The following is a 144,179-nucleotide window of genomic DNA, read 5'->3' as shown; positions in this document are numbered from 1 at the left end:
ATTGGCTTTGTGTTTTCCTTTGTTCCCTGATCTTAACCTTTCCCATAGACTTAGTGCACAAACCTGCGTTCGAGGACAGGCACCGTCGTTCGAGGATGAATGGCCCCTTTGTGCTCCTTTTGTTGTCTGTCCTCGAGCGTAATACAATACAGGAACACACACCCACACCCACACACCCATTCTATAATTTGTATCCTTATGGAGACATTTCTTTGTTCTCGTGTAGTAAAGTTTGTGCACACGAATTTGTATCCTTGTGGAGACACGCACACAATAGGGAACAAAACATTGTAAAGGTCTCCACAGGGAAATTTCTATTGATGAATAGGCCTCCACAAGGTTTTCACGAAAAAGATATATGGATTTTACTCAAAAACTAGGAATTTCCAAGGTGGGTTGATCCGTCGCAAATGGAAGAGTTTTAGAAAAGGGATATCAAGTTCAAATTTCAGCCAAGGAAACTAATTCTGGTTAAAATAAGAGCATTTTGAAACTTCACTTTCAAAATCGAAAAATCTGAAATTTCCCGCTTTTGAAGGAAGTGTCTTTCTTAAGGTATTTGTTTGATTTATTAAAAATGAAGAGAAAATCTAGATGACTATTTTTACTTGAACCGCATGGGTTTAAGAAATGTGAAAAAAATTGATAAGAAAAAGAGCGTCCTCTAGCGTCAAAAGAGGTTCATCCCCCCCCCCCCCCCATTGGTGCCTCTCATTACCATTGGTAACCTTAAAACCATTGGTTCCCCCACCCCCACTGAAAAATAATCCTGGCTAGGTGTGGGTAGTGTGGGCGCTGCCTGTGCTTGTGCATTGCTGCCACGCCCACCCCACCACACCCAACTTCGCACCCATAAACACAGAAGTGGTCATATCATATAGCTAGGAAACCATTAAACCATTGTTCATGACAGTTTTTGTTTTTTTCCAATGAACTTCGAATTTTCCTTTGACATCGCTTCGCATTATTTTCGATTGAATTTCATTACAAATGCGTGGAGCACTTGCTAAGAATAATTGTAATAGACCTTTAATTTTATGTGAATAGGTCATATCGAAAGTGAAGACAAAAAGGAATTGTTAAACTTTTGTTTACAAAACGATTTTAGCCGATAGGCCTATTAATGAGAAAATGAAACTAAAGGAACAAAAAAATGCATCTGCGACCGCCAGGCCGATACAGGTGCGGACAAAAGCGTTAATGGATTAAACATTAACTATTCAAATTGTACAATATCGAGCAATTTGACTATTTTATTATTTCCTATTTAATTATTCTTTCCCGTGAAACCAAGGCTTCTATATTACTTAGCAAAAGCCGCAGTACATAAACTGGAATTATGAAGATATCTAGAATTCTAGACGGAGTAACGTTCAGTTTCACAGGATGCGGGAAAAAATATAGTCTGTGAATTCTAGTCTATGCACAAACCTTGTATATGGATGTTTTTCATCATCCGTAACTAAAAACATTGTAAAAATCCCCTTTATCTTGAAGTGAAACATGTATGATAGAGCATTAAACAAATGAAGACAAATACTCTGACTTGCCACAAAAATAATCTGAATCGTCAGCCCTTTTCCAAATAAACTGAATTCTTTATTCCATTTGATTCAGAAAATGAGTTTAAATAACGAGCCAAGGTTTTTACATATTACAAACGTCAGGTATAATGTGCATGATAAAATGCTAAATGTGCTTCAACTTCGGATACAGATTTTATGATTATGGACTTTTTTTCTCAGACAAATCAACTGCCCTTGCTGTAAAATCCGTCGCCAAGATCTATCCCATTAAGTTGGCAACATTCTAAACATAACAGATTTAAATTAATCATACGTTATCGATATCGGAGATTAAATGAGAATTAATGTTTGATATCCATACACCATGACCATCAATCAAACACATACTGTATTTACAAAAAGGAGGCATATTTTTCTAATCAAAATTCAGAGGGGAAAAGGAAAAAAAAGACTACTACATTTACAGGGCAGCTTATTAACTACTGAAATCTCCTCTTGTGATGTATGATCATAGCTACAGTATTGATAATACTAGTATTGATAACACTATACAGGAACATTATCAGAAACCACATTGATGATGGTGAGACAAGTGTATGTAATGTTTAGCTCAAAATCAATTTTCAAGCAATTATGAAAGCAAACACAAACATTCTGTATACTTCCTGAACAACATTCATAGCATTTTCAATTATTTTACGTAGGAAAAAACACAAGTTGTTAATATGTCAAGAAGCGCGTAAGCAAGGCAAGAACAATACATTTTTTTAGCAAACAAACAGAAATGAAACATACTTTTGGTGTTACACAGAGATTAATTTTCACATTTAATGTTCAGTACAAAATATTCTTAGTAGTCTACACCATCATGCCATGCAGTAACTGCGCAAAAGAAGAAATCTACAGTCAGAAAAGAAATACAGGCACAGAAAATATTGAAAATGAGTTCGTCACAGCAGTTCTAAGGAAAGTTTTTTTCTTCAAACCCCGATTTCTACAATCTACATCTATACAGATTACCCTAAGTTGTAAATTAACAGCTACACGTTGATTTATTTTACAGAAATTGAAAATTGCTGATATTTGTTTTGTTAGCTTCGCATGTGGAAACTGTGTGATTTCCGACGCAGTGTACTTTGCAATTTATCTTTGAAAGCCTTCCCCTCGAAATAACTCTAATAAAAAAACCTCCAAAAAGACCCACCTACTCCAGAAGACTTGAAACACACTTTACAGTTAGTCAAAACTCATTCAATTAACTACATTTGTACCTAGAGAATGGTAGCAATATGTGTAAAAGTTACATGCAATAACATCATAGAGTGTTCTTTTATATAGAGATCTGGTGATATTACATAAGTATGTCACACCTACTGTACAAAAAAAAATGAGTGAGTCAGATGCAACAGTCAAAACTTTAGAATTCCATTACCCCTTTTTCTATCAAATTCCTTCAAACTCCACTAAAACAAAATGTGAGGATTGTGTAGGAGCAAACAAATACTGAACAGTTGACAATGAACCCTAACAATCAGAGCATTGGGTCTCATATCATGTGCTTAAAACTTTAAAAACAAGTTTGAGCAACTGCTTAGCCATGTGAAAATTAATCTTATTCTACCGTTTTCATTCTAAGCGAATGCAAAACCAAGAAAACATTGCTAACAATCAGAAAAGCGGGTCTTCAACCATTGCTTGGCACTCACAAACTTGAGACCGATTTTATGAGTTGTCGCTTTGCTGACTGGTAAGCTTTGTTCCGAGGCGATACCACTTCCATGCTAAGCGAACATAGTACCAATCCAAATGGTGCTAAACAAACAGCATCAGAAACTAAGCGGATACTGATTTATCTGTGATTACATGTATATATTCGGACTTGAACCTTGAACACCTTGAACAAAGACATTAACAATAAGGGGAACTGCAAACGTAGGGCTGGATAGCTCAGTTGGTAGAGCACCAAATAGGTAATCTGGAGGTCGCAAGTTCAAACTCCGCTCCAGTCAATGTCTTTGTTCAACTTTGAAAAAAAATGATTACATCTTAACCCTTCTGGAGTGAAAATGACAACAAAAAATGTGCTGTTGCTACAGAAAACGTGTCTCATAGTAGATCATTTAAAACAAAGTGCACACACACATCAGCAATGTGACCTCAATACATGTACACTGTGATTGTCAGGTCAAACGGCTCCCTCTGTTGTTCACAAATGGAGTCCACACACAAATGGGAAACATGTACAGCTGGAAACCAAACCAAAATCATAATTAGCTTGAATTCAATCAGAAAACAAACAAAATACAAGTTCCCAATATTATGAAAAACAAAACATTACCTGTCGATCACAACCGTAAAAATGTTTGATACACCAACAGTTTTCCTTTTTTTCTGGCCACGAACAAACACGGGAATTTGAATGAAACTTTCAGGTTATTTAGTGTAGTTTAACATGCCACATTGTTTTAATCATTCCTGCAGTGATTTTATCTGTTATTGATGACTGAACAAATAGAAATGTTTGTTTTCAATAATCTGACCAAATCAGAAACCGATTTGAGATTGGTCTTCATACTTACACTCGAGAAAAACATCCCAAAGTTTGCAAAAAAGAAAAACAATCTTTCCCCATGCCTCCCCCATCCAACAAAAACAAGTGCCAAGCCTTTTTTATTTCTTGGTTAAACTGACAAGAAAAATCTACAATTATACACAGTTCTGGATAATTCCATTCTCCCTTTCTAATTCTTCTATAAAAAAAACTTGCTTAAAACGAGGTATCATCAACAAATATTGTTTTTTCGTGAAGGCTTAATGTTTCTTTTTTTACATCAGAATTAACAACACTCTTAACTTTTGGACTACAAAAGAACACAAACATAAATACAGTAATATTTTCTACACAGAAGTTCCACGAATTTTGTTCTTACACAAAAGAACTTGGGTATTTTTGTGATGTTCTTCAGAGACCACAGCGTGTCCCTGTGTGTTTAATCTAAACTCAAACTACCTTCATTTTTGCTTCTAGAAAATGTGAGACCTGTACGTTCTACCTAAATTTCGATGTACCACAAAAGAGTTTGTAACACAGCCTAGAATTAAATTAAAATGGATTATCTACAGGCAATTTCTAAACACGTACGTTATTTCTGTAATTTCTTTGAAAGTAAAATTCCCTGCCCTGGTAAAAGCATCCAAAAACTTACAATATTCTAGAAAGTAGTCTGCACGCTTGCAAAAATCATCACTGCGATTTGTGTTTTTTGCTTTGATTTCCATAGCCAGAAACATGAAAATATAAAATGTGAATTTTGATGAGCATGTACAAAGCCATTCTTACAAAGCCAGGTTGGCGTAGCGGTACTTTCCTCGCCTTCCACCGCTGTGACCCGGGTTCGAATCCCGCCTGGGCCAATATGTGGATTGGGTTTTCAGTCCCTACCTGATTCCGTGGGTTTTCCCCAGAATATTCTTCTGGGCTTTTCTTCCCGCCTCTAAAACTGTAACTTTTTCTCATTGTCCACAGGTTTCTTCAGGCTTGCGAGCTACAGTGCCTAGGGCGCTTTTGAGGAATCCTTGGTTTCATTACCAGAAATGATTAATAATAATAATAACAATAATTCTTCTTTTCATTTTTGGGGGGATAATTTCCTTGTGAGCCAAACAGGGTAACAAAACAACACTAACTGTTTTGGAAAGGCAATTTCCAATGAGGTGAAAGTGGCATAAAAGCTATTACGGCAAATTCTCACGTCCAAGGGTCGGGTAAGCTACAGGGCTTCCATCTACACATGAAACAAGCTGCTGCTTTTAGTTGGATAACTAAGGAGAAAACTCCAAGATTTGAAACGTTTTCTGGACAGATTCGTCATGGACAGAGTCTTCTTTGAGATACCTGTGTGTGTATGTGTACCAGTCATGACCAAAAAGTGAAAAAACACAAACAAAAAATTGAGTATCTGAGGCTGAGTTTTCCGAAGGAACAGGACACAGAAGGACTTAGGATGGCTGTGGATGATGATGACGAGGCAACAAGAATCTCAAGTTGGCCTGAACTGTTCAGCTTGCGATCTAATTCTCTTGTTGTACTCCGCCTTGTTGCTCCTGAAAAGAAAGAGAAAACATACAATGAGAATGGAATCGGAGGGGCCGGTTCAAATTCGGCGCGAGTGAAAATGCGATCGCAAATTTGTGACGTCATGTCAAATTTTCGCGATGCAAATTCGCAAGAGTTGAACACATTTCAACTTGGGCAAATGTGGCTGTGAATGTTTTTCGTGACATCAAAATTGCTTCGCAGTCATATTTGTGAGAAGTACGAACTGGCCTGAAACAGAAACAAAATCTGGGGGACGTACATGTAGCATGCGTCCAGCTTACACTAGCATTAGCAAGAACGTTAGCAAAAACCCTGCAAACGAGTCAACTCCAAGATGAACAATGTCATCAAAACATTCTCAAAATGGAGAATGTTAAAATAACATCTCAACACAAAAATCATCATACCAATTTCTTTTTATACACAGGTATGTTTTGGTTTCCTTCACACAAGATTTTATTACGAAATTATGAACAACGGTGTTACCTCTCCCCAACCCCCTCCCCGCCAACCTTTCAAATTTGTCTGGCAAAGTTTCAGGATTTCTTTCCAGCATTATCCCCTCCCTTCATTGACGTTGATTTACGCCACTGCCAGTTCGGCTAGAGAAACCAGTAAGCTTTGCTAATGTCAGACTTACGTAAATATAGTGTAGGCCTCCGCCTGCGCTGGATCTTTGATGTTGGGATCGTCAAGTAATGCCTGTATCCCAGTAAGGATCTGAAAAACACCATACACACACACAAAGCATTAAAACACATATTTTGATTATCTACATTGATTAAAAAAATTACTTTTACAAAAATATATGTGACAAGTAGAAAATTAAAGAGTCATGTCTTATCACCCCGCCGAAGACGTAGCAATAACTATGTTTATTTTCTCTCTTCACCATTTTACAGACAATAAATCAGAGCCAAAAAAGCACCCCCAAAAAATAAATAAACAAATTTGATGTTGATTTCGAATGATCATCTGAAACCATGCTTCCATCCCATTTACCTGTCTAATTGTAACTGTTGGTCTCCAGTCTTTTTCCTCGTCCAGTATCGACAAGCAAACAGTGCCCGAAGGGTAGACGTTAGGGTGGAACAGTGGAGGTTCAAATTTACCTAAAACACAAGTACCAAGAGCGACCAAAAGAGTTTCAATGGAGTGATTGCTAGAATACAATCAATTACAGTGAACTTTTCCTGTTTTTATCTAGATTTAAAGATTAGAGTATATCATTTGCAGCTATCCAAAAAGTAACTGACAAAATTATTGTTAAAAGTATACTTTGTTTAAAGATAAAATGGCACTAAACACCCTGGCATGCTGTCATTTGGATGAAAACAATAAAAGAAGGTCATTTCCAAAGATGCGTCTAAAGACGCATTTTTCAAAATTTCCGATAGTAGTTCGTTTTTAATCTGGCAAAGACATGAATGGGTGCGCGGAAGTGTTGACACGACGCACATGCGCGCGCAGTTGCCAAAATTCAGAAACTTTTGAATTGAAATCGAGATCCTAGAATATTGTCTTCTCGGAATATGCATTATTCACAGAGCTAAAGCTTCATCAGGTTAGTTGTTAAGCACCCGTCTTTAGATTTTGAGCACTTTTATTGCTTCAAACGAAAAAAATATACTCTATCTTTAAACTTCTTTTACATGAGAAAGCAAACAGTCAGCAAATTTATCAAGGTAAGAGTACTTTGCAAGTTATGGCTGTGCAGAATATACTGCATATTCGAATATTCGATCACCAACAGAATATCAGAATATGGATTTATAGCTGAAAAATGCGAGTGGTTTTTCCGTTTGTCAAAGGCCACACTTTTGTTGAATGCCACTTTCGTGCTTGATTTGAGAGCTTCCATGAGGAATATTAGCTCAAATTTCTTCTTGAAAATCGGTAAAACATCAGCCATTCCACAATCTGTTTTTTATATTATTTTAACAAGCTCTTCGTCATTTTTTTTTTAACAAATCCAGATAGGTGACGAGTTTTAGGTTGGCACATGTTAACCTTTATCAGTGCATTTCGAAATTGAATATTCGCTCAAGTCCAAGTTGGGATAATATAACACTAAATTATTTGAACAGGCACAAAAATAATCACAACTTTCAGATTTCAGGCAAGAAAGCATTTATGTCTTACATTTTGGTGGTGATGAGGGGTAGTCATCCTTGAACATCATCCTCAAGGAATATACACCATTCTCCCAGGACGTCTACATATACAAAATTGTAACAACAACAAAATGCAAAATGTTTAATTATGGGTGAAATCACAGATTCCTAAGAAGTGGCAATAGCATTGTAGCTTGTAGTCAAGCTCATCACAAGACCATCACAAGTCCAGTCACAAGTAAATAACAAGTCAATAGCAAGTTAGGTCACAAGAAACTGGGGATGAACAATAACAAAGGAATGCCTTCGCCACAGTTCATTTGAATAGCTTGTGACTAGACTGAATGTCTTAAGGTGAACTTGGGGCTTGTGACTAGGCTGAATGTCTTAAGGTGAACTTGTAAGGACTTATCCATTAGATGGAATTTGCGCTGCGGTGATGTAAATTTAAAATTGGGTTTTGCCCTTCACCGACATGTTTTTTATATAAACACGGTATACTCTTTGTTGTCCGTATAAGATCCTATTGACTGTGAGAAAAAAATCACTCGGGTGGGACTCGAACCCACGACCTCCTGCTTACTAGTGCAGACGCCTCACCACTCGACCACCGAGCTTGCATCGAATGAATAATTTGGTGGCGGTACCCGCTCCTATATCCGTTTCGAACCAGCCAGTTGATACTGGCAAGCTCGGTGGTCGAGTGGTAAGACGTCTGCACAAGTAAGCAGGAGGTCATGGGTTCGAGTCCCATCCGAGTGAAATCTATAGAGAAAAGACGATTAAATGGTATACGCAAGATATTTTCCTCAAAAGTCAGTGTCCTTTCCTTCCAACTTTATAGAGAACCAAGGGTTTATTGAGGTTTATCAAATCAATCAGCCAAAACAAAAGAAATCTTGAACACCTCTTCTACCTCACCTCAAGATTGAAATTTATTGGGTAATAAATGGTTTGGTAAAGTGTTGGGTTTTTTAAATTTTAAAAAAAAACCAGAATAGAGAAACTTACCCCCTTTTTCCCCGGAATTGCTGACAGAAGAAAAGAAAAGAAATATTGCATTACTGTAACCTGATTCCATTTACTAGTTTCTTAAATGTGTCCTAAAATTAATGTTAAAAGACAATGAGAACAATGATATCACTCTTTTTGAGTTTTATATGTACACTGGGCATTGCCTGAATGTTCCCTCCATAAAGCAGCTGTTTACCTAAAAATTAAAAGCTGCGATTTTACTGGGAAATCAATTTTTAAAAACTTTCAGGTGCAGGGATATGAAATGTGTGTTAAATGTGAAACACAGAGCGTCACTGAAAAAAAAAGTTATCCACACTGAGTATTATCCACAGAATATTACTTCAAAGGATTTTGAAGTGTGGGTACTTACTATAAGGGCAAAAGTGGGGGGGGGGGGTGGAGGCAAACCTTGAAGGGTTTTCAGGTGCAGTGGACTAGGAGGGTCATCAAAAGAATACTCTTTTGGGAACAACTGGTTTCGTTTGTTTTTCAACTGACCATGCGCATCAAAGTTTGAAAACTGAGCCTTCAATTGGTACTCAGTAAACAAAACTGGCATTATGACATCCCCATCCCCAGTCACAAACTATGTCCCAAAACGGGACACATGGAGCAAAACAGCAAATGAGATAACACTCAAGGTAATGAATGCATTTTGATTTAGTTGGAAAGTTAACATATGTTTACATCAAAATGAACACCTCCCAGGAAAAAAAGATGTGCCTGTGCCTGCCAACTGAGCTGAACTAAGAAACTCACCACACTCCCAATTCATCAAATTCAGCGTCCCATCTGCATGCTTTGTAGGTTTAGCAACGAATCCCTTCAAAGAAATAGACAAAATATTAAGTTTACTGTACAGGGATATTCGCAAATGAAGAACTGATTTGACAGTAACTAACTAAAGGGTCTGTAAAATGAATTCCAAAAGAAGACACAATTATCTTAGACATGCGTGCCTGTTTTGTATGTAAATGGTGGAACATCCTCTTTGACTTTTTAATCAAGGCTTTAATTGTTCAGAACATCAGGGATTGGTCTACAAGTCTGAAAAACTGAGCCTTTTTCGAAGACAAAAACTGACACTTACAAACGGATGAGACTTTCTCCAGGCTTTTCTCTCCTGCGATAGTCGCGTCTGTGCAATGCCTGCCACCCCTCCTCCAATCCCGGCACCGATTCCTGACGGCATTAACGAACTACATGTACTGACACCGACAGGCATGGCCCCTCCCATCATTTGCCGTTGGCCGGAATTCTGTAAATTAGTTGCCTGCATCTTGCAGGTGATTTGTCTCCTGTGCGGTCTTCAACAGGTTCAGTCAATCTGAAAGGATGTCTGTGGGTTGTTTTTTTTTATTCGCTTGGAGCTTTGAACTTCTGCCCGGTGCGGTACCTGTAAAAAAAGGATTTTAATTTGTTTTTCAATGTAGCTTCTTTTCAGTGCACTGCAAATTGCAGTCAGGTTGAAGTCCTTAATCCTTTGGTGCATGACATTACTTTAGGGGTTGCTAGAGACCGCTCGGTGCACCGAAGACTTATTGGAATGATCCTGGACTCCTGTAAGTATCATAGTTAGGTATGAAACATTCTGATTGGTTGAGAAATGTATACTTATCAGTGGTCATACAAGTTTATAACTTGACGATAGGCCTACTCTGTTAAAATAATTGTAAATAATGTTGCAACCTGACGCCACTTTTTTCTTCATATATCATCTCAAATAAAGGTATTTCATAGCAAAAATGATAAAGACATCATCTGGGACTAAGAAACATTTCCAATTTTGTTAGGAAATCTTTAGAAAATTTTCTTGACTGTCCATAGACTTTGTACACAATTGCGGAAGCGGTGTCAGGTTGCAACATTTTCTCCAAATAATTTTTCAATTAGGTCATTTCAAACAAATAGAACTGCACATTTGAGGAAATGCATTAATAAACATGCACATGAAACAATGACCTTCGTGCACGAGTAATGATTTAAATGAAGAAACATTTTCCAATGGTTTTCTGGGGTTTTCCGGGTGTTTTTCTGGAGTTCTCCAGAGTTTTCTGGTGTCTAGGGTAATACGCCGCAGCCTACTCCCCTTTTTGTTGGGGGTGGGGGCAGCCAGAGTTTGATTCTTCAAGTTCAAGTTCAATAGTGGACGTTTACCATGTTTACTACATTCTTTGCCCCTCACTCTGCATGCTCTGCAGTGACAGGGATCACTTTTTTTTTTAATCTGCGGTGACACTGACAGTGACATATGACAACTTTATGGGGGCGAGTTTGTCATGAGAATGACGTACATGACGCACATCCGAATACAAACATGGGGCAAACAAAAATAAACTGTGATTTGCATGTTCACGATGTTGAACAAAATAACCGTAATTTTGTCATTTCTGATCTGCAATATTGAAATTAAGTAAGCCTAGCAGCAGTATGACCATATTCCAATGGCTTTTATTTCCACAAAAGGACTATTTTTCACATAAAAAGTGATAGAAACTCACAATTTTTATACTCACAATCCGCATCAACAGAGACCGAGTGAGGAACCAGCATCAAGTTTTTGTGTTTCGCTTTTGCACAATGACATACGTTAAAATACGTAAACGTAAAAACATTCGCAAATTTTTATCCCTGGTTTCCCGCAAATATATTTCAATATAATGCATTTGAAAGCGTGAACCATGTACTTTTGCGCTGGTCCCAATGCGATGTGCACCATCGAGAAACCCGCAAAATGTTTCGTTTTCCTAGAACTCGTGGTGGCGCTGTACAAGCTCACAAATCGCCCTTTACTCGATGGAGTTAAGTTTGTATTACGTCATCGATCATCCAAAACAAGATTTCGCAAGATGGCGTTGAACACAGCCCACAGTGACAGCATCCGCAACGGACTTGTGCTTTATAACGGAGAACGGTGAATATTCTGTCGAATATTTTGTCATTTTCTCGTGGTAGTGGAGATGCTGAAACTCCTTCTCTGTTTTTAAGTATTTATTATTTGATGTAAAATCGGGGATTAAACGATGTCGATGATGAACGAAGTCACTGAGTCATCTGACCAAATGACGTAGGCAAACCTACCCAACCAAAACAACAACATTGATCAAGGGGGCGGGTGTGTGGGGGGGGGGGGGAACTGGGCTTCCTCACACCGCTTTGGTGGTTGTGGGAACGTCCTCTAAAGTACTGGCCCACATTCATGATGTATACAATTTTCCGAGTATTTCATCCAAAATTGGAAAAGATTCTCGGAGCCAAATTCATTCACTGAAAGACCATTATCATTTTCAGGAAGTTAAAGTAAAGTTTGAATTATTTGTTTTGAAATAAATTTTGAGTTTACTGATCCGTTGGAGAAAAGTTATATCAACGTGATTTTTCAGTTAAACTTTCGTAAAGAATTCCATATTGGCCTGTATACGGACGTTACTTTTTTCAATATAATTTTGAAGTGCCAAAAAGTTACATCGTATATTGTTATTTTCTCTACTTTCACTCCTCAACTCTCACCTTCTCCTTCCCTCTTGTCTAATTATTAAAAATCAGTTTGTGTTATTTACTTAACGATCATCCCTTGGAAGTTAGACATGTTAGAATCAAACCCAGAGAGCTCTCAAGATGCTTAAACTGTCCTCATTAAACACACCAAATGTTGTAATCCACTCGATCCACGCGCTACGTTGTCGACATTGAGATCATTTGATATATTTAAGGTGTCCGTTGAAGTAAGACTAATGAATATTTAATAATTTAAATATTCATGACATATTCATGAGAAATTAAATATTCGTGAAGAGGAATCGCTATGTTATTGGCTAGTGCTCTGTCATGGTCATGGCAGACTTCCAGACTCTTTAACATGGGCAGGCTGCCTACACGATTGGCTCTCCAAACGATGTGTGCATCAAAAATGTACTCTAAAAACACAGTTTTTCATGAGATGTTTTAAGCTTTCCAAAGCCTAATGGATTTGTCTTCAATTATAACACAATTTTCTGACAATCACATAGTTGGATGTTAGAGAGATTGGAGATAATGGAATAAGAAAATTTGTCAACTTTTCAATTATTAGATTTTTTAATTATCTTAAATTATTCTTTGTTCCCTTGAGAATTTCCGGCATTGTTTAATCCACCCAAGGCAATAGAGAACCCTGATCAGATCTCTAGAGTCATTTTTAGTTCAAATGTTGACCATTTATGAGCTCTGAAATTCTGTTGAACCTTGCTGATATTTTTATTAACAGGATTTTGCAAGAACAGGACAAGGTAGACTTGAGCTTTGAAATCACCCCGAAACATGAGGCCTTCAAAGGGACAAAAGAAGGGACTGTTTTCCTCACAAACCAGAGAGTAAGTACAGAACAATTCTAAAATAGTGATAGTGAAAAACCGTGGATATCTTCTTCTTTTTTAATTGGTGGGAGGGGGGGTGGGGAGATGGGTGGTGTTTCTCACTTTCGTAATCAATTTCATTAGGAATCTTAGCGGCCACTGCATGACACATGAGAAAGGCACACTACAGTGTCAAGTACTTTTCTCAACACATTCAGATCCAGAATCAATATGATATTCATTTAGTTTTTTGTTTGTTTGTTTGTTTTGGTTTGTTTGTTTGGGGGGTTTTTTTTTGGGGGGGGGGAATTAGGGGCCGATTCAAAACGGGTCGATTTAGAGGGGTTTTACATGCACAGATGCATTAAACTTTGGCTCTGTGCATGTAAAATTTGCCTGTGCATGCAAATTTTTCTGTTTTTCAGCCCATTTTCAAGGACAAATCTCAGTTGTGCATGTAACTTTTGTTTTGTTAATCGACCCCTGATTCGAAATGGGGAGGGGTAGACCTTATTTGATTCTGGGGGTGCTCTTGTTCCCCTTCCGTGTCTTTCTGTTACTATTGTATGAGTCGGTTGAGGGAAAGAGGATGAATAGAGTATAACAGCAATAATAGAACAATCATCTGCTATCCTCGTCTGGTTTAATAATTAACAAAGTGAAGAATAAACTCAGCAACATTCGAGGAGGAGGTTGGGTGCCATGCCCCACCCCCTCCCCTTGCCCCCCTTGACCTTTTTTTCCTTCTTACAGGTGATTTTTCTCAGCAAATCCAAAGGCGGTGATCCCATGAAGTCCTTCTCAATGCCTTTCTACTACATGAAGAATGTGGACATCAAGCAGCCGCTGTTTGGAGCTAATGCCATAACTGGGGTCATCAAATCTCAGCCTGGAGGTAGGAAAAATGCATTCCTAGGCCAAGTTCCCGCAAGGACTATAGTTGACCAATGGTTAACCATAGTTCGACTAACGCTTGCCCTAACTCTGTCTAGTCGATGGTGGTTGACTACGCTAGTCGACTATTTGGAACCAACCTACTGGGGCTGGTTGCATCGTTGGTAACCAATAGCCACGCGCATTCATAACGCAAGCAGAGAGCCAGGATCCAGAAGTTTTGCGATGACATTTTGACCAGCGTTTGACTAGAGACGTTCGCACGTTGCTTTCAGTGCGCAGGCGTAAGGTACATCACAAATCAACCACTAGTCGACTAATGGTCCTTGCCCGAACTTGGCCCTTGTTTCTCTCGGGTTGACATGGCAAAACTTTTTAGATTTTATAGGTTTACAGCAACAGAAATAGAAATAAGAATACAAAAGTCTACATTTGGTTCTGAAATAATGATGAATACATAAGATATAAAAGATTTTTTTTAATTGTAACGTGTTTTAGTAACTGAACGAGACTTGAGATGGAAGAAATACTTCCTTGTGCCCCTGCTCACAAAACACCCCTTTCTTGATTTACACCCACCTTGCAGACACAAACACAATGAGTTGTGTACACCGGTCTGGGCAGAGGAGTTTGTTTCTGCATTCAATAGGGGATGTTGATCAATAGAGGACAATAGGGTCCACAATTCCAAGAGATCCCCAATTTCTGATCGTGTACAAAACATATGGGAGGTCTTCCAAAAAGTTAAAGTACAAACAAAAGAGGGACAATAGGGGGTCCCCGATTGCAGGCAAATACACACTTGTATGGGTGAGAGGGGGTAAGCGAGTTGCACACTATGAATTTCATTCTCTTAGCTATCCAAGACCCCAAAATAATGGAGTCCATTTTCTTCTCTTTTTTTGACAGGTGGATGGGAGACACATTCTAAAGCAGAATTCAAGATAGTTTTCAAGTCAGGTGGTGCCATTGAGTTGGGGCAGTTATTACTGAGAGTTGCTACACAAGGTATGTAATATCCCTAAACAGTGGTGACAGTTATGAAATGAAAACAGTTTCGATTTTTAAGTTAGAACATTCATTTGGAAATAAAAGCCCTTGCCATGCTGGTTCACAGGCACTTAAAGGGAAGATACAACATTTGCAAACATCAAAAAAAGAAATGATCAAATTATCACGAAATACCATACTGGATGGTTAGGGAATGACAGTCTAAAGCATCCTGTAAAGTTGTGGCTCCTGGTGTGCTGACATTTTCAAGAAAAACTGTATTTTTTCCAACGCTCCTAATTTTTCATATTTAGTTTGTCTGCATTTTCTTTGCAATTGACTACACACCTGTGGAGACTACAAGCCTGCTAGACTGATTCTCTGATCTTACAATTCCCCAAAGTCTATAAATTGCTCCATTTCATCTTAAGTGGGGTCAGGGAACCAGACTTCAAGAATATGATTGGTTTTCTTGGTTTTTCCAGCATCTACGAACCCAAAACTTGAAACAAGTCAGTGTAACAATATTTGCCATAACATACTAATCCTCCAAATCCATTTATTTCTGAAAATTGCAGCAAACGCAAATGTTGTACATTCCCTTTAATACAATTTAATACAAGTGTAAATACAATTTAATACAAATGTGTGTAAAATGTGTTAAAAAAGTGTAAGAATCATACTAGGAAGGTTCGTGCACCTAACTCACAAATGCACTGTTCTTTGCTCACTGAATCCAATTCTTCCTCTTTACACAGCACCCAAGGTCCAACCGCCCAGACCCGGTGAGCCACCCAAACCCCAGCCCAGTGCTGGGTACACCGCTGGCTACCCAGCACCCATGCCTGGCGCCCAGTACCCACCACCCATGATGGGTGGTTACGCCTACCCGGGGCAGACTGTGTACCCAGAGTACCCGCCAGGAGGTAAGGTATCAATTGGGAGTTTTTTGGGGGGGGTTTAAACCATGCTCTTCATTTTTTTACAACATAGCACATTAAAGATGTATAGTCTGCGCTCCTCAAAATATTATTTTCTAGTTTGGGCCTCTGAAACCTTTAAGTAGGCTTTTGTACACATACAGGTCTGCCCTGCTGATAGACTAGTTCCCAGTCTCTACATTAGTTGATCCTGATAGGGGGCAGGAACCAGTCTACCTTGTGAAAACTGGATTATTGTTGGGCCCGCAACAGTTTGTAATTTGTAAAATAGTTATTTCAAAATTAGACATTTTTTCATTCCATGTCTCATTAAAAAAGGGAATAACGTTTGTATCACTATAAAAAAAAAATTGCTTTTTGAAATCTTTGAGGAACAGTACAGTCAGTACACCTTTAAGATTTTTGTCATGTTTCTGATTTTGCTACATTCATGGACATTTTGTGTATTGTAGTACATATAAGAAAAAACTAACTTGGTAGTTTTGAACTGAAATTTTTTAATTAAAATATTGTACTTTTTATTGCAGCCCAACCATCGGATCAACCCCCTCCTTACTCTAGCGTTTATACGGACGCTAGCCCATCAGCCCCACCCCCTCCAGGTGAGTCAATAAAGTTGAGAGCAGCCGTTCAGTTTCTATAGTTTCCAGAGTGCAGGGGCTAACCAACATCGTTGACATGATTCTATTGTTGGACAGAATATAAGACAGTCGTACCCTGTGAAGAATGTTTGAACTATGTTATTCATGAATTTCCTGGTTAATCAGTGTTGCTTTTTTTTCTGGTTAAATTACACATTTATTGACATTTGTTATTGTTTAAAGCAACAAAATTGCTCAAATTCTTAATCGCAATGCACAACAACTTAAAGTTGTTGAAGTTTCAGCACAGTGTATACAATCTATTTTAAGAGAGCAAACTTTTGGGTCTCTGAACTGGAGTCCGTCGCTAATGCATGTAAAAAAAAAAGTGTGCCATCGGGCACATTTTTTTAAAAATACCTTCATCGATTGTTTTCCCTTCGATCAAAACCATTTCTGGCTGAATAATTTCACAGGGTACTTGGGACATCCCTATCTTCACTTTGAGCAAGATTTTTCGCAATAAATCTGTAGGTTACGTTTTCCGGGAAATTATCAGTGTTCCTTCCTGACTTTAAGCGCCGAGCATGCACTGATCACAACATGACCTTTGTAAAAAGGCCAAAACCTAAATCAATTGTATATATTATCTTTTGATATTGCTAACACAGGGTTGGCCTTTAACTTTTTTTTATTCACTAGCATGCCGGACTAGTTAACCAGACTCTTAACTAGTTCGCAGGCCTTTTCACTCATCCGCAATCATTTTTTTTTTTTTTTTTTTTTTATTAATTTATAAGCTAGCGATTTTGGCGCAATACTCGGTAGCGCAACGGCATGAAAAAAGCTACATGTACGTCAGTATCAGATTATTTTTTTCTCAGACCAGCTTAAACAATACAAAACGGCGGAAATCAGCGGCTACACTGAAAAGTTGCATACCTTATCTCATTAATTTTGACTCGCCAGGGCGTGCTACTAGAGAATGGTTTTGACTAGCCCGCCGCTGTTTTGACTCGCATTTGGCGAGCAGGCTACCGCTAAGGTCAAACCCAGGTTAACACTTCTATCACATGTTATGCATTGTACACTGAGGCACTGAGTTTTCTGCTTATTTGTTAATTTTGTTTATACACTGCAGGCCCAGCTTACTACAATCCGAACGATCCACACAACGTTTACATGACACAGACTGCACCTTCCACTATTCCGGTAAGTACCACACTACGATCGGACATATCACAAATTAAGAAATGTCATCCAGTGGATCAAAGATCACCTCTCTGATTTAGCCAAAGCCAAATGTCAAAAAGCCGCTGACAAAAAATATTGTTTGGTGCTAAGCAAAAATAATCTGAGAACCGATCATGGGCCTTAAACATTGCATGATGTTCTTGGCCCAATTTTTACGAAGTTGTTATAAACAAACTTATCAGCTAAGCATGAATCAGTTGCTAACCGGTTACAGGCCGTTTATGACAGTTTGCAACTTTGTCTGGTAACCTGAACGTGCTAAGCAAATTATTCTTGTTCTTGAAATCGGTGCTAGGAATAGACCTTGTGCGTTAGGGTGAGTCAGAGGGCGGTAGTTTTGTTTTGCTTGGATGGGCATGTGTTAAGCTTTTGTGCATTTATTGTTCCTAGATTAAACTAACAGAGAACCCGCTTTGTCCTTTGTTAATGTCTCACAAACTAACCATTTACTGTATTCAAGTTTGTGGGGTTTTTTTTCTCCAAATAAACCTCAAAGGGAAACTGACTGTTAGCATTATAATACGTTTCAATGTTGAACAAAGAATTTGACTGGAGCTGGGTTTGAACCTGTGACCTCCGGATTGTCGTTCCGGTGCTCTACCAACTGAGCTATCCAGCCCTATGTTGGTGGTTCTCTAATTTATCAATTTCTTTGTTCAAGGGGCGCTAGTCAGAAGCCATAAAACCGTATATGCCATGTAGCCAGGGATCGCGCCCAAAGTCACAATGCTAGCAACATTAGCAATGCTTTATCATTTTTTCCCCTACAGACTGCTCCGCCACCGGAGTATTCCGAGAAGCCTAAGAGTAAGACAGACTGAGTCTATCGTGAGCCGGATGATTCCTGGGTGAGCGTTCCTCCTAGTCTTGAATCAAAACTGGATTGGTATTTAACTCCCTTAACGCAGCCAAAGGTAAAGGTCACCATAAACGAGATGAATAAAATCCAGTCGTGGAAACTTTGCCAGCACTACCCAGGAAATTCCGAACTCATAGTTTTGTTGGTAGTGCTGCCAAAGTTCCCAAAGCTGGATTTGATTCATCATATTGATTGCAACTTTTACTGCTGCAGAATAAAAATTCTGAATACAGTCTTGGGCTAAGACTATCTTCTTCCATGCCTAGGGTAGATCCAACAAAATCTCTAATGGTGGATATGTCGCCCTCTTGTGAAACACACATCGGGGTGAACCATTTTTAGTGCTTTTACAAACTCTCTCTAAGTGTTACCATAATGAGGGCCAAATTTCATGGCACTGCTTTACTATAAACAAAGAATCCTTGCAAATTATAGCAGGAAAAAAATGGAGGGTTAGCAAGGAATGCTTGCTTGTGTGTATTCCCATTACTTGGGATTCTGTGCTTACAGAATTTCTGTGCAAGTGCTGTAAGCACAGAAAGATGATAATGAGTGCGGAATTCTGTGGTAAGCGGAACTGTGATATTGGGCCAAAATCATTTTCCCAACTCCTTGGGTACTTTTGATTGGAATTCTTCTGCTGTGTATGAAACTAATGAGGCAAAATTATCTCTGTTACTTGTTAATGACGGTTCAAGGAATGCTTGAATGCTAAAATCGTATTTTTGTTGGGAAATTACCAGGTGGAGTGCTAGTGCAGGGTGTTTATTGTAAAAGTTTACAAATATACAAACAATTTTATGACGTATTTTTGGTTTGGGAGAAGATGTAGTAGAGCAAAATGTAATTTCTGTGTAGAGTTGATGATTCATGTTGTATAAACTATTTTATGAAAAGAACGTTTTGAGGGTTTCATTTATTCGTCTTTAAGTTCGTGAAATTAACCACATAGTATGGATTATTACTACACAATCGAATTTGTTCCTTGAATCCAGTGCAAAGGGAATATTGAATAAACTTTAGTAGAAAATATGGACACTATCAGATGCCTTCCATGTGCTGAGAATTATCATAAAATGTTGCTATATGTTCTCAGCTGTTAATCGAGATATTCAATGTTTATCTTTACAAATCTATAGTAAGTTAGGAGATTTTTAAAAATTAATAATAATGTAATTTAAATTCGATTTCGAATTTTTTTTTCTTTTTTAATTTTTATTTGTTCTGAAAAAAAATGTGAAGAATTTTGAATTTCAGGCAATTTTTCGTGTTGGTTTGGGCAAGTTAGGTTTATCGGACTTTGTAGTGTTTATTTTTTTTCCCAGCTAATTCTTTGATTTTGGCATGATTGCTTTGGCACATTCATGCACAGGATAAAAGGGACAGTGGCCAATGCAAACAGAAGGTAAACATTTTACAAAGCTACCCCATATAAATATACGTGATGTGTTCCACAGGCAACAACCGAACATCATCCAAATCTTTGCTTTTTATATATCTTTGTGTTTTTCGTAATAATTAGAAATGTAATAATATATACTCTTCAAGAAATTGTAAATGCTATGTGTTGAATTTGATTTTAAAGTTTAATTAGCTGTATATTTATACTCAAGTGACATCTATAAAAGAAATAATAAATAACGTATCTTAGATTATAAGAAAAGGTATAAAGGACAGACTGGTCTTGTTGCACATGTCATTTTTTTTTAGTCCTGCAATTGCAAAATTTCAGTCTGTTGTTAAATTTAGCAAGTGTGGTGGCGCTATACAATTGTGTACACTGTCATTTTTTACTTTACATGTACATGTGTATACCCAAAATTTCCTTCAAAAATATCGGAGCCCACTTACAGTTGTAAGCGATAACAATTTGTAGTACCCTTTAAATAAATGAAAAACAAAAACAAGGCTAAGTACTATGAACAATTATCGTTTCCAAAGCTTCTACATCTGTATGTATTTGCTTTATGAGAGATACATCATGGGCATAATTGTTTTAATGAATTTAGGGTGTACTAAAATCCAGACGATACATGGGCTGTATATTTTTGTTTTGGTATGCTTTTGTTTTGGCCATATGCATGTCTTGGAGTTGAGCTAGCTGCCCCCCCCCCCCCCCCCCCCCCCCGTCCGCCCACCCTGGTTGACAGCCTGACAGGCTAGCTGCCGGGAGGGGGCGCCCCAGCTAGCAGACCGGCGGATTGGTAACTTCCGTATCTTTTCGGAGTTATATCACTTTCCGTTGTTTCCGTTTAAATCACAGCAAGATTACATTTCCACGCACCGTTTGTAATTGAGACATAACATATACCCTTTGAATAGCGACAGCCGCGGCTAGGGGTTAAGTACTGGAAATGACCCCACCGTTTTATTTGACGATTAACTTATGGATAGATATGAAAGAAATGCAAATTACGGATCCGGTTACGAGTGAAATTGAGAAAGTACCCTTTCACTCGTCCCCTCTTTATACATCTCCATACCTTGCTGATACGTCCACAATACACCATACCCTGACTTCGTGACTGATAGATTTCAGCGTGCGGCCCTCGCCCGCCGCCAGCCAATTTATTTCCAAATGACACTCCGACCTTAAGACGCTCCATTGTTGGAAATTTGTCCGAAATTGATTAAATTTATTCTCGGCGGATGCCCGTTCCCAGCCAGGGTTGATGGCCTGGTAATCATCTTACCTGGAACCACCTTTTCACCCCTTCCTGTAATTTCCCCCTTTATTCCCGGCTTGAAACACCCAATCTCTTCAATTTGCGAAATTACGATTCGCCAAGTAGGCCTAGATGCTTTCTCTTTTTATGAGATAATTGTAAAATCGTTTGTTTGTGTGTCATTTTTTTATATTTTGATGTAATTTTAATGTGAGGGCTTCTTCTGAAAGCAGGTTTTTTTTTACTGAAACGGACTACCCTCGTAAAAGATCACAATAACATTTATAAAGGGGGCTCATTACTGTGCACTGTAAACACGTTTGATCTTCTGAGATTGAGAGTGAACTGGAGGACGAAACTCACTGATGCAAGAGTGTTTTGAAGCGGTATTAACACCGTCCCAGACGAAATTTGTTGAAACTTCTCGAAGAGTTCAAAGCGTAGAAAAATACTTCAACCCCCCCCCCCCCTCATCCCATCACCAACAGCAAATTACAATCGCAAAATAGATTTGAAGCTGGTTAAAAATTGACTTGATGTCTCCTTATTTCTCAAATGGCAAGTTGGTAGTTTCACAGGTCTCTTTCATCCGGAGACAAAGTTATAAATCTTTCAGTTTTCAACAGATTTGCAAACAGACGAATTGTCTCGTTTCAACATCTGTATTTGCGCAGCGGGCAACTATGGAGGGCCGTGTCCGTCACGCACGCAGCTATTAAACGCTGTGTCAATAACAGAAAGAGTGCCGTGTTTTATAGTTCGTATAGCCGGACAATTTACTGGATATTGTTCTTCAAATTTGATTTGACAACTCCGTTATCTGCAGAGTGGGGTTGGTTATATTTTGAGCACGATAGATTTTATGGACGTTATTTAGAATGAATCGAAGAGCGGCTTGGTGTAACTGAAAAGTTGCAGATTACGTCTAAAATATACTCATCGTACTCCGTCCCTGCTGCAAATTCAATGTTGTTTTCGGATGGCGAGAGCTCAAACCATAGACATAAAGAACCTCAAACTTGATCCGAGTGAAGTAAAGGGCGCCCTCTATACATGTTCCACTCTATTCTGTAACGTCTCTTTCGCCGGATGCGAGATCATTACAAAATGGGGACACCAGAGACATTAATGGTAATGTGTATTAGCGGTAATGTTGAATGCTGACCTCATAACGAGTGTCACGGTGGGACACACTCACTCGTTATGAGGTTTTCAAGTCACGACCTTAATAATTTCCCTCGTGTTTTGCATCCGTTTTCGGCGGGAGTGTTCGGTTTGGCTACGGACCCTATGATCTAGTTATCTCCAAACAATAATTTGATTAAAAGAATAACAACAACCGGGTGAGATTGAATTCTGTACCGGATTCGATCGCCCTCGGGTAAAGCATTGGAATCAGATTGCCCAAATTGTGGTCAGTCTTATAGACTCTGTGCCGGGCCTTCATCAGAGACAGAATGCGGAGGTCGAATATAAACAGAAGCATGCTTTAAAATAGCGCAATTTATAAAGTTGCCCCTAAAGTATAGAGTCACTAGACAGGTGTAGGTGTGAAATTACGACACTATGAGATGCGGACTGGAAGGATGTATTACGCATGCCTTAGTGAACGTAATTACGACAGTGACAGGTCACGTGGGGTTAGAGTGCAAAAGAGACTAGATTTCATAGGAGTCCAAATTTCATACGACACCTATAGTCCTATTCTCTTTAAAAATAAAAAATAAAAAAAAGTATTTAAAAAGTCTTTCAAACAACTAGGTAGACTATTAAAGCAAAGTGTCTGAAATTTACTGAACCCTTTCTTGGAGTACAATTAAAACGTCAACAATTACAAAAGATAGTAATATTTATGGATTTGTCTTGGAACGACCATAATTGCGCCAGATATGTGACGAGTCACTGTATTTTGAAGGAAGTCATTTAAGGAAGTGATATAACTGGAGTCGAGTTGAGTCATTAATTCAAGAAGATCGAGTCGACTCAGTCGAGTCGAGTCACAGGGTGTGGTCGAGTCGAGTCACTGATATTTGAACACATCCAATAGGTTACAAAATGGAAGAAGAAACACAAGGCACCAGTTTAAAATGAAGATTCAAATACTTAAAATATGATGCATGGTACCCAACCGACAACCTCTGCTGAACGTTTCTACGAAAAATCTACGCAACAGTTCACCGTTAATAAATTGTACTATTTTGAGGGAAACAAAGCACAAAATGGCAAGTAATGGCTTTTAAGCAACACCGATGTTTATTGATAAAATAAAAGCGAAGGCAAGTGGTGAAAAGCACTGCAAGATACGGAAATATTGTAAACCAGTGAAAAGATTTTGTTTGTAGTCAAAAAGGCGCTCAGCACGTTTTTGCTTTGTAAGATTGTACATATAATTATTATGCGTTGAACCTGTCTTGTTTTCTATCAGTACACAATAATATTGTGCATTCGACAATTTTAGGAATTATAAGATGGAATTTTGCGTCGGGGTGATATAAATCAAATTAGGTTTTGCCCTTCACCGACGTTAAAACACTGTATACTCAGTATTTTTTCCAACTTTCACTCGGGAGGTAACACACTGAGTATACAGTGTTTTAACGTCGGTGAAGGGCAAAACTTAATGTTAGGAATGTTAGAATTTTAGGAAGTCTTTGGTTTAGGACACGTTTACCATTCTTTTATGGCTATTACGTTACATCTGTTTCGACTTATACAGGCCTACATAACACCTGTCTCGATTCAATATTATAATACAGACATGCATCTGTAATTTATGAGATTTTTGTACTTTGAATAAGCTTGACACCCACTTCCATTTGTGCTGCACCAGAAAGATACGCCTTAAAAATTGCGAAAGAATGGAGCTCTAACTCTTCAATGCTAGGTTTGCTTTAATCACAGCTTAGCCCTTCCCCTCCCCTGTGCAACCCTTCATTAAATAACAAAATACATGTAGAGACTTCGGGAAGGTTGTTCCAAAAAGCCAGACGAACTGGGCTCAGGATTTTATCTCTGGCCTTGGATTTGTATACCAAAATCGCTTTTAATTTCAAAATGGTGGTGTTTCGCTCCAGATGCATCATGGTCTGACCTTCAACCTTCAAGTAGCGAGATCGACATTACTTTTTAGCAGTGTGCCAAATCCGAGATGGTGGGCTAGAGAAATTACAGTCACGTGTTCACGACCAACCCAACCGGATCCCACTTCTGACACCAATATTTCGAGAATGTTACGCAATGACCTGTGCACCGTTCCATTCGAACTCGTTTACATTACATGTATGACTTGCATATAAGCGCCGCAAGCAAAACCACATTGAGTCAACTGTATTTACCAAGCAGTCACTTAAGCTTGAATCAACCGTCACTTAAACGCAAGCTTCCTCCCTCGACATCGTGCTCGGATTGTTTCTTTAATATCTGATGACTCGGAGAAAATGACGGCTTGTGTGTGTTTTTCCGGTGGCTTCATTTCGTCTCTTCCCCGTGATGCCCCAAGAGGGACGCTCCCGATATGTTACCTATAAGTGCGCCGTCTGTGACTTCATATATTATGGCCCCTGTCTTCGAGATAGGATTGTCTCCAGCGATTTCACCCTTCTGATGTTTTAAATTACTGGCAAGTCACGATTAAAATCCCTCAAAGCCGACGACTGCTACCTGCGGAGTCTGTTTTGGTAAGGTCTGCACAGAGGGAATGGTTTGCGGTCCTTGAAGTGTGAAGTGTATCCGCGAACAACAGACAGTGACTCATCGTAATAACAGCTAGCTACAGGCTGAGTTCGATTGAGTTCAAGTTGAGAGAGGGAAAATGGCTAATAATCATTTTAAAGTATAGCCAAGAGGTGCAGCTGGTCCGTAGATAATGTATTTTCATCTGTATAAATTGACACTGTATTTTGGGCGGTGTGTTCACATCAAGTGGTAGATAGTACACACAGTCGCTGGCAATGCACCTAGATTTTTGCAAGTCGGCGAGACACTCTTTTTAGACGGTTTCATGCTCAGCAACATGTATAAATTTGCCCACGGGTGCCGCACTCCGAGTCTGAAGTACCATTTCCCCGTGTCGTTGAATGTCGACATCGATCATGGGGAAATATTCAACCCCCAGACGGATCTCGTCACGGCACTTAGGGGAGTGGGAGAAGTGAAGTAATCGGGAGGGGAAAGGGGACGAGTGTACGTGTGGGGGAGGAGAGGGGAGGCTGGCAGTGGCAGATGCAAATATCTGAACGATTGCCACTTCAGATCGATACCTCTTTCCTTTTGGAGAGATTGCGTTTTGACACAATTACGAGCGCTGTGATCACTTGGTGGGGCTTTTAACTTGCCGCGATCATTAAACACGACGGGCCGCGCCGCCGCTATGCAGTATAGGATACATACGCGCTTGTGTACAAATGCAGATCAGACGGCGACAGTGCAGGTGCGCAGGGAAGTTGCATTCAGATGCGGGTTTTCTTTTTTTGGTAAAGCGGTGCAGTATCGTTCAAAATACTCGTGCTGATGTAATGCGAAGACCTTTCGTGAAGTTCGTGACTTGTAGTTTGCCCGGCGACTGACGTGACAAGCGGAGATGCTCAAGGCGGTTTTTTAACACTTATTTTGTCATTTGCACATTTAAACTTTAAATGGATATTACGGCCTGGAATGCGCCCAAGTGGGATACGTACAAAACGCGTTTTAAACGAAATTATATTAATTGGAAAGAACAGATAAAAGTATGAAATAAACGTCCACACAACGTTCCTTTAAAAACTGGGCGAATTTGGGTTATTCTTGTGAGAACCATGCGAGAACGAACTTTCGGGGTCAACATTTTGACTCTCAAAAATCGAGCTGTTCAGTGCTTTTTATTGTGAATCCTGCCGCACAGTCTTTCGCATTCTGCGGACGTGCGAGAAACAACATTTGCGTATTGGTGTTGTGTGTATTATGTGACACTCACACAACCGTGTACAGTTCATTGAATAGACACGGCTTGAAATACGTATGCCGCGTTCGATGTAAACAACCAGGGGTTTGGGGTTTTTTTTCGTCTTTTCTCGGGAACGGTAAGCATTAAGTTGGTTTCCTTTCAACCAGACCTTTGAAATAGGATAAGTAAACAATCCAAAACTTTACGGAGATTTCAGGCCGTAATGCCCCTTTAAAGGGTTCGAGACTCCATCTGTTTATCTTATGACTTGTCATAATTGTTTAAACTTGACCTTCACATTGAATTCCAAGCAGTCCACATAACGCAGCCATATGCTTGTTAAAAAAAATTTCACTTGAAAATTATTCAAAATGAAGACACCACAAAGGGTCGATTGTTAAAATAGACAATACGCTGTCCCTTGATTTAAAAACTGATGGAGACAAAAGAGCCTCTGTTTCTGGCAAGTGCAGCCTTCGTATGTACCTTGGAAACAGGCTTATTTTAGTCAATAATGTTTTGCTGAGCGCCCACGGAGGTTGAAGCAGTGCCTTTTCACTTGTAGGTGTCCATGCAGCAGGCTTTTGCTCCTAGTTCATAATATAGGAGCGGGTAACATGCACATTATCCTCATTGAGCCGAGATATACTTGCATACAAGTTTGGTAATGAGTTGTGTACAAACAATTAAGGCTTTGAAAAATGGCTAGCAAATGCGAAGTGTTTTTTTTATTATTGGAAATCGCAGGCAGTTTCCTGATGATGCATTGTCGTCACTGGATGAGACAGGCGCGTTTCTTGGTACTCCCACCAGACGCAGTGTCATCGCCTTCCGCCTCGTCTTCGTATTCGTCGTCATTGTGATGATGCTCCTCACGCAAGACATTGGTCCTGACCTGCATCAGGTCACTGCGCAGACTGGGTCGTCGTGCGTTGGGCGAGATGATGCCACACGCGTCGCTGATGCGCCTGCGCAGGGACAGCCCCCTCGGGCTCGTCCCGCTGTTCAGGTTGGTCGAGGTGGCGCCCGTCGCCCGTTTGTGCATAGAGGGCGCCATCTCGCTGGGCAGGCGGGCATTCTCGAAAAGGGCGCGAAAAACGCCGTCAATGTTACAGTTGTCCAGGGCGGAGAGCTCGTGACACGTGACCCTCCGACCGGAAGAGAAAGCCCTCTTGACCTCGTCCAGTGTGACCTCCCGGTATTCGTTCCGGTCTGTCTTGTTTCCGGCGATCACCATGGGAACGGCCTTGGTCCCTTTCCGGCTTCTCTTGGTGTCGACGATCTGTTGTCGTAGGCGGCGCACTTCTTGGAAGGACTCCATGCTGTCAATGCTGTACACCAGCATGAAAAAGTCGCCTATAGTGAAGAGACAAAGAAAAAGCTTTATTACATTTCGTTGACACATTCTGCTTGGTTCGACCGGGTGAGTCATTGCCAGTGGGCATGACTGAAGCATTCGATCATTTTTTGGTAAGAATGTCTCTCAATTAAAGTTCCCCTTTCCCAAACGCCCAAACATCGCGTTATCACTGTTAGCAGCCAACTCACTGGTGCATATTGCATCCCGAACAGACTTCCACATGGCGTTGCGCCGAACATCTATTAGAAAAATTCACTTGTCGCTTCTTAATAGAGACTGCATTAATCTCTTTAATGAAAGCGCTGATGCTTCGGTTCAAATATCATACGCCGGAATCTCTTGTCACCGTCTGGAAACCAATGATGAAACATTGCACGCTGCATGTAAAAAGATGAGCAAAACCATCATTACCGTGGAAATTAAAAGTCCCCATGCATTTATTCCACTGGACTTTCTATCAAACTGGAGAACGGAAACAATTGGTCTTATTTGAGTACATTTGGGCCAGGGACAAAGCACCAGAGAGAACGCCGCGCCAGTCACATGTTAATTCAGTTGCTACGGTAATTTCCCGCCAGGTAACTATGTGGTATGAATACTGTCCGCTAACTGAGGCTTGTGTGTAAAGGTAATTACTCGGGCTGGTCACGGTGGCATGTTGTGTACACACAGTAAGCTTACATCGTGACTAACTGGAAGGGACATGCTATGTGATGCTGCGGAACGGGCCAATTTTAGGGAGCTGTTTAAACCACAGATATTTTGGTTAGCGCAGAAAGTATTTGCTTAAATGCAATGAATTGCCTATGACTGGTCAACCGTGGTGATTCATGCTTAACACACAAGTGCTGAGCAAAATTTTTAGCAAAGTCCCGTGACATTGGGCACTGGTACAAAACTATCGTCTTGAATCAAGTCTAGTCGATCCAATTTCCACACCTCCATTCACAGAGAAGTGCTTTTGAAGTATTACCATGTATTACACACGTATTCCCATATGCCCTGTCACGTCTACCTACGATAATAGTTGAACTCGGCGCGTACTGCTGGTCCGGGTGATATCAAAAGCATCCCGTTCGATCGGTTTAATAACGGAAAGCTCTCTGGCACAATCTATAGCGGCCTGTGCGAGAGATTAATCGGGATTCCCGGGTGGGTTTTGCGAGGATACGGCTAAAGGGGGAAGTTCCGGGATCAAATAAGAGACTATAACCAGGGGAAAGGCGATAAGAACAGTACACACATTGGAGTTCTTAATAGTACGCGAAGTGCGATGATTCCTGAGCGACATGGGCTAGATATTTTGTTTGAGAAGAACGCTGTGATTTTTTATTTATATGCACTTTTTGAACTTGTATACGCTTTATTCAGTCTCCAGGTTTCACAGTAGAATTAGGTATGAATTTATTAACTAACATCAGCTGGGGAAAGCAATTCCATTGGATGTAAATTGGCTATGGGATGCATGGAACAGACCCTGAAGGGCAAAATGTGGCCCATTTTAAAACGAATAACAAAAAAACAAAAACGAGTGCGAGTGCACAATAAGCTCTGGCCGTCTTGCATGAAAGTCTTGCATGAAATCTATCAAAACGATCCTTGCCAGAGCGACGCCCAAAATGTGACACCGATGGCACATTATGGAGAACCACACTTTAGATGTATATACCCAGATTTATAGCGATTTGTGATAAATACCACGTGACTATAACATTATTGCACATACTAGTTTGCCTGCATTTACAAACTTTTCTTAAACATCTTTCCGAGTTGTTATACACTATTTTTGTTAAATATTTAAATAATTTTGTTTGCTTTTTTTAAATTAAATTTTGGTAGTTATATATTTTGTTGGAAACTTATGGGGTTATTTGCGTCAATTTTCGGGGGAAAAGAAACGCGCATGCGCATCGATCGATCATTTGGTCAATAAGTCAATTATTTTTTGTCAATTTTCTAGAAAAGACAGACAGACAGACAGACAGACCGACCGACCGACCGACCGACCACCAAGTGACATGTAGACGCTCCTGCCAAAGCTTAAAAACCGCAGAAATATAGGTTTGCATATTGAAAAATTCAGTTTGGGAATCAGGCAACTTGGATGTTGTTCCGTTTGTGCATAGCTTAAGATTTAAAAACAAGTCCGAATTTCACAAGATATTTTTTTCCAGTTGGAGGATCGCAAGAGTACGAGAATACGGATGTCTTCGTATAACAATTAACATTTATTTACCAGACTATTCTTTGCCAGGATGCAAAAGTCTCCCGTTTCAAACTGCAGTTCATATGGCCAAAATTTTTCAAAATGGCGATGGGCTTCAGGACTATTTTTAGAGGTGATCATCTTCGGATGGACATTTCTCCTAAAAGTCATCATTTGACCCCCCCCCCCCCAAAAAAAAAAATTTGAAAAGAAAATGAAAGATGATGAAATAAGCTTTAAGTTGATGTGTGTCTCAAACACCTTGGAGAGTTGTGAGTATTTTTCCCGAATTTCTGAAGTTAGAGCATTTATCATTGGGGTCTATGGAAGTTTATTTACTTACAGGTTCTAGATACACGACCATCGCTCCCTCGGTCTGGCTTCCAGACGCACAATTAAAAAATTACAACACCGTCTGCAAATGGTGCCCGACTAAATTTAGTGCAAATTATATGGGAGCCCAGAGAGGCTGCATAAAACTTATACTCGATCGTAACCCTATCTAAAAGCACGTTAAAATTTTGCAGTAGTAGGATTCCAATCAAACCAGTGAGTTTGGCGGTTTTTGAGGCATCTTACATTGAAAAAAAAGCTTATTTTGCCGACGCGCATGGCTGCGGCGCGCGCAGACCAGGAACCGGAGACTTTTTTGGCCTTACGTGGGGGGATAGAAACTGCCCAGCTGTACCTGAAAATTTGATCTATTACGGTTCAATGTTCTTCCGCAAGGCCCGTTCTTAATACATTCACCCCACCATGCCAGTGCACCCAGATTTTCCCTATACGTTAACGAAGGCAAATTTCTCCCGGCCCTGGCACATTGATACAATTTCCTCGGCGATGGCAGATCGCAGCCTAAAAAGGCAAAACTAATTTGCACCTTGTGAATCTCGCGGGGGCAAAATTGCCGCCTGAACCACCACCGTCTCTGAATTCATTCAAAAGGGGGGTGTTTCGGGCTAGTACGCGGCGGCCCACGCAAGTAGCGGGACTGATGCGTTTTGTTACCGGGTGAAATCGATCAATTTGACGGTCATATCAGGCCTCGCTTCGCCTGGCGAAACTCCCCCAAGGGCAGTCTGCGACAAAATTATTTCTTTCCGTGTTTGCCAATTTCAAACACTAGTTTTGCTGTCTTCGAATACTTTTGGTATTTGTTAACTGGCTTTCTTTCAAGCACAGTTGAAGAAAAAACCTACTGCACCGGCTCGATTAATGCTGTAAAATCACACCTCCAAATTGTTTTTCTTTTTCTAATATTTTCCAAGATTTTCTTTAAATTTAATGATCTAATATGGACCTGACTCGTTATGTTAAAATAAAAAATAGACCCCTCTCTCAAGGAACATGAAAAACAAACAAACAAACAACCCAACTAAGCAAACGAACAAGCAAACATGCAACAGTCCAACGTACAACGTTACCTATACAACGAAACCCAACAACTAATAAAAAAAAACCAAATAAACAAAAACCATGCAACAAACAAAACTAGACTTGACTTGTCCAGCGCGATTCATGAGCCTTTAATTTAAATGTCACTGTAAATTAGTTTGCAGTTATGTTGCACTTTGAATGTGCATGATTAATAATAAATGTTCTTCCTTCTTTGTTAAACCATTATTATTTTTTATCAGTCTCGTACATGTACTTTGTTTGAACTTCCCTTTATTAACAGACCTGAAGCGTAGGCAGTGCATGTCTGGTGCAGCCTAATGATCAATCACATGCAACTCTTAATTAGTTGGGCACACGAAACAAAAAAATGCTGCGGCATAATGTCTTCGTGTCTGGGTTTACCGCCACGCATGTTCGTCATTACGAAGTACAATGACTCACCAATGGGTTTTCGAAACGTCGGCTTCATTTGTACTTAGCTTGAGGAGCACCCCCCCCCCCCCCGGACTTTGGGGACTTTTGCTCGATTTAATTCAAGTAAGTTTTGGTTCCGGAACACTAAATCTACTTCCTTGTGGCTGACTTCGCTGAGCTTTTTTATTGTTTGGAAAAAAAAACTTCAATATGAATTTAAAACCAATGACACTGAAGCCGAGTTAAAGACGGTACCGAGGTTTCAAAAACACACTTGTTCCGTGTGCACGGTGTGCCTTAAAGCCAAACAAACAAAAATACAACATAACGACATCACTTTTGGTACTGTTGCGTTGTCAAAAGACGGGTACTGCGCGCGTGCATGTTCTGATATTACTAAACAAACATGGGGTAGATGAGACAATCTTCAGCCGTCAAGAGCGCGTCCGGGCGGATCCAACCTCACAGGAAACCCCGGGATGAAGTCCTCCAAGCCGCGGGACATGAACGTTAACCGCGGGAAAATATTGCACTTATTTACCTTCCCGATGGGAGATATAGAAAACTGAGAAACCGCGGCGTGTCTCTATCGACTCTAGAAATTCCGTTCCATCGTTGCGTTTAAGTGACAGTAAGGATCGGTTGACAAAAGGTTCCGGCCATTGCGCATTCACGTTTCGAAGCCAATGGGCGCATATTATAACCTTTTTTTTCTCTTAAGAAAAAGAAATAGGCCTATCCTCAAAGTGTTTCCATCAGGAAAACTTGGCTCGTGTTCTCCGCCCTATCAGAGGGTGTAGCTGGTATAACCGTTAATCTCTCACAAAAGTTTGTGAAGGAAACGCTGGCGGCGCAAAGCATTGTGGGTATCAAACTACTGCACGTGGATTGTGGATCACGGGTCAAGGGTCAAACAAAATTTACCTAATGAGAGCTCACGAAATTAGAGGTCAACAGCGCCCTCTGGATAGAGAAATTTATATGACTCACTCGTAATTACGGGAAAAAGTACTGATCTCCAGGGTGACCCAAAAAAATGCAACCCTAAAACATTTGCCTTTCTAAAAAAAAAAAAGGATCAGTGGATTTTTATGTTTTGGGGATCAGATTAAAGCTATAATAGCATTTTGTTTCAAATACTGGAAAAAAAATCAAGAAAATGGTACTTTGGATTGCTGAGAAAATTCCAATTATGTAAAAGTTGTCATTTTTCATCCTGTACACAAGTACTTCAAACAGTGAAACATTTTACTGTAAGCCTACTATGCAATTATCCTTCATTTGTGACATTTCTTTAGTATTTTGACATATTTATGATGCTGAAAGGGTTTAAAATAGGACTAAAAAGGATGAGATACCTGTTCAGGTGGGAAATAAAAGGTATTTCCATCAAATTCATTATACTCTTGTCATTATTATGTGCCATGTTGTTTGTAAGGATTAGGAAATGCACAAAATAGGTACAGTGAAAATCCCTTACTGTGGTAATGTTTTGTGTACAGGATGAAAAAATGACTACTTTTACATAATTGGCATTTTCTCAGCAACCCAAATTGCTATTTGAAAGAAAAAGCTCTCAGCTTTAATCTGATACCAAAAACATAAAAATCCACCAATACCTTTTTTAAAGGCAAATGTTTTAGGGGTTGCATTTTAGGGGGGGTGTCACCCCGTAATGATCTGCTCAAGGGCCAGCCCCACTAGATCTAGAACCCATCGGCTGTAGGTACGGAAGGTAAATCTTCGCATTGTTATACATTCTCGTTCTCACGCAAGTAGAAGAAAGCAAACGTGTACAAACAAGGAGACCTGGAAACGACAATGCTGGATGTGAAAGGTCGTAAATGAAATTCGTTTTTACCCATCTCCAAGTGATTTTTCATGAGTTTTCCTGGAAGAATACCAAGAAAAAAATCCATCACGAGTGCTTCTCGGGGTGGTTACGGTTGGAAATCATTCTGCCCAAAATTACAGCAGGTGAAAGAGCAACTCAATGTAAAATACCCATAGGTGGGCCGTGCGAGGGTTCCGGAAGCTGAGCCGCGTGACCTTCTACTTTCAGGCCAATTACTCTATCGCAAGATGATCGATTGAAAACATTCCCCTCAAAATTAAGTAACCTTGAAGCAAAATTGTACTTGGTAGCCATACGGTAACCTGTATCATCTTTGAACACCCCCCCCCCCCCCAGCTTCAACTACGCGCGTCGTAAAGGCCCTATACGTCTTGAGCGCTTTCTGCGTGATCCGTCCGTTTGGCCTTCGACCAAATAAAAGCACGAACTACTTAAATCCCTCTGACTTGTCAGTCACTGAGAAGTGTTGGGCAAACACGGGAACAACTTCCCGCTTCGTGTTCAACAACTGTGTCTATACTGCCTGAAGGTCTCCGGTCAGGGTGAATTGAATTTGAGCTACAGCTTTGTTACTTCCATTTGCCGAACTGTCATTTGACAATTAATTGGAGGTTCACGGTGTAGGCCTATACAATGTGTAGTACATGTACATGTACATGTATTTTCTATATCTTTAGTCCACTAGCTCGCATTATGGAACATAAGGAAAACACATCACCGGGGTGATGATCACCCCAAATATCAGTTCATTTGCGAAAAAAAAATATAAACTTCTGCGTTTAATCTTTCATCTCACTGGTGTTACCAACCTTTCGTTACCAGTCATGCGACTAGGACGAATTTGCAAGGATGGCGTTTCAGAGAAATATGATATACGGAGGCAATAATGTATACAATCTACTTGGGTTTATGGAACTTAATACCTGGGTTCGTAGCCTGACAATGATGAGAAATGCAAGTTTATTTTGGTAAGACTATCCTCGACAAGACAGGTTTTCTCATTTTGTGGAAAGGATATGCAAGACAGCTACTCCGGTACATCCCACATCTAGGTTATAACTAGTGATGATGACATGGCCATCCCGTATTTCAAAACTGGTGTAGGGGTATATATGATATATTCATGCACATGTAACACACCCATGTTTACATTACATACCTATAGTGTGGACATTCCTTTGAAAAAAAAACATTTTACTCACACTGTGAAAACAAGTTCAACCAATTTTTTTTCCTATGATTCCCTTAAGTGTTTCTCTTCATTTTGCCACCGATAAACCTAACCCAAAAATGCCTCTAAACCTGTTTTCCAGAGAGGGGGAAACAGTGTGTGGACGTGGGTAAGTCCACACAACGTCGCTGCTACCTGGTTTATGTAAACCTCTTTTGTTTGGAAGTCCACACAGTGAATGTAATGCTTGTACATTATAAAGTGTTTTCTTACTCTAGTTTTATGTGTGCATAAAATAGATTAGCCTATTACAAAGTAGACAAGATTAGCCTTTAAAGGTCTGACTAAAAGTAACAAGAAAAGGCAAGTCTAGTAGAGCTGGTCCCAGAGTCCACACAAATTATCTTCAATTGATTCAGAGTGGCTATTCCCTGGTAGTCTTGTTATGCATGCATCGGTGTACACAATGGGCCATTCATTGATATTACGTGGTAATCCTGTACGAGAGCACTGCCCAGCTCACAAGTGACAGTGAGTCAGTCAGAGAGGTATAAAGATGACCTTTGGCTGGCCCTCTGGGACCAGCAAAACGTGTGTAAACTCTCGTAGTAACAATTGAGACTTAACAGAGTTAACAATGTTAAGTCATTGAAGTGCATGTTAAACATGCACTTCAATGATCTGGTACACGGTACCGTGTGGAGACATGTGTACAATAAGGAACAAAAGATTGTAAACGTCTCCACAGAGCAATTGCTTCAGGTGAATACGTCTCCACAAGGTTATCACGAAATAGATATATGGATTTTACTCAAAAACTAGTAATTTCCAAGGTGTGTTGATTGGTCGCAAATTAAAGTATTTTATGTAAGGGATATTAAGTCCGAATTTCAGCCCAGGAAATTATTTCTGGTTAAAATAGGAGCATTTTGAAAGTACACTTTCAAACTCGAAAACTTCAGTGCACGAGAACGAAGAAATGACTCAACAAGGATACAAATTCCATTATGTATGTGTTTGGTGTCCACACACGTCATCAATGGGTGCATGTAACATAAACGGCTTACAAAGAAGTAATACAAAGTGACAGGAACGGATTTCCTGAAACGGATTTGTTTCAGAATAAAAGAGGACCGCCTTACGGCAGGGACTAACCTTATTCCGCCAAACTCAATCAAAAGCTTGAAATATTGATCTTGATTCTTTGTGCACCGGCTACAGTGATAACGATGCAAACCATCGTAATTGATGAAAGAGAACATGAAACACGTACGAATCTTTTTTTTAGTATAGGAGGAGGGAGAGAGTATACATTTTTGTCGTTTAGAATTCTGTGTTGTATCTGCCTTGAGCTAGAAATTTAACTAGTGTGTGAAGAGAATTAAATTGGCGATAGTTTTAGGCAAATAGTGACCATAATATGCAGTTATGTCTGTCTACAGTGCGTCCCAAAATGCCCGCAATAATTTTTTTGGTGAGGCTCTAGCGTCGGCGCGGAACTTACACGTGACGCCGTTATTTTTACACCATTTTAAAGCTTGGAATCTTAACTTTATCCCTGGCGAGTATTGGTTTGATATTTAAAAGAGTTTTAAAATTATTCGTGTTGAAATAAAGGCATGTCGAAAACAAACATAACCGATTTCAAGGAAAATCGATGATGCGGTACATCAGATGCAAAAACAATTGATTTATATTGCAAACACATTGAACTTGAAACGAAGAACACTATTGTGAATTTATTAAAGGTGTAGTTTACTTGGATCCAAAAGAACAGGCAACAGAAAGTATAAAAAGGCAACGAGATCGTCACATCGTGAACACGATGAGGCATTTCCACATTAGGAAAAATGCGCGTGATTGATTTTTGAAACCGAATCAATACCTACTAGAGATAAAGTTAAGATTCCAAGCTTTAAAATGATATAAAAATAATGGCGGTACGTGTTTCCGCGGCGACGCTAGAGCCTCGCAAAACAATGTTGCGGGTATTTTGGGACGCGCTTAGTGTACAGAAAGTATTGTGCATATTGATTACAATTGTACTCCTGCGTGTATGCTAGCGTGTTTAAACCCCAGATGTAAGTTATACCCTCCAAAACAGAGCTGTATAGGATGAACATGAGCAGGGTGAACTACTGTAACAGTTCCCCAATAAATTTGCTCGAACACTGGCTATTTGACGATGGTTGGGCTAGGCTAGTCTACGCTGGTCACTATCTGAACAGCAGGGAGTCATGATCGAGGAGTTTCTATAATTATTAACCACATCGACTGTGCAGAGACATCCGCACGCACCAGCGAAACATCAGTCACGACTCAACCACTATACTAATGGTCTCTGACCGAGATTGCTCATAATTGACAAAACGTCATCAACAGAGAGACAGAGCAAGAATTATAGGTGGAAAGGCAAATGTGGGAAACACACACAAAACATGGATTTGAAGATGAGACTATAGAATAATTACCCGCAAATTGACATTAACCTGAAAAAAGGCGCCACGTGATGCATTCACTTCGGGCCAGTAATCTAGTCGGAAGTCACGAGCGTGTCGGAGATAAACGCAAAGCTTTGGCCTGCTTGTGTCCTTTTTTATCGGAATTAAATCACTGCCGTCGGCAGCGGCGCGAGACCGTTTTCTCACGCGGAAGCCATCGTAGCAGGTGTAATTAATCAAGTGGGAAAGGACACTTTGCCCGGGTGTTTTGACTGTAAACAGTTTTACTTCAATCTGCAGTTGCTGCACTTGGAAGGAGATTCGGTTGACGTTGATGAAGCAGTGAGCCCGCGCTATCAGCAATGTTTATAAATTTGCACCAGAAACGATGCTCATTTTGATTTCGATGATACAATGTTGAGGCAATATATTAGAATGCAAGAAATTATTATGAATACATTTTACAATTTATGAAGAGTGTAGGTATCAAATGAAGCCGTGAGCGACACGAAGATGAAGCACGATTAGATTACAGATAAACAATATTGTTATATCGTGTGCTTGGATAATGCCACGTCATATCCCACATCACAGCAGTCAAGAATTGTTAAATCTAATAGTGCGTTTTGGACAGTTGGTGCTCAGTTATTATGTCAGAGTGAATTGGTAAGCTGAAGCTCTAAAAGAACTCGTATACTGTAATTATAAAGTTGTACGAAGAAATGACTTGTGCTGGGGTTTGAACCTGCGACCTCTGGCATACCGTACAGGTGCTCTACCAACTGAGCTACATCCAGTCCTATGTAGTAATACGTATACTTAACTCTTATCATATATGTTACCGGTATTTCATTTTGTCAAGAGTGGAAACGTCATGATCGGTAAAACGGAGTTGGCCCAAATGTGAAAATCAAGAAATAGCAAACGTACAACGAAGAAGACACTTGAAGACTTTTGTTTTTAAATCCTAACCTTATGTAAAGTTAGCAGTGAAAGATCACAATCATGATTGGCGAAAACGTTCGCACTTTCACAAACAAGTTTCTACAATAAGACCACCAAATGTACAGCCTGCTCCTCAAGCCGGTAAGATGGATAGTAAGAGAGAGAGAGAAACTCATCTCTTGGTATTCAATACACAACCCAATCCGAATTTCCCAAGTAGGGGACAAAGCCACGGTCTACAGGGAGTAAGGAGAATTGATATTTTTGTCGCAGGCGAAACCTTTTTCCCTTGTATCATTAACATCCGGGAGGATCGGGATATCATTCAAAGAGCATTTCAGCTACAAATGTCCCGCCTGAGGTGTCCGAGTGTTAGCTTACACGCGTCCGCTCCCTGTACGCCGCTGTACATCACAGGCCGGCAAAATGGGCCTGACTGATGGGGGCTGGAAACTCCTCTTCCCCCGTGGGGGCTCAAACCGAGTCCCGCTCCTGCAAGTCTCCGTGGCCGTGATTACTTTTACTTTGTTCGCTAACATGTCTTCTTTTGGATTCGCCGGTCTAAATTGAGAGAACTTGTGAGGGAAAGTGACGAAGTGAAAGGAAAATCCCTCCCCGCATTACATCTTCCGTTACTAAAGAGCCTTGACTCTCCCATGAGAGACGGGGCAATATCAGAGCTCTGTTGGAATTGCCGTGGTTGAGAGTTTGAGCCAAAGGTCCCTAGGCGCTACTGTCACTACAGAGCACAAATCGAGGATTATATAGAGTTACATCGCGACCTTTTCCCGAAATTACTTTTATTCGACTGGACTTGGCTGTAATGAGACGTTTCTCATTTCCCTTTCCTTCCATTACTCGAGTGCGTTGATGGTTGAGGGTGAAAAAGGGAAAGGTTTTCAGCAACGCGTACGCCTCTCGCCGTATGTGGCATGGGTGGCTAGTGCGTAAAGTGCTCACTTCTCACCAATGTGGCCCGGGTTCGATTCCCTGCTCGGACAATGTGTGAGTAGAGTTGTGCGTTGGTTCTCTTGCTACGAGGGTTTTTCTCCGGATTCTCCGGTTTTCCTCCCTCCGCAAATCAAAAATCAACACGTTCGATCCCTGGCTGTGCTCCGTGGTCAGACATGGGTCGTATGGCGGCTGCCTCAGGCGCCTTGCCTTCGGCTCGACCACGTTGTAGCCGCGTCCTTCGTAATTCAGCTTCTCAGCTGCGAGTAAGAATGACTAGCACCCCCAAATTATTATTTTGTTTTATGTATAAGGATTGAGTGCTCGTCTAAAACAAACTACGAGTCCAAACACAAATGGAAGACCACTGACACTCCGTTGCTTGCTGAGCGATTGACGCGCGCAAGATTGCAGTCGGAAAGACCATCCGAATTTGTTTACTGTCATAACGACAGACCCATGGAGACCTTCCCTCCCCTCCAGTGGAACTCTGTACTTTCTCGTCATATACCTTTAGGGATTCGTCATACAGCAGGTAGGTCATAGAAAATGTGCAAGCGCTTTTAAAAGACTTCATTCGAGGTACTCCATCTCTTCCCTAACATTTTCTAGTCAATTTCTGTAAGTACTCCTTTGTGAACAATTTCAGAAGATGGGTTCAATAAAGGGTGCCATTGCACCGACCTATAGGAGGTAGGATGTATCCACCCAGTTTGCAAGCAAACCTATACGGGCCTGGCGTGAGACAGAACAAGCCATCTTCTTTTAATGTTCGAATGAAGCTTACCACCCACAGCAGGACAAGCAAATATCCTTGGATGGACATCGGGATGTATCTAGCTTCCTCTGTGGATAGACATAATGATCCGTAACCCTTTCCAGATGGTGGACCTTACTCAATGATGGTTAAAAAGTCAAAGTTTAATCAAAGGCTATAGGCTTACGCACGAGATACTGCAATCCATATTTTTTTTCTATATCTAATGAGAAAAACCCCTGCATTTTCATTTATTTTACTGAAACAAATATCCTTGAATGGACATTGAGATTGTCCTTGCTCTGTTGGTATACAGATTGACCCGTAACTGTTGCCATACCAAAGTTTGATTCGAGGCTGACGCACGCGGTCTTGCAATCCATATTTATTTTTATATTTAATGAGAAAGATATAAAACAGTGTCTTTTCCTCGTCGGTTCGACTGTTCAGACAACTGAACCCACGCGAACATAACGGACCGTAAGTAGCCGGCTTTAAGTCTGCAGTTAAATTTCTTTCCCCCCGATTTACACTCTACTGGGTTTTGCATTTACGGATTCACCGATGCTTATGTACTGCGCAGGTGGTGGTCGGCGATTCGGTTAACATTCTTCTAGTATCGATTCTTCCTGTCCTTTACTCATTCGAGTAAACAAGCCACATCTTAACGGAATGCAACATGAAACTGTTGATAAAAAAAAATCTGCTAGATTTCACAGAATATAAAATTCGAAGAATCTGACACACTATATCAACAAGGGTTGCGCACTTCGCATTTCATACCAAACATTCATCATGCATGTCTGAGCGACACTTTGGCAATGTCAGCGAATGAGAAGCTCTTACTCACATTTATTTTAAAACGGAAGAAAGTATTGCAAACAAAGTGTTTGAAAAAGTGAGCATAAGGGTACCTCCAACTTAGATCTCGAAATGTTGTGCTGGGTAAGAATAAGCACGCATGCCAAAATATCGTTTTCATGCACTGCTTGGTCGTGTCATCTACTGTTGATAGCTATTAAGCTTATGGCTATGATAGCTTTGGATTTGTCCAAAATAACCTTTGATGACTTGTACTTGTGGCTCATTTCGTTGGGATTGGCCACAATCTTGTAGCGGCTACGACAAAAGCTGAAAAACCATTTGAAGGACAGGGCTACATTTTGGCCACCCCTAGATTCCCCGTAGGTTACGCCTGCATGTTCCCACAAGACACGTACCAATTAAGACCCCAGACCATTTTGTAGATACCACTATCTTGAATTATAGTTGGTTGTTGCGTGAGGTTTGTGGTGACAGATTTTAACAAACGCATGATGTACAACATAGATGGGGGCGGGCTGACGAAAACATCTATTCATTTGCACACCAGTTTTCATCGATTGCTATAATGTTACCATTCAGCACTCCATACTCAAGAAACAATTAGTTTAAATTCAACATAGGTCTAGGAGCTAGATAAGCCAAAGGTGAAAAATTCCCGTCCGCACCCACCCGACTCGTGACAGAAACAATCAACGTTTGCTTCGGAGCGCACAACACAAGTGACCGCAAAATACCATCCAAGATGGCGGCATGCTTAGAACTGTGCACGACGTGCTTTGAAGTCTCCGCACCCTCGTCTCTATGGCGTCGAGCAGTACGCATCCACACGCTGCTCTCTCATTCTCCCACAGGATGTGAATGTTCAAAACTTTTGATCATAATTAGGTATTATAATAAGGTACGGAATAGTCTGGTTGCGGGATTGAATCAGAAACCAGGAATCAAGTTTCCTTCCCAGGGTCCCTGCTATTTTCTCGAGGCTGAATGAAGACCCTGAGAACAAGGTTGCTTTGGTTTCTCCTCCTTTGGTATAGCTCAATTATCATCACGGGCCAGACAGGGGTGCATGTATAAACGGATTAAGTGTGTGATTCGGCATTATACCGACTCAGGTAGACGGAACACATTAAGCTGAAACAACAAGCCACCGATGTAGGCCACGGACCGAAGGAAAACACGGGGAGAGTACGTAGACCCAACATGATGTTATTACAGTCCAGCCGACCCGAGCTGGTTTCCGTTTTCGTCAGGAGGGACAGCGAGTTAATGAGAATCTTCGGGTGTTTCGTAAGGGACCAGGGGCCATGTCATTTCGGTGTGTCAACTGTGCTGAAATGTTTGCACCTCTATTCGTAGACCCATGGGGGTATTATGCTTCAAAATCCGAGATGCATTAAAGACTAACTGCTCAAAGGTTTTTTCCCCGGTAATCTCGTAAACGAGACGAGGGGGATTGGCATCGAGATGCTGACAGAACGTCGTGTTGCCGAAATGCGAATTCATCCGTTCTTGACATACTGCAATTTAGACGACATTGGGCAATTCTTGTCGAAAAGAATTCGGATCCCTGAGCTCTATCAGCTGATAAATGGTCCGAGTTATGGAGATGGGATCAGCTCACTTAATGACTAAAACATAAAGATACAGAAGTGAACTAACACAATAAATAGTGGCGGATGGAGTGAGTGGTCAAAATGAGGTAAAGATAAAGATAAAAATCACATTACAATTCGAAATTTTGACGGCTATCGAACTCGACAATCGGCACTCCAAACATTTAGGCAGGACTGACTGATGTTTCAAACAATAGCTTTTTAAGCCTTGTAAGACGCCTATAAGCCAATGTAATTTTTGTTTACATGCACCCCGTATTCAAGCACATGGTATATGAGATATCAATAATATCAATCTGACAAAACTAGTGTGCTTACTTGTCCAACTTTCCCAACGAAGCAAAGGACTGTCTTTTCCTACATGGACACTTCTTCGAATGAAGTCATAAGGTTCACAGTCCGACCTGCCGAACCGTTTTGAAACTTATGAGGAGGGATGTGAGAAAGTATAGATGCACTGTATTATAAAACTTTGCTCTGTGTGCATGTTGTTTCGTTTAAAGCAGCAAAATTGCTCAAACTCTTCAGCCTGCCAAACAAATAACTTGTTGAAGTTTTATCTCAGTGGCTACACACATTTTGAGAAAACATATAATGCACAATTCATTGGGTCTCGTAAAACTGGATTTCGTCGCTATAAGTAAAAACAAAAGTATGCCTGCAGGCACACTTTTTTTCAACCTCCTTCGGTAATTGTTTTCTTCGAACGATACCGTCTCAGGCGGAATAATTTCACAGGGTATATCTGGTACCAGTCCTATCTTCACTTTGAACAAGGTTTTCTCATTAACTCGGTACGTACGTATCCAGGTCCTACGTGCCTTTACATGTTCAGCATGCTATGAGTGACCACGCTCTACCGACAGTTCTCCTACCTATAGTCTCGCCTACCCGGGTGATCGTATTACATGTACTACCAATTCTCATAAAAACCGAGAACTACCTCGCAGCGCCAAAAATTGAAATTGCTTGATCAAAAGATAAAAGCTGAGAGATAGAGTCAAAGTAGATTACTCTTTTTATGCAGCGAAATGGGAAGCGCGACTCGAATGGATATACAGTTACACGATATGCGGACGTGTGTATGGATCGGCACATGCAGTTTGGTGTGATAGGATTGGTGTATGAAGCGTAATCCTATACCGTGTGCAATTTCAATATGCATGTGCTGTGCTGTGAACCACAGGGGAAGAACCAGTTCACCAACGCACGTCTGCAAACGGGAAAAAAAACGAACAGTTTTAACAACTGGGGGCTTTTGCGGGCAACATCGATTCCTTGGAGTACAAGTTTGTAACACTCGCGCACCACAATAATTTGACGAGTCAAAGTGAAAAACGTCATTCTGTCTCTATACTTTCGATCAAGTATCCAGCTGGAAAAAAATGAACAAGTACGTCGGCTTAGGCGACTTTACCCAGAGATATAAATGTCTCTTTTAATTTAATTAAAGGGTAAATGTGGTTTTCTAGAGAGAAAAACTGTACACATATTTACACGATACCTACCATAAAATAGTATTATAAATCAATGCACACGTCACTCGATGAAGTGACGTTTACACATAACCAGCAGCCACGGGCAAGTTCGCGCAAGGACTATTGCTGACCAGTGGTTAACCATAGTTCGACTAAAGTTAGCCCGAACTCTGTCTAGTCGACGATGGTTAACTAAGCAAGTCGACTATTTGGAACCAGCCTTCTGCAGACGTGCGAGAAACAACATTTGTTTATTAGTGCTGTGTGTACTATGGGTCACTCACACAACGTGGACCGTACATGGAATGGACACCCCTGGAAATACGTATACGTATGCCCAACAAAAATGTCAACCGCGTCGCGTCCGATGTAAACAACGGTTGTTTCCGTATTTTGTCGGGAACGGTAAGACATTAGGTTAGTTGCCTTTCAACCACGCCTTTGAAATAGGATAAGAAAACAATCCAAAACATAACATTTTCGGGGATTTGAGGCCGTAATACCCCTTTAAGACAAAACACGGTCAGCTTGATACTATACAAATCGACAAGTATCCGGGGTCGGATGAACATCGATTGGACCTCCAGTTAGATTCCGGGTCAGTTGGTAAAACCGATTTGATTCTGCGCAGGTCAAGCATTCCACAATGAATATAGGTCACTTGATTTGTGTCAAATCAAATCCAGCCAGGCGTCAAAACAACGACACTCAAACTCGACTTGCACTTCCAGACGCTGTTCTAGATATTAAGCAAGACATGTAAAGATTTCTTTATATTGGTGACATCAATTGAGTTGGGCACGATCCTTGGGCTTATGAACTTGCCAAGTCAAATAGTGTCTAGAGTTAAGTTACAGATTTCTTGCCTTTTACCAAACTGGATCAAAATTTTCGACACAATTTTTTTTCTTCGGATCGAGTTTCAGACTAAACACCCGAGGTTGACTCCTGAGGGTAAAGTGCCAGTGCCCTGATTTCACCTGGATACGACGGGGTGGTGTAAGGCCTATCCGAAAAGGCTCCGAAGAAGAAGAAAAAAATCCTGACACTTCGCATTTTCACACAATCTTGTACATCTGACAATTCACACGGAAATAGGCTAATGGAGCTCATGTCTCGCGTAGAAAATGTCGAGTAAAAACAGAGAGAGAGAACGAGAAATAGATAACATACCTTAGAGCGGAAAAACCACTCAGTCGCCTCTGAGCTCTAAATCTTTAATACATTTCGTCACTTTGCGATTGCAGGGTGAAATCTCGGGGATATTCTGCCGTCAGTTTGTGTGTGATACCAGGAGACACCGGAGCACAAATCGCCCTCGGTCAAAGTACTCTAGGTGATCTCGGTGTTAGAAAATAGTGTGTGCTCATTTTCCCACCTGGTTTAAAGCTGTGCAAATCGTATTTGCAGCGTGCGGTCCAGTAGGATTATCAACAACAATGTGTTGATCTTAGAAACAAGTCCAAACTATCACAGCTTAAACAATGTTTACATGTGAGATCTATACCAAATCTTCATCAATTATTGTTGAGAAAAAAACATCATTTATTTTGTGCATGTGGATATGAGATACAAATGGTTTGCAAGGTGGACGTGGGGTTTGAGGTTGAATAACATCTCAAGAGAAAAAGAAAAATACAGACAACTTCGTAACAACTTTTAATAAAATGTTATCAAGACCTGAGAAGGTACCAATGCAAATTCTAGTAAGGATTTTGGCAACAATCAGGGAATTTTTTTTCTCATTCCTGTTTTTCAAATAGGTTCAATTCTTATTAACGTAGTATTGAATACATCACGATATTATCAAATATCATTATTTCTTTAGGATATTGACCGCATCTTCCATTTGCTCAAGTGCTCATCATGCCCCGACAAAATACTCTTCTGGGTCGCTTACAAAACACACCACACAGAAACGCATTTGCCGCCCAAAAAAATCGCAGCGTCCGAAAAAACTCAATCCTCTTTATAGTATATACCTTTGAGTGCCGTCTCCGTATCTTCTTTTTACCTGCGGGACAGGATTAAGATCTGTCTATAGATCCTCCCACATCCGGCTCGCAACTAAGACGTTAAAGAGGACGTCGCGAAGGGAAGGAAAGAGAAACACTTTCCCTGGTAGTGATCTGCCCTGGGGCGGTACACGATTGGATTCATGAGGGTCTATTTTGTGTGTCATACATTTGCAGTGTAACTAAATAATGGAATGGGAGAGAATCATTTGATGTCTTCACACATAATACACCGAGGACAAGCCTAAATCCGGTTTGCTCCATCAGCGAGGAGAAATTCGGTCAACTTGGTTAAGTGCACCGAGATATTTCGTTTCCCGTAAGGCATACCAAAATGCCAGGAAAAAAATCAACAGGCAAAAAATTCGTTTACATCAGTACTTATTTACACAGCGCATATTACATAAAAGCGTTAGAATAATACTGTAGTTTCTAGAAAAGAGAGCATGTTCCTGCATTAACAACAAATAAATGAAACCTGTTAAGAACCACAAATATAAATGAAACCTTTTACGAATCTCTGATCCGAGTCCAGCGAACTCGTCCTGTTTCTTTCTTTGAATTACATCACTAAACTAAATTAATCTATCTTTCTATGCAAAATCTCACGTACCTTTTTCTAATTATTCAGATAAATTTTGTAATAAGATTGTACTTTTCAACACTGCATTACTAAAAAAGAATCGATTCTTAGAAAGAGTCACTTTTTCTCTCAACATAACTCTTTCTTAATCAAATTCAAGAAAATTCAGGATACCTCTTCTACCGGCTCTGTACACCCAGCTAGATTGGTATAATTCCGTCAGGACAGAAAATAGTTAGGTTTAACTAAATCACGACTAAATTCTTTTAAAACAACATCAGAATACTGCTGATTTCTCTAGTCCTTTAAGCTTAAAGCTGACTGAAAACCTGTTCTATACGGAAAACACACGCCGACGTTTATTTGCGTCCGATTAGATTCGGTAATACTCCAGCCCTGACTAGAAATACAAGTATTTCGAATGTTGTTTAGTTGTTCCTAGCTATAGTTGACCTATAGATGACTTTTAATGATTGGCTATCTTCTCGTCAAATCTGACTTAATCTGACAACAGATTTTTCAAGATTGTACCTGCTATCATCAACCTGCTGTCTGAGGCACTACTGCTTGCGTAGGTCACAGACCTTGAGTTTATTGTAAATGCGATTACGCATTCACCCGCCATGCATCTACGCTTGGTTTCTCCCGTCACAGCCTGGCATCACGCGCGTATTTGAATCCTCAGACACTCCTCACGTGACTTGTATCGACTATCTCTTATTCACATGCACCAGGGGTGGACTTTTTTTCAGGGAAAAGATGAAGACAGCACCATCGATTTTGACTGGGGAGCCGGCGCCGGCACTCAATTTTCGATACGGACTCGCTCATGGTAATGTTACTAAAACGATTGATTGCTTCTTTTTTTTGGATAGGAAACATACGCTTTCCTTTGCCGTTGTCACGAAAGAGGAGTTACATTCAGGCTTTAGTTGGAATGTCACGAACAAGTGTCGCGATCGAAAGGAAACATCCTGCCGCCGGGCCAAGATACCTGTACCCTGACTTAAACAATTCCGCATCGTATTGGGCGTCTTAATTTTAAAAACATAAATGGTTAAAGTAAAGATTCAGGTTACTTGTCAAGACATATCATTCAGTTCAATCAGTGTAATAGAATTACATTTGACGCCGCCAATCTTACAATCAAACTCTTCTGTGATTCCTTTGTTTTCGTGTAGTTAAGAAAAACCTGTGAAAAAAATAATGTTCCCATTTACTCATACTTGAAAACTCTTTCAACCCAAATTCTTTTCTATGATTCCTTTTAGTGTTTCTCTTCACTTTGCCACGGATAAACCTAACCCCAAAATGCCTCTAAACCTGTTTTCTACAGAGGGGGAAACACTGTGTTGACGCGGGCAAGTCCACACAACGTCGCTTCGGAAGTCCACGCAGTGAATGTTAAGCTTGTACACGGTGTCACACGAAAACATATATTCTTGTTATCAATTTCACCAATCAAAGCTTCAAATTACACTGAGCAGTTGTCGTCGTTTTCATTATTTTTTAAAGAAAACTAATTACATTATCATCCCCACTGGAAAACGGCCGCTTTTGAATAACAGGTTTGTTACCTTAAGCGAAAGAGTAGTCTGCCACCGAAAATTTAATAATGATATCTTCTACTAAGTGCGTTTGCCGAGCACTCCAAAAGAATGCCAGATTGACACCATTGACCCCAATAGCCCCGTCACTCTAAACTCACACACGCATTGGATCTTCTCCGTCACTCGGTGACGGTGCCTTTCAAACGGCAACGAGTTTGGCTTTCTCATTACTCTTCCCATTAAGGACAATTTAATCATACACGGTCCATGATTCACACAAATCACTCATATAGTCGAGATGAACTGTGGTCAAGCCATCAAAATCTGCAAATGACACTTAGCAATAAAGTTAACTTTTTTTGTAGTTTTATACCAACTGTGGTAAACAGCATCAGTCACTGATGAATTTTACTCCTGTGCTATCACTTTTTTTCCTTTAATCAGCTCAATTGTACGTAGACTGAAATGGCAGGGTGGAGTATACATTACAAAGATAACTGGGTCAAGGATTTTTTTGAGCTATCAGAATCAAAATTTGTCTCTTCAATGGCAAAACAATTAGGCACGCATGACGGCGCACTTCAAAACAAAAATATTATAAAGTGGTGCAGTCGAGAACCCTTGGAATCTCGGTACTTCGGAATCGAGTGTTATACTCTATGGCTTCTGATGGCTTCGGGAGAACACTTGGAGTTGAAGTGGCGTCCATGAAAAATGCATACTCTAAAAATGCTGCAATGTAAATGCTAATGTATAGGGGACATTTTGTCGTTTTAAGCGTAGATATTTTCACATGATTTGCACGATATTCGCAAATTACTTAGTAATGCATTATGTGTCAGTTTGGTAACGAAATTCCGGAAGACCTTTATTGTACATTCAGAAGATTCGAAGATGAGTTTTGTGCTTGGTTTCAGAATGAGGCCCATGAGCTGAGTCCAAATAGGGGGGAAATATCAGATTGGAAGTAGGCTGAATACAGCCATAAAAACCCAATTTAACACGTTTTACATTGCACTCAGAAAAGGCGCCAAAGTACTACAGCAACTATATTTTAAGCTTCACTAACACTTTTCAAAATTTGCGCATAAGAACACGAGTAACGTGGTACGTGTATAAAACATTGCGCAGACGTAATATATCAACCAATTCAAACCAAGGTGAAAAGGAACATTTAGGCCTATGCAATGTAATAAATATATATTAATAATAATAATAATAACAATTTTACACAAACATTTTCACAGATCATGTTATTGATTTTTACAACAGTTTTGATTTTTAAATTACAGTTTTCAAGTGAATTTACCTTTTTGACAGAGGTGATTTGCAACACATGTTCTGCTAAAATACGTGGTTTGACGTTAAATGCACAGTAAAAGTGATGTTTTTATCAATAGTTTATTCCATTTAGCAAAACAGATCATTTCGATGTAGACCATTGTTGTTCCGGTGAATACAAATTCAGGTTGTTATGCAAAATAACAAAATCTCTTAATACAAAAAAAATTGCACTGCCTTTGAGAAAGGGCAGTATAAATGCAGACTTTTAATTTAAAAGGTAAATTTTATGGTAAATTCTCTTTCAATTAAAGAGAATGTACCATAAAAGTTACTGGATATTTTTCTACATTGTGAAACCCTTACTCAATTCAACAGAAAAAATTGCAAATGCTAAATACATATTTGTGTTGTAATAACAACTTACAGATAACAATCATTTAAAACTATGATATGAAAACAAACCACAACGTGTGATGCGAAATTTTAAAAAAAATTCTGGCGACGCTGCTGCCAGAGAAATTATGTAAAATTACAGAATTGGTTTTTACAGTGGTCTACATTGGATACAGGTGGGGCGTGCACAGCGCATCTATTTGGTGTCGTTGACACCGTAAATAAGGGTATACCTAGATGCAGACAGTGAAAATATCAAGTCTAGCAATAGCAGACGTTGACTCGCCACAATAGTGTTTTTTCTTCATTAAAATCAATAACCCCAAGGCGAGGCGATTCTTGAGGGGTGTTAATGAATGAAATTACTCAGCCACAGTCGGCGCGACGGTCCAGAAACACACAGGAATCAATATTTCATTGCGAGACTAATTTTTTTTTTACCGAGCGGGGAGGTCGTTGTATATGACACTGTTTCCGTTAACTCAAAAATTATACCACAATATTTGCCTCTCGGAAATGAACGATATGCGATGCTGGATGAAACAGACGAAGTGTAACAAACGGAATCGGACCGAATCTAATATCTAGGGAAGGCGGTTGATTTGATATAGATATAATTTGGAAGAACATGTCTTTTCTACCTTAGAAAAATTATGTCATGTAAATTTGAACGTTTTTCATCAAATAAAATGTCATAGTCTCTTAATTTTGATAATTGGTATGGGCCTGAATGTAAGCTGTCCTGGCAGGTGTATCATACAACAATGTATATTATGATCACTTGATGTTATATCAGGGAAGCGTCATGAAAACGCAGAGTTATTGGAAGCGCCTTAAAGTTGACAATCATCGCGTGCTTCGTGGGCACAGATAGCTTGAGGCCTGGCGTCATCCTGCGCACATCAAACAATAAATGTATTAGTGTCAATGCCAATCGACCCATACTGCGCAAGGACGTCATGCTCTGCACGCTTCGTCAAATGTTCACCACGCATGAATGAGTCCGTTTTCAATTTAATATCAAAGCTGATGTATCACCGCATCGACTTCGGCCTGGCAATTATGAGGAGGGTAGTTTACAACGTGTAGTTCATGTCAAAGGAGTCCGCTGGGCTGGGGCCGACGGCGTTAATGGATAGTGTTTTTGACCTGGAAATTATTTTCTTTGCAATTCGATTTACTGTTTCAATTTTCCCGAGTCTTATTGAAACTCCGACCCCATCGTGTGGTTCGTAATTTGATTATCGGTTTTGCTTCGCACCAGATTTCTGAAAGTGTCTTGTCCATTAGCAAAGTAGACATTGTATTTAAGTAGTCCATCAGTACCATTGTAATAGTCAGTGGTCACTGCAGTTTAATGGTCATTGGTAAAACTATGCATTCATAGCTACTTATATAAAACACGAGCAATTAGAAGATATGGCATTTCTAGAAGACGTTTTGCAAGTATATTAACACTGTTAACAGCGCATGAAAATGTACACAAAGAAGTGTTAGCAGTTAGAATTTCAAAACTACAGTTTAGAACGTAAATTTAGGCTTTAGAGTTCATATATTTATAAAACAAAAGGAGGGAATTCGCGACGCTCAACTAGTGAAATCAGTCCAATAAGAGAGAAATATAGCAGTTCCGCCTCCTTCCGGCTTCAATTTTGCCCGGGGTTCTCCGCCACCTGCCCGTGTAATAAAACGCCATGTGCACGCTGGCCAAGTTGACATTAGTCACGCACGCCCGACGAACCTTGGAAACAATCTTGGGCAAATCTTAGGGAAGACAGCGGCGCAAAGACGTCCTCCGCAGGCAATGGGGCGTGAGGAACCGAGCATCCTCGACCCTCCAAGTCGTGACATCCACGTCAATAGACCCCATCTGTTTCTCTCTTCCCATGGATCCATCAGGTCCCCGACTCTCATTATCAACAGTATGCGGTATTTTATTATAGGATTTAACTTCCAAGGTAGCCTGGAGGACGGACTCGTACTACTCACACACAACAAACTGCTGTAGGTATTTTTTGATATGGGACATCCGATATTACAAGGTGTTCGTCAGTTCACGCGCCGGTGACTCCCGAGTGAGGTACCGGGGGTTTGGAGCGATATTGCCCGCTGATATTGCCACGTTGACACGCTGATGACAGCCCGTCCAATCCCTAATTTAGTCCTTCGGTAGCATTGCAAGGACTCTTTGTGCAAATATGATTTAAGAGTGTCTAGCACGCGAAAGTTCAACCTCGGCTTCAAATTATCCAATGCTTTTCCCTTCTTTAATAGAAGGCTGATCAATTGAGTTTTGTTGAATGGCTGTGCGCACGCGCAGCCCATTAAGAAAACTCTTATACACCATTAAAGTAAGTTTGGTAAAAAAATTATAATAATTGGCAAACAGTTGCACAGCCATTTATTTTACATCCACAGTTCAGTCAACAGTTTCACAACAATACTTTTATTACAATTTAATTAAAGCTTATTCGCGATTGCGTTGGTGCTGGGCGCACTTTGATAACCGATTGAAAATGGATTTCATAATTAGATTTCATAATGGATATTAATTTCTTACTTGTGATACATTCGTTTTATTTAGTTTCACATTTTGCCGGCTTTAATGGGTTCAAAACTGGTTAATACGTGCATATGAATCATTTATATACCCTTGCTGGGATGAAACACGATAGTTGTTAGTGAGAAAAGTACGCGACCTCCATCCAAGTCGTTATTCTGCGGTATGTTTAATTTCCAGTTGGCGCCAATGCAAATAAACGCGCGAAATGGGATGGCGGGATGTTTTTTTTTTTTAATGATGTAACACTTTGAAACAACATGAGCGGAAAGTCACACACTGTAGAACGTAATCAATAGCAGGTGATGTGTGTGATGTTTTCATTGTTAATTAACGACAGCAGCATCGGGTACGTAATTATTATGAATGACTTCAGGCCGCAACACTCTGTGGTAAATGTTACGCGGTGTTCCTTCACAGTTTCGTATCCCCCAATGTTTGATTACATACGGGAATGGTTCTATCTTACCCGAATGGATACCCTGCGATTTTTTTCATAACCTAACGCTCGTTTTAAACTACGATTTGGACAATACTCGTGATTTCAAATAATGGTTTGCATTTTGTGAGATATTGGCTTTTTCACGATTAGGCCTAATGGTTCGATTATATAGGCTGTATACCATAGTGGCAAGAGGCATGCTACTTGAGTGGGTTCTTATACATGTATAATACTGGCGAGTCGTGTTGTAGCACTCGTATACTCGCTCTTACACTCGAGTACACTTTTGGGTACTCGTACTCGTAGTACTTGTACTCATACTCTCAAGAACAAAATACCCGCACTCGTACTCGTACTCATGACAAAGTACTCGTACTCTTGCAAATGTTCTCCTGCAAGAATTATTTCTAAGAGATACATGCAGAAAAGAACCGGTTTTTCTACGGGTTGCAATTGAAGGCTTCTGTATTTGTTTCATGCTTAGTTTGATGGCAAAAAGCCCTTGAAAGCACGTGACACATTAAAATTTGCTCCTACTTGTACAAAGTACTCGTTCTTGTGCTCGTACTCGTAGTCGAGTACATTTTTTGGTACACGTCTGGTATTTGTACCCATGGACAAACATTGCCTTGTACTCGTACTCGCATGGCATCGTCCGGCATGGCACAGTACCAGTGTTGTAGTCGAGTACTTTTTTCCGAGTACGAGTACTGCCGAGCACTTAGGTTGCCGAGTACGAGTACGAGTGCCTCCGAGTACAAGAACGGTATCATCTCCGAGTACGAGTACTTGTCCTTCCGAGTACGAGTACGAGTACGAGTATATATTCCGAGTACGAGTACGAAAACGAGTTCTTCTATTTCCGAATACGGCCATACGGCAAATGGTTCATTGTGCGTAATTGGCCCAGGCCCAGTCAGACCGATATACAGACCCACTCACGGCTAGCTGTTAAATGTGTTTGTCCGGACTTGCATAGAGGAAAATCAGGAAATCTTGATTTCTCCACAAGCCAATCAACCATTTCAAACTGAAGGTATAGATAAAATAAGGCCATGGCAAGTGAAGCTATAACATTTTTCCCCCGAGTACTGCTATTCGAGTACGAGTACTTTAATGATCGAGTACAATTTCGACATGTCGAGTACGAGTTCTTTGCTGCCCGAGTACGAGTACCGTCTGCCCGAGTACGAGTACCGTCATTTCGAGTACGAGTACTTTGACATTGGAGTACGAGTACGAGTACAAGTACTCAAAAAAAAGTACTCGAGTAGTACTCGAGTACGAGTACCGAGTACGAGTACACCAACACTGCAAATTACTCGTACTCATACTCGTACTCATATACTCGACTCATGGTAAAGTACTCGTACTCATGGAAATGTACTCGACTACAACACTGCTCCAAAGAGTCATTGTTCTGTATTATAGCCTCATTGGATCGACAATGAAATTCATGAACAGAAAAGTGGTTCAGAAAGTCAGTTATTCCTACTCATAGGTACAGCCTACTTCCTCTGATCTCATTAACTGCTAAACATAACATACATACAGATATAGTTACACTTAGTAAATGTAGGGCCTATAGCCAAATCCTGATGATGTTGCTCTGATCATTTAACTGCAGTTAATAATGAACATGTAAATTAACACCATCCATGAAGAAAAGGTATTACAATGTACAGCTATAATTTCATGCCATGACCATGCCATGACCAGGTACTGTCAATTCTTAATTAAACTGTCGAACATCGCCGATCGGGTATGAAGATTCAAGGAGCTCGCAGTACGTCATGGTACTCCTTGAGGAATACAATTGAAATACCCTTACTGAGCAAAGTCAATTAAAGTACAGGAGGTTTATGGTGCTCTTGGTTAATTAACTAATGTTGTTTTTGTTTCATGTCTTATTGATAAGAAATCAAAACGTCTGTATATTGCTCTATACAATTCCGTCAAAAGTAAAGGTAAATTTAGAGGAGCATTTCGTTTTGATCAAGAAAAATGTCAGTGCAAGAATCGACTCTTCAGGTCAATAGTAGGTCCCATGCAATGCATTTTTTTAATGCAATCCTTTGAAATGCACCTTTGTTCTTTGCCATTCAATTTTCGTTTTGCCATTTTCAAGGGTATTTTTTGTATTTTTTTTATTGTTATGCTAATGCAAAGTTCCATATTCATTAGCAAAAGTGTAATGTCATTTCAGGCAGAAATCTCCATGTTACAGCTATTTCAGTATCAAAAGATGCCAGAATTTTGGATATTTCGCTGTCGTAAAATTTTCCTTTCTTTAGTGATTCGTTGTTGTGTCAGTACAAGGCAGTAAGCTAATGAGGAATTTTTTTCATAAATATTTTCAATGTGCAAATTCTTGAGTTTACAATTTGAACAGAAAATCCCTAAACCTAAGTGTCTTCCTGAAATGACATCACAGCATTAGCGCCCTCAGTTGTCCGCAAAAGCATGGACAATTTTTAATGTTTAAAGAAGTGCACTTTTCCATAAAATTTACCAAAAAGGGATGTCAAATATTTTCCGTGCATTTAAGGGAGTAGAAAGTTGCGCAGAATATGTTCCTCACAAAAATTCACTTCACAGACCCTTTCAGTTTCGCCATTTATTATTTCTATTATCCATCATTGAGGAGGGGCTCGATGTTGTGTAAATATACCCAAGCTAATTATGTTTACTGTGCATTCCTAGGTCAAACGTATATGACAAATACTCCCAACCCTATAGTTATTCCCTATACAATATCAAACCAGGCTATGTCTATAGACACTGCGTGGTGTGTAGCGTGTATTTTATTATAAAGGAGAATCGACTCCCTTTGCAGCAATCGATTCCAAAATAACGGTACTGTGCAGTGGCACCTACCGTTTTCAATGTTACAACTCCACAGACATTTATATGTCAAAATTATGAAACACGTTCCAATGGTATCGATTGGACTCCGGAGCGTGCGGCCACCAACCATTTAACGTTCCGGCTTTTAATAATTTGTAAGCACGCGACGGAAGACCGATATTTATTGAATTGTGTGGGGTTTTTTCTGGTTGTAAATTAATGTACATGTACAATGATTGTGCGAAAGGAGCGGGTGGTTTTGGTGGGCATTTAAGAAATTGGCAAGAAGTGAGACGGAATCTGTCGTGTTACAATTTGACACTTAAATGGAAAGTGACACTCGACACTAGTGTGGAATAAAAATCAAATCATGTCTGGCAATTTGAGAATGACTGCCCATCATGCGGAAGGAATTACGGTTTGTGAAACATTCGGTAAATGAGGAAATTATCTGTCATGTTAGGCTAAAGCTTGACATGAAAGTTGAAGTCTGGCACTGACAATGAGATTTTTTCGCATTTTAAAGGAAACATGCAGTGGAAATTCAGCTCATCTTGTTTTCATGCACACTACTATGTGTTGCAGCAATACATACGAGATCTTAATACTTGTTTTCATTGGAAGAGACAAGATAGTGGCAGTTTTTCAATTATTAGCAAATACTTTCATCGGTACATGCATGAGAGCACTATGTTGCTTTTGTCACACAAGGTACTCCTTGTCAAAAGTGCATATGAACAGTACAAAAATTAGCCTTTCAAAATTACCAACAAAAGAAAGTTTTGAAGAAATATTGGCCACTAGGCCTACTATTGTCCAAACAAGCTGTTTAACATGATAAACAAGTAAAAAGTGGAACTTACTCGGAGAAAAAGAAGAAAAGTTTTATGTATATTTGTACACAAAGCCATGGAGACACTACTGTTTTGCCTTGAATGTCATCACGCTTTGGCTCATGAATATGGAAATTTTCATTAGCATAAAAACTAAAATTTTGAAATTTCTCCCTGTTACTGTCACAAAGAAGGTGGAAAGTTACATGGCAAGAAAGATGTTTTAAATGTATCTAAGTCATAAAAATCCTCAGAGAAATTCATTTCACGGTCCCTTTAACAATGATTGACTGAGCAGAAAGAATAACAAATTGTGTTTGCAAGCATTTGGTGAAATGTTGATGTATAAATAACCGCGACAATTTGACAATAAGAGTATCTGTCGCATTTGATATTGATATCTGACTGCGATGACTGCGTTGGATGACTGCGTATGGCATTGACTGAACAAAAAGCGAATGTGCAGTTTTACAAGTCAACATTTTGCAAACATTTTGCTAATTTGTAGTATTTGATTATATTAATAGACCAACTTATTCCTTTTAACTAAGAAGACAAGATTTTGGGGTTGGAATTTACCCATAGATTGCTTTGGCAAGGTGTATATTGCACAAGACCGTAATTTAATATACAATGTATTATGCAAACTCATAATTATGCTGTTTTTCTTAATATCAATCATCACGGTGCTAGCTGTCTCGTTGCTACTAGTGATACATACAATAATGCGCGTGATTAGGTAAGATATAATGATTTAATAATAGTATTATTATTAGACAAAATGTCTCCCATAGGTACCATTAACAGGTATTATTATAACATTAGATCGTGCAATGCCTTTATAAACATATATATATTATATTATGGTTTATATATTTGAATTAAAAGCAGCCTCAAGGCTGAAAACATTCAAATTATAGGTTTCTTGTTTACAGTATAGCTATCTGCAAATATGAAGTTACCAAAGACTGTAATGTAATACAAAAGATAATTTAATAATTTCACAAAATACATACATACAAAATGATATTTAAATCATATATTATAATTTGGGGGGGTTTTCCCTGCTGCATAATGTTTACTCTTAATGTGTTTGAAGTGTCTGTTGATTTATATTTCAATTTTAGAAAAAAAAACACAATTTGGGTATTAATACCTTTATTGCAATATTATATTAAAGCGAAGGAAATCGCGGGGTTTTGTTTCTGGAGTCGGACGTATTTGGTATGGAGTATAGTCAATCCTTTAAAATGAACAATTCAAACTGATAAGATTTTAATATCAGATTGAACAGAAAAAAAATGGATGGAGAGGGGTCTGAACCGACGACCTCTAGTGCACCACACAATGCCCTACCAATCCATCCATCCATTGATATAATTCTTTTCGTGACTCGCCAATGAAATAAAACATTTCTTATCAATGGTTTATTTCATAAAAGAACATACATTGCAGCCGAAGTCAATAATAAAAAATAATGCATTACCATCACAATATAAAAAGCTAAAAGACCATTGAAATATAGACCTAAAAAACTTTCTTTTACATTATTTTCACGGCACTCGTGAGTCGCCACTGAAATAATACAAACATTTGTTATCAATTGTTTATTTCATAAAAGGAATATAAAAAAATTCGCAGCCGAAGTCAATAACGTATAATTAAAATAATGCATAAAGGCCTAAAAGCTAAAAGACTATCAAAATATAGACCTAAAAAAATAACCTACAGATTGACAGCCCCCCTCGATGTATCCTCTCGGCTGTCAAAATAAGAGTGCACTTGTTATTTCTCAACGCTTTTATCAACGCGCCGAGTGTTTGTTTTGTGGAAATTCATAAATCTTCAAGCTTTCAAGCTCCTGATAAGAAAAAATATCCCCGTCATCTTGGGAGTGTGCGAGTGTTCTTCTGACAGTTACTTGAAACACTTGGCCGGGAACGGTGGACGCGTGAAATCCGACCACAATAACGCCACTTGACTGCGACGCGTGCCAGCCAATCCGTTCTCATAATCCGCTCCGCTCGTTACGCAGATGCAATGATGCCCCAGTCGTATACGTTATTTGGAGACTGTTAATATTTCAGTAGGTATTTCGTAAGCGAAGCGATCAACTATACAGCTTCGCGTGTCACACACTGCATTTTCCTCCCACTTTAAAGGGAAGGATGTCACACCTTTAATAATACATGTACCGGGAAATTTCTATTATTTTTTTTGTAAGGAACATGTATTCGCCAGGCACTTAGGCGGTGAAGTTGGCCATCGTTTTTGAAGATTTGTTTGGTACAAGGTGTGGGCTAGGTAACCAGACTTCAACATTACCCTCAGTACAGTAAGTGAAGACAGACAAGTTTCAAAAATACAAAATATCATAACAATATTTATGCTTGTGTAGCTCTTTATACCAAACTCCCCTGTTCATAAGGCAACAAGACTTCTTTCTTTTCTTTTTTTGGCAGCAAATTGGGATTTTTTCGTCATAATTTACACCTTAGCGAGACACCACTCTACAGGTTCAACGAATATGGGAACCTATTACGCCCTAGCATGATTCAGAGAAAGGTGTTAATATTCAGTCATTATTTTTTCAGTAAGGCAAGTATCTGTCTGTCCGATATCCATTCGCAATTGTATAAATAACCACATCCTCACATGAAATAAACATTTTCTGTTAAGGAATAAATTGGCAAGAGATTCGCCTTTGCGGTGAGGAATGAAAGAAGGATTGGACCGAATTCTTTAAAGGCTATAGCACGTAGGAACATGTTGTAATTACCCGCAAACGGGTCTTTAGATTTAATGGGGGAGGGAAGCTTCCCGTGAAGATAGGAATGGTTCCAAATACTCTGTGAAATTAGTCCGCCCAGAAAGATACCGTTTGGAAGACAATTATCATTGAAGGTGGATTTAAAAAGGTGTGCCCACGGACATACTTTTTTAAAGTGCGTTGGCAACGGAATCCAGTAACGAAAGCCAGCAATTTGTATACGTATGTTTTCTCTGTTTTCTCAAAATGTATAATAAAGCCAATGAGCTTGAAATTTCATAGGTTAGTTGATATGCACCTTACTTAAGATTTTGAGCAGTTTTGTTGTTTGAAACGGAAACAAAATGCACAAAAAAAAACCCGAAAGACGAGCCTCTCTCCTGCTTCGTCAACGCACTAGCAATCAATGCCATGATGGGTTAGGAATTCGTAATTTATACTGCCAAAAAAATTAAGTACCAAGCAATCGCGTGCATTGCTATTTAGTTACAGCAGAATTGAATCTGCTGCCGTATAAGGTTCCATTTCTCACAGCTTCCTGCCCGTTTTTCATCATGCACTTTGAATAGATTATCAAGAGATATAGATCTCACCTGGAAAAAACCTACATTGCAAAATCTCAGGTTGATGACTATTGTATACCGCATCTTTGATTTAGCATTGTGTATTTAACAACGCTTTTGGAAGCATATATTTACGATGAACACAGTCATCTAGCAGGCAGCCATTACTCTTGGTATAGGGGAAGTGTTTTGCCTAAATAGTAAAATGTTACAATACTATATACAAACTTGAGTGTTAGTGTCTCCTGACGATGAACAGAGCACACTGTTCGAAACGTCTAGTTAAAACAGCTCGTTCTTCTAAGAACCACACAAGTCAAGAATGATTAACTTCACATCACACGGTTTCAGTGCAAACCTACCATACTTTGCTAATGTCCACCCATGCAAACCTTTACAAGTCTCATGGAATAATATTGTTGGTTACTCTCGTTGTAGTGCAAGTCATCTATATCGAATTAGTGGATTGCCGAGGCCTCCTTGTCTGGAGCATCCAACTGATATTATGTGGGTAATTCTTCAATCAGTCTGCAGGTTGTGGGTTCAAGTCCAGTCTGAGAGGTTGTGGTGTGTGTACTCTTGGGCAAGACACTTTGCCATCCATTGCTTCTCTCCTCCAGGAGTAATAGACCTTTATCATGCTGCCACCATTTCAGTCATGTTCCCTGTACCCAGTAAATTTACTGAATGATAATGTTTTTGTGCAAAAGGGAACCAGACTATATTTCCTTCCAGCCGCGCTTTGGTTACGTTGATTTGAATGGAAAAAAATCAAGATGGCCGCAACATGATAATGGGTCTATTGGGTACCTGTGTCGGCAAAGGTGGCTTTGCGCCGAAATGACAGCATTGCGTTGTAGTGTATATGGACCAATCTGGACACGCTATGACGTTTATCACGAAGGCCCCCTTCAATGGCGAAGCCATAGCTACAGTTCAGATAATCCATCACCGGGCAGTTGCTTGGTGCAAAAGCATGCACGATGGTTCTCCATTGATGGCGGCCTCGTGAGTGTACAGCGACCACGTGCCCGCATTCGTCTATATACTCTCAGGGAGTTGAGATGGTCTATAGAATATGTTATGGGCTGAAAGAGCAGGGTTAATTGTGATACAGAATCATGCGCACAACATTTCTGGTGGATATGTGCGCTTTGTAAATATAGGCAACATTGTTACAATTACAAGTAGTACGAAATAGACGTTCAAAATCAAAATAGACTTTGACGTGGTGTTAAGCCATCAACACAGTTTGCTAATCTACAAGAATGGGCTCTCAACAATAAGGTCACAGCTTGCCACGAATTGATTACAAATGACTTTTGCTCGATCCAAGACCTTCGTTTCTAAAGAAAAAGAAAGCAGGAGACAGCTGGTGCGCGTATTACGTGCACCTGCTTAAGGCTCGAAATGTTCCACGCGTTAAATTAACATCAATATCACACCTCGTTCTTGTGGCACTGTGGCGTGCAAAAATGGCACACGGGTATACGGAAGCCCTTGATTAGTTCTCGCCTGAACAAAACTAAATTTAAAGATCGCCTGCAGTTTTGTGGATCTCAAGTTGATCCAGGTTGTGAACTGGATAACAATTAATGATATATGTCATTGCAATATCGTGCGGATATAGCCTGTGGACAGATATTTCTGATATGAATGGTATGTTCGTATAGAGCTATATCAATTAAGTAATGGGTACGTTTTAATAGCCCCCTGGTTGTGACGATTGTAACATACACAGCCGTGGCGGAGGAAACAGCTCGGATGATTATGTTAAATTGCATTTGGTTTGAATCATTATCGGCATCAAAATGGTGGTCGGTACATTCAACATAATCGTTCATGTATCAATCTTGGCCACTGTGGTCACATGTTTGGTATTTAATTCGCCTGGTGTTTTTTAATCGCTTTAATATTCCATCAATGTTGTGCTACTCTAATGTCCACCAACGACACCTCGAACAGCTGAAACCAGTCTTCGCCTTTGACATGCTTTAACTCAACAAACATCTTTCTCTGTTTGGCTAAGAAACGTGGATATATTCTACAATGGTAACCTGCATTGCTTACAAATTACACAAATCAACATGCACTTCTTACAATATGAAAATAAAGTCTACATAAACTCATCGCCACGGAAACATTTCGCTGTCACCGTTCATGAATAGATTGCTTGCACTGCAGCCATCTTTGAGGTGCGTGCTTTTGTTCAACAGGGAAACGCATTGGTATACATCTTGTGCATTCATTGTTAATGAATTAACATAATAAAACACACCTTGAAGTAGCCTGCTGAGAGACCTGCAAATCGACTCCCATAGATCACAATGGTAATTACGCGTACTTCCAAAAATTATTTAAAATACTCACAATTCTCCAAGGTGTTTGAGACACCCATCGAATTAAAGCTTAATTCTTAATTCACGATCTGTTATTTTCTGTTCTTTTTTTTTTCGGGGGGGGGGTTTAACTAATAACTTTTGGGGGAAAATTCTATCCAAAGATGATCACCCTTAAAAGCAGTCCTGAAGCCCATCACTGTTTTAAAAATAGACGCCTACGCTCCATTGCAAAATATAGCCATTTTAGGGCCTAATGTCATAGAAATACGAGCTCGCAGACCTCTTCACGGCTTCCTCCCTTCTTTTATTTTTAAAAATCCTCAAGTTCACAACCCTCAATGTTACAAATTGTGATTTGGCCCGCGCATGCAATTCTGGGCCTATTTACAGATCTGCACCCATAAGAAACGACGCTACCCACACTGAACGTACGCCTACGGGCAGAATAACAACTTTAAGGTATAGAATCTACAAGGCCTATACCTATCTGAAACTGTTTGCGTGGTTAAAACACAGAATTACCGTTGCTTGGAAACACTGTGAGCAGAGAAATCTAGAGGGAATATCCGATACAGAAGCTAATCAAAAACCAGCCCATTGTGGGCAGTACTTAGGGTATAGTATTCGTCTTCTCAGTGGATTTAATCCAGGGATGTAATGCTACATTCAATCAGCTTACATCTACACGCTCCCGGAAACACAATCAGACAGTGTACGGCATTAAACCATAAAGGCCGATAAGGCCGATATTATCAAGATAAAATGAAAACTCTACGATACTAAAACTTGAAAAAATCAAAACCAAGCAATTTTTATAATTTCAATTCTTCGACGAAACAATATACACGTGGAATATATATTATTCCCAAATTACACATACATGTTTGCATCTGATGAAGTAGCTGTAGCTACGAATGCTAACCTAGATTCTATTCTCTAGTTTGTCATTTAAGTGCTATCTGACTTTTATTTGATACATGTATAAAGTAATTATGTTTCACAACAAGTAGTCTATTCAGTTGCAAATGGTGTTTGTTTTCAATTCATTTAGCGATCTCCAAACGATATCAAACAAGAAAGCACTCAGAGAGCGCAAACCTCCGCAAAGGCTAAACAATACCCCGCCATATTGTCAGTACACCCAAAAGAACTACTCGCACAAATGGTGAAGAATCCTTTAAACAAATCCTGGATTCAGACCCAGATCCGGATTACTTCCAATATCTGATCGATTTGTACTTGTACCAAGCACCAACACTAAAAAAAAAAGTTCATGCAAATCCGTCCATAACCTCTTGAGTTATATTGTTAACAGACAAACCAACCAACCAACAGAATCCGTTGAAAACATAACCTCCTCGGCGGAGGTGATATATAATATGTTAAGTTCAATTTATAACATGAAACACACAATATGATACTAATTTGTGACAGTCTAATTGACGATATTATTATTCTGAAATTATGTACATGTACTATTATCTCAATATTCCCAGGCAAGTTTTGTCCTAGCAATTGATGGGATATTATGTCACGGTCTATCAATACAGAGGCACAGTCGCGTTTTCGGACCAGTTTGGTAAACGCACACCAAAGCCCGCCACCCTTACGAAGTTTATCAGTGAAAAAAACAAAAATCAAAAAATTCAACCCCAAAAAAATTCTTGATTGTTAAAACAACATTTTGGACCGAAGTGAATTCCATTAATGTTGTTATAATATTTGTACCAAGTACGTTTCAATATTTTTTCAATCTGTTATTCAGTAAAAATTTTAAGTGTTCGATAAGATCTTTGATTGCTGACTAATGTTAAGTCTATATTGCTTCCAAAATGCTGCCCTAGATTCCAAACCGTGCGTTGTCCCATTGGGTAAAAAAATGACACTTAAAACCCGTTGAGTGAGAAAATGCCATCTGACACAGTTTTATCGGCGATCGCATCGCATCGTCTTCTTAATAGCTTGGGCTGGCTTTCATCATCAGTTTCATTACGAAAACCCAATCGAGTGAAGTTTCGCTTTAACGCGCATTAATTGGGGCTGGACCAGATAGGCATGTGTCGTGAAACTGTAGCAGAAATGTGGACAAAAACTAATGATACGCCATTGATTGAGGCTGATACATGTACTAGACTACTTCAGAGAATATTCACTGGTACCCAATGCCCCAATGGCGCTGGTGACCGCTTTTATGGCATGTTGTGAAGGAAACCAAGTCTTCACAAAGCATCGTGGGTAAATTACCGCCACGATCGTACTCATTCCACGCACACGTCATGCGCACAAGGAAGTGTTGACCCGGGTCATTTAACAAAACAAATTGTATCGATAGCCATTGTCCAGGATTAGATTTGGAAATTACTTCCTATAACATGAAGCTGGTCTCTGACGAGGGCGGTGAAGCCACCGCGGCAGTAGAGGTTGCTGTCAACAATCAGATCCAGTATTGGGAATGTTGACAGCGCTACCCAGGAAATTCCGAGCATTATACCTCACAGGTACGCGCGCATTAGCTTGAAAACAGCGCGTATTAGGTATGCTCGGAATCTCCTGAGTAGCGCTGCCAAAGTTCCAGAGACTGGATTTGATTCATCTTGTTGATAGCGCCGTCTTCTGTCGCGGTGGCCTTGCTGCGCTAGTCAGGGTGCACCCTAGTATAAAAAAAGAAATTCCCATAGACACCAGTGATAAATCCCCATACTTCAAAATTCTTTTTAAAATACTTAAAACTCTCACAGGTACTAGGTGTTCGGACTGCACAGAAAATGATGATCAACATGTCCTCTTTCATTTTCTTTTCATTTTTTTTGGTGGGTTGACCATTGACGTTTTGGAGAAATTCTCACCCAAAGAAGACCATACACCCCTAAAAGGAATTATGTTTCTTAAACTGGAAAATTAGCCACTTTGAAAAAAAAAAGATCCCTCCACAACATGGCTTAATTAGTAAATAGTGCCACTTTCCGACCCAATTGCATCCAAAATGCTCGGAATTGGAAGCCCTAAGTCCAGGCCAGAGGTCAGGGCCAGAATGTCTTCAATCCCCCAATTCCACGGCTCTAAGAACTCTCTAATATAGAATAATTTGAGTGTATAACTTTTATTCATGAGCTCTGCCGACGGATTTACTGGGGTGTACCCGTCAAGGACGAACTGGACATAATTCAAATGTAGTGACCAACCTAACGGGGATCAAAGAAATTGGGGTTCAGCAGCGTTCGTTGATAGGACGGTGGGACGGGAAAACAGAGAAGGTAAAACCATCACGGCCGACTAGTGAGGTTTTGCGGTAACACCGTGTGGAAGAATGTCATTTGAGAAGATTGTCTGGTTCTTAAGAGAACCGGTTAGTCGTGAATCTCGACGTTCCGGTTGGTGTGCTCTGATCGTCTCCAGGAGAAAGCCGGACAGAGTGGATGGTGCTGCATTTACAAGGCTGGATGATTGCTGAGGCATGGAGTTGTGGATGCTGACTGTCCGGCTTTCTCCTGAAGTCGACCAGAGCAAACTGATCAGAACGTCGAGTTTCACAACTAACCGGTTCTTTTTAGAACCACACATCTTCTCAAAAGACTTTCTTCCACATGGTGTTACCACAAACCCTAACAATACTTTACACTACCAGCCATGCAAAGTTACAAATCTTATTTATCATGGCGGACATTGACCACTAACAAGTTTCCGACGCTTTCAGGGCGTTGCCTATGTCTTCATGCACATGTAATAAGATAAGGCATCCCGATATATCCTCATGGCGCAGGTCTCTTCAGTCTACCGAGGCCTGGCTCGTCGCCACGATACGTGAACTTGATACGAACCGTGGGATAAAGCCGATACGCAATTACAAGACTTACGGATGACTTGCAGCAAAATGGGCGATAATTGCACGCAAGGTGCCGGTATCAGCCCCAATTATGCAGCCGTTATATAATATGATACTCTATTAGAGTGCACCGAGGTATGGGCACCAGACCTGTGTAAGAGCTCGTATACGTGGAAAGACAATGCGTAAAGTTAACAAGCCCATAAATATTTCGTGAATGTTAAATGTTGCTTTTTGTAAAACTGAAACGGATTGCTTCTATATTGGTTGCTGGATATGCGCAAGCTTGATTAACACTTTCTAAAAAATAATCATTATGGCCAGGAATAGGCTTTGCTGTAATTTAAGTTTGTCCTAGTTAGCCTTTGCATTCCTGCTAAATGAATGCCTGAATGCTTTGTACCAAAGACGAAAGAAAGTCCCAGTTCAAGTAATGATTAAAGGGAATATACAACATTTGCAATCATCGAAAAACAAAACTACCAATTTTTTACGAAAAACCTTACTAGGACGTTGGTGAATGACAGTCTAAAGCATCCTGTAAAATTATGGCACCTGGCGTAAAGCCATTTTCAAGAAAAATGGGATTTTTGTATAAATTCCCAACGGTGGTCGGCCGACCATTGTTGGAAAAACCCAACTATTTTTCAACTACTGCTCCAAATTAACCATTTTTTTCCAGTCCAAATTTTGTTTGCTATTACATGTTCATGAACAGGTGCAGGCCAGCTAGACTGGTTCCCTTACCTTACAATTTTCCGGCATCTCATAAATTGATCAATTTCATCTTAAAGGGAATATACATCATTTGCTTTTGCTGTAATTTTCAGAAATGGATGGAATTGGGGGGTTGGAAATATAAAGCAAATATAGTTACAATGACTTTTTGGAGGTTTTGGGTTCGAAAATGCTATAAAAATCAAGAAAAACGATCATTTTCCTATAGTCTGGTTCCCTGACTCCATATAAGAAGAAACAGAGCAGTTTACATACATTGGGGAATTGTAAGGTCAGGGAACCAGTCTAGCTGGCTCGTACCCGTTCATAGGTTTGTAATCGATTGCAAACAAGTGCAATGGTCAATTGGGGCCAGTATTTGAAAAAAAGCCAGTTGTTTCCAACGCTGATCGGCCGATCAGCGTTGGAAATTGATACAAAAATACCACTTTTCTTGAAAATGACAGTATACCAGGTGCCATAATTTTACAGGATGCTTTAGAATGTCATTTACCAACATCCTATTAAGGTATTTCGCAAAAACTTGGTAGTTTTATTTTCGATGTTTGCAAATGTTGTATATTCCCTTTAAGTGGAGTCAAGGAACCAGACAACTTGAACACTTTTGTTTTTCTTGGTTTTAGTCCAGCATTTTCGAACACAAAACTTCAAACTTATCAGTGTAACAATATTTGATCTATTATACTACTGATCCCTCAAATACTTCATTTCTGAAAATTACAGCAAAAGCCAATGATGTACATTCCCTTTAAACCTAAATATTCACGTCAGTCTACAGCAGTTCCCATTAAAAGTAAATTACTACTCACCGAGATCGCTCAAAAATTGAATCCACCATCGACTAAGTTAATTTAGGATGGGAAAAGGCACCCAGGTTACCTTGTATTCTCCTTGAGACATGCATCCCTTCGAAATGTATCAGCCAAGGTTCTTGTGGAGGCTACCATATCAAAAACACCTGCCGCCCTTCCAATTTATCGATATTTCCGTCTGGCTGCGCAAATATTGGATGGGTGAAAGACCGGGTGAGCACCATCGACTTGGAATCCACAAAGAAAGCTTGTTTAACAAGTGGAAATGTAATTACAGAATAGACACCTGATATTGGCTAGAGAACGCCTTTATGCCTTTCATTAACTCGGCCCGCGCAATAAGCGAGAATGATGTTAAACACCAACTCTGCCTAACTTTATTAATGCAAAACTAACGATGTATGACTAACCGCGCTCGTAGCAATTATTGAAAGAAAAAGTCAGGGAATTATGACATGGGTATGGGTCACAGATGTTTGATATTACTGTCCTTATAAAAAAGGAGGACGAGGACATAGACAAATAAAATATTTATCCCTCTCATGAAAACGGCAGAATTGGACATCGATCGTTATGATGTTTGGTCAATACGTTGTATATGACTGGCCAGTTATATCTGCCTACATGGTTTTCATATTCCTCACACACGTGATTTTCATAGAAAGACATGGTTATAATAAGTCACCGGGTTTTTTTTTCATTTTCAAATTTCTACCACTATGTCAGAGCATGCCTCTATGGTCAGAGCTATATTGCCGCATCCATATTTACGTTATGGTTATCAGTACAGACGTATATATAGCCTTCACCTCAAGCTCCTCAGTAAATTGACGTCACAAAGTCGGAAAACGCATCTCCTACTATCAACACAATTTCAATACTCAGGTAGCGATACTGTCGGCTCATCTCTAATTAACAACCAAGATAGAGTATACACTCTGCGATTGCCATCAGATCTCTCGGCGTGCGGGGACCTTGGCCTTCGATGCAATCGCGGGATCGTTCTTGCGGAGAGAGGTTGTGCTTTTTACTGCCTGCGTGCGCGACTTGATGCTGCAATCAACCCGCAAGAGCGGTTGAGCGCGAAGCAGACGCTGCTCTGATCCCACGAGGGGCGCAAGATTGGTTGCAGATCTAAGCCACCTGCAAAATATCGTTTAGTTCGGTGTGCTTAGGGCACCATTCGAAGCTACAACTCGGGTAAAGATTCATTTTTTTTCTGGGGATTAAACAAACTGATTGCATGTCACAATGAGGCTCCAAAAATATACTCGTTGGGAATTCATTGGTTTTATGTTCTCGCAGCTTGACTGCAAACATCTATTCTGTCATCCATTGTGTGTGGGTGTGTAACAAAAAAAAAGCTCTTAGTAAAATTAGGTTTGGTAGAGCCCGTCACAACGCATAACGCGCAAGCTAAAATGCCATCGGGAAAAAAACAGACAGAAAAACACCATCGATCACTAACAACGCCAACTTTAACATCAACAACAACAAACACTTGAAAGTGGTATTAAGCAATATGAAAATACAGGAAATTAACATTTTTCATGAACTATGACCAAAGTTATGAAATTAAAATGCACGTATCCATTATCAGGGAATTTGTTTTCCTTGTTTATTCGCATTTTCCCCCCTTGGCCCCAAAGCACACTTTTAAGCATAGGCCCTAGGAGTGTTAGTGCCTCATCTTCGATATGGGTTGGAGAATTCACGGTTATTGCCCCGACACATTAATCGTGAACGACCTGTCACGGTGACGTGCACCAATGTTCATTTCGGATTAGCACCTTCGCAGTCCTCAAGAAATATGACCACACCAGACTATATCACGAAAACATCTTTGTCAAGTATGGTACCCCAAGGGAATGGTGCCTATGAAATAGGTCAACATAATCACGGGATGGGATCCAGCCTTTTTTAACATAAGAGCAAGTTCGGGCAAGCTGGAGTAGACGTAGTAAATCACAGTGGATGTTAAAATATGCAAACTGGTAATAAACACACCAAGTATATATGATGTAAATCCATTACTTGCTATTGCTGTGGCGAATCAGATTACAGGAAGCAATTTAACCCAGGGATTAATATAGGAAACGAGGTTGAAAACAAAACAAAGTGATCCCTGGGGACGAGTTTGGACTAGAGTAGTCCAACCATCCTGCGTTCGAGTGAAGTTAGTCGAACTATGGTTAGCTATAACTGTTTCGCTCGAAGCTACCTTACCCATAAGTTGTAAAACAGGTATAGTATCAACTCATAACTTTAGGTAGAAAAAGGTACCAGTTATTACGATGTTTTATCGTTCAAGCTTAGAAGAATTAAGATAACACAATAAAATGTTCATGTGAGGTAAAAACTTGCTGCTGAGAATAAAATTTGGTATGGTAAAACCTGGAATGGGATGTGTCTCGCTGCAAGGAGACTAATCGAATAAACGAGCCTTAAAGAAACGTGACGAGGTCATTTTACAGTGCATAAAAGCTTTTCTCCCGAATGAGGCCTGATTCTTTTTGTTCCAAAGTCCATCACCCGAGATATGGTTTCACACAGAAACAATTCTAAAATGAGAATCGTTTTTGTCGTCCTTGATTTTAAAAGGTAAATACGTCAGAAGGACGAACTACATTTTGTATTTCTATACGGCAATCTAACGTCTACGCACTCGGGGTAGATATGGCAATGCTATGGCTTTTATTCCGAATCACTGATCGCAATTACTCGAGATGTCTTTTCCTTGACCTTGGAGTTCCCGATTGATTTTTTTTTTCTGTTAAAGGGATACTACTTTTGTATAGCCCATAATGTGCACGAGTAGTACACTCGTAGGAGGAAGGACACCCGGGCTTAACTTTGGTACTAATCAAATCACAGCTTATTCGGATAAAATTGCAGGGTCAGGCTGAGATGAAAGTCGATCTTATATAAAATTAAAACAACATGGTTGAGGGTCTTCATAGGAAAGTGAGACGTTTACATTTTACGTAATCTGTCCTAAATAATGTCAGCTCACATACCCCAGATTCCCAAAACGCACGACAATTTACGCTTGTACATTTGAAACATTGTCATTAGGAAAAATATTGAATTTTTTAAAGATGAATGTCACTTCGTTATGACACGATGTAAGTAGCAAGCGGAGTCAATGTTGATTGGAATTACAGAAATAGCAAAATTAGGGAAAACGAAATTATAGCCATAGGATTGTTCATCACGACAGAATTTCTGAAAATGTTCTAGCTTCCTGAGGTCGATATCTTGGACATTGGCGATGAATGCTAGACTAAGGATAGGCTAAGCACCTTACGATTACTTTCTGTACCAAACAAAAACCCAATTAATATTTTCCAAAGATTATTTTTGACCTACCTGTCAAGATCGACAACCTGCTCATGGCCGGAAAAGGGTTATTCCCCGAGGTGTCCAAGATGTCCAGCCGGTACACCTCGCCCTTGATCTTGTAAATCTTCCGGTGGAAGTCCTCGATGGTAGGCGTGTACTGCTCCTCGAACTGACCGTTCAGGAACCGTTTGAGGATGGACGTCTTGCCCACCTTGGAGGAACCGAGCACCACCAGGCGGTAGCAGTTCTTGGCCGGGGTGTTGAGCTCGCTCTCGAGCACCAACACGCTGTCGTCACACATTTTGTTAGATTTACGAGTGCTAGTCTAATTATATTTCTTTCTGGTGATAAAACCAAAGATTCCTCACAAGTGCATGGGCAATGCAGCTCGAAAGCCTGAAGAAACCCAGAGGGAGAGAGAAGACGATGAGGAATTGCTCAGTTTAAAGAGGTGGGAGGCAAATCCCCGAGGGATACTCCAGGGGAAAGCCACCGAGTCAGATAGGGACTGAAAACCCAATTCACATTCGCGGCGATGTTAACAGTTGCTTTCTGCTCCAGTTGCAGCAACGCGCGTGAAAAGGAATAAGACTTTTCAGGACCATTGACAGTTGCCGTTGTGACTAAATAATGAGGTTTGTGGAGCTGCTCTGCACGGATGAAACTACTGTAGGGGGAGTTCACGACACGGGCACTTATTATGAAGTGTTGGGGAAGAACGCCAAGGTCAGCTCTACTAAGTGATTCACGATGCAGAAGAGCAGAGTGATCCAATTGGCAATGGGTGTTCCATTGCTGGCGCAAAGGCTGTGCTTGATTTGATCGACAATCAACCAGATCACGTTGTTCGAAATGGATTCAGAATGACGTTGTTTCTCGATCTCCGCGGTTTAAGAGGGAAGACACCCAACAAAAATGTTCGAATTGACAGCTCTTCAGCTGTATTTCTCGTGTCATCAACAAGAACAAAATCTCTTTAATTACAATCTTTGCGGAAACCACAGCTTCGAAAATACGCAAAATGGACTTTTAAGACATCCGTGCGTCATCAAAGGTGTAAAATGCTTCATCGTACAATGAAATCTCAACAAGTTACGGAACGCTACACTCACGTCGTAGAGAACACTGATTAGTGACTCGTAGACATCAAAAACTCGTTACCGAAAATTCCATCAATGCATGACGTAAATCAGTCCAGTTACTCAGGTTTTTGTCACCTCACTCTCACCGTAGAAAATCCATCGGCAACATTTAAGCAAGAACCTCAGCCATTTCAGTCGAAGTCCAGTTACGAAGCTCACTTGAATTGCTTGTATGTAAGAGCCGTGTCCTCTTAAAAATCCACAGTTATTCACTAGACGCTTAAAAGTCAAGGCTATTTCAAAGGCGGCCACTACTTAGCGCCACTACGATCGCCCAAACGACTGTCATATTGTCTTCATCGGTTGTCGAGCCTGTTTATTACATGACACAATGCCACAACACAAAGTACCCGCGCGTGGCAGGACACCTGTCTGGCGCCGCAAGCACCAATGGAGTTGAGCAACGAGATATGAATATTCATATGTAATCCAGTCACGAACTTTGATAGGCCGTGCGGTGCGCGCGTGATGAGCAGCGCATGATGAGCAGCGCGTGCGACTGGCAGACGGTATCTCCAAAGCCAGTGTTCTTGTGTACGTGTACTGTACGTGTGTGATGTTCAATTCACAGCTCCAAGACCTGATTAAAAATGACGCAATCAACCAGAGCTTTACTCAAAATGAACATGACGGGGAATTCGACCGCGCGATTACCAAGCTGTGTTAATTCTTGACGCGATCGGCTCTGTCATAAATTGGGTCTTGTCCGCAGCCGAGCCGTTGATTGCAATCACTGCTCACTGCACCGCGAGATCGGCCCCGTAAATTAAGACTGATTTTGTTGTGTCCAAATCATGGCCACAGGACAGGCTTGTTGATTAGGCCTAGGACGTCTGCATGCAGTTTTTTTCCTGCACTGGATTTAAACTCTGCTCCTTTAATTGCAATTTACAATCTTGGTTGAGGCCCTGGAGGGTAATTGTCAGATGTTTTGACTTTCTAAACAGAGAACTATCAAAAGTGGCATCAGTTTGTGCGTTTTAATTCAGAAAGACAGTTATTTATTCCTGAAGCTGAAAGCCGACATGGCAGCTAAGTCATAAAGTCAGTGCAGTGCCCAAATTTAGGAATTCCTACCTCACGATTTAAAATATACTGGTTGTTGAAAACCTTTTTTGTTTAACCTTTTCTTTTTCACCCTCATTGTCGCTACGTCGTCCAATGTTTCCGCAGATTACAAAATACTGGTACAACTTGGAAACCTATAGTATACTATAGAAAAGTAACTCCACATTTCTGCTCTGCGGTACAGATACGCATTTTGTTTCTTTTATGAGCCTCTGAAATGAGTTGGGTAACTACATGTATTGTCGAATGAACAGATAATGGTGTCATGTGAAATTTGAACTCGTATAAAATCTTATCTCTTTTACCTTTTATGGATCTAACCTCACTGTGACGTGGCCTGTCACTGTTTATGTCATGCGCGGTTGTACACAGATGGATTCTTTAGAAATAAAAGTAGACAATTCTTGAGCACCCATATAATTAAACAAATCTGAAAATTGGGAAAGGTTTTGGTGAATTGTGAGTTCACAATTCACCAAAATCTTCCCTAGTATTTCCTCATGAGGAAATTTCCTCCGAGGCTTGATCACTAAAAAGTCAAGTTTTGCATTACTACACAACCCCTATTACTGTCCCTAATCAGAACACGAGATGGGCCAATCTCTACACGATAAGGCAAAGCAGCAATTTAATCCTCCGAGACAAATTAGCATAATTGGCAATCACGATCCGGAACTCCACACTAATTCAATGAGTCTCTAAAGATTGGATCAGCTGATGAGATCCTTGGCCATTTCCTAAACCACGGTTACATTTCTAGCATCGGCTTCATCCATGCATGACCTTGCCTTCATCTCCGATGCAAGAAAAAAAAACAAGCATTCTAGAACCAAATGGTAAGTATTATATATTTATGGCTTCATTTTGTAGGTAATGCTGTTCTTGATTAAGACAGTAAGCCTATCTAGAGTCAAAGTCAGGGTCTGATATTTCCTTTCATCCGAAGCTGAAAGCAATGTCGAGGTTTGCAAATACCTGCAAAACCATCCTGCGAAACGGCTTTTCCATGAATAAGATATTACAATCTTGTTACAGTTTGATGAGTTTTCAGAGCAACGTTTCGCGGTTTTAATTAACCTTGTACATTCAGGGAAACTAATTTCCTTGTTCAGTGATGCCAGCAACAGCGCAACAAGAAATCATGAATCATCAGTTGATATATTTGCAGTCAAAATAACAATTGTTACTTTCCAAGAAGAGTTTTCTTATTTTTCTGGTTAAAACCAAATCAGTTCTTAAATACTTTCATCTAAGCCACATGTTCAATATGATTTCGATTGTTAAATTGGTGTTTCTTACAAAGTTCGATTCAACCACTTCTGAGGAAAAATTCAATTTGTTTGTATAGTTCTCCTAACATTTGACTTTTTAATTTTTTCCCGCCATCAAGATTTTTTTTTTATGGATGTGACCAACTTTCACTCAAGAAAGATGACAACATCAAAAGCTTTTTTTATAAGATGGAATTTACGTCAGGGACATGTAAATTCAATATTCTGCACTAGTAAGCAGGAGGTCGTGGGTTCGAGTCACACTGGAGTAACCTTGTAAGTTTTATTCCTCACAAGTTCTTGGACAACACTTAGTATAGAGGGTCAGTAAAAAAAAGAACCAAATGTCAGGACTATTGTTTTAGTGAAGTTCTGAATGTAGCACTTTCAAAATCTAGGATATGAAAGCCCAATTCATAAGCTTTTTTTTTTAACAAGTTACGGAATTTTAAACACAACCACCGTTTTAAAGTGCTGTCCACAGATCACAAAAAGGTAAGTGTTCTTTCGGCAATAGAAAAAACATCACATAGGGCTGTGTGTAAATTGTTTTTCGTTTTGCTGAAAGAACGGACACCTTTTTGTGATCCGTGGACAGAACTTTAAAACGGTGGTTGTGTTAAAAAATTCCGTAACTTGAAAAGTACATGAGTGATTTGAAAGATTCTTGTACCAACAAAAGCGTATGAATTGGGCTTTCATATCCTAGATTTTGAAAGTGCTACATGCAGAATTTCACTAAAACAATAGTCCTGACATTTGGGTTTCGGGTTTTTACTCACCCTTACAGTGTTTATAAAAATACGTTGGTGAAGGGCAAAAGCCAATATTCACAAAACCTTTGCAAATACAAATGGTATGAATTGGGTACTCACACTAAAAACACGTTGCAGAAAATCCATCCATTTTTGATTTTGGGCTTAGAAAAAACACTGTTTGGTTATTTTCCTTCTGAATTAAAACACAGACCCTAAAGAAGCAGAACCCTGAATGACAGAGAGTTGTATTAAATATTAACTTTACTGGCAAACATAAGAACACAGAGAAAAGATAGTTAGCATTAGTTATCTCTAGTAATTATTTTAAGTTCTGTAAGGGTATTGTGAAATGTGAAATATGCGCCTTTGCAATGTGAGAGAATCTTTGGTACAAAATGCTTCGGCCTTTGCCTTTGTGGCTTTTGAATTGTTTCCGTCATCAAACTAATTTCTAAAACAGAGGTTTCTTTGTAAAACAAAAATGTGCCTTGTGCCTTTACAACATAACAGGCATGAAAACTGTAACAGTACTAGTTCTGTCATAATGCATTGAATAGTATATGCATCATTCTATAAATTTAGCATCCCAAGTGTGATATTTTTTCCTGTATCTGTTACCTTGGTCCTTTGTAATTTACCATTCAAGTATTGTCAAGAATGACTTCAAATTATTTATTTGTTGGGTAGGTTGTTTGCTATTCATAATCACTCTTGGAGAACGACTGCATGTAGGAGTTCATCCGAATTATAAAATCAGAGATGTCAGATGTAACAGGGACAGAAAATTGGGACCCCAAATTTATAGAATGACCAATACAGATTTTAGTTATTGGTGCCTTAATACAAATATACCTTTAATGTTTTTTTAGTTTTCCCTTCAAAATTCCATTTAAATAATTGTAAGACGTTTAAATTTCATCAACAGTGCCTATTCTTCTCATTTCATTAAGAACTCCAACCAGAAGTAGCGAGATCAAGTGTGTTTTAGTATAGTCTCCATGCGCAAACACAAGAGGGCGCTGTTTGACCACTCTCAAGCGCCAGTTGACAGGACACACAACGTGTGTGTACTGGTTGGCGTTCGTGTGGCGCACAACTTTTTTTAATTCTGAATGAGCACAAACCTGTAACATCGTCGCACGAGCGTCGGGCAACATCAGTTATGAGTTCAAATGTCTCTCCCAGTGGTCTCCCCCAACTCTCCTTTTGTAATCGTTGAGGGGGTACTTGTGCAGGCCACTTTCAATTTGGTTTAAACATTAACTGCTCCCAAATGATTCTGGAGGCAAGGATAAGGTGGAGCTGCAGTTGAAACCACAGTTTGGGAAAATGGCCAAAATCCGCAAGATATTTGTAAATTGTTAGCGTTCATCATCGGAGAGACGTCAATGTCTCGCTTGGTTCAACCAACCATGGTCTGTCGGCTGTACAGGTCAAGGGTCACGCTACTAAGGAATGCTGGGATACTGTCCTGTTGGTGGAGGAACGAGCTGATGAAGTCTGTCAGGGTGGAGGAGAAGTCGTTCTCGAGAAGCTGCATCTCGCCGGATGATGTTGCCTTCAATAAAAAAAATTTAAAAATGGAAATTTAAGAAAAAACTTCCTGATTCTAGCTTCCTGCTGTGCATTTTGATGCCGGCAGCTATTGGTAACCAGCGATGGAACATGCCCCGGGCTCCGGTTCCAAAATAATCAACTAGGATAGTCCAACTACTCTGCGCTCGAGTAAAGATAGTCCAACTATAATTAACCATAGTCCTCCCTCAAACTTGCTCAGTAATGCCATGGGCAGTTGACAAAATCCTTATGACCTATTCAGTCTAGTGTTCCAGAGTAAGCACCATCGATATATAGATATAACTCAACTATTCGATATAAGTTTGATATCAATATCGCCGATAGCAATTTTTAATCATATCTAAATGTCGAAATTTTTGATATTGAGGAATGAAATCAAAAATATTGAAAATGCGTCAGATTAATCGTCAAAATGAATCCCGTTTGTGCTTTTACTTTGTGTTTAACATTTGCTGTATAATGAAATAAAACTTGGCGGCAACTTGTGCTTGAGACTCAAAAAAAAAACATTGCAGTTTGTCCAGAACGGGCGGTCTCCTGTGAGGTTTTACATTGGGGGAGACTGCCACTTCCAGCGAACGCAGAGCACAACGCGAAATGCCAAGAGGCGTCGTTTTGTGCTCTGCGTTCGCTGGAATTCGCGATCTCCCCAATACAAAACCTCACAAGAAACCACCCGTTCCAGACAAACTGTCAGTGCTGAGATGTTTTAAAAGTTTGAGCAGTATGCTCCAGAGAAAGCCATGGAAAATTGGGACTTTGTTTTTGTTTTTTTAATCAAAGTGTCATCTTTATGGTCTTTAACTTTTACATGGGATAATCGATCATATCGAATATTCTCGATATTGGATTTCTGATATATCGATTATTGAAATAATAATTCTGATATCGACTGTGCTCATTCCAGAGACCCTCCAAACGAAAAAGTGTAAGGAGCTCACCCAAATTATCTTTTTAATTTTCCACGGACTAGACTTTGGAGTTATTCATAACGACTGTTTCTATCAACAAACTGTGCTCATCAAATTGTGCCCAATTCAAATCTCCACAACAGTTTGGTTCGATGCACCTCTAGAACACCAGTCTGAAACGGGTCTTAGTTTTATTGCTAAAAATAAATTACAACATGTAACAGTTAGTGATCTAGATGCCCTCAGTAAAATGTACCTGAAAAAGCAGCACATCGGTCTCCTGCTCGGCATACATGGACATGAGTCTGTACTGGTTGTCGCTGGATATGTTCATCTGGTACCCTGTTAGCCGGTAACACGCCTCCCGGAACTCCTGGATCTTTTTCTGGAAGACCTCTTTGAGTCGTTGGTTGCGCAGCTCTGACTCAGACAATTGTTTCTTAAGATCTGCGAAGGGATTAATTTGATAGGTGGATGAGTACCTCATTTTGAGTAATTTATTTCAATATTAAAATTAAAGCAGAACTGTATTCTCTCAACTATTGACAAATTAATGTTGTACATTGTACAAACCTTACATTTAAAAAAAATGTTATCAACAAGTTGGGATACAATCTTGAGCACTAATGACCTAAAACTACACATTACCAAATTTGTTTGGAACGGAAAGCTTATAGCAACCATTTTTGTTTCCACTGTGCAATGCTGTATCTGTAGAGCATTTCCTACGTGAGGATAAGGTTATGACTTTTTAAAGTACTCAAATTTCATACATACAAAATAAAATAAACTTAAAAAAAAAAAAAATAGACAAGTTATAAAATGATTTATGAATTGTATGATAAGATCTTGAAGACCCTAAATGTTGTGAATGTTTGGAGTATTCAAATTTCATTAAATACAAGAAATTACGTTAACGAATGTAAACAAGTTTTAAATGGTTGACAATCTGTATGATCAGATCGTGTGTTGCTCAAACCCCTAAAGCCCGGTTCACACTTCACGTGAAAGCGAAAGCGAAAGCGAAAGCGAAATTTGTGACGTCAACAAAACGTTCGAAGCATGTCCACCATTGTTGACGACATGAATTTCCCCTTGCGCTTGTTTTCGCGTGAAGTATGAACCGGGCTTAAGGATGGAAATGTTTGCAACTGTACAACTATGGGCATATGGTTTTGGCAAATTCTGTCTGCTATTGTCACCAAAAGGTAAACTGATACTGGTTTTTTTAATAATTGCATTGTTGTGACAGTTCACCTTCGACCTCCTGAGTAGTGGACTCCTTCATCTTCTCCATGACGACCTGCGTGACATCTTCCCCGGCCCCGCCCTCCTTCAAGACCTGCACCCTGTTCCTCAGTCTCTCCACTTCCTCCTTGAGGTGTTTGGTCTCGGCGGCTCTCTCCTGACGCGCCAAGGCAGCCGGGTTCTGGGCGAAACTGATGATCTTGGTTTTGGTGGGGTCATAATCACCCTATAGGGGAGGGGGAGGGGGAGAACAAACAGGAACAAAATAGGAATTGTTAAAGGGCTTCCAAAATAGGAATTGTTTAAGCACTTTTGAGAGAATGTGCCTTTTGGGCTCAAATATGTATTTACACACAAAAAATTACTGGAGCTGGGTTTGAACCTGCAACCTCGGGATTGCTTGTTCTGGTGCTTTACCAACTGAGCTATCCTCTCTTGGCCGTTCCCCATTTGGCGATGTCTTTGTTCAGGGTGCATGATCCCTGGCTATATGGCATATATGGGTTGATGGCTTCCAATCAGCACCTTGATCAAAGACATTGACAAATTGGGGAACCGCCAACGTAGGGCTGGATAGCTAAGTTGGTAGAGGTCCTGAACGACAATCTGGAGGTCGCAGGTTCAAACCCCACGCCAATCAATTTCTTTGTTCAACTTAGAAGAAATTTTAAAAAGGTGACAGAGAAAAAATTAGAATAAAAATGTTTACACAACTTATCATGGAAATTTTCTGTTTTTCGTGACAATGCAAAGCAAAGGAATGTCAAGGTACAAGCTTTTGTTCACCAGAAATCGAGTCGCTGGAGCACTGGTCGTAAATCCAGGAACACATGCAAGTTTCTTTTCAAAATGTTCATGAAACACTACGCAGTAACAGTTTTTTTCCTTTCTCTGTACGTATTTCCAGCCCAATTGGGTGCACTCGGGACGAAAGTGTCCTTTTAAGGCTGTGCTCAGAATAACATGCATTGTCCTAATTTCAGGCATGCAACTGGGAATTTAGAAAAAAACGAGGAAATTTTTCAATTCATGAGAAGTAAAAAAAACGAGGAAGTCAGTGGATCCAAAAAAACGTTGCATGCCAGGATTTGAATGGGCCAACTACATATGTGCCCCTTCTTGGCTATTGTAAGTCATGTAGACAGCACCCTCTATTGTCCCTGCACATCATCCAATAACAAATCACCTTCAGTGCCCGGCGTTCCAGCAGTACATCCAGGTTCTCGTTCCTCTCGGCCAGCCTGCCGTTCTCTTCTTCCAGCTCCGTGATTCTCGTCTTCAGTGTCTGGACCTCTTTGCCATCGCCTCCTGAAGCATCGTCTGTGATCGAGTTCAGGGATTGTGGTGGGATGGGCGGGGTCGTCTTAGCCAGGGACAGCTCACTCTGCATCTGGGCGAGCCAAGTTTCCAGCTGGAATGATTTTAACCAAAAAGTCACTTTAAAAAAATTACTACTAATACCAGGCATGCAACTGGGAATTTTAGAAAAAACGAGAAAACTCCAAACACAAAATTTTTTACAGTGTTTTTTCAATTTGTAATGGTTTTCATGAGAAGTAAAAAACGAGGAAATCAGCAGATCTTATGAAAAAGTTCCATGCCCGTAATACTAATAATAAATTACTTTAATAACGATAATATTGTACATTTATTGGTAAAGGAAATGTTTACCTGCTTGTTTTCTAGTCGGGATTTGCTGGCTTCTTCCACAGCTGCTTTGATGTCATACTGCAAAAATGGCAGAAAAAAAATACACAAAAAGTTGGCAAGTTTATCAAGAAATGTTATCAGAAAAGAATTACGAATTTTTTTTTAGACGTGAACCAATCAACCATTAAACATCACCTCTTTGTGACAGTATGGCATGTTTCAGTTTAGTGCAAAAACTGAAGCAATATTGTCTTTGAATGTTTGACATTATTTCTGATACTGAAACTGATGGTTCCTACAAATCATACAAGGTACTGTAGCTTGAAAACCTGAGGAAAAGCTACGAGAACAGATGATAAAATTATGTTCAGTTTTTAAGGAAGGGGGCAAAAACGTGAATGATATTCCGAAGAAAAAATCATGAAATCAGGCAGGGACTGGAATCACCATAGACGGAGGATCAGACGTCTTGTGTGCAGAGCCACACTTCAACGTCTCATATATCTGAGCAGGCAAAACTTATTGCGACCTCACGCACTAGCAAATCAGAGCCGACTTAAGAAATTGTGACATCAATCGGAGCAGAAATTCGGGCAATGCTGTTGATTGGTCGGTAGCTGCCATGTTTTTATCAAACAACATCGGGTTACCGTAGCAGGATAGAAGGGGCCCGCTGAATGGTCAGAATCTGGAGGTCAAGACAGAGAAGGCACCCCCTGAATGGTCAGAATTTTCAGGTCAAGACGGAGAAGGCGCCGCTGAATGGTCAGAATCTGGAGGTCAAGACGCAGTGTTGGCATGATCAGCACACATATCAGAGACGCTTTCATAGACTAGAATCAGCATAGGTTGTATTTCAAATGGAATTGTAAAGGTGGACGGAAGTATCAAGGCGCCAGCATGACTCCACACAATTTCGAAGGAAAATGAAGTTAAAAATGTTAATCAAATTAGGTTTTGCCCTTCACCAACGTTTTTAAACACTGCACTAGAAAGCAGGAGGTCGTGGGTTCAAGTCCCACCCGAGTGATTTTTTCCAACTTTCACTCGGAAGGTAACACACTGAGTATACAGTGTTTAAAAACGTTGGTGAAGGGCAAAACCTAATTTGATTTATATCACCCCGACGCAAAATTCCATCTTATAATAGTTAAAAATGTTGTCATTTACCTCAAGAATCTCGATCTGTCGGTGGCAGGTCTGCAGGTTGGACTCAGCTTGTTTCAGGCGAGCGTTGCATTGCGGTTCATATCCCATGCTGGTCACCTCGCTGTCGTAGGAATTCAGGATCTGTCGCATCCCGTCTCTCTCCTAAAAAAAATAACAACCAGTGCAAATTCAAATATCTATCAAGCATTTTTTGTCATATTCAGTTCATTTTGATTATGTGTAACCTGCTCTTTGCAAATGAGCTGCAAGGTGTCAGTTCAAGTTGAAAAGGTTGAGAATAATAGAAAAAAATAGTAAGACCACTTAAATTCTGTGAAAACCTTAAGAAACATAGAACCACTTGTAAATGATGGTTCATTTCAGCACATCGCTATCTTTATCAAATTTTAACATTTGCCTTCTGCAATATAGCTTTCCCCACTTTGTGTAAAGTAAGTGCCTTAATCACACATTTATCAAGGACCAAGAGTCTCATGAATGTCCCTAACATACCAAATGAACATCTGACCCCTTTTTATAGAGCCATCGCGATTAGCCAAGCAGGACATGCATTTACAATGCCTATGTTGATGCTATTTATTCTAATTCTTTATGGAAATGAAACCAAGACTTAAGTACAAAGGCATTATTGTAGCTGAGAAGTCTAAAGATATCTAGAGAGAGAGAGAGAGATGATTATGGTGATGATGAAGAAATGTTCTGTCGTCAGGCAGAGAGGAAATCCCTGCAATGATGTTCTTGGGAATCCTCGGTATCAAGCGGGTACTCCAAAATCAATCCACATGCAGTCCTTGGTGGGATTCTAACCAAGGCCAACTAGGTGGAAGGTGAAGTTTGCCATGTCATATTTGCATCAGAAGCAGGTAATGCCTGAAAGGGGATTCCAGGTAGTCTTATTTAATGCAACTGTTGTTTACCATTTCAAATTAATGCAGTGAGATATTGAACACAACCTTTGTAAGCAGGAGTAGTTTCCTCTGCAGCCGTTTCACCAGGTAGTCTTGTTTAATGCAACTGTTGTTTACCATTTCAAATTAATGCAGTGAGATATTGAACACAACCTTTGTGAGCAGGAGTAGTCTCCTCTGCAGCCGTTTGACCAGGTCCTCCTGTTGCTTCTTATCCTCTCGAAGCTTGAGTAACTCCTGCATGGTGGAGGCTATCTTGTCTTGGGAGACATTGTAGGCTTGCTCAAAGGAATGAGAGCTGGGAGCATGGAATGCAAATTATTCAAATAAATTGAATAAAGAATTACTTTGAAATTCCAATCTACTTCAGGCATTAAAGGTATAGTCCATCATTTGTAATTTGTGCATTTTGTTCGTTTGAAGCAACAAAAGTGCTCAAAATCTAAAGAAGGGTGCTGAACAACAAACCTGATGAAGTTTCAGCTCAGCTTCAGCTGTACATTTCGAGAAAAACAACATTCTAGGATCTCGATTTCAAATCAAAAGTTGCTGAATCATGTTTTGAATCAGCCCTGAATTCAGCGTTCGAGACACGTTCTCATAGGTGTGCAAAGACGTTTGAGGAAATCGACTGCCTTTTCAATTGATTAATGTCACAGCAGGAACTAAGCTATTTTATAGGTTGCCTCTAGATGTCAACATGTTTGAAGTTCTCAAAGAATTTGGAACCCAACTTCAAATTATTTTGAATGCTGGTATAGTTCTGCAAGTGGAAACTAATTTAGGTATTATTATCTACACTGGCAATAAAGCTGAACTGACTTGGAGGAAGTTGGTTTCTTACTTTGATAGGAAGACTCCCTGTTTCTCCAGGAGAGCCACTTGGCCCTGCTGCAGATTGGCAATTTTGGCCGACAACTGAGATGGAGAACTAATGAAGAAATAACAATTCTATTATTGTTTTTATTAGTATTAGTTTTATTTTCATGGGCTAGGCTATGGATCCCATGTAAATAGAAGGCTGAATATAATACCACTTTTAAACATAAAGGTTAAACCACACTTTTGCCACTCATATTTTTTTTTACACTCATACTTTTTTGACTTTTTATACTTTTTTATCTTTCAACTACTCATACAAATATATGTGATTTTTTTTATCAGCAACAAAATTCATCAACCATTCTAGAAAAACTGTGGTAGATTTCACAGCAAAAAAAATAACACTTGCAAGATTTTTCCATAAATTAATACTAGCAGTCTAGCACATGACAGTCATTTTTTGGTCAAGGACATTACAAATTTGACGACTGTTAATGAAATAGACTGATTTTAGTGCAATATTCCTCGATAAACTGTTTTCATCACATTAGGCCAAAAAAAAAAAGTCTCCGGTTTCTGGTATGCGCGCGCGTCGCTGTAGCCATGCGCGTCGGCAAAATGAAAAAAAAAATTTCAATGAAAGATGATGTCTCAAAACCGCCAAACTCACTGGTTTGACTGGAATCCTGCTGCTGCACAATTTTAACGTGTTTTTAGATTGGGTTATGGTCGAGAATAAGCTTGATGTGGCCTCTCTGGACTCCCATATATTTGCACTAAGTTTAGTCGGGCACCATTTGCAGTCATCAGCCGACATTTGAAGCAAAAAAATCAGGTAAAAAAAAATTAAAAGCCGCGTCGCCGCACCACTTTTTGGGCAAGCTCCATACCAGAAACCGGAGACTTTTCTTTTTTGGCCTTACTCATTTTCCTGAATTTGGGATTATTCACCCACCTTGGTCTGTTACTAGCATCTGTGTCCATGCTTTCCCATCTTGTCAGCTTGATTCGCAAATCCTGAAAAAGTGGGAGAAAAGCCAACATTAATGTCCTGGGAATTCATTCAAAAAAGGTATTTAAATCATTGTTTGCTACTCACAAATAGTGACAATAATTAATACTATGATGGTAATAACGTGCAGATGCATGCGTAATTGCAACTGCAAAATTCCTTTTTTTCAGCAACTGTAAACATCACTATTTGATTTGAAGGGAATTTGAATATATTCAAATGAGCTATTTGCATTGGCTCCACCCTCTCCAGGTACCTCATTTTCCACCTGCAGCTGTGCCATTTCTGTCAGCCTCTGCTCGGTACGTTCCAGCTTGGATTCCAGACCAGAAGCCTTCTCCTTCAAGAGGGCGTTGTTCTCGTTTACTTCCCTGGCCAATGGATAAACAAAGGTTAGCATTTTAAATGAAACGAAGTAAAACCCTTTGAAATGCACGACAGTTTCTTTAATTCAAGCGAGTGCACTCCATAGTTTGGGTAAGCTTATGTTAAATTCTTTATTCAAGTCAACCAGACTTTTAAATGTTAGACAGCCGACTTTGTACTTTTTGGCAACATTACATGCATCTCCCCAATGTCACACTGCAATAGGTACGCTGCATTTGTTCTTTATTACAGTTGCACCTGTGATTTTGAACACCCTATTGACCGAAGAAGCACCGAGTTCACATGCACCACCTTTGCATGAGCGTAGTTCCACCGTACAAATTGCTCCTAAGCCTGGCCATTGGATAAAGTAAGTAGTAAAGTCTGTCCCGAGCCAATGTGGCTCATCAGGCCGGTGTTTATCTCCGGTTTCAGTAGCATGAAACGACTGAGAATATTTCTACTCCCCCTGGATGGGATGCTAGTCCATCGCAGGTTACTCCCCAGCTAATGCCGGTACCCATTTATACTCCTGGGTGGAGAGGGGCAAGTGGGGGTGAAGTGCCTTGCCCAAGGACACAATATATGACCAGCGGCTGGATTCGAACCCCGGACCCTCTGATCATGAGTCACGAACCCTAACCAATAGGCCACACACTCCCCTCGAGACTTGGATAAGTCTATGCCAAAAGATCATAATCTACTGTTTCTGTACGGAGACCAACCCAAGGATTTGCCATCAACCGACCTGTAATATGTGATCTGATCCTGTAGTTGTTTATTCTCCCTCTCCAGATCCACAAGCCTGGTCGCATCGTTCTGTACGGCTTTGGCTACGGTAGCCGCGTCCTCCTGCTCCCTGACTTTGTGTTCTAGTTCCTGTCCCAGAAATGACACAAGACTGTTGAAACTGACAAAGATTGTAATCCTTTTTGGGACTGAACAAATTGAAATTGCTTTAAGCAAGATTCAAGCAACCTGTTGTTGCACTCAACTACTTTAGACATGCTATAAACCTTGTATTTGATGTGTCATAAATCATTCACCATCTCTTGTCTGGACACTTAACAATCTAGAGTTTATCGGTAAATACCCGAGTGGGGAATACCCCATTTTTCATCATTTGGAACTTTTCCAAGTTAAGGAAATCTGGAAATGTCTTGAATTGCTGTCACATCCTCTGGTCAATTTTATATGGTTTCCAACAGAAATATATTCAAATTAAATTCAACAACTTTTCCATTAATTTTCCAGGACAAAATATGTTTTTTATGACCAATTCGTACAATGTTTTGACATCTCAAGAGCCTGTTTACAATTTACAGGCCAGCCATCACAAGGCAAAGGACGCCACTCCCTTTCAGCCTTCCAGTTGAACACAAGACCCCTCCCCCCCCCCCCCCCCCGAATACCACAAAAGCATCACAATGGTGCTTTGCACATGCACAAAATAATTATAAAGAGCATGTATGCATAATAATAATAATAATAATAATAATAATAAAATTGCATTTATTATGCGCATATACCATGAAATGTTCAAATGCGCATTACAACATTTGTTTAGCTAAGATATTAAAAATACAAATTCGAATTAAACATTAATCTTAAATGTAAAAAAACACTAGATATTTTAGAAAACACTGTCATAGCAATGAAACTTAAAATTATAAAAACAAGACCTACATTTAAAATAGATAATAGTAAAACCTTATACGAATGCCTTTGTAAAAAGAAAAGTCTTAAGCTTAGTCTTAAAAACTGTTAGAGACTGAACAGACTGAATTTCAGGCGGTAGCTGGTTCCATAAGCTGGGAGCGGCTTGTGCAAATGCACGATCCCCCATAGTCTTTTGCATTCTCCCAGATGGATAATCTACAAGCAACCGCCCATTGGATCGCAGGGAATACTTGGAATGGACCTTAACTTTCAACATATCTATAATGTATCTGGCCGAGAAAGATCATGAAGAGCCTTGAAGGTCAACAGAAGGATTTTAAAGTGTATGCGAGATTGTATAGGCAACCAATGTAACTGATAATGTAGAGGAGTAACATGGTTCCGCGATGTTACTCGGAAGGAAGCATAGTAAACTGGAATATAATCTGGAAGACTGCGGTATTAACCCTAACTCCCCAGCCTGATTTACTAGGAACCATACCCATTCTGGCAAATTCCAACACCCACATGGGAAATTGTGCACGCACACTGTTGAACTTAGTTTCTGGAGGTATGCCAACCCCAGCATAAAAGACCATCAGTTTAGGGGTACTGTACCTATCCCAACAGATTCAAACAAAACCTGCTGTTGAACTTTGATGGGTTGAGTTCGGTTAGGGTTAATGTTACACATCATCATGTATAGGTTGTGCAGGATGACAATTTCATGATTTTTTTTCTTGGAAAATCAACTTTCCATGACTCCTTGTGAAATAAAATTCCTTGAAGTTTCCATGCTTTTCCATGATAGCTTAAAAATCTAAGATTATCCAGATTTTCAACCTTTTCCATGAATGTGGGAACCCTGATTTCATGTAAATCAACAGTCGTCCAGTCTTATAACAAGTCAAGTGACAAGCTGTTCAAATGAATTATGACAAACTTGTTCCATTGTCACTCTTAATCCCGATACACAAAATCTGATTAGTGTTTCGACTTGTGCTGTATTTGAAAATTCTGTCAATTTCCCAGGAACCATGCCAAAAAACTCACTAAAGACAACAACCTTAACAGAACTGTTGCATATGAGTAATATGCAGAGGTTCAAAACTGCACACGGATCTTTTAATGACTTCTTTTTCACATGTTCACCTTACCTTGACTTTTTGTTGTGCGTTCATGAGTTCCATGCGATATTCCTCCATTGCTCTCAGATTACTAGACGCGTCAATCCCCCGTCTGTAAGAAACAATGACAAAAAAATTAATGGCATTATATACTGCAGTTTTCAAAGCAAATTTCTCTACTGGAGGAAAGCAACCAAATTCTATGAAGCTCCAAACCCCACCCCAGTTTATACTTTTCAAAAAAGGGTTACTTTCAAAAAATATATTCATCTCCCCCTCCCCCCCCCCCCCCAAAAAAACCCCACAAAAACATGCTTGCCAATAGTTCAGACTGGAATTAAATTGTTCTTACCTCATTTGATGCTGTAGTCGAGTCTTCGCTTCCTCAACATCCGTCTGCAACAGCTTGATGTCCGCATTCTTCCTAGATTTCCCAAAAGGAAGACAAACATCTTTTAAGATACAAGTTCTTCACTCAGAAAAGCCTTCTTTTTTTGGGGGGGGGGGGGGTGCATGTCAAGGAGCGATAAAGTTACATAATAATTGATCATGGAATTTTGTACTCACTTTGTTATTTCATTGGTCAATCTTGAAATATGCGAGCGACTTGACATCTGAAGCTGTAAAAAGAAAAGGAAACATGGAATGAATTCCTTAAAACCTTTAATCCCGGGGAAGTTTTTGGGCAGCGTTAGACTTTGGCACAGACTAAAGTAATCTAGCAAACAGACCAATGGCAGGGACTGAAAAACAAACAAATCTATTTGGCCTGGGTGTGAATGGAACCTGGGTCGCGCAAGTGGAAAGCTTCCGAATAATGCGACTTAACCCTAACCCCCTAGACCCTCTGGCTAGGATGCAACCTCAATCCTGCAAAATCCTCCAATTGCCAAAAAAAAAATTGGACTCAGCCTCAATCCTCCAAAATCATACGTTATTTCTTGAAGTTAGTCTGTGGAGGGTGACCACTGCCTCAATCCTCCGAAATCCTCTGTCAATTACTGCTATGGTTTGAGGCAGTGTGAATGACGTTAAGAAGCAGTGCGGATGAAATACGAGAAAAACACAGGGCTGATTTATGCATGGCTGAACATAACCAATGCAGGATATGGCCTACTGGCTTGACGTAATGCATCCTCCACAAAAAAAACGAAACATCTTTGCCATTCATCCTCAATCCTTTAAAATCATCCAAAAGCGGCAGGAGAATTTTGGAAAATTGAGGAGGGTTAGGGTTAATGAATTATATATCTGGATCTGAAAGGTTTGAATAATTGGGTGGGATTCAAATTCAAGTCATAGAAGAGGAAAGCGGGGGCCGGGGGGTCAAAATGCCAACCTGACTCGCCTGGGCCGTGAATCTCCCAAATTCTAAACACTATTTCTGAAAGGTTTGGCTCCTTGATGGGATTCAAACTTTGTTCTTAGAGGTGGAAAGTGCGGGCAAGACACTTACATCTTGCAGAGTGGTCTCCAGTTTGAGTTTCTGCTGTCTCAGGTCCTGGATGCCAGCCTCGTAGTTGGCCTTCATGTCCATCTTGGCTCGCCGCGTCTCGTCAAGCTCCTTGCGGGATCGTTGCTCCTGCTTGACGGCAAACTCCAGCTGTCTCTTCAGCTCTCCCACCTTGGACAACTCTTCCTGAGACAGACAGTGAAATTTTGAATTCAGGCATGCAAATGGGAGTTCACAACAACAAAAAGAGAATATTCCAGGATTTACAAGACTCTGCAGTGTTTTCCAATTTTTATAGATACAGGAGATGTAAAAAAAAAATATAAGGAAATCAGATGGTCTGAGGAAAAGATGCATCCAGAGAATTTTTATCACAAACAGAGAAAGACAAACTCGACATTTAAATGAAGATTTTAAAAATATTAATAACCCTAACTCCCTAGGCCTTTTTGCTAGGATGTAGCCTCAATCCTGCAAAAGCCTCCATTTGGCGTCATGGAAGAATAGCATATAGCCTCAATCCTGCAAATTCCTCCGTTATTTCTTCAATATGGTCCATGGAGGGGTGACCGCTGCCTCAATCCTGCAAAATCCTCCAGCTATGACAGTCAATAGGCTGAGGCAGAGGCAGTGACATCCTGGAGCAGTGCGGGGGATGTCAAGTATAATCAAGGACTAAATTTATGCACGGCTGAGCATAAACAACACACGGTCCGGCCCAAGACCTTGACACAGTGCGTCCTCCAAAATCAGCAACACACTTTTGCCATGTAACCTGTGGGGTGCTGTGGTCCAATGGTTACGGTGTTCGACTCGTGTGCCGTGGTACATGGATTCAAATCCTGACCGTGGGAACATGGTGCTTGTGCTCTTGAGCAAGGCACTTTACCATTATTACTTCGTCCTTCGGATGGGAAGTAAAGCCGTAGGTCCTGGGTGTTGTGTGCACGTTAAAGAACCCAGTAACACTTATTGTTAAGAGAAGGGGTTTGCCCCGGTGTTTCTGGCAGTGGCTGCAATATGTGCCGCAGCACCTTGTAAACCCTTATAAGGTGCTGCTTAATGGGTCTCACATTTCTCATAAACTTTATTTACCTTTCTTTAATAATAGACATATCTCCAGCGCCTTGAGTACCTAATAGTTGGTAGATAAGTGCGCTATATAAGACTCCGATATTATTAACCTCAATCCTGCAAATTCCTCCAATTTGCAAAAAGGATTTTGGAGGATTTGGGATGGTAAGGGTTAAAAGGGTTCACTAAACAGATGCGCACAATGGACACCAGTAAATTAGACAATATATTGTAGCTGTACTACACCAAAACCCAAGAACCACATTGCTGTGGTTTGATGGTCACAAATCACTAAAAAAAATCCGAACCTCTCGATTGTTTCGTTCTTTTTCCACGTCTCTCTCAAACTCCATCCTGGAGCGCTTGTGGGTGGCTTTCAGGCCATCCATCTCCGCCTCCAGTTTGGCGATGCGACTCTGGGCGGACAGCAACGCCCCCTCCCGCTCACGACTCTGTTGGTCCTTCTTGTGCCTCTCTGCAAAACACAAATTATCGCTCGTTACCAATAGAGAATTCTTGTGATTCTTTTTACAATTTTTACAATTGTGAGTTGTCATTCGATTACCCCAAATTGAAACCTAAGTGCAAGGAAAAGCAGCGTCATGGACATTACAAATCGACTTTTTTTTGTATTTTAAGAGCTTAGTGAATAAATCTGAGAATAACATTTTTCAAATCTTGTACATCCGTCATCTAGTAATGGTCAAGGAGATTACAGACTAGGAGTTTGGGATCATTTCTCTGAATCATTAATTAGATATCATGGTTAATTGGCTCTGTCACAGACACTGCATTTTTTTTCCATAATGCTGGAATTACCCAGCAGTGTTTAAAGGGAATGTACATCATTGGCTTTTGCTGTAATTTTCAGAAATGAACTATTTGAGGGGTTAGTATTATAGATCAAATATTGTTTTAACTGACATGTTTGAAGTTTTGTGTTCGAAAATGCTGGAAAAACCAAGAAAAACACAAAATGTTCAAGTAGTCTGGTTCCTTGACTCCACTAAAGATAAAATGGATCAATTTATAGATGCCGGAAAATTGTAAGGTAAAGGGAACCACTCTAGCTGGCCTGCACCCGGTGGTCGGCCGACCACCGTTGGAAATGTATACAAAAATACCATTTTCTTGAAAATGACTTCACACCAGGTGCCATTATTTTACAGGATGCTTTAGACTGTCATTTACCAACATCCTAGTAAGGTATTTCGTAAAAACTTGGTAGTTTTATTTTTCGATGTTTGCAAATGTTGTATATTCCCTTTAACCTTACCTATATCTTTGGCAATGTAGTTCTTAAACTCCCCCATCATTCGGAACACTGTGGTGTTGTCGTCGGGACTATCCATGGCGACTTAAAAACTGTTAAAAACACAGAGCAGTAATGTTTACAGTGAATACTATGACTTCAGAGTTCCACAATGACTTTCACCACTACTTGTAATATTTTTGTAAATAATACGATGCAACCATTTTTTTAGGTAAACTTTAACCCTGACCCCAAGGCCCTTTTTGCTAGGAACCATCCTTAATCCTCCAAAATGCTCAAAAATTGGCACTTACAGTATATTCAAATGAAGGATACCCACAGCCTCAATCCTTCAAAATCCTCCAACAGCCCTGCCTCTCAAAATGCATTCAGCCTCAATCCTCCAAAATCCTCCAAAACCGCCCAGAGGACTTTGGAGGATTGAGGAAGGTTAGGGTTACAGCACTGCAAGATTCCCAATTTGATTTCTGTTATAATCTATGGTGTCTCGTTTACAATAACTGCCATTTGGAGACAACATTTTACAAAAAGCTACTTTTCAGGCTGCCTGAATTATTCTTGTGAAATGATTTACACACATGACATAAAAAAACTGTCGCAGGAAAGAATTCATTTTTTTCACTATAAACTTACTGATGACTTGGTCCAAGTAACTTTGACCCTACTTTATCGCCTTTTTAATATTCGGACATGATCTGGTGACAGTCGCCAGATCATGTCCGAATGTTAAAAAAGCGATAAGTAAGGTCAAAGTTACTTTGACTACTGATGACTACGCCAAGGTAAAAAAAACAGTAAATGTTTACTTTATGACCCCTAAATGTCTTTAGTTCTCAAGCTTTTTTTAATCACTCTCAAATGACTTCTGTGACCTAAAGCAATTTTCCTTTCCTCTAGTTTAATCAAGATTTGCAACAGCATTTTGACCAAAAAATGACTTTCTCTTTTTTCAGGTTTTTTTCTTCAAGGTGACGACCCTAAAAATGAACGCATTTTTAAGCATTCACTTTGCATTCTGTGTGTTTTATAAATATAAACAGATGTATATAATTATGTTGAGTAAAAACAATTCTATTTAATGTGAAAATAATTAATGTATACCACTTTAAAGTAAAATAAAGAAGAACAAAATACAGGAAAAAAATGAGGAATCATATATTATTTAAAGAACAACTTTATTTGTTAGTCCATAGTGATTGACAGTGTGGAAACATTATTTTTATATTTTTTTAAAAACATTTTGCGCGCCATACTAATGTAAAAACTGCCGCTCAATGAACGGATCGAAAACATAAAATGGTGCATGATGTACATCTCGTATACAATATCGCTGTAAATGGCGGACGATCTTTCGAAACGTAAGACTGCAACTTAAAGTTCACCGAACGAAAACCCATGACACCAGGATAATAATCGGTCATTCGGTGACCCAAATCGGTGCTAAAATCGTGATTTAAACTAGTATTAAACTAGTTCAGATTTTCTCCGTTTCTCCTAGGCCCCAGTATTAGTACTTTCAGTTTTTACAAGCACATTCATTTCACTTTAAGTTTAATAATACTGAGTGATGGCAGATCCGATAAGTCCCAAAAATTCAGCCCCCCCCCCCCCCAAAAAAACATACGTCCGACCCTACATCAAGGCCACGGCGAACCCGCCCCGCGGCCACCCGGTACCGCGCGCTGCAATTTGCAAATGTTTAAGCTTTCAAAATTCGAAGTGGCTATCGTTACGGCACTCGTTGTTTAGCGCCCTCTACGATATTTTTTTGGTACGCACGCAGGTATATAATTATTTGTTTCCACACGTTTTATCGAGCAGTGCGCCAGCTCAGCCGATAGAGGGTAGGATTTTGCACCGCGAGGTTGCGGGTTCGGATCTCAGTTTTGCACTCGAATTTTTTTCCTTTTCTAACCTGAGGCTTTGGAGGATTTTTTTTAAAAGGGAAATAAAGTCCGAATTTCATAAAGTTCAAATTCACTTTTTTCCTTCTAATTTTATATTTTCTTGTCATGTTTTTTTATAAAAGTTGCCAGGTTGCAGTCTACCGTAACGATAGAAAATGGGAAATGCATTACGGCTGCCGTAACAATAGCCACTGCGTTCAAAGGTTCATCAAGTTCAACACTGAAAGAACACGAGTCAGTCAGCTCCTAAAAGACTCACAAATCACGTTCGTTCTAAATATATATCTCCTTGTTCTTTTTAAACAATCAAATATCATACCTGACTTTCCCCAGAAGAACAAGTAAGAACACTTTCTCCAGTCTCCGTTCAAAACTTGTTCAAGTCGCCGCCATTTTTCGTGGATATGGCCACAAAGTTAAATATAGTGATCACTCCGGTAGCATAAAAAGGTTCGAGAGCGGAGCGAGTAATGAATATGCATGATATGACGTCACTAGAAGCTCATGCGTATCACGGTACGTATTCGCGTTGAGTGGAGTACTCCTCTTTCTACTGTCGCGCCACCACCCTTTAGTGTCGCCCCACTTACCGATGATCATCACATTTAACAAGTCCTCTTTCTACTGTCGCGCCACCACCCTCTCGTGTCGCCCCACTTACCGATAATCATCACATTTCACAAGTCCTCTTTCTACTGTCGCGCCGCCACCCTCTACTGTTGCCCCACTTACCGATGATCATGAGATGATCATCGGTAAGCTATAAGTGGGGCAACAGTAGAGGGTGGCGGCGCGACAGTAGAAAAAGGACTTGTGAAATGTGATGATCATTGGTAAGTGGGGCGACACGAGAGGGTGGTGGCGCGACAGTAGAAAGAGGACTTGTTAAGGGTGTAGAGACCAGTAAATCGGTCCGAAATTGCCTGCGCCGGCCGAATCACGATTTGCATGCCCTCAAAATCTTCGGTATTTGAGCATGCTGTGGGCCATGAACTTGAGGGTTTGTAAAAAATATGGGTGGAAGCCGTGCACAGGACTGGGAGCTTGCAGTTCTGTGTAATTTTGATGTAATTTTGACCCTAAAAGCGCTCTATTTTGCAATGGAGTGTAGGCATCGTTTTTCAAAATGGCGATGGGCTTCAGGACTATTTTCAGGGGTGATCATCTTCAGATGGAAATTTCTCCTAAAAGTCATCAGTTGACCCCCCGAAAATTGAAAAAAAAAATGAAAGATGATGAAATAAGCTTTAATTTGATGTGTGTCTCGAACACCTTGGAGAGTTGTGAGTATTTTCCCGAATTTTTGAAGTGGGAGCATTTACCATTGGGGTCTATGGAAGTTGGTCTGCTACCTGTGATGATCATCGGTAAGTAGGACGACACTAGAGGGTGGTGGCGCGACAGTAGAAAGAGGAGTACTCCACTCAACGCGAATACGTACCGTTATTACTCATGAGCTTCTAGTGACGTCTCATGCATATTCATTACTCGCTCCGCTCTCGAACCTTTTTATGTTATCGATCACTCCGCGTATTGGGCCTTATCAAAATCCCGGCTTCGTCTTTGCTTCGGCTTTAGGAGATATTTTTTTTTAAGCTCCCACCTTCGAGGACTCAGACAATTTTGGTGCATACTCTATCCAGTATACTCATTTGCAACTATTTATAATAAGGCCAAAGATTAAAATATTTCCATTTAATAATAATAATAATATAATAATAATTTGGAAGGCATTTGGTTTGCTTCCCACTGATAAGGAAGTCGGCGATAAAGCTTTAAGCCGAAGCCGAAGGCGAAGCCGAAGAAATGGTTTCGAAAAATCGCAAAGTGGTTCGTACTGCGCAGGTGCAGATCCAAAAATTGTGAGCGATTTCTGTTTTTACTGTCACAAATCAACATGGCGTCTCACATGGCTAGAGCGGCTGCGATCGCGAAGCAAGTAAAAGTGATAACCAACAACCCAGAGGCAGCCAGAAGAAGGGTTATTCAGCTTTACAAAGCCTGGTATCGAGAAATACCAGAAACGGGTAAGATTAAGCGATTTGGGTAAGGTTGGGAGCAGTTAACGAATGCGTTTGCATGGATGGATTTTGATTTGGAACTGCTGTGCTTGAGAAGTTCAGTGGAAGAGGGCGCTGTTTAACATTTCGTTAGCTAGAAAAATCTGCACTAGGCCTATCCTTTGAATGCTCGGAACATAGGCCTATACATAACAACATAAAAGTTTGGCTGCCATAGCAGTGGATATTTGGGCCCACCATTTTTCTTAATCTTACTTAGTAAACTTTGAACAAGTCAGACATGTCAGAGAGGCTTTCTTTGATTGAACGACATATTATTAACCCTAACTCCCTAGGCCTTTTTGCTAGGATGTAGCCTCAGTCCTGCATAATCCTCCAATTGGCCTCATGGAAAAATAGCATATACTATAGGCCTAGCCTCAATCCTGCAAATTCCTCCTTTATTTCTTGAATATGGTCCATGGAGGGATGACCACTGCCTGAATCCTGCAAAATCCTCCGGCTATGTCTGTCAATAGGCTGAGGCAGAGGCAGTGACATTCTGGAGCAGTGCGGAGGATGTCAACAAGTATAATCAAGGACAAAATTTATGCACGGCTGAGCATAAACAACACATGGTCCGGCCCAAGACCTTGACATAGTGCGTACTCCGAAATCAGCAACGCACTTTTGCCATGTAACCTCAATCCTGCAAATTCCTCCAATTTGCAAAAAGGATTTTGGAGGATTCAGGGCGGTTAGGGTTAATGAACGACAATTATTATTGGCATAATTTTTACAAAAATAGGAAAGATTTCCATATAAGAAGTTCACTAATTTTCCTCTGTATTGACTAACAAGCCCCCAGATAGCAATTTCATGACATCAAAGTCAATTTGAGCAGTGAGAAAATACATGTACAAGCATTTTCTTAGAAAACACTTAGAATTTTTCAGTCCAATCTCATAGGGTTTGTACACAGGGTGTTGAGTGAACTTCGTATATGGAATTCTTTCCCAAAAATACAACTTATAGAAAGCCAGCAGGTTCTAATTTTGTTATTAAGAGGGTAAGTGTATTTTTAAAGCATAAATGAACTGGGTCTGCAGTCGCAATGTGGAAATCACTTTCAAAATTTCGCCGAGTCAGTTTCCAAGATGGTGGCTGTGTGGCCTATGTTTACGGAGGCAGTCCAGTAAACTGGCCACATTATGGGGCTCCCGTCACAGGTACCCATTTATACTCCTGGGTGGAGAGAGGCAATTCTAGTAAAGTGTCTTGCCCAAGAGCATAAGCACCATTTTCCCCGTCATGGTTCGAACCCACGTACCATGGCACGTGAGTCGAACACCGTAACCATTGGACCACAGCGCTCCATGGTATTGGGTTGCTCTTTTCCTATCTTTTTTTTTTGGGGGGGGTGGGGGTGGGGGGGGCATGTGCCATTCGGTCTTATGTTTTAAGATTAACTCACATCAGCTTTGCACTCTCTTGCAAGTGGTAGAATTTTTTTTTGAAAAGAGGGTGTCCAAGTTGCTGAAATTCCATTTTGTCATATTTACTAATAGTACAATGTACATTTGCGTGAAAACAATAGGGCTGCCAAACAATGAATAGCCCACAGCATGTCCAAAAGGTGCCAAGACAGTGGACACCCCTAAAACCCTGGTTCGAAGGAAAACTCAGTTAGGGATTTTGATGGGAACTCGGACTTCAGGGGTTGATTAAACACTTACATGTAAGACCAAATCATTGCCTAGAAATTAGGAGAATTTGGGGGTTTTTTTTAACATGGCTCAGGCATAAAATAGGGCTGATTTTGTCTTTTTGCATTTGAGCTCTCAGTTTTTGCTTGAACATGTGCTTCCGAGGTAGTCAGTTGGACTCCGACTTCCAAGGATGCCTAAGTGACTTTGAAGATCCATGAAAAGCATTGTATAAATATGACAACACGGGTATGAGATGTGGCCTGACAAACTAAGGCAAACACAGCTGAATTATGAACTATGTACATTGGATTGATGGAATCCTAGCACACATGTTGAGCGCGTGCACAGCAGCGTGCCTGATGAGTCACGTACTGCAAGATGGCTCAATTGTTATCGCACACTGTGGCTTTTGCAAACACTGCTATTAATGTCATTACACCTACTAGTTGTAAACTTGGACAGTATCGAAACGGTTTCTGCATGAAGGGCACTTGGTCTTTTCCACTACTGGGTGGCCTTTTTAATGTTATAAATAGTGTTAAAGAAGACTTTGCTCTCTGGTAATGACCCAGATGTATCACGGTTATCTTGGAAGAGTCAGCAGATTAAATATGCCCGCCCTGGGACCCCCCGTGGAGGTCAAATCCAAAGGCTGTCTGGTTTAATGTCATACAGGTTGTCCTTCAAACGTAGCAAATTTTTGGAAACATGATTGTATGTTAAGGTCATTAGCCTACTTTTATGTTAGGCCGAAACAAATTTTGTGTGTACGATAAAGCTGTAAAAGTTCTGTTTGTCCGTCGGTCTGTTATACTTCCTTTGTTTACTTTAGGTACCTTTAGCCGTATTCTGTTGATTAACCTTTTTTAATTGTTTAGTTAACCAATAACACACACACTCACAAATGTAGGGAAGAGTTTTGGTAACACAATTATGCAACACTGTCATTTATTTGTAGGTCTCAGTTACTGGGGAAAAAACGTGGCACTTTTAAAACAGAGGGCTTTGTTTAACCCTAACAACCTCTTGCTTCTGATAATCGCAAAATGCATCCGATTGGCTAAAACAAAATGTATAATAAGATCCAAGTCATTGTAATAAAGCAGCTAGCGGTTTGAGGGAAGAGGCCCTCCTTCACTTGGAAAACTAAAAGTTATCCCTTTCAATGAACTTAAGGCCAAAAAAAACAAGATAAGTTGGTCTCTGGTCAGCGCGCGCGTCGATTTTAATCATGCAACATTTTTTCCAAAATGTTCCGCGGTAGCTCCAACAGCGCCCTCTATTGCCGCACCTCCTCAATTTTTTTTACCAAAGAGCACCAAGGAATGGGAAATTGCACAAAGGCAAATGATCGGGAGCACCAAGGCAAATTATGGAGGACACCAATGTACATGAGGACACCAAATAGCAAAATAGTACCCCACCTTGTCTGTACAATCCAAGCTTGAAGAAAAAAAAAAAAAGCCGAAAAAAAAGCCGCGTCCCCACGTCAGTTCCGGAACTTTGGTCTGAACAGAGACCGAATATTATTTTTTTTTTGCCTAACTGAGGTTTTTTAATATTGTTTCTCAACAGTGCGACAATTCCAGCTGGACCTGACGGTGAAGCAGTGCCGTGTGAAGCTACGAGAAGAGTTCATGAAGAACGCCCATGTTAAGGATCCCCGGGCCATAGATCTGCTCGTTATCAAGGTTTGTACAATTTTTCAAGTCTTACCCCCCCCCCCTCCCCAATTGCTTACATACAGTATTTTTCATTTTCTATTATTTCCTCCATTTTTCAGCATTATCTTACACATGATTTGTTCACAGACGCACGTCAAATGACCCGACCATTAATTTATCCCACCCAAAATTTCAAGCTGACAATAATTAATCTCTCGTTCTAAGTTTGTTGTCCTTTTATGGCAAAGAATTCGGTCCAGGATCTTCCCCCGAGATCAGTACAAGGGTCAACCTTTCGATGAAAGTCGGCTATTTGAACAACGCCGATAACAAAATCAGTGGCACGCTGTATGCATTTTCATGCCTCTTGTTAGTTTGAGATTAAATTATGGCAGTACTAAATAATAATTGCAGGGGAACTGGTTTGTGGCGGAATCATCATGTTTATTTAGATGTTTGTAATAATCACATTATAAGAGTTTGACTTTCAACTTGTCCTTCACATCTTCACATGTATCTTGTGAATATTTAGAAAAGTACAAAAAAAGTGGAATACATTGATTGAAACAGAAATATCATAATAAAAAATCATACATTTTATTTTAATGTATTTGTGGTTTTAATGGCAAAGTTTAGGATTTGAAAATTTGAGTAGTGTAGTTGAAACCATCATGAGTCAATCACAAGTTGTTTCACATGTTAGTCACGGGTCAATTCACAAGTCCAGTCACAACTAACAGCGGATGAACTTTCACAGGGATGCCGATGTCACAGTTTATTTGACTAGTTCATTTAAATGTTATGGTACTGAAATTTTGGGGGGTTTTTTCGTATTGTTTTGTTTCAGGGCAAGATGGAATTAGAGGAAACCATCTGCGTTTGGAAGCAGCGAACCCATGTCATGCGGTACTTCAGAGAGTCGGAGAAACCGCCCAAGACAGATTTCTTATCCAAATTCTACGAGGGGAAAGATTGATGAACTGCAAACTGACAACCGTTTTTATTGAACTTTGGAATAGAATATTAAATTTTATGACAACTTGTTGTAGATTTGTTTTGACGTGGAATGTTCCCAGCTTCAGAATGACATGTGTCTTTGTTGTGCTGTGATTATTGATCTAGAGGGTATGAAGATTATTTTTAAGAATTGACTTGTCTTGGGCCTATTACACGGGTGCGTGCAAGGCGCATTGTATATGAGGTTAACCATTGTACAATGTACATGTGTTTTTACAGACTGGACATGTGGCCGTTCTCGACCAATGAAATGACAGTATCCAAGCACATGGTATAACAATACCATTTGATTACTTCACGATGTTGGACTTCAAAAAGATTCAAGAAACATCTGCATCCAACCAGGAAATTAGGGAGTACACAGTTTACCATGTTTACTGCAAAATGTTTTGTGAAAAACTCGGTTATTTTCAGTGCGTTTTTAATTGAAGTGACAACAGTTAAATTGACTGTGATATGTATGCATGTTCATCTCCATTGCAAGGTTTGCCAGAATTTCAGCTGTACAGAATAAACTATATTAATTTCTATTGTTGACACAAAAAGATGGTTTTGTTGAGAGAAGTTGATTTTCGTGTCTGAACCAACTGCAGTCATTTGGTATTGTTTAGCTGGTAAGTTAGTGAGGCAGATAGGGGCAGTAATTGGGCAAATTGTGCCTTTGATGATACAAGCATTGAATTTGGCACACAGAGTATGTCTAAATAAGAAAGATATTTAGCTATATGGCCATCGCAGATTTGTCTTTTGAAAAAATATAGGTAGAATAACAAGCAATTTTCAAAATGGCTGCCATTGCTTGTTACTCTACCTATATTGTTTTCAAAGGACAAATCTTATTGGTTGCTCTGTGTCTTGGCTGTGCTGCCTGTTCTACAGTTTGCTTGGCCTACTTCTCCTGCACACTCCTGCGTCACACTTAATGCAGCGGTCTACATTTGTGTATTGGTATGCACTAAATGTTGAAATTATTTACCCCCGTGTCATATGTCAACCTGACAATCTATACGCTGGGCGGTATCAGACTTGAAAGGGGCGCCATTTTTTGTCTGTTTTCAGACTACGAAGTTAGGCCGTGTCCGAAACGGGCTTCCAGAGCTACGGCTACGTCTATTGTCAGCGCGTCCCCGCGTATTTTCAATGGGCGCAGACCTAGACCTAGCTCTAGACAGCTGATTCGGATGCAGCCTAAGCTCTTGTTGATATCAAAACCAAAGAATCTGCCCCTGGTTTTTTTTTTGGGGGGGGGGTGTGGGGTTTTTTTGGGGGGGGGGGGAGTGTTTGATTGGGTTGACTGCATGAGACCAAAATATCTTAATATTGTCTTAATATAAGGGTGGCGTGATACTTTGCAGCCAAGGTTAAAAAAGATTGAGATAAAGATGACCCAATAATCAGTTTACCAGAGTTATTTGTAGTCGTCCTTGGGACGAGACCTAGTCCCGTTTCTATAAAAAGCTTAAGATAAGACCACACACAACAAAAGAGTCATATGTATATACATATATAACTTCCCACTGCCCTTGCTGCTCAAGCAAGCGAATACTTCGTCCACAACTTTATATCTGAAAAATTTGAAATGAATTGGGCTTGGCTTTATTTAGTAGTGACAAAGTTGGATATTAGTCAATACAAGGATTGTAACTGCATGATGAAAGCTATTTGCCCACAGGGATGATGAAATGTTTATTGGTCACAGTTGCTCCACGTGGGGTGGGGTTGGACATTTGTTTGGGTGGGGATTTGTGAGGGTGGGAATGTTAGCTGTGATGGGTTGCAAAGGTACATGCATCCCCCCCAAAAAAAACAATTTCACTAAAACCAACGTACTCCTCCCGCCCCCCAATAAGGCCATCCTTAAATGAACACTTCACACACACACACTGCATAAAACCAAGCTCTGTATCAAGACATTTGCACTCCTAACATGTCTTTATTTTCAGGTGTTTATAAAATTAAAAACAAAAGCAAGAAACAAATTGGAACGAAACATCTCTGGAATGTGTAAGGTAAAAGTATCCATTTGCATGTTCATATGGAAATGCAGACAATACAAGTATGATGTAAAGGTATGTACTGATATGAGATATAATTACAGAGTTCATGCACAAAACTGGAGAACATGAGAACATACGTATACAAATGCACTGCCACGCTTGCATGCATGTTTCAAGTTCAGGCGCGCACATTTCTGCAACCCTATTGGTTGAAGTAACATTGGGTCTGTGGGTTATTTGCATGGAAACACCCCAGTAATGGCCTCTTATTACAAGGTTCCCGGCGACTCTGGAAACCAGGGAAAACCTTGACAATGAGTTTCCATTTGGGGAAAACCATAGAGCTGTATATATTATACAGCTCTATGGGGAAAAGACCAAAAAAAACTGGGGAATTTGACAGTGACCCAGAAAGGGAAGGGTTTTCACCAGTTTGGCATGTGCGCATCTTGTGCCATGTGTGTCCAAGTTATGTCCATTGACTTACTGGTTAGGCCAAAAAAAAAGTCTCCGGTTTCTGGTATGCGCACGCGTCGCCGTAGCCATGTGCGTCGGCAAAATGAAAAAAAAATGTCAATGAAAGATGATGTCTCAAAACCGCCAAACTCACTGGTTTGACTGGAATTCTGCTGCTGCGCAATTTCAACGTGTTTTTAGATGGGGTTATGATCGAGAATAAGCTTTGTGTGGCCTCTCTGGACTCCCATATATTGCATTAAGTTTAGTCGGGCACCATTTGCAGTCATCAGCCGACATTTGAAGCAAAAAAGTCGGGTAAAAAAAAAAAAAAAGCCGCGTCGCCGCACCACTTTTTGGACAAGCTCCATACCAGAAACCGGAGACTTTTTTTGTTTGGCCTTAGGGTGGCTTTTTTTTTTTTCATTGTTTGTACAGTGTGAATATTACACACCTCTCCAGACAAAAACAATTGGCTGTGCTACACCTACACCACCTCTTGACTTCCCAGCAACCTTGTTAAAAGTGAAAACATTTCTCATAGAATTTTGAAAATTTCTCAGGGAAAACTCGGGGAATTTTGTTTTCATAAAGTGCTGGGAAGTTGGAACCCTGTTATTAAGGTCGCACTCATTAGTTTGGATATGGCCATCTTCCTGACTCCAATGCAAAGTAAAATTAGGACTATCTTTCTTCAGGGATCGGTATATTTCATGCACAACATCCAAACATATACTTTCCCAATTTTTTGTTAAATAGAACATTGAGTCGTATAAGAAATACTGTTTCCCAATTTTTTTTTAAATAGAACATTGAGTCGTATAAGAAACACTGTCTTATAAACTGTTGAACTCATATTTAACAGATTTCCAGTGACTCACAAGACTACTCACAATAATGAAGTTAGGTGCCACAGAAACAAATGCCTTCATTAAAATGATGCATTGTTCTTAACACAAGCCAAAACAGAATTTTCTATGAAAATGTTTAGCAGAGAATCGTAATTACGTTGATCTACCGTGTTGCTAAATGTTAAATATTGGACAAGTTGCCACAGGGATCTACATAAGTCTTTGGCACAAAGAAAGTTAAACAAGATAACCTACGTAATGCAACTCACAAAAACCGTTGTTAAATATCATCACCTTTGGCCCTTATTTTTTCTTACAAGAAACAATCTCACACCATAACTGCACTGGGTAACTTATAAATAGCACATTTCATTTTTACAAAATATGTACAACGCGTACCAAAATATACAGCTACAGATGCGCTTCAAAAGTTAAATGTGTGACTGCAAAGAGGACTGGTTCAAACTCTACCTCTTAAATATGGGCATGACTAGAATACAAAGCCCCTTGAGGATTTTTTTTAATCAATGCTCAAAATGTGTAATAAATAGACTTGTACACAGTCCAGCAGTTGTCAAATTACTTCCATCTGCACGGCGAGATGCCATGCCACCTCCTGTGACCTAGTCTTAGTTCAAGACAGATTTGTAATTTGTTATTCTCACTTTCTCACAAAGTCCCACAAAGAGGGCGCAAACTAAACTATCCACTCGCACGAGCTTACTGTCAATGTCCGTACTGGCAGTTGCCTTTTGTCAGTTTCAATTTGAGAATAACCGTGTAAGTGAATTGTGTTGATAACACCCAGTAAGGCCAAAAAAAAAAAAGGCTTTTTTTTTTGGCCTAACGGCAAATTTTTTTATGGCTGGCATGGGGGAGAGACACACATCTAAAATCCAGTCTTGAATAAAGTCTAGTTCAGACCTTGCAACAGTCAAAGAACTGACACTCTATTATGCATTGAAAAAAATGTATTGGTCGTTGTAAAAACAAAACGCAAAGTGGTCTGATTTCTTAAAATTGTATTTTTAGTCTGCCAGATCAGATATGAAACCCGGATAGAGGACACTGCATGGAATCCTTCGAGTATCCGTTCCACCACCGACAAAAAAACTTATCCGAGATCAAACAACAGCAACACGTACATATCAAGCGGACAACTTCTAATTCAATTAGCCATGGCTATCTCGCTATCAAACTACTTGACTGATAGCAAGTAACTTGTTACAAACGTTGTGTCGTCGTCAGGACCAGTCCCCAAAACCAAACACTACAGAAACAGACAAATTGTCCACTGCCTCTGTACTGTTTACTTAATGCTATAAATGTCAACAACCTCATCGGTACATTTAAATAGACACGTTAGAATACCGGTAGATACCCCAGGTCAAGTTTGATTTTCAAAGTCAAGTTTAGTCGAGTCAGAAAGAATACTAAAGAGGCAAACTTTACGCACAGGTTCCCTACCAAATATATGGGACAACAAGATATTTCATGTCAAATACTTTATTTTAACTTAAAGTTTCAGGAAAAAAGTTAAAAGATTTTGCAGCACATAAATATACGACCATATAAATGCAAATGCGTAAGAATAATATCTATACTTCAATAAACTTTGTTTTTATCAATTTACAAGTTTTTCACACTGATTATGCTACAACATAAAACCTAAAGAGAACACTATACATTAATGGTAAAAACAAAATTATAAACAACTCACTTTCATACACTTATCAAATTTGGTGGGAAAGTACTGTACTTCCTATAAATCAAGTTTGGGTTCTTTTCACTATTTTCTTCGGGATTTTCACGTTGCCATGTGCCCTCATTAGTTATGCAACGCAGTACTATTCCCCCCCCCCCCCCCCCGCCCCCCCCCCCCCCCCCCCCCCCCCCCCCATCGCATGAAGAAAATGCATGTCATGCTATTGGAGTGCACTGCCCTCGTGGTCTGGAGCAAAGGATTCATGGTCTGTGGGTAATTCTGCGGCCATGGTGCGTGTGCCTTTGGGCAAGGCACTTTGTCACTCATTGCTTCTCCCCACCCAGGAGTAAATGGGTACCTGTGAGGGCAGAGATGGTTATTGTGAATGATTTTAGCTGCTTTGGTGGAAATGGCAGCATTGAGCTGTATACTCCCCAGGGAGCTGAGATGGTATTTGGAATGTTTCATTGGCCCAATGAGCAGGGTAATACTACTGCGCCAGGAGTGTCATTATGTGACAGACATGGCGCATCAAAAAATCTCCATTATTGTTATTATTAACAGTAATGCAGTACCGCATTTCTAAAAGTTTGCAGCTTTTTTTTGGTTTCTCTCTTTTTCTTTCCTATCCATCTATCTCCCAATAACTTCAAGCTAATTATATGTTACTTCAGCAAATCTGTCTTCTAAACTTTTTTTTAACATTTTCACTCTCAATTGGAATACAGAATACTTTAGAAAGTCTGTCTTAATTTTGCCAAACAAAAACTTCTCCATTGCACTTTATAATACAAAGACAAAAGGCACTACAGCTAATAAGGCACTCCTGGTTTTTTTTTTTTTGCAATTGTACAACAGCGTGATTACACTACGGGCCCAAAAATGTATGATTGTCACAACCTTCAATGAGGAAAAAATTTTTAACGTCATATTTATGCACAGTTCCTTGCCCAGTTTGCCGAAATGAGTTCAGGCCAATTCAAGGGATGAAGCTTAACCTTAAATTTTCTAATTTATATCGCGCTAACTTTCATTTTGGAGTCACACTGAGTCAAAAAGTATTAAGCGTGACTTTAATCGATCCAAATAGATTTTAGTTTAAGATAGGTGAACTGTATGCATATTTTTTCATTGCCTCGATTGTGAAGTCAGTCCAAACAACTGCAACATTCGACCTCTCGACAAATTTGACGTGTACTCGAACTGTTTCACACTTTCAAATCTTACGAATACTTTGGTTTGGCGCGTTTTAAGAGAAGCAGTTTCAAACGGGGTTTAAGAAAAAGCACGATTTGCAAGAGACATTCAAATAAACTCAATCCCCTCATATTTGATATCCGCGAATTTGGTGTCGGGAACCAGCGTCTTTCCATTGATGTTAAACACGGTGTAGTACGTGGCGATCTTTCCCCGGTCCTCTTCCGTCTTCAATGCCACTATCACTGTGTCGCCGGTACCCGGCACAAACTTGAACGACGAGAAGCCGCGGATCTTGTTGAGGACGCCGATGCGGTTGATGCGGACGTCCGAGAAGTCCAAGCTGCATGAGATGAGGAGATTGGTCGCCCGGTGTTCATCGTCGGCTTCGGTGTAGCGCTCGGTGCTGGCACGACGGGGCATGAAGAACCAGCGCTGGTGGACGTCGCTCCACACTCCAGACTCATGGATCATGTAACCTAGAAGGATGAAACAGGAAGGAAGTGTTTTCTGCTGGTACCCTTATATCAACCATGACGACAGCACATTAAGTACATCTATGCTGGTACCCGGCATGAGCATGAAACCATATCTCCCCCCCCCAAAAAAAAACAACAACTAATGTCCATGTATTTCAAGCTCTTTTATTGCATTTACAAATTCAAATTTGACTTCTCCACATTAAGTACACTTTTGATTTATCAGGTGATTCGGACCAATCCTTATGCCAGCAACCACAAACTCTAGAATAGTCCATGGTGTCTTTGTGCCATTCTCAATCGTTGTGAACAGTGTATCAACCCACCCTCTCTGGCTGGCAATTTCAACAAGGCCAACCCAGCAGTCAAAACATATCAAGTGGCTGTTTGTAACAGTTGAGCGCGCCCTTCTGACATAAAGAAGGATTGACTGGTTTTGATTGTTATGAAACTTAATACAGCTACGCCTTGGCTGTAGGAGATTGATAAGCCAGCTGTGACTAGCAGTTACCAGCTTTTGTCTGTTGATGGAATGTAACTGGTCACTGTGCCTATGGGATATGATCTGACTGTTGGTGATTAGCCTGCCTCAAAGGCATGTAAGGGGAAGGGGAATAATTCTTGACTGTTTGTGACAGATAAAAATGGTTTGTCTTTTGTAGAGCAAGGTGTGTCAAAAAAAGGTCGGTGTGGTTGCATCCAAAAGAATGATTTATTAATAGCTCTCCACTGATACCTTAATTGCACTCCTGAGGTATCGGATGACTGAGCGCCATTGTATTCAAGGTTGCCCTTTGCCTTTGAAAGAGGTCTTGCTTTAGACCGAATCGTTAGGCCAGCTATTTATGTTGATTTGCATATTTCCGGTCAATCCGGTCAGTGAGCAGTTTGCAGCGGTTTGAATCATTGTCAGGTGTCAAGGTTGGTGTGATTTTTGAGGTGGCATTGGCCAGCAAAATAATACGCGTCCCTGTGAACCGTGTCGGCCGCCCTTTCAACACACTGTCCACAGTGTCAGTGCATTTTTTGGACAGCTCATTTCACTGCTCCAAATCAGCTATTAGGTCGTGTTTGAAGCCGGCATTTTAGCTATGGCTACTGTCAGCATGTACCCAGGCACGGGTCCAGGTTTGGATGGGGGGGGGGGGGAACTACCAAAGAGGCATCTTTCTTCATTTTTTTTCCGATTTCTTCCAACCTAAGAGAGGTTTTAACCTAACCGCCCCCCCTCCCTCAGATCCTCAGATTCACCACTGGTACCCATGTAGTTGTAAATGTCAAAGACGTAGACATTAGAGATGTGGACACAGCCTTACCTGGATAGGGATATCCGGCCTCGTTCCTCATGGCGTTGTAGTTTTTCACCCAGCTGACATGCCGGACAGCCCCCTGAGAACTGACCACTTTGACCCACTGGGGATTCAGGTTGACCAGCTCCCCGGACGTTGTCGTCCATTCCTTGCCCAGGCCGCCGACAAACAGGGACTGCTCTCGTACAGCCATCCATTCGCCTTTGAAACCTGAACGACAACAAATCAGAAAAACAAGAAGTTTTTCATTCATGAATCGTTTAACCCCCTCTTTGTGGGAAGTCAGTATTCAGAGCAATATGTAAAACACTTTAGAACCCTGCAGGTTATTTTTTATATTAAAGTGAAGGGATAGGAAGTGTTTAAATAACTGTGTCAAACAGAGCATGCACACACACACAAATACAGCACTGAGGAGAGCAGTGAAGCGTGACCGAATCTCCCTGCTTGCCCTGAGCTTAAACCAAATAAAACATCTGTGCAGAGATTTGAGGTGTTATCCATACTCCACAGAAAATATTACCTTGAAGGAATTTGAAGTGTTGTGTTAATTCCATAGGCAAAAGTGGGTTTTTGTTGTTGCAAACTTTGATGGGTCAATCTATGTATAATCCCATCCCAATGTGTTTGTGTTTAGAAAAAGCCAATCCTCCAGAATCTTCCAACATGCAGAAAGCAAATGGCACATTTGTCCTTTCTTACAGGTACTTCCAATGGGCATCAAGTAGGGATATGACTTTGCAATACTTGTTGTAAATGTTTAGCAATTATTTTAAGATCTCAAAAACGTTTAGCCATTTCACAAAGGCTACTGTGTACATATCCATGTACCAGGTACTCAACAGTTTATTTAGTCAAGAGACCCCGCCTATTGAACAAATCTCATTTTACCCCCCCCCCCTTACAGCTTTTGGATCGCAGCTCAGTGATGCATATTAATCCCTCCCTCCTGCTTCGCCATCACTTTAATAAACAACACCGGTATATGGCAAGTCATGCGTACAGAGACATTGTTAGTCTATCCGTAGCCCCGCCTTTTCCTTCACAACTTTTTCTTTTCGAACAGTTATGGTCATGGCCAAGCTATACAAATTCACTTGAAAGCACAACTGTACTAAAGTAATGAAGCCATGCCCATGGGGTGGCATACCGTTCCACAATCAACAACACCTGTTGAAGCATATTGCAGACTGCCTAGTTTTCACAAACTTTTGTGTTTGTGTTGTGTAAAAAATATCGAAGTCTTCGCAACGTTGGTCTTTTGCCAAGACTGGTGCAAGGTATTTACATGCACACGTACATGTACAGGGAACAATGATTTTGTCAGTTATGGGCAAGTCCATGGAATTTCATGTACAAACAACAATGCCAGAAAGTTCAAGAGTCCAACCGCCACAACAAAAACATGGATATCATTTTGAAGCACATTACCTGTATTTTATTGAAATATACTTTATTTCTAACAACGTTCAACTGCTTCTTGCAATTGAAAAATTAAAGCATTGGCGCAATACAAAAAAATCTATTTTTTTCTGAGAACATTTCACACCATGGTGTTTTGAGCCATTTTCTACCACAGCGAAAAAGTTGGATATATAATTTCTTTTTTGAATCACTGTAGTAACTAAGGCCAAACAAAAAAAGTCTCCGGTTTCTGGTATGGAGCTTGCCCCAAAAGTGGTGCGGCGACGCGGCTTTTTTTTTCTTTTTACCTGTTTTTTTTTTTTTTTGCCTGACTTTTTTGCTTCAAATGTCGGCTGATGACTGCAAATGGTGCCCGACTAAACTTAGTGCAAATTTATGGGAGTCCAGAGAGGCCACATAAAGCTTATTCTCGATCATAACCCCATCTAAAAACAAGTTAAAATTGTGCAGCAGCAGGATTCTAGTCAAACCAGTGAGTTTGGCAGTTTTGAGACATCATCTTGTATTGAAAAAAAAACTTTTTCATTTTGCCGACGCGCATGGCTACGGCGACGCGCACGCATACCAGAAACCGGAGACTTTTTTTTTTTGGCCTAACTGATACATTTTATCAGAATTAAAGTCCTCTTTATGATTTTAACTATAATAATGCACACTGATGAATTGTCCAAACTGTACGTCTGAGCTAGGAAAAACGCATACCGGGTACAAGTATCTGTAATGTTATCTGTAAAAAGTGAAAACCTTTCACTTGGTGAAAGTTACGATTTGAACAACTGAGCTCTAAATCCGGTGTTTCCGCAATAGAGAGAGAGACATCCAAACTCCCCATATTCAACAACCAGTCCTTGAGAATATATTCATCTCTGCTTTTAGATGAAAAATTGTGAATAAAACATTTCCACCACAAAGGGTTTTTGCCTACATTTGCATCACATCTGCCCACACAAAAGCAGATGTGCCCACTGCAATCGACAAGCTCAAAGGGGTTTAAAAGCTAATTCATGTGGACGTGGCCAGGCAGTTTCTGTTTCTAATTTCAAGATAAAAACAATCTGCGTCATGCATACAAGCTTGGCATCAACACAAACTTTATTTTTTACTATGCTGTGATAAATGCTGTGCATATGTACATATGTACTCCCAAATTCCAAGGTAACAGAATTTATTCAGGACGGGATTAATTTTACTACTTAAATACCCACTCAGATATTAACAGAGGTCGGTTGGTTTGTTTTATCAAATGTCAATATGTTAATTGCTATTGATCACCCAATTAAGCACACCTGCAGGTTATTTGCATTGCTCTAACACTATTGACAGTCTCTCCTGCAAAATTGGCCCAAAATTTGTAAAAACATTGTTCGTTTGTTTGTTTGTTTGTATGTTGTTTCCCTCTTTCCAGCTGCTGCATTTTTTTTCCAAAATGGTTTTATTGAAACTGATACTCATATGCACAATATTGATTACTCACATACTAGCCATCAACCCCCTAGGCCCTTGTTGCTTACAACCATCCTCAATCCTCCAAAATCCTCCAAAATTTTTCAACTCCGCCTAAATTTTTCAAAATTGTCAGACAGTCCTGCCTCAAAATGCATTCATCCTCAATCCTCCAAAATCCTCCTCATCCCAAAACTTTGCACTCGTGTTTAAATGAAGGATAACCAACGCCAAATCCTTCAAAATCATCAGACAGTCCTGCCTCAAAATGCATTCATCCTCAATCCTCCAAAATCCTCTTGCGTTTCATTCACCATTCATCCTCAATCCTCCAAAATCCTCATGTGCTTCAATCACCATTCATCCTCAATCCTCCAGAATCCTCATTTGATTCAATCACCATTCATCCTCAATCCTCTAGAATCCTCCAAAACCGCCAGGAGGATTTTGGAGGAGTGAGGTGGGTTAGGGTTAACCCCAGCTAGCCTAATCCCACCAAAATCCACCTACTGGTTTTGTTGTTTAAAAATCTGAAATGGAATTCCACGACTTTACCAAGACAAAATCAACTTCCCGTGCCTCCTTGTACGGTAAAACAACAAAAATTCCATGACTTTCCATGACAGCTGTAAATTGTCCCTACATGGTACATTATTGTACAAGATTCAAGCTCATGGTGACGAGTGCCACACGTTTCTTGCAGAATATTAGAGTTTGTAGGATTCAGAAGGTTTCCTAGCAAAATCTGACAACTGTGACTTGTAATTTTGATGCACTCCCTAATGCAGTTGTCTTCCAAGAGAGTGATTATGAATAGCAAACTACTTGTAAGTTGTGCCTAACTAACAAATAAACGTTGTTTGAAGTAAGTCATTCTTAATACTTGAATGGCCAATTGCGAAGTACCAAGGTAACAGGGACAGGAAAAATGTCAAACTTTGGACCCTAAATTGATAGAATGACAATGCTGTGGTTCAAGCGAATGGTTTTAGATATCATTTTAGTTTAATTCAGTAAAACATGCTGTTACTAAGAATATTTCTAAGCCCCATTGCATGATTGGTACAAAAATGAAAACTCTTCAATGCATCCAGCCACTCCTGTGTGTCATTACCAGTAGATATTGCTTTGCCCAGCGTATGGGACTTTTCCATCAGGGCACAGTTGTTCAAATTTCAAAGTCTATTTTTTCAACATCTGCATTAGTATACGTGTACTTGTTGAAACGGAAGTGGTCGTGCATGAACTTTCATTTTAAAATACTTGTTTTATACCTTGTGCAACAGATGGGACTCTATTAATTATTATTTTATTTTTTTTTCAAATTATAAGGTGGATTGTTTAAATTTTAAAAGCTTGTTTTAAACTTTCACAGTTAGAATTCATCTGTTTGTTAACCCTAACCCCCTAGTCCCTTTTTGCTAGGAAGTTAGGAACCATCCTCAATCCTCCAAAATCCTCCAAAGTCCAACAAAATTTTGCACTTGCTTAGTTCAAATGAAGGATACCCAGCGCCTCAATCCTTCAAAATCGTCAGACAGTCCTGCCTCTCAAAAAGTCTCAAAATGCATTCATCCTCAATCCTCCAAATTCCTCCTCTTCTTCAAACACCATTCATCCTCAATCCTCCAAAATCAACCGATACTGAATGTCCATGGGCCCTCAATCCTCCACAATCCTCCAAAATTGTAGGTTGCATTCATCCTCAATCCTCCAAAATCCTCCATTACTGCCCAGAGGACTTTGGAGGATTGAGGAGGGTTAAAAGAAGAATCTTAAGACAATTTCCATTAAACTTTCTTTTATCATGCCAGTATCTGCCCCAAATGATATCTTCATGAACTGGAAAAAAAAGGAAGAAAGCAATCTAGGACTAGACTGTATTATCCCTCGGTCTAGTCAGGATTTCCTGATACAACATGTAGAAACTTTTGTACATTACATCACCGTTTTGACGAAGTGACGAATCTGTGCACACAGATGGAAAACCAAGATTTGAGCTGCGTTTGAAGTTGGTGGATTTTTCAATTTGCAGTTTTGTGTAGATTTCTCCACCAGAATTGAAAAATATATAACTGAGAGTCTGAGACAATAGCCCAGGAGTTAAATAGCCAAAAACAACTCTCTCTGTTCATAAAATCGCGTTTAATTAGAAGATATTATTTACTAAAGATATCCATCACTTCGTCAAACGGAAAATCTACTTCTTCACAAAAAAGAGGCATATGTTTGTACACAGCGCGTGCGCATATATAAAATGTATACATTTTAGAACGCAGATGTGTCACTTCGTCAAAACGCAAATCGTGGAGGCTTCATATTTCTAAATATAGCACACGTGTAAAATCAATGAGACTTTGTGACACATAGAGATTCATCACTTCGTCAAAACGCAAAACTTAGCGTGTAGCACTTTCAACACTTTGTGCAATTAGCGTAATTATCGAACGATGGAATGTTGTGTCTCGAAATTTGGTTGTCACGTAGAGGACATCATAAAATGTTAGAATATCCAAAAATCTCAGATTTCAGAAAATCTCGGTTTTGGACGGATGCGTCACTTCGTCACTACGTCACTTCACAAAACAGTGACGATTAGTGCACAACTCAAATGGTACAAGCGTCTACATGTACGACCTGTGACAAAGTGACATTTCATTTATGGTAATGTCTATAACGTAATGATGTTGAAATTGTCTGCCTGATGACTTTCCATAGAATGTACTGCAATATTTTATGTAGTATTTACACTGTCGGTACATGGTGTGACGTATACAATGTAACCATGTTTTCTTTGCACATCTTAATGACAGTTTCTACTGACATAAACTCATCAATTTAATACTTGGGCTATAATTGTAGCATACACTGAAAAATTACTTGCATTTAACCAAATATAAATTGCATATTGTTGTAGGCCTATAGGTTTGTCGGAATTCTATGTGGAAATAATTTTGAATGTGTATAAAGTAACTTGGAATATACACAGCTTTCTTTGAACTTGTGGATTTAAATTGCGAGGTTTTAAAAATAACCATTAAGCTGCTCCAAATAATATTTTTAATTTAATTTGAGACATGGAAACAATCTGAATATTATTAAATACAGTATTCATCTCCAAGTACCAAATGCTTTCGAGTACGAGTAGCAAAAACTACCCAGGAGTACTATGGAAAGAATATTGCAATCAGACGCCACTTCAGGGATTGTGTACAAAGTCTATGGAGAGTCATGAATTTTTTTTAAGTATTTCCTAAAAGTAAAATTGGAAATGACTCTCAGTCCCAGGTTCATGTTTTGTCGTCAGTCATTGCAAAGACCTTCATTGAGATGATACCCCCCCCCCCCCAGCGGTACCCATGGTGTTTTTACTTTTGACTAATCCAATCCATTGATGTCCGACATGTGTCAACAAAGGTCTGACATGCATGCACGCCCGTACGACACACGCGGCTGGAATTGTACACTGTGTGTGGCACTAGAGAAACGTGTTGCTGCCCATGGTCAGATAGTCAGATCGATCTACTGGCAAATGCCCCCGTCTGACTGCTTACCCTTAGTATTTCGGCCGTCTCCATCAGACAGAATGGTCCACGGAATTACAGCGTTATCGACGATCTCGTAGATGACCCCGGTGCGATCGTCCACTGCGTACAGCTTGCCGTTAAACGTCACCAGCTCCGAAAGTTCCATCCCCCTTCCTCCTCTGGAAAGCTGCGATTTCAAGGCAGTGGGATCTTTGTCGAGTTGTAAGCTGACTTGGTCGTGTAACGAGTTTATGCTCAAATAGCCTTTCAGATAATAACCCACCCACGTGTTCTTTTGAGAGTCGGATTTTGAATCCGTGTCTAAATCTGAAATCAACCCGATTCGATATCGCACTCCGATTAATGTTCGCTCTGGCGCTGTAATCGGATAAGTTTTATTGTAAGGACTGCTTCCCAAGGCTGACATAAAATAGTTCTTCCCCAAGCCACTGTGGTTTGTGCTGAAGTTCCCGCTTGTCCCTTTCGGACTAGGAAAAAGTAAGAATATGAGGAATAAAATGAACATGATCACCGCAAGGGCCACGACCCGGGTCCTAATTCGCAGTGCACTGATTCCGCCTGCTTTGACCGCACCGAAATTCGACAACAGAGACCCCGACGACGAACGGCCACCTCCTTCCACTGCCAAAGATTTCCACTCGTTTGACTTCGACATGGCGTTTGTCCTGTTTTTACTCCGGTCTTGAACACCTTCTAAGGGTACCTGCAACTTCTTGACGGATTTAACGACCCCTAAATCACTGTTTTTCCTGGGTTTGCGTTGCTGGTGGTGGTTTTTGCCGGCATTTTTTAGTCCAACCCACACAGCCACACCGATGTACAGCCACGTCAGGTTGGCAAAGGCAGTCATGCGGAGCACCCGACGACACCAACGATATCCATTCAGTAAAACGTGCAGTGGATGCATGGTGCCAGACTCGAAAACCAATTTATTGCTTGTCATCGATATATTTACTGTGTTTATCACTGGTCCCCGCGCCAGGTTCGTGCTGTCACGTTGAAGCATGCGATAATGACTGATCCAACTAGGAACCATTGCTATAGATGATTCGGTACTGTGATCGATGTCATCGGTTTTCAGTTCAAAGTCCACACAGTGATAAAGAACGAGCCACGAGGGCGCTACAACGTTTTGTTGGACCAATGATAAAAACAATCGCTGAGGCGGCTATTTACAAACTTTCCTCGGACATCACGTGTCACACCCAATAATCTTCAAATAATTTTAAAAAACACACACACATTTGTTTTTCAAATTGCTGTTTGTATTTTATAAGTGCAACCTTGCATATGTTGCCTTATTAAGTTCTACATGTATAAAATATGCCCCATCCTCACAGTTTTGTATGAATACAATCATATAGGCCTGCAAAACAAACAAAAACACAAATCAACAGACGAACAAATAAATAAACAGAATTTTTCCTTTCACGTATTCAAATGAAATCATTAGTTCAATAATACGTTTTCGGCTTTCTGGTTCTGGTACATGTTGAGTCGGTAAAGTTCACCCAAGAATATCACACCAACTTTTGACCTTAATCGACTCGCATGGAGTGGATGTGGAAATGACCTTAGTAAATTGCCTTTTTTTTAGTTGTCCATGAAGTGCTTGGATGCATCCTTGAATGCAAGTACATGTGTGTCCTAGAGTTGACGAAGTTGGCTGGCAACTTGTACCATTCTGTAATGGTTCTCGGGGGGGGGGGATTTCTGCTTCCTTTGTTGCATGTCGTTTGTACAATTTGTGTTGGTGCCCCCTGCTATTTCTTGTGTTTAAGGTGAGGTGCTCAGGCAACCAGCTCGTGTTTGATTTTGTAGAGCATTGATAGTCTTTGTATCTTCCAGGTCTCCCCGTGCACTTGAGGTGCTCCACCATGCTTTACCATGGAATATATATCTTCTCAAGTCTGAGTTTTTTTCATTAGTTTTTTCATACCATGCGCCTTCTCTTCCCACTTGCTTTCAACTCCCCGTGCTACTTTCGAGTTTTATCCCGAAAAAAATCTTTTCTAAAATTGCCAGCTTTCTCGCATACAGAAGTTATTCCCTTTGAGAAAGACTTCAAAGCAGAAAAAAACCCGCCCACGTTTATAGTCATGGAATATTGACCTTAAATTTCGAATTATTTGCGGCCCGACAGTTATAATTTCAGAGGTATTGTGCATTATTGACGCAAAAAAAACTACTAAAAAAAATTAAAACGTATTTTCACAGGGTCGAAACCGTCCAAAATGAAAAAAAAAGTTTTTCCGTACAAATTGAATAAAGTGTTCAATGTATTAAAGGAGGGAAGAAATCGAATATTTATAAGTTAAATAGCATTGATGGAGCAACTTTATAAGGCAAAATAATGTTCAGTGTGTTCCTTTGATCATCACAAGGTTATCCGATGAAAATGCTTGACCCCTCTCTATACATTTCCTGATATTTTCCTCACCTTAAAACGTGTTCAGTTTGCGAATGCGCTTGTAGCGGCCACGACATGCCTTATTATCATGCTGGGGTCAACTTGCGAAAATTTGGAGAGTAGCTTGTGATATAAAGAAGTTCCGTCTGAGCCGAATTTCATCACGGAGCGCGGACTCGGCAGCCGCCCAATCCAATTCTTCAACTTGGTGTGAGGAGGGGGGTGAATGGGAAAATAACTTTGCACAAAAGAACAAAGCTCGTTCATCCTAGAGCTGATCTCCATCATTTCGAAATGGGCTTGAAGTTGTTGGTCTTTTTTTGGATTTTTTTTGATTTTTTTTTCGCGCTCAGCGCGAAAGAGCGATGTCTCCAGCTCCCCTCCCCCCTCCCCTAATTTTACAATAAAATTACCGACGAAAAAAAGTCAGTTTTGTTTCAGAAGGAAATTCCCATCTGGTTTCTCTTTTCAACACAAATTCTGTGTCGGTACCGTAAAAAAAGTATCAGCTTACACCTCATTCTTAAAAACAAAAAATCTAAGTATTATTACAAACCGCCTTTTAAAAGGAGACGGAACTTTTTGACCGCTATCTTTCTCTAGCGCCCTCTTGTGTTTAATAGTAACTAGTAACAAAGATCACTGGTATCCGATATTTTGCTCCCTTCATTGCCCTTATTACATGTAATATATTTTTCACCGGGCGCGCATACCAGCGCGGCCGTATATCGCGCGTGGTCCGGTTTCCGACGTCGACGTGATAGACGTTGCTGACTTTTCCTCCAAAATAAAGAAGAAATCTTTCTCTTATTTGTTGTAAAATATAACGTGTTAACAGTTCAGAATGCCGGGCCCTGACGACGACGATCGGAAGAGTAAGTTAAGTTGGCTATATATCGAAAATATCAAGGAGTTTGAAAACGATTTGGTGAACATGGTCGGCGACAAGCTCAAGAGGCAGTGGATATTTAGCCGGATCCGGCTTTCTTTTTATAAAAAACGATATTTTGCTGGATAGCTACTGAACATGCGCAGTGACTGTTTTTGTTTGTTTTCCCTTGTTTTACCGTGACAAATCTTAGTCTGGTTCAATGCTACTAGCTAGACCCGTAAACGTGGCGTCAATAACAACGCTATGTTCCACAGTCAAAAGCTGGAGTTACCCAGCCCTAAATTTTATCATTGGGTTGTCATTTAACCGCTGCACAGTTTTCCCCTAAACTCTGTATGGTACTTCTTGACATAATCACGTATATTGCACGCAAACATCCAGGGTGGATTCTGTCCTGAAATTTGCAAAAAAAAGATGGAAAAAAATCTGCGTTCCGTACTCAAGTCAAAACCAGGGCTCGATTTACAAAAAAAAAGTGGCATGCACTGGTGCATGTAGACCAAAAAAGCTACATGCACCAAGAAAAACCCACATGCACCATAATTGACTTACAGTTTACACCCGTCTGCTTCTCTGAAGGCATTCTTTCTCTTTGAAATTTATCGAACTTTCGACAGACAGTACAGTACATAGCCTTTTTTACTCTATCGTGCTCAAGCCTAGACCCATGAACGTGGCGTTGTATACAACGCCACGCTGTTGTGGCATTTCGAACATGGCGAAATCGATCCGCCATACATAATTTTGTACATATGTTCAGTACTCGCCTAGAAATCTAAATTTGCCTTCCCGCGTGTTCAGGATGTGTCATTTCGACGAAATTTGCCGTCGATGAAGACCCATACGAACGTGTAGAAATTAGATTTTAACCTGACAAGTGACCCTGACAAATGACCCTGGACAAGTAGCCGGGGTCATTTGCGTGCAAAATTATCGGAGCCCTCCGAGCTACCCGTCTGCTTCATGTGGCGCGGCGTCAGATTGGCCAATAACGAGACCACGTGATAAACGCAGCTACTAATTTGGAATCACACTTATGAACCGGACATAAGGAATGCCCGGAGCGTCAGTGCGATACCAAATTAGCTGCAGCATGTATCACGTGGTAAATCACATGCATGATCGGAGGAGGTTGCAGGACGTACGTACGTCGAGATCTTGAATTTTACCTCGTACTCTGAATCTGCTGCGACTGTGCGAGCATGGTGCGAGGAATAATTTATGGATTTATAAAAGAAATAACACGTTTGTTCACTATCTGGTCAAGTATTCAACAAACTTTATTCTTATTCTCACTCACTGGTAAATATATGCATGAAATGAGTATTTTGGTGGCTAACAAAGTTACATGCACGTCGTGCATGCTCAGTAAAAAAGCTACGTGCACAAGCAAAAATCTACATGCACTGGTGCATGCGTGCACCGGGTAAATCGAGCCCTGGTCAAAACGGAGAAGTTGCATGTTCATGAAGATCGCTCACGATTGACTTGTGCGCGTGCACACACGGGTAGCATCAGACAGGCCAATCACAGTTAGTCTGGTTTTCTGACCCATCGTCCTTCGGTCTTCAAAAATGGGAAAACAGTCTAAAACTCCGTGCGCTCTGATTGGGCACCGTAGAGGCGCCCAATTGTGGCGCCCAATCGATTGGCCCACTAAAAACTATGATTGGCCCATCTGATGCTTGCCGACACACACAAGTCAATGGCAAGCGATCATCAACGTGTATCTTCTCCATGTTGCTCAGTGCGGAACGCGAATTTTTTCATCTTTTTTTTGCAAATATCGGGACAGAATCCACCCGGGATGTTTAGGCGCAATATATACGCGAGTATGTCAAGAAGTAACATACAGAGTTTAGGCGGAAAATGTGCAGCGGTTTTCTGGCAATAGACTACATTTTGATGTACTTTTTTGTACTTGGTAGTTGTTTTGTAGTAGTCAATAAATTCATTGGTGATGCTGTCTATGGTGCTCAGCTACGCGGAGCAGCCACAGTTCTAGGGATAGACATTGCATACACAGCAACGCATGTAAATTTGCCCCGTAAGATGCCGCATAAAAGGGCCTACCCTGAGAGTATGTTTTTGGGGGTAGAAACTAGGTAAACAGGCGATGGATGCCACATTGTTCCTTGCGCTTCTTGTGCCAGGATTTTGTGACTTTAATCTTTATCTGAAGCAACTTGACAAGAGGAAAAATGTTATCAAACAGCAAAATGAATCGTGGTTTTTTTTGTAACTTCCTAAGATTCAGATCGTCGGAAGAGAAGTCGGAGTAGGGAGGGCAGACGTAGCCGGAGTCGCAGCCACAGCCGTGAACGAAGGCGCCGCAGCAGAAGTCGAAGCAGAGACCGGGACAGGAAAGCCAGACGCAGGTAGACCAAAGATCAATTTTACTCTTCTGCACCCCTTACCTAGTACAGATTCATAGAAAAGCACGATCCCTGAACACTCTCCCCCCATGTCCTTGCTTTCAGTTGAGAAGAGATACAGGGCGAGTAAGAAAAACGAAACCCAAATGTCGCGACCATTGTTTTAGTGAAGTTATGCATGTAGCACTTTCAAAATCTAGGATATGAAAGCCCAATTCATAAGCTTTCTTTTAGTACAAGAATCATTCAAATCACTCATGTACTTTTCAAGTTACGGAGGTTTAAACACACCCACCATTTTAAAGTTCTGTCCATGGACCACAAACGAGGTGTGCGTTCTTTCAGCAAAACGAAAACAATTCAAACACATCCTTACGTGATTTGTTGTCGTTTTGCTGAAAAAACACTGAACTTTTTGTGATCCGTGGACAGAACCTTAAAACGGCAGTTGTGTTAAAAACTCTGCAACTTGAAAAGTACATGAGTGATTTGAATGATTCTTGTACCAAAAGAAAGCTTATGAATTGAGCTTTCATATCCTAGATTTTGAAAGTGTTACATGCAGAAATTTACTAAAACAATGGTCCCGACATTTGGGTTTCGTTTTTTTTTTTACTCACCCTGTAGAGAAAAATCAACATGAGAAGGAATTTACTGAAACAATTGTTTTTTTCATTGACTAAATATTGAGTCCACAGTGTACCTCAAGATTGAACCTAATCTCGCGCTAGAGATGGGCAAGTACAGACCCACCCTGTTGGATGCTTCATTCAAATTTTGTGTCGGTTTTATTTTGCAGTCGTTCTCCAGTGGCACACAGACGTCGTCGCAAGCCACACAAGTACTGGGATGTCCCTCCCGTAGGCTTTGAGCACATCACCCCACAGGAGTACAAGGCTATGCAAGGATGTAAGTACAGAAAATGACATCGCTTTACGGTGCATGTAAATTCAAAATTGAGTTTCGCTCTTCGTTGACATATTTTTGTAAACACAGTGTACTGTGTTGTCGTGAGTGATTGTGAGTCAACAGACAAAAGAGGTAACTGGTACGTACAGCTGGCATATCACTCAACTCCAGTCAAAGCATGGCTATATCAAATTAACAAGGGAATTCTCAACTGTTAAAACCAGTCGCTTGATTTTGTCATCCAGAGAGGGAGGTTTAAACTAACCCTAACCCCTTGAGCACTTTTACTAGAAAGTATCCTGAATCCGCCAAAATCCACCAATTTTGTCATGCAAACTGTTGGTGTCCAGAGTCCATCAGAATCCACCAGTGTAGTACATATACCTCGTACACACCAAACATATAGCCAAGGAGTTTAACTGTTGAGATCCTGAATCCATCAAAGTCTCCCAACTGCTCAATATGGAGGTATCCTGAGTCCATCAAAATCCTGCAGTACCCCTAGGCGTAATGTCCTGAATTCATCAAAATCCCCCAACTGCTCAATATGGAGGTATCCTGAGTCCATCAAAATCCTGCAGTACCCCTAGGCGTAATGTCCTGAATCCATCAAAGTCCCCCAACTGCTCAATATGGAGGTATCCTGAGTCCATCAAAATCCTGCAGTACCCCTAGGCGTAATGTCCTGAATTCATCAAAATCCCCCAACTTTTTCAAGTAAAAGTAAATGGAGGTATCCTGAGTCTGCCAAAATCCTCCAAAAGCAGGGATGTGGATTTTGATGGATTCAGGTATGAAGGTATCTTGAATCTGCCGAAATCCTCCAAAACAGGGATGTGGATTTTGATGGATTCAGGTATGTTAGGGTTAAAAGTAAATATCCATTCTGAATCTATTAAATAGAAATTTTTGTCTGGCTTGAACTGCCTTTACTAGGTTTGCCTTGTGAATGGCAGTACATGTCCAACTGAGCTCATGGAGTCACCTCATCTTTGTCTATTTGTTTCAGGTCCGGACGCAGTGCAAGCTGCAGGGACTGGTCCAGTCCCACCCATACCCAGCCTGCAAGCCATGCCGGTGGTTCCAACCCCGGTCATGATGCCAACACCGGCCGCTGCCATGCCCATCGTAGCCAATCAGATGACCAGACAGGCCCGACGACTCTACGTGGGAAATATCCCATTCGGTGTGACGGAGGTGAGGTTGAGGGTAAAAAGACACTTTTTAAATAAGGCCAAAAAAAAAAAAATCTGCTTCCGGTTACCCTACCTTCCCTATCTTGACAGCCACTACCCTCATTTTTATTTTTTTTGGGGGGGATGAGGAAAAAACCTTGAAAATCATCAATTACTACCTTTTACTCTTGACTACACGCAGACACCTCCATATAATCGTACACACACAAAAATAGCCAAACAAAAATACATTTCCCTACCAAACTACCTACCTTATTTTCAAATGCCATGTAATTGGAAGCAGAAGTAATTTTTTTTTTTTAGCCTAATCAAAGAAAGAGAAATTATGAGGCATTCTAGCAAAATGAGACAGAACTGGGCACAGGCCTTTGTGGAGAAAATTTTTTTAAAAACGAGTACAGGTGATTTTTTTTTTTATCAATTTACAGATTTATTGGTATTTGTACGTTTTGCTAGGTATGTGTATTATAACTATTTTTAACCCTAACTCCCTAGCGTCTTTTACTAGGAACTGGACCAAGTCCATCAAAATCCATCAATCACTGTGCGTCCAATACAAAACTGTACATGACATAATGGAATCCACCACTGACGCACTGGTTGACATTCATGGACTTGCTACACATGGCTTTTATCACAATAGCAGTACAGGAAGCTAGGCAAAATCAATTGGATACACCTAGCACTGCTTCAGGCCATTAAGCCCAAGTCCATCATACTCCATGAATATTTAGTCACGCCAGGCCTCCTGGACCAAGTCCCCCAAAATCCACCAAAATGGGGGGATGAATTTTGATGGAGTTGGGGTGGTTAGGGTTAAAGAAATAGTATAAAACTCGTGGAATAAAAGGGTCTAAGAAAAAGCAATTGGCATCTTCAATTTTCACAAATACAAAAGTCAGGTAAAAGTATTTTAATTTTTTGACATGTCGATAAATGTGAACTTTAAACAACTGTAACTTGTCAATTGAATGTCCGATTGATGTGCAACAAACAGTGCTGTAATAATCCAGTGTTGTAGTCGAGTACTTTTTTCCAAGTACCGAGTACTGTCGAGTACTTAGGTTACCGAGTACGAGTACTTGTACTTCTGAGTACAAGAACAGGTCTCCTAGTAGGAGTACTTGTACCAGGGGTGTGAAATCTCAGCTTTTTAGCTGATTTCAGCTTTTTTGTTTTGGATTTCAGCTTTTTCCCCTCACTTGCTGTGTACAAAAGTATAGGAGATTTCCAAAATTCAGCTTTTTTACACCTTTTCCAGCTGTTTTCAGCTATTTTTATCAGTGGTCACTCACACCCCTGTTGTACTTCCGAGTACAAGAACGGGTCTCCGAGTACGAGTACTTGTACTTTCAAGTACGAGCACGAGTACTTGTGCTTCCGAGTACGAGTACGAGTACTTCTATTTCTGAATACGGCCGCACGGCATATGGTTCATTGTGCGTAATTGGCCCAGGCCCAGTCAGACCGATATACAGACCCACTCACGGCTAGCTATTAAATGTTTGTCCGGACGTGCACAGAGGAAAATCGGGAAACTTCAATTTCTCCGCAAGTCAATCAACCATTTCAAACTGGAAGTATCGATAAACTGAGGCCGTGGTAAGTCAAGCTATACCATTTTTTCCCGAGTTCTGCTATTCGAGTACAAGCACTTTGATGATCGAGTACAATTTCGACATGTTGAGTACGAGTACTTTGCTGCCCAAGTACGAGTACCATCATTACGAGTACGATTACTTTGACATTGGAGTACGAGTACTCTCAAAATATACTCGAGTAGTACTCGAGTACGAGTACTACAACACTGTAATGATCCCTTTCCTTATACCTGCAATCCCTCATTTCGACCTCTGCCCAGTTCTGTCTCATTTTGCCAAAATAACTCACATATGCTGAGACAAATGTGTCATCGTCCAAAAGATGAAAATTCAGTTATTCTTTTCGGATGTTGTTATTTTCAGGACCAAATGGTGGACTTCTTCAACAACAAGATGCAGGAGCTGCGCCTGTCCACCAACCCCGGGAAGCCCGTCCTGGCTGTACAGGTCAACCATGACAAGAACTTCGCCTTCCTTGAGGTAAGCGAGGCATTCTATAATTAATATACAACTATAACACGGCTTGAGGGTGGATAGTTTACAATTATTGACTGCTGTGATGTGAGACATGTCGTTTTTAACACCCGAAGGGTGAATATCACCCGAGGCGAACTCTGCACCCGAGGGGGTTAAAAATATATATCACATATATCACATATCCCACATTACAGCAGTCAACAATTATTTGTTAGGCCAAAAAAAAGTCTCCGGTTTCTGGTATGGAGCTTGCCCCAAAAGTGGTGCAGTGACGCGGCTTCTTTTTTTTTTTTTTTTTTTTTTTTTCAAATGTCGGCTGATGACTGCAAATGGTGCCAGACTAAATTTAGTGCGAAATTTATGGGAGTCCAGAGGGGCCACATAAAGCTTATACTCGATCGTAACCCTATCTAAAAGCACGTTAAAATTGTGCAGCAGCAGGATTCCAGTCAAACCAGTGAGTTTGGCGGTTTTGAGACATCATCTTACATTGAAAAAAAAAACTTTTTTATTTTGCCGATGCGCATGGCTACGGCGACGCACGCGCATACCAGAAACCTGAGACTTTTTTGGGGGCCTTATATCCTGCCAATAAATAAAAAAGATTAAGAACTGTAACTCACTATTCAAGAAAAATTATTATTATTATAAAATGTAATCTCTTCAGTGTATTTGTTTTACTACTGTGAGCTTTTCTGCCAGACACGAGATTGATTAAACCTTCAGGTATCAATTGAGCTAATACTCGTTGTGGTCACTGTCTGTATTCCCCTTTCTGATGTTTTCCTCGGTATTTTCAATTTTTGTGTTTAGTTCCGTTCGGTTGATGAGACAACCCAAGCCATGGCGTTCGACGGTATCATGTACCAGAACCAATGCCTGAAGATTCGTCGGCCCAAGGACTATCAACCCATGCCCGGTGTGGCAGAGACGCCATCCTTGCATGTCCCAGGTCAGTAAACCTTCAATTTATATACACACAAATATTAATTAATGATGTACATTGACTAGAACTGTACTTGTGGAACCTGGAAAAAGTCATGAATTATAAGTAATGTCGCAAAGCCGGTTCACACTTCATGCATATGCGGAGCGTATTTGACATCAGGTAATTGTGTGCAAACTTTTGCAAGTTTGGTCGAAACAGAAAGTTTTATCTATAAGCAGCCCTGTTTTTTTTGTCAGACTGCTAACACTTCAGAAAAAGTCATTAATTGATTTGGCAGTACTGATGAGAAAGATTTTCTCCCATTTTTTCTCAACAGGCGTGGTCTCCACCGTTGTGCAGGATTCTCCCCACAAGATCTTCATCGGAGGCCTGCCGAACTACTTGACCGATGACCAGGTAGGTTCTGTCAAACTCAAAAACAACATAATACAACTCATTCTTTTCAAAACTTCAATGTTCTCTCTTTCGAACTATCAAAAGTGAGAAAAAAAAGGCAGGCACCATTACCATTGAAGAAAAAAAATTTCCAGAATCTTCAAAAATCTAACATAAGTTGGACTTTAGGGACCGTGACCATTCAGCCCCGGTATGAAAAGGGCCCCCCGGTAAGCTCGTCCCCTCCCAAGAAGTCCTTTCGTACCATCCCAGCTACCGGCCCAGGAGCTGGTCCGGTTGCTAATCAGGAACTCCTCTTTCCTGGGGTCTATTGTTTACAAGTATTGACACATGTAATGTATTCCAGAAGAAACCTGCTTGTGGTTTTCATCTCTCGGCGCGAAACAATAGAACACTTTCGTCGGCACAGATCAAAACCCCTGCCGTGCAATTTTGCGCACAATGGGACCGTAAATTAAAAAGGCGTTTGGAAGGATTTTATCTTTAATCCGGTAAATATGCTATTGTTCTGCTCTGGACGTTCTCTGAAGGGCAATAAATTGATGCGCCTGACTGACTTCAAAACTTCTGGTCAGACAGGACCATGTAGGACCAGACAGGACCAAGCTCTGGACCGGACGAGGTACCGGGGGGACCCTTTTTTTACCAGGGCTGAATGGTCACGGTCCCTTACTGCCCTGAATCCATAGGGCGCTGTGGTCCAATGGTTATGGTTTTCAACACATGTCCCGTGGTACGTGGGTTCAAACCCTGACGGGGAACATGGTGCTTGTGTTCTCAGGCAAGACACTTTACTACAATTACCTCTCTCCACCCAGGAGTATAAATGGGTACCTGTGAAGGTAGAGACCAGAATGCGCTGATCTCAAGCTGCTGCAGAAAATGGTCTCATGTCCTGATAAACAGGGTTAATAATTCTCGAGATGGAATCATCAAATACTAATTTTTTTCGAAATGCACAGCCCTATTAACAGCCTTTGGCTTTCGTGAGAATTTTAAAATGCTGTGGTTTATTGTTGTCTGTTCTCCAAGTTTCTACCCCAATCAGGTAGGTAGGTTTGGTTGAAACGTTGACGCGTAAATAGAGCGACGGGCAACTTTGCGGCGTCTGGTTGTTTCCTCCCAATTTCTCTCCCTTTTCTCCAAGTCAGTTCTTTTTTTTTCCCCCGTGCCTTAGCAAAAGATTCGTAGAGTCTGTGTGACGGTTAAACTAGACTTGGAATTTCTAGCGGAGATGTCTGAAATTTCCTGTGTTGTAAAAGGATTCCTATTTTAAGCATATTGTCTGCGGTGGCTCAAAGTTTCAGCTGATGAGTGAATTGTGAAAATGGCTACTCAGTGGTTTTTCCAAATGGATAGGTTTTTTGGAAGACAAAACTTCTTTTCTTTTTTTCTTTTTTACTCATTCTCGGCTAATCTTATTTTTAAGGACTTGCATGTTTAAAAAAAAGGAGAAAATTTATAGAAATGATTAACCCCAACCCCAACTCCCTAGGCCTTTTTGCTAGGATGTAGCCTCAATCCTGCAAAATCCTCAAATTGGCCTCATGGAAAAATAGCATATAGCTTCAATCCTGCAAATTCCTCCATTATTTCTTGAATATGGTCCGTGAATGGGGGTGACCACTGCCTGAATCCTGCAAAATTCTGTGGCAGTGACTGTCAATATGTTGAGGCTTGGCCAGTGACATCCTGGAGCAGTACGGAGGATTTCAAGCTACCGGTAATCCAGGCATATATTTATTCATGGCTGAGCAAAAACAACACAAGGTCTGGCCCAAGACCTTGACAAAGTGCATTCTACGAAATCAGTAACGCATTTTTGCCATGTAACCTCAATCCTCCAAATTCCTCCACTTTGGCAAAGAGGATTTTGAAGGATTCAGGGCGATTAGGGTTTTAAAGGCAAGAGTATGTAACAATAACAGCAAAGACCTGGGTTTTTAGGACCTTTCACAAAGTTCTTAAAAATGTTATTAAAATTTATGCACAGCAAACTGTGCTTTATCAAATTCTGAATTTGGAAATGTGTTTAAATAAATAGAAGTTTTTGTTTTTAGTTGGGTTTTGCCCTTGCCAGCAACGTATTTTATAATTACATATACTCAAAGAAAAAAAAACAGTTCGTAGCATGCCTTCAGACAACACTGAGTATACAGTGTTTATAAATACATCGGCAAAGGACAAAACCCAATATATATTTAAAACAAAAAATATTAAAAATCTCTGAAACAAATTTCATCTTGTAAATTAAAGCTAGTTTAAAGATATAGTCCATCATTTGTAATTTGTGCATTTTGTTCGTTTGAAGCAACAAATGTGCTCAAAATCTAATGAAGGATACTGAACAACTAACCTGATGAAGTTTCAGCTCAGCTTCAGCTGTTTATTCTGAGAAAAACAGCATTCTAGGATCTCAATTTCAAATCAAAAGTTGCTGAATCATGTTCGAATTGTTTTGAATTGCAGCTATACGCGATGTCGCACACTGATCGGGAGAATTATAGCAACCACGCGCGCCTGTGCGTTGTGCCAATGCTTGCGCGCGCTGCGCCGAATAACAAAACGAACTACTAATTAAAATTTTCCTACGTTTAAGCCGTTGGAAAGGCCTTCTTTCGTTGATTACTTCAAAATGATAGCTTGCCAGAAAGATTCATTTCACAGGGAGTTTAGTCCCCTTACTATCTTTCAACCAAGTATGTTTTTCAACAATAATACGCCAGTTACTTTTTCAGATGGCTGCAAATGATGGACTATAGCTTTAATTCAAATCCATTAGATTGTTTCAAAAAGAAGAAGGCTTGTAACACTTGGAGTAAAATTACATAATAAAATTAAAATCAATGTCTAGTCTGATGGGGTTTAGAAATTGGCAAGATTTATTCCTAGATGAGGTCAGCTTTTTTTTGAAGGTACATTCGTCTGCAGCGCAAAAGTTGAGAATCATCACTTGTGAAGCGTATTCCCTGAAATGTTTTCTTTCGCAGCCTAGATTGCAACTTTCGTCTGAAAGCTTCAAGTTCGAAAAATCAGAACTCTTTTTCCTTCCAATTTTCGTTTTCAGGCATGGAGCAGAAATGTTTTGAGTAAAAATTGCATTGTTTCTCTCCTTCCAAGTTTCCTTTACAGGAATCGTTTCTATGAAACAAAGAAAAACAAATTACGAGAACATTATCCCTAGAATTTTCCTTTTCAGGCATTTATTTTTTTGTTTAGCGAAATGCAACTGTACCAAAATAATATCTTCAAAGAATTAAAGGTAAGAGTTACAAGCAATGGGTAATTTCATAGGATAGTGCATCTTGCAACAAAAAAGGAATGTTTTGAAGAAGAATCTAAAATATTGGGCTTTTTTCCTAAAAAAAATTGGCGTGCCTCTTTGGCTAACTTCTTGGATCCAAAATTCAGAGAAGAAAAATTATTTGAGAGGAATGAGTGTTGTATTTCTGACTTGTGAGGATAACATTAGGACTTTGTAATAAAAATAAAACATAAATTGTAGTGTTTTGTATAAAATTGTATTAAAATTGTGAAATAAAACATTCGGAATTTAAAAAAAACAAACTGGAGGGCTGTGGATACTTTTCCAAGTACAAATGTCACTCACCGTTTTTCTCTTTTTGTTCTTCCCCCGTTCTTTTCCCAACGTCTTTTTGAATCCCCAGCGTAGCGGGGCCACGTTTAAAAGCCTTTCAATTCGCACGCACACACGCTCGTTGCAAATCTGTTCATGCCTCTGTCGGCCCCCCTAGTCTGCCGGTTAAAAAGCATGATGATGGATTCCATGAGACCAAAGGCAAGTTGTAGTTGCTGGCCGGCCCTGGAAAGATGTACATTTTTTCAGTCACCTGGAGGGTTTGTATATGTATATATGGCTATGTTTGGGGGAAAACATGGCCGCCCGCAAGTGTCCCTGGATGTTTAAAGTGCATGTCAGAAAGAAAAAAATCATGGATTGAATCTGTCTGAAGTTTATGCGCAGTGCGATGCCAGATTACCACTAAAATTTGCCTGTATATGCTGAAAATGAGAAATAGTTAGGTGACTTTTAATTTTTTCTCAAAATAAGTTCCCCGTTTTTCATAACTGCAATTTGTTAGTCCTGCTTGGTTCAAAATGCTTGACTTTAAACATTTTGAGATTTTTAAAAACAATTCAGTGTATGAGTGGAAATGATATTTAAAATTGTTACATTGCTATCAATAAAAGAGGCAACGAATGTGTAGATCGTAAAATGTTATTTTAAGATGTTTATTTTTTGAAATGGCTGTGCTCTTTCTTGTGCTTGAGTTTTGTGTTTCTTGCGAGTTTGTTTATAATGTCGTGTCACGATAACTGACTCATTAATAGCCAAAATAAATTTGTCCACTCATTCAACTTTTGAACAGTGTTTTTAAGAAGAAGAAAAACCTAAACACCCCTTTTCCAAGACCTTGGAAGAGCCCAGCCAACACTCTGACCAATCAGAGACTTCCCAAGCCTAGACTTACCCGAGTCTGCCCGTTTTTCTCCCCCTCTTCCATACCAACAGGTGAAGGAGTTGCTGTCATCATTTGGGGTTTTGAAGGCCTTCAACCTGGTGAAAGACAGTGCCACGTCAATGTCCAAAGGCTACGCTTTCTGCGAGTATGTGAAGACCGAAGTCACTGATCAGGTCAGAAAGAAAGAACTTGCTTCTTTGTTTTCTAAAATATGAAATCATTTTGTAAATTTTTTTTTTTATGACTGGTTCTTTAGATTTACAGTTTTAAACTAAAATCTTCAGGCACAAATTAATAAAGGCATTTCATCTATCGGTCAGAACCATTTATTATTTTTCTTTTGAAAGCCTCATAAATCCTCCAAAATCCAACGCTGTGCATTGCTTTGTGCCTTAAAGCGATATCATCCCCAACATAAAGCTTTGTTTTATAGTTCTGAATCCTTCAAGATCCTACAAAATCTTGTGTGTGATTGTGGCAATTTAACCTGTATTCCTAAGGCCATGGAGTGCCTCGTGGTCTGGAGCATTGAATTCGTGGTCTGTGGGTAATTCCGTGGGTTGTGGGTTCGAGTCCAGCCTGCGGCTATGGTGCCTGTGCCCTTGGACAAGGCACTTTGTCACGAATTGTGTCTCTCCACCCAGGAGTAAATGGGTACCTGTGAGGACAGAGATGGTTATTGTGGTTGATTTAGCTGCTTTGCGCCGAAATAGCAGCATCGAGCTGTATACTCCTCAGGGAGCTGAGATGGTATTTGGAATGTTTCATTGGCCCAGTGAGCAGGGTAATAATAAGCGCCTTGCATCCTTTGGCAATTTGGCGCTCTATAAGTTCAGTTATTATTATTATTATTTGTAATTGAACCTTTAGATCTTCTTAAGTACTTCATTATGCACACAACCGGTGGCACACTCATTGTCATTAAAGGTGCACATTCGGCCAGATTTTACACAATATTCACATTTTAAAGATTTCAAAGATTTGGGTCACAGAAAAACCATATATTATCTTACATTTATGGAGAAAACGTTGGAAAAAACAACTTGTTTACATCTGACGCAGCAGTGTTTGTATTAATTTTTTTTTACCTTTTCCAATATGAATTTCGAGCCCAGTGCGTCTTTAACTTTCCAAAGGCACCAAGCATCATTACTAGCTGGGGTGAACCTTCCTTTATCCTACAAAATCTTTAAAACTTTCAGGCAGAGTTTGAAAGATCTCAAGAGAGTTTATGGTAAAGGTTTAGACTGCCTGTTATAGTTGATCATCCACATGATCACGTTAATACAATTTTGTCATTTTGTACTGACAGGCTATTGAGGGGCTGAACGGCATGCAACTTGGAGAGAAGAAACTGATCGTCCAGAGGGCCAGCGTTGGAGCCAAGAATCCCAGCGCTCAAGCCATGGTGAGACCTAACACCTTTAAGTTGTACCAGTTCCAATCAGTGTCATGCTTCCAGAAACTCAGATCCTGAAGGGACCTCAGCTGATGAAAGCAATACTTCCTAATTTGGGTGATTCACAATGCAGTGCGCCACCAAGAGTTTGCCATGGAGAGTCCATTTGTCAAGTTTACGGTCGACAAAACATAACAGTTTGAATGAGTGTCAATAGACAACTTGAGCTGATTTGTTATAGATTCGGGCATAGCGTTCTGCCGCCTTACAAAAAACACCATATTGATAAAAAGAAAACAAAAGGGCAAACAGATACTCGAATCATACGCTTACAAAACTACTGACCGGAAAAACTAACAATTTCAAATGTCCCGCGCTGCGAATTTGTCGACCATCTCCCACAATGCACTGGGAAAAATGAACTCTCCGTGGCAAACTCTTGGTGGCGCACTGCATTGTGAATCGCCCGAATTGAACATATATTTCTTTATTTAATATTTAATTGTGTGCAGGGGTGAGATTTGTCAGGATTATTTTAAGGGGTGCCTTTAGTCAAATACGAACATATACTATAGACCCTACATTGCTCCGGGCCAGTCACCTTACCCTCTGTCGATTATTTATTTCTTGGATTTTTCAGTTTCCCCCATTCTCAGCCCTGTGTGGCCTTCCAGTGTCCTTATTAAAGCTTATCTGCTTCTGCAAAATGAGTATTTCGTCACAACTATAAAGTTGGGAGATTTTTTAACAGTAATGAACAATGCAAATTGGCTTGTGCGTGGTTGTTCAAAATCAACACGCTGGCTCATTTCATCATTGAGTGGATAGGTGTGCACGCAGTTGCCTAGTGGTTAGGGTTCATGACTCATGATCAGAGGGTCTCGGGTTCGAGTCCAGCTGCTTGGCCATATGTTGTGTCCTTGAGCAAGCCACTTCACCCTAACTTGCCTCTCTTCACCCAGGAGTATAAGTGGGTGCTTCCCGGCAGTAGCTGGGTAGTAAGTGATGGACTGGCATCCCATCCAGGGGGAATAGAAACATTCTCAGTCAGTTTCATGCCTCTGAAACCGGAGATAAACGCTGGCCTGATGGGCCGTTTTGGCTCGAGACAGATTTTACTTGAGCATGGCATCCATTGCACCACGAGCAGCAGCCAATAATTTTTAGAAATCTAAATTCCTAATTTGGAGTGTATTTAAGGAGTATAATTTCTCTTTCTGTATGCACAGGCTGCCCAGACAGTACAGCTCAACATCCCCGGCTTGAATCTGCCAGGCACGGCTGGCCCACAGACGGAGATCCTGTGTCTGATGAACATGGTCACCGCTGACGATCTCAAGGATGACGATGAATATGAAGGTAGGTCGTTAAAGGTCAAAGGTCACAGATTGTCCCATGACCCATAAAGCGTCAACAGAATGAGATCCTGAGTCTGATCAACATGGTCACAGCTGACGATCTAAGGGATGATGATGAGGTCATTAAAGTGCAAAGGTCACAGATTGACCTGTGACTAATAAAAGAGTAAGCAGACTGAGGTCCTGTGTCTGATGAACCTGGTCACGGCTACAATCTAAGAGATGATACTGAATGGTTTCTGATCTCTTTTCTAGAGCTATCGTCTAGGTCTCTGCCCAATACAGCAACATGAAAACCAGCTGACAATAGATGTAGCTGCAGGTCTGGAAGTCCGTTACTAAGTTTATTGCTCATCCATGTTGCTAGTTATGACACATTCCATTTTGGTTAGGTACACTGCAGACTGTCCAGTATACGAACTGGCAGGATGCCAGAGGGATCGCGCAAGTGTTACTTGCAGTATTTTTGACACAGCCTTATAGACATGCATCATGGGTGTCTTGTAAATTCTTATACATGTTACTTGCTTCTCTTTGCAGATATTGTTGATGACGTACGCGATGAGTGCGGCAAGTATGGCAACGTGCGCAGCATTGAGATACCCAGACCCATCGAAGGCCTTGACGTCCCTGGATGCGGAAAGGTAACCAATAACAAATCAGCGACACATTTAACACCCCTTTCCCCTTTCCATGTGACCAACATCAATAGACCTTTATCATGCTTCCACCATTTTAGTCATGTTCCCTGTATCCAATAGCAGTAATGAATGATAATGTTTTTGTGCAAAAAGGAACCAGACCTTTTTTTCCTTCCAGCCTCCCTTTGGTTACTTTGAGCTGAAAGGAAAAAAAATCAAATGGCTGCAACATGATAATGGTGTATTGTGACCAACATCATTGATGTGACCAACATCATTACTGAAATTCAGATTACCTTTCCTAAAATATTATTATACAAAATTGGAAATGTGGGTTCCTTGCTTAAAGGTAGAGTAGATCATTTGAAGCTTGCCAAAGAGTATCTGACAAAATTATTGTTGAAAAAACTTACTTGGTTTAAAGATTGCAATGGCACTAAACTCCCTGTGAAACTATTCTTTCTGGCTTGCTGTCATTTTGAAGAAAACAATAAAAGAGGGCCATTTCCAAAGATGTGTCAAGTGACGCATTTTTAAAAATTTTCATTAGTAGTTGGTTTGTAATTTGGCGAGCCCATGCATAGGTGCGCGCAAGCGTTGACATGGCGCACACGCGCCCGCAGTTGCTATTATTTGTTCATTTAGTGTGTGACATTGCGTAGCTGCAATCGGCTGAATTACAACATGTCCTGGATGCTGATTTCGGGCGCATTTCCAAACAGGACTCGGCAACTTTTGAATTGAAATCGAGATCCTAGAATATTGTCTTCTCGGCATATTTAGCATTAGCAAAGCTAAAACTTCATCAGGTTAGTTGTTAAGCACCCGTCTTTAGATTTTGAGCACTTTTGTTGCCTCATACGGGGACAAAAATGCGCAAATGACAAATGATATACTCTACCTTTAAGGCCTTTGATCTCTGTGCTGACTTTTACACCTCAACAACCCTATCCCTCCCCCCCCCAAAAAAAAAGAACTCAAATCCACCCCCCCCCCCAAAAAAGAACTCAAATCCACCCCCATCCCCTTTGAAAAATCCTTGATCTTCCATTAATTTTCCCACTTTTGATTTATCGTTAGATTTTTGTGGAGTTCAGCAACCTAATGGAATCCCAAGCCGCCCAACAGGGTCTCTCCGGTCGCAAGTTTGCCAACCGCGTCGTCGTGACCTCCTTCTTCGACCCCGGCGCCTACCACCGCCGAGATTTCTAGAGAGGAGGCATCCGATTAAAGTCCCTCCATCCACAAGTCATCACAATTTCACCAAATTATGCCATGAAAACTTATAAATAAAAAATTCTTGCATTTTCTAAAGCAACTGATACTCGATAACATTAAACTCAATTAGCAAATTCTACAGGCTACTGATTGTGAAAGTAGGGACAAAATCTGCTTGGAACTAACAACCAATTTTTAGCTGTCTCGTGTACATTTATTAATTTCTTCACTAACTTAGAATGTACTTTAAAATAGTACAAAAGTTGACTTGACTATAAAAAAAATATCCATTTTTGTCGGAAAAATTTGTCTAGGTTGGAAAAGTCCGATGGTATGTGTGATTTAACTCTCTCTTTGACTGTGTAAATATTATCTTCGAATAAAGACCACTTCAATTTGCATTTTCCTAGACTTACAAATAATAGTATTTCACAGAAAACTGTTTTTGTCCCCGCGAGTGTCTCTGTTTTGTTCAGATTAAAAAAATTTGCAGACTGATCTGAAATAGGCCAGGCATTGTTTTCTCTGTATTTGTAGGTATGTCACCAATGTACTGATCCTTCAGGCATACGCTCGTGGGCTAGGGCACATGTGCCTCTGCAGTGCCGCATGGCACGTTCCAACTCCACACGTCACATGCGCGTCCCCGTGTGTCAGACTTCTTTGCACTCGTATCGGAATTGTGTGCACGCATATAGGATATTAATCACGGTTATGATTGGTGAAAATACCATTGTGCGGAGCTCATTAGATGGGTTTTTAAAAAACACTCCTTTACTCAGTTTTTATATCAGGAACTCTGCCAAAATCCAACGCCACAGCAATGCAACATCACATTATTTGTGCATCAATCAGCTGGAGACACAAGCCCACAAAAAGTTGCAGTGGTTATGGCCATACAGTTGTGAATCCATTGGAATCATGAAAAACAAACGGTGTTAGATTTTGGCAAATCGGAGTGGTTTTGATTAAGTGTGAAGATGCAGTAGAGAGCACATATTGTTACATTGTGCAAATACAAAAATGCTTATTGATAAATAAAACTTGTCAATATTACACCCTGATGAAAAATTCATGTCAGTAATTTATGTACAGTTGACTCTGATACAAACTCTGTTAAAGGGAATATACAACATTTGCAAACATCAAAAAATAAAACTACCAAGTTTTTACGAAATACCTTACTAGGATGTTGGTAAATGACAGTCTCAAGCATCTTGTAAAATTATGGCACCTGGTGTGAAGTAATTTTCAAGAAAATTGTATTTTTTGTATACATTTCCAACGGTGGTCGGCCGACCAGCATTGGAAAAACCTAACTATTTTTCAACTACTGCTCCAAATTTACCATTTTTTCAGTTCAAATTTTGTTTGCTATCGGTTACATGTTCATGAACGGGTGCAGGCCAGCTAGACTGGTTCCCTTGCCTTACAATTTTCCATCATCTATAAATTGATCCATTTTATCTTTTGTGGAGTCAGGGGAACCAGACTACTTGAACATTTTTGTTTTTCTTGGTTTTTCCAACCTTTTCGAACACAAAACTTCAAAAATGACAGTGTAACAATATTTGATATGTTATACTAACCCATCAAATAGTTCATTTCTGAAAATTACAGCAAAAGCCAATGGTGTACATTCCCTTTAATACAAATTCTGGTTACAGTGAACATAAAAACCTTTAATAGTCTCCACTGTGCATTTATTTGCAAAATGAATGGGACCAATGCTCCACTTAATTCAAAAATCTGATATAGTAAACATTATGGCCAGATCCTGCTTAGTTTGTATTAACGAGAGTCAAGTGTGGTCCATAATTTGCATATGCCGTTAGTGACTTCTGATAGAATATTGTGAGTGGGTTGATTTAAGTGTTAATATTGGTTTTTTTCCCTTCACTGATAAAACCGCCAGTTTGTTGCTTGATGGGCAAGATGTTGCACTAGGGAGCAGAAGGTCCAGGATTCGATTCCCACTTATGTAAAAGCCTAAATATTAAAAATTGTGTGTATTTGTTTGAAATTCAGTTAATGTATAAAAGTGTAAATCATAAATCACTCGAAGTACCATCCACGGCCGATGTCCTTTAAGTATGCTTTTGCTTAAGCGAATGGCACACAATTGGATTGCTGTCTTTTAAAACTGTCTGTGTTAAAATGTTTTTAATTTAGCAGATGTCAAACTATTTCACTTGTTTGTCCTTGTTGGACTCAATGTCATCAACTTTTTTTGTCTTAGACAGTTCGGAATGTGCATTGTCCTCATATCTGTGAACAATATTTGTCGTAATCTGCAGGGTTTCTATAAACAGGTTATGCTTTTGAATTTGTTTTTAAACAAACTTGGATGTATTGGGGGTAAATTCCTTGTCCAATTGAGCCCATGCATCTGAAGGAAAACTTTCTCTTTATTTTGCTTTTCAGTTGAAATTTTTCAGTTTTTGGCATGGGACATTGCAGTTACTTTTGAAAAAGGTTTTGAGTTTTTTTGACTTGTATGATAGGTCATCTAGTATCTGGGAATGTTTTCACTGGGAAATTGTCTTTTGTACCATGTTCCCCTTACACAATACTGTAAAATAATTTGTTGTGTTTGCTTGTTATTTGTGAGCGCTAGGCTGTTATTGTTGATGATATTTTTTTTCTCTCATTTTTAAACAGAATTTCTTTTGACATTTGAAGTCAGTAGCTGGATGAAATTAATAAATTGAACTTAGCTTCACAATTCAAAGCTTGTGTTTTTGTGATTTCAAATAAAAGCTGTATTTATCATCCATTTTGTCGGGGGGGGGGGGGTACGGTATATAGGCCTCATTTATTTTTCATAGTTGGGTGGGGTTTGCAGTATGACAAAGCCCTACATCTTTACTACCTGAGCTACGTTTTTTGTTCCGCTTTTTTTTTTTTATTTGCTTATCTCTCAAAGTGATTTTTTAGTTTCATGTTTAGGTGGTAGCAGTGGTTTCGAGCTTATCACGATTGAACAAAATCGACCTTATTCAATTAACCGCGCCCTCTGTCGACCAAATAACAAACACTGCAGTGCCGATTTCTCATTCGGGGAATTCCCAAACTTGCCTTGGTTTTCCCAGTGGGTCGTACCACTATAACGGAGGGGTACATGTATTGTTGATGACTCGTAAACAGAATAATTTTGACTCTCCAATGAAACCAGATGATACACAAACATTGACAAAGTGTTACTGAATACAAAAATACACTTTGAATTTTATCTTTGAGACTATTTGTCCTAATGGGATGAACGCGTTTTGACAAAGTAGGATCAAACATCTGTTGTCCTTGCTCTATGGATCAAACCACCTACCAATATTGGAATGAAAGGGTCTACAATTTGCTCGCACATTTTCCAACGCCAACAACCGGTTAACCGATCGAATGTTTGTCGCCATTTCATCTAAATTTTACCAAATCAGTGCGCGTTTCCAACTCGTAAAGTGACATCTAAAATTTACCAGAGCTACGGCTCAAAGTGGTGGTAAGTATTTCATTTTTTTCACGGCTTATATTCATGGATTAAGCTGTTGCAATGCATGTTTGTTTTGTGGCGTGTAGCCCCATATTAAATTAATGTGGCCAATTTACTGGACTGCCTCCGTAAATAAGGCCACACTTTCCCGTCATGTACAAAAACATGTCGCACTTTGTCAAATTTTGATTTTCACATTTAGGCTTAGTTTGTAGTTTATTTTTGCTTTAGAAGCATACTCACCCCCTTTATAGGCTATATCAGAAAGTACTGCCTTTTTCAGATGTCCAATTTTCGTGAAATTTCATGTTGAAATTTTGTTACGCAAACGTGTGCAAACGAATCTGGAAATTTCACGAAAATAGACATCTGAAAAAGACAGCACTTTCTGATTAGCCTATAAAGAGGCGAGTTTGCTTCTAAAGCAAAAATAAACTACAAACTAAGCCTAAATGTGAAAATCAAAATTTGACAAAGTTCGACATGTTTTTGTACATGGTGGAAGTATGGCCTTTATTTACGGAGGTAGTCCAGTAAATTGGCCACATTTATGGGGCTATGTGGCGTGTTGAACGGGTTCCTCCGTATCGTAGAAAAGTACGTACGGATACTCTGCTGAGCTATTTGAGAAGGAAGGGCGGGATGAGCTGAGACTGAGTCCGATGTCGACTTTTATTGAAATGCTGGGTAATCCTTATCTTTAGGACACTGACAACTGTTCTTTCACGATTTCAGTTCAAAACTCAATTTTGCAGGTGACTGCCCAGTACCAAATTAAGTGTCTTTTTTGACGAGTTCTGTTCCAAAGTGACTTTTGCAGGCTAAGTAAAGCAGTCTTTTTTTCTCCAGATTAACTGTTTGTTGTAATCGTGAAATGCACTTGCAAATTTTTTTTGACTTTCCTACCTTTTTTTTTGCAGTCAAAGACGTGATACCTGCACGTTGTACTTCTCACAACACGCGTGAAAGCCCGACACTGTACAATGGAAGCCTGATGCTGATTTGCTGATAGAAAAACTAGAAAAATTGTTGTTATCAGCCAATCAGCATCGAACTTTCATTGCATTGAGCTTTCAAAGTTCCCATCTTGATTTTTTAGGCGTTTTCTGGTTGTCGTTGTCGTTGTGGTCTTTAACTGTTTACCCCGTAATTTCCCTCATAAATCTGCCCTCTTCACACAAGATAAGGATTACAAAATGCTGTTGAATGGAATGAATAAAACATAATACACATGTTTAGTCTTAAGGCCCTGTACCGTGGGTTAAACCGTTCCTATACTGATGAAGCCAGGTTAAATTTGACCGACATCGGGCTACAATTTTGTCTGGGACGCTGGGACTCCTTTTTTTTTTTTTTTTGTCAGTTCACTCTGTTGTAGTTGGTTGGTCGTCTGACCAAAGACATGACAGACAAAAATTGAAAACATTAGTTCTAGCGCCCCAGTTACTGTGTCTATCCATGTATTATCTTTCAAAGAAGGAATCTGCATGGTTTGCGGGTGTCGCCCATTAGGCCATATTCCAAGGAAAAAATTTGACAAGTTTCTCTTCCTCGCCTGCCTCCTTTGGGTTTTTTTTATCATACATTTACAATCTATTTTGCCTTTTATTTGATTGGTTTCAGTAAAAATTTTACCTAAATGTATGCAATTTCAAAATCTGGAAGAAAGGGTGATGTCTTCTTTAGACACACAATTATTAGCAAAATCGACGAGAAATTGTGGAAGAATCCATCTGCTCTCTGCGAAAATCAACCATCTTGGTGTAAAAAGGGCCGTCTCCTTCCTTTCTTCAAACATCTTGGACAAGAAACTTTCTTTTTTAGCCTAAGGGCAAAGTGTGGCCCGGCAGGCACTCCATCATGCAGTTTAATGTTTTAAACTGCATGGGGTGATTGAATGCACAGATTTTTGCGGTACTGCCACTGTGATTATGTACAAAACACAACAGAATTGCAAATTTAGGTCTTAAACGGCCAGCCTTCATAAACACCACAGCATCGATCTGGTTTTTTTTTTAATTATAATTGGAGTTTCCCTCAGCACAGTTTTACTTTTTTTGAATGATGTCTTGAATTGTTTTCTAAACATTAAGATCATTATACTTAATTGATGCTTAACTCCTGCATTGTTTTCTGTCAATATTAAGAACTTTTGTGACTGTTACAACACAATTGTCATTGAACCAATTTTTCTCCCCGTTTACAGCATGTAAGTTCTCTGCGGAGTTCATCACCTGGCTTTCAAGAAAAGACAACTTAACCGCCCTTATCATGAAGTGCTTGGCCGTGCTTGTTGTTCTCCTTGCTTCTGCCCATCAGGCAGCATCTTTCTTCAATTTTCTGTCTTTAAGACAGATCACTCATGATGGGCAGTCGGCGAAATTCCCATGCAAGATAGTCAATGCCACTTTTGTCGACTGCCGGAACCGGGGTCTCTTGAACATCCCATCTGGAATTCCGAAAACGACCCAGATCTTGCTGGTGTCCCACAACCGGATCAGCAAGATCGACACCTCTCTGACAGGACTCGTCAACCTCCGGCTCCTGAACCTGTCTCACAATAGTGTCTCCAAGCTTGAAAGAGGCTACTTTGCAGACCAGAAGCAGTTAGAGCACCTGTATCTATCCAAAAACCAGATCAATAAGATACCCGAAGATGCCTTTGCTTCCTTCACTAAACTGAAGACACTGGACCTGTCTTGGCAGAACAACAACTTGAGGAGAGGCTTTCCAGAGTTCCTGATACCAATCAACAGGACTCTTACTACATTGCTGCTTGAGAAGACCATGATCAAGACAGCAGATTTTGGTACGCATCTCATTCTCAGGTCACTCAAGGTGCTCAACCTGGCTGCAAATGGCATCACAAGTCTTGGCAGAAATGACTTCCAGGCCCTGGCAGGATCGCAATTGCAAGTACTTGACCTGTCCTACAATTCCATTGAAAACGTTGACACAGACACTCTCGATCCTTTCCATGGAGTAGGAACTTTGGATTTGACTCATTCGTTTGCAAAACTCCCTCCACTACCTTCCCTCTTGGCAAACGTGAGTGCAGCTGTGAGTTCAGCTGAGATTCACAAGCTGGATCTGCGTTCCCTCAGTCTAAAAAACTTGACCTCTTCAATGTTTATTGGTCTGGGAGACTCCACACTCGAAGAACTGGATCTATCTCTGAATGACATAACTGGGTTGGATGATGACAGCTTTGGTCCTAATCTGGCTCATCTGAAAGTTCTGCAGCTGTACAATAACTCTATAACCACCATCAGCCTGAATGCTCTAGCTGGGTTAACTGCTCTGGAATCCCTGTACATGGGAAGCAATTCCCTGAAAGAAATAGAGCCGGGAACTTTCAAACATAACACACAGCTTCTGACTCTAAATCTCAATGACAACTTGATTGCATCACTGTCCCAAGGTGGTCCCTTCCAAGGACTTATCAATTTACAACGTCTCTATCTGTCGAAGAACAAGATTTCTCAGACCCTAACTGGTGACGAATTCCAGGATCTTGGAGACCTTACTGACCTAGACTTAAGCGGAAGCAAGTTGCTGAAGGACAGGCACATTCGTCTTAAGATGGACTCATTCAAGACCCTCTCTAAATTGACGAAGTTGAATCTCAAGAAGGTTTGGCTTTCGAATATTGACATTGTGCCTTCACCATTTGCAGGTCTGTTGGAACTCCGCTTTTTGGATCTGAGCAATAACAACATGGATAACTTCCATCAGGATACCTTTAGTTCACTCGGAAGACTTGAGACATTGTACTTGGACCATAACCACTTCGACAACTTGTGGCACCCGCCGAATCCTCAGGAGGAGAGTCCCAGCATGTTTTTGAGAAAGCTGGTCTCTCTGAGAAAGCTTGACCTTTCTTTCAATGGCTTCCAAAATGTTCCCATTGGTGCCTTCCATGACTTGGGACATCTCAAGACATTGCATCTGAGCAACAACAAACTCTCCGAAATCTCGGGCAAAGCGTTGGATGGTCTTAAGGAACTTGAGTACCTCGACCTACACAAGAACCTCATCAACGTCGTGAACAAAACCATGCTGACCCCAATTCTGAAGACACTGAAGATCTTGTACATCTGTGGTAATCCGTTCTCCTGCGGCTGTGAACAAGAATGGTTTCGCGACTTCATTGATGATACTCAAGTAACGATCGGTAACCTGAGCTTGTGTCTGTGTGCTTCACCCCCGGGCATGAGAAACAAGCCCTTGATGAGCTTCCACCCGGAAGATTTGAACTGCGATCATAAGTTACCATTGAAGGACTGGATCGGCATAGGTGTTGCAAGCTTTTCGTTCCTTCTTTTGGCTTGTATCTTGGTTGTATACCGTTGGAAGGTGTACTACATCTACTTAGTGGTGAGAGCAAACTACCGGCGATCAAAGAGGCATAATGGCTATGAGAAGGTGTTTGACTATGATGCCTTTATCTCCTACAGTGGTGCTGATGAAGAATGGGTGGCGGAGAAATTAATACCGGAACTTGAGACGGGAGAGGAACCCTTCAGACTCTGCCACCACGGCCGCGACTTTGAGCCGGGGAAGGAGATAGTGGACAACATCATCGAGTCGGTGGACAGCAGCCGCCGCACCATTTGCGTCTTATCCCAGAGCTACCTGGAGAGCAACTGGTGCAGCTTTGAGAGGCGTGTGACAATGAGTAGGTTGTTCATCAACTATCAAGATGCCCTGATACTTGTCCTCTTGGAAGACCTTCCCCCAAAGAAGTTGTCCAAGTATGATCATATCCATCGTGCCATCAAGAAGAAGACGTACCTCAAGTGGCCAGCCAATGCCGATGAGAGGGCTGTTTTCTGGCAGCGCTTGAAGGATGTCTTGAACGAAGACCGCACCCCGGATAGATATGAGGTAATTGTGTAATGTGTGACAGTTTGTGAGGAACTGTCTGAAAATGTAGATCACTTGAAATGTTCATTTGGAAACCAATTGTCATAATGAATTGCCCTACTGTCTGAAAAACCAAATTAAAATGGTGGGAATGATTTCTCCCATTTTCCCAACCTGATGAATCTGAAACAATTTTTAATTTGGTTCCAAGCTGCAATGGGAAATGGTTTCTGAAAACAAATTATCCAAACTTTTAGGCCAGTTGTTTTTCATGGCGAGGGGGCACATTTATGCTGCAGGGGGCACATTTATGTCTGCAAGAGGGGCACTTGGGTGAAACTGTTGGGCAAGTGGGCCCTCCCCCCCCCCCCAGTTCCATTAATTGTAGTTACATATATATCAATCTCGATGCAGTGACTAATTTTGTGGTCTTTGCATGTCTTGTTAATTTTGTACTCCAGTTGCCAACAAAAGTATGGACTTTCAGTAATCTAAGGATGATCAAATAATCATAAAAAAAATTTGACAAAAAAAAATAGAAAAAGGTTTTTTTAGTTGCAATAAAGAAAAAGGAAGTTTAACTTTGCTTGAAGAGAAACAAAAATCAAATTGGTTGATGAGCTGAGGTAATGCCACTTTGAAGATCTAGTTCTCATTACATCCTTAATGCCTGTTTGAAAATTTCATAGAAAATTAAAATATTTGTATAAGTTAAAAGGTAATGTACTACATTTTCAAATATTAAATAACAAAACTAACTAAGGGGGACGGGTGCAAGCCAGCTTGACCTGACACTCCCTGATGTCTATAAATTGCTCAGAGTTTTTTCTTGGTTTTCCCAGCATCCATGAACACAAAACTTTAAAAAGGTCAGTGTAACAATATTTGCTTTAAAATACTGACCTCCAAATCCATCCATTTCTGAAAATTAGAGCAAAAGCCACTGTTGTGTACATGTACAGGGTATTTACCAGTAAACAAGGAAGAATGGAAAATGGTTGAAGTGCTGTGGCCACAGTGGCCTCGTGGTTAAGAGCATTGGATTTGTGTCTGCGTGTAAAGCTGCAGGTTGTGGGTTCGAGTCCAGCCTGGGTTCATGGTGCCTTTGCCCATGGGCAAGGCACTTTGTCACTCATTGCTTCTCTCCACCAATGGGTTACCTGTGTGGGCAGAGATGGTCACTGTGATTAAATTAGCTTCCTTGCGCCTAACAGGCAGCATGGAGCTGTATACTCCCCGGGGAGCTGAGATGGTATTTGGAATGTTTCATGGGCCCAATGAGCAGGGGTAACAATGATGTAGCGCCTTGAGCACCAGTCCTGGTGGATACGCGCACTTTATAAATACTATTATTATTATTTATTGAACAAAAGAAATCTGACCTGTTCCTTGTACATGTTAAACCTGACAAATGGAGTTCATAGTACTTCCATTCCAACCTTCCGATCCCCTTATCTGAATATTATTGTAAAGCTACGTAGCTTTATCGCATGCAATGATGAGCTATAGTCTGCATGAAATGTAATATACATGTTGTGAGTGATGATGCAATGACTCATGACACTAAAAGTTAGAAATGACAAATTTGTTTAGAATTTTCAGCTGTATATAAAACTTATTGAAACGAAGTAGTTTTTGTCTACTGTAGTTAAGGTGCTATTCAATTGTGTGCTCTATACGAAGTGTGCTTCAAAAGCTTGACTTTCTTGAAAGTATATTTTGCCATTAGAAAAGTTTTAAGGAATCATCATTTATTCGCAGTTACTTTATTTATTTGTTTTGCAAGGTTATTTTTGCCTGCAGCAGCTTTGTAAAG

General features: G+C 40.2%; 9 protein-coding genes and 1 non-coding gene across 12 annotated transcripts; 4 read left to right on the top strand and 6 right to left on the bottom strand.

Annotated features, from left to right (window-relative positions):
- Nucleotides 1-3,910: 3,910 nt before the first annotated feature.
- On the bottom strand, nt 3,911-11,409 carry LOC119737133 (SUMO-conjugating enzyme UBC9-B-like). Of its 2 annotated transcripts, none has more exons than XM_038211250.1 (8): nt 11,273-11,409; nt 9,847-10,152; nt 9,516-9,579; nt 8,751-8,770; nt 7,768-7,840; nt 6,628-6,737; nt 6,266-6,345; nt 3,911-5,630 (listed from the first exon to the last, which is right to left on the bottom strand). In XM_038211250.1, exons 2-8 carry the CDS (start codon nt 10,033-10,035, stop codon nt 5,567-5,569), a joined length of 600 nt encoding a protein of 199 aa, XP_038067178.1. In that variant the 5' UTR covers nt 10,036-10,152; nt 11,273-11,409; the 3' UTR covers nt 3,911-5,566. The 2 variants fall into 2 exon arrangements, with proteins under 2 accessions (XP_038067178.1, XP_038067179.1); XM_038211251.1 differs by having other exon boundaries at nt 11,258-11,407.
- Nucleotides 11,410-11,524: 115 nt separating this feature from the next.
- Nucleotides 11,525-20,532, top strand: LOC119737132 (WW domain-binding protein 2-like). The gene is made up of 8 exons (XM_038211248.1): nt 11,525-11,670; nt 13,003-13,108; nt 13,844-13,985; nt 14,894-14,992; nt 15,733-15,900; nt 16,443-16,517; nt 17,638-17,708; nt 18,521-20,532. The coding sequence occupies exons 1-8, from the start codon at nt 11,606-11,608 to the stop codon at nt 18,569-18,571; spliced, it is 777 nt and encodes a 258-aa protein (XP_038067176.1). The 5' UTR covers nt 11,525-11,605; the 3' UTR covers nt 18,572-20,532.
- Trnav-gac lies at nt 18,297-18,369 on the bottom strand. Its single transcript has one exon. It is a non-coding gene; the product is annotated as a tRNA-Val (tRNA).
- A 5,824-nt stretch (nt 20,533-26,356) lies between the features above and the next one.
- On the bottom strand, nt 26,357-27,628 carry LOC119736794 (dexamethasone-induced Ras-related protein 1-like). The gene has a single exon (XM_038210803.1). It carries the CDS (start codon nt 27,626-27,628, stop codon nt 26,969-26,971), a length of 660 nt encoding a protein of 219 aa, XP_038066731.1. The 3' UTR covers nt 26,357-26,968.
- A 40,487-nt stretch (nt 27,629-68,115) lies between these two features.
- On the bottom strand, nt 68,116-72,050 carry LOC119736793 (dexamethasone-induced Ras-related protein 1-like). Its single transcript, XM_038210802.1, has 2 exons — nt 70,535-72,050; nt 68,116-68,264 (listed from the first exon to the last, which is right to left on the bottom strand). The coding sequence occupies exons 1-2, from the start codon at nt 70,806-70,808 to the stop codon at nt 68,116-68,118; spliced, it is 423 nt and encodes a 140-aa protein (XP_038066730.1). The 5' UTR covers nt 70,809-72,050.
- Nucleotides 72,051-74,989: 2,939 nt separating this feature from the next.
- LOC119737873 (mitotic spindle assembly checkpoint protein MAD1-like) lies at nt 74,990-91,111 on the bottom strand. Its single transcript, XM_038212507.1, has 17 exons — nt 91,001-91,111; nt 90,033-90,199; nt 88,654-88,836; nt 87,765-87,817; nt 87,550-87,621; nt 87,228-87,309; nt 85,160-85,290; nt 84,302-84,416; nt 83,989-84,050; nt 83,056-83,142; nt 82,365-82,509; nt 81,304-81,444; nt 80,155-80,211; nt 79,670-79,894; nt 78,493-78,709; nt 77,492-77,682; nt 74,990-76,304 (listed from the first exon to the last, which is right to left on the bottom strand). The coding sequence occupies exons 1-17, from the start codon at nt 91,074-91,076 to the stop codon at nt 76,149-76,151; spliced, it is 2,160 nt and encodes a 719-aa protein (XP_038068435.1). The 5' UTR covers nt 91,077-91,111; the 3' UTR covers nt 74,990-76,148.
- Nucleotides 91,112-94,768: 3,657 nt separating this feature from the next.
- On the top strand, nt 94,769-99,839 carry LOC119738464 (NADH dehydrogenase [ubiquinone] 1 alpha subcomplex subunit 6-like). Its single transcript, XM_038213364.1, has 3 exons — nt 94,769-94,931; nt 98,189-98,304; nt 99,125-99,839. The coding sequence occupies exons 1-3, from the start codon at nt 94,802-94,804 to the stop codon at nt 99,251-99,253; spliced, it is 375 nt and encodes a 124-aa protein (XP_038069292.1). The 5' UTR covers nt 94,769-94,801; the 3' UTR covers nt 99,254-99,839.
- Nucleotides 99,840-104,862: 5,023 nt separating this feature from the next.
- Nucleotides 104,863-114,663, bottom strand: LOC119737860 (soluble calcium-activated nucleotidase 1-like). Its single transcript, XM_038212489.1, has 3 exons — nt 113,712-114,663; nt 107,296-107,499; nt 104,863-105,979 (listed from the first exon to the last, which is right to left on the bottom strand). The coding sequence occupies exons 1-3, from the start codon at nt 114,646-114,648 to the stop codon at nt 105,609-105,611; spliced, it is 1,512 nt and encodes a 503-aa protein (XP_038068417.1). The 5' UTR covers nt 114,649-114,663; the 3' UTR covers nt 104,863-105,608.
- Nucleotides 114,664-116,830: 2,167 nt separating this feature from the next.
- On the top strand, nt 116,831-134,515 carry LOC119737505 (splicing factor U2AF 50 kDa subunit-like). Of its 2 annotated transcripts, none has more exons than XM_038211920.1 (12): nt 116,831-116,990; nt 119,259-119,385; nt 120,182-120,291; nt 121,301-121,488; nt 123,452-123,568; nt 124,379-124,517; nt 124,831-124,910; nt 129,445-129,567; nt 130,707-130,802; nt 132,023-132,152; nt 132,692-132,795; nt 133,873-134,515. In XM_038211920.1, exons 1-12 carry the CDS (start codon nt 116,960-116,962, stop codon nt 134,002-134,004), a joined length of 1,377 nt encoding a protein of 458 aa, XP_038067848.1. In that variant the 5' UTR covers nt 116,831-116,959; the 3' UTR covers nt 134,005-134,515. The 2 variants fall into 2 exon arrangements, with proteins under 2 accessions (XP_038067848.1, XP_038067847.1); XM_038211919.1 differs by having other exon boundaries at nt 121,301-121,500.
- A 2,887-nt stretch (nt 134,516-137,402) lies between these two features.
- Nucleotides 137,403-143,197, top strand: LOC119738586 (toll-like receptor 3). Its single transcript, XM_038213493.1, has 2 exons — nt 137,403-137,506; nt 139,704-143,197. Exon 2 carries the CDS (start codon nt 139,769-139,771, stop codon nt 142,394-142,396), a length of 2,628 nt encoding a protein of 875 aa, XP_038069421.1. The 5' UTR covers nt 137,403-137,506; nt 139,704-139,768; the 3' UTR covers nt 142,397-143,197.
- Nucleotides 143,198-144,179: the final 982 nt, after the last annotated feature.

The sequence above is a fragment of the Patiria miniata genome, unplaced genomic scaffold (assembly GCF_015706575.1).
Source record: "Patiria miniata isolate m_02_andy unplaced genomic scaffold, ASM1570657v1 HiC_scaffold_3, whole genome shotgun sequence".
NCBI lineage: Eukaryota > Metazoa > Echinodermata > Asteroidea > Valvatida > Asterinidae > Patiria > Patiria miniata.
Note: the sequence above shows the minus strand (reverse complement) of the source record. Positions and strands in the feature narration are given on the sequence as shown.

Bases quoted from the DNA above. Each gene is read 5' to 3' on its own strand.
- LOC119738464 (XM_038213364.1), top strand. From the start codon at position 94,802: ATGGCGTCTCACATGGCTAGAGCGGCTGCGATCGCGAAGCAAGTAAAA. The intron at 94,932-98,188 runs GTAAGATTAAGC...GTTTCTCAACAG, and splicing joins TCGAGAAATACCAGAAACGG to TGCGACAATTCCAGCTGGAC. The intron at 98,305-99,124 runs GTTTGTACAATT...GTTTTGTTTCAG, and splicing joins TAGATCTGCTCGTTATCAAG to GGCAAGATGGAATTAGAGGA.
- LOC119737133 (XM_038211250.1), bottom strand. From the start codon at position 10,035: ATGCAGGCAACTAATTTACAGAATTCCGGCCAACGGCAAATGATGGGA. The intron at 8,771-9,515 runs GTGAGTTTCTTA...TTCTTCTGTCAG, and splicing joins TTTGATGAATTGGGAGTGTG to CAATTCCGGGGAAAAAGGGG. The intron at 6,738-7,767 runs GTAAGACATAAA...CTTGTGTTTTAG, and splicing joins CCCCTCATCACCACCAAAAT to GTAAATTTGAACCTCCACTG.
- LOC119738586 (XM_038213493.1), top strand. From the start codon at position 139,769: ATGAAGTGCTTGGCCGTGCTTGTTGTTCTCCTTGCTTCTGCCCATCAG.
- LOC119737860 (XM_038212489.1), bottom strand. From the start codon at position 114,648: ATGACAAGCAATAAATTGGTTTTCGAGTCTGGCACCATGCATCCACTG. The intron at 107,500-113,711 runs GTAAGCAGTCAG...GTTGTCGTTCAG, and splicing joins AGACGGCCGAAATACTAAGG to GTTTCAAAGGCGAATGGATG. The intron at 105,980-107,295 runs GTAAGGCTGTGT...TCATCCTTCTAG, and splicing joins GGCCGGATATCCCTATCCAG to GTTACATGATCCATGAGTCT.
- LOC119737505 (XM_038211919.1), top strand. From the start codon at position 116,960: ATGCCGGGCCCTGACGACGACGATCGGAAGA. The intron at 132,153-132,691 runs GTAGGTCGTTAA...TTCTCTTTGCAG, and splicing joins GGATGACGATGAATATGAAG to ATATTGTTGATGACGTACGC. The intron at 132,796-133,872 runs GTAACCAATAAC...ATTTATCGTTAG, and splicing joins ACGTCCCTGGATGCGGAAAG to ATTTTTGTGGAGTTCAGCAA.
- LOC119736793 (XM_038210802.1), bottom strand. From the start codon at position 70,808: ATGTGTGACGACAGCGTGTTGGTGCTCGAGAGCGAGCTCAACACCCCG. The intron at 68,265-70,534 runs GTAGGTCAAAAA...TCGTGGGATCAG, and splicing joins CAGGTTGTCGATCTTGACAG to AGCAGCGTCTGCTTCGCGCT.
- LOC119736794 (XM_038210803.1), bottom strand. From the start codon at position 27,628: ATGACTCACCCGGTCGAACCAAGCAGAATGTGTCAACGAAATGTAATA.
- LOC119737132 (XM_038211248.1), top strand. From the start codon at position 11,606: ATGGCGTTGAACACAGCCCACAGTGACAGCATCCGCAACGGACTTGTG. The intron at 13,109-13,843 runs GTAAGTACAGAA...TCCTTCTTACAG, and splicing joins TTTTCCTCACAAACCAGAGA to GTGATTTTTCTCAGCAAATC. The intron at 14,993-15,732 runs GTATGTAATATC...CTCTTTACACAG, and splicing joins ACTGAGAGTTGCTACACAAG to CACCCAAGGTCCAACCGCCC.
- LOC119737873 (XM_038212507.1), bottom strand. From the start codon at position 91,076: ATGGATAGTCCCGACGACAACACCACAGTGTTCCGAATGATGGGGGAG. The intron at 87,818-88,653 runs GTAAGTGTCTTG...TTCTTTTTACAG, and splicing joins TGGAGACCACTCTGCAAGAT to CTTCAGATGTCAAGTCGCTC. The intron at 87,622-87,764 runs GTGAGTACAAAA...TGGGAAATCTAG, and splicing joins TTGACCAATGAAATAACAAA to GAAGAATGCGGACATCAAGC.